Source organism: Myotis nattereri, assembly GCF_964212035.1.
Source record: "Myotis nattereri genome assembly, chromosome: 3".
Taxonomy (NCBI): Eukaryota; Metazoa; Chordata; class Mammalia; order Chiroptera; family Vespertilionidae; genus Myotis; species Myotis nattereri.
Genome location: NC_138077.1, coordinates 139,632,070 through 139,776,248, shown reverse-complemented (window position 1 = coordinate 139,776,248; position 144,179 = coordinate 139,632,070). Strand labels below are relative to the sequence as shown.

Below are 144,179 nucleotides of genomic sequence, written 5' to 3'. Positions count from 1 at the left end.
TTATATGTATTTTCTTATAGAATTTTCTTGTAGCATCTATAAGAAATTTTCTTTTACAATTTCTTATAGATTATCCTAACAATGATCTTATTCCCTTCACGTTATAGACATGATCTATGCTCATGGAGATTACATCACTTGTTCAAGGACAAATAGCTAGCAGTAGAATTGATTGTCTGACACCAAAGTCCACGTTTTTTCCAATATGGCATGCTTCCTACTTTGCTCAGGTCTTCAGAATTAATAGAATGTGGCCATCATAAGAAGGCTAGGCCTTAGAATTAAATGGTTAGTGCAAATGGAGTCGCCATTGGTCACTGGTGTTTACACATCCCCAGGCAGCTTAGGAATTTTCTCTCATGTCCTCCAGAGGACTTTATATTAATGTCTGAATGAGCAAGTTGTGGCGGTGAAAGGTGTTTTAGAAGAATAAACATAGAAGGTTATTTTTATCTGAAAGATGTTTAAGTTTGAAACAAATGTTTCCAGCCAACTTGGTAAATAGTTTCATGCAACTTTTGCTTAAAGCTCAATGGCCTATGGTTTGCTTTCCCCATGTCAGATTGTGGAACTTGTTAAATTAACTAGAAATTGAATCAAGGCACTTTGGTTTTTCTTGTGAATTTCTGGTTAGTTTATTTAATTTCAGAAGTAGACGTTTTCCTTCTCATGTGGTTTTCGTAAGCCCCAGACACAGACACATTTTTTACCCTTTTGTTGCTGAAGGTGTGCCTTTGATAGAATATTCCTATTCTCCTTCTTCAAAGGCTCCCCAGAGCTCTGCCCCAAAGTGATGGCTCCTCAGGCTGACCTCATTGACTCTACAGGTTTAGAGCCAGCAACTAGCCAGGGAAGACTTGCTCAGTAAACTTGCTTCAAACACCATTCCACAGCCTCACACCCATGGGGCTCATGGCTTCCTGAGCCTACGGCTGCCTGAGCCGTGGGCCTTGCAGCCACTTTGTCCGAATGGACGTCCGGAAGACACCCACCCTAATTGGCATATTACCCTTTTATTAGTATAGATATCAGATCATCACTTGTAACCTTAACCTTGCACCATGTTATATGTCAATTATATCTCAGTAAAGCTGGAAAGAAAAAGATTCTTGGTTGTGTGGAAATGCCCATAATCTTATTGCAAAGCCAGACTCTTGTTTCCAGGGGCACAAAAAAGGTGAAATACTTGCAGATGAAGGCATAACTGAAGCTTTCAGCCAGTTTCAGTCCTCTTACTGCCATTTCCTCCTCCCAATGACGCAGTGATGGGAAGCATTCGTTACAGGCGGGAGTCAGGCAGAGCCGGCACCAAGCGCCGGCAGGGCCTGGGGCCAGTCACCACCTCTCTCTGAGTCTTAGTCTTCATCTGTGACGTGGAGATAATAATACCTGCCTCGTACGTTTGTTAAGAGGATGGAATGAAAAAAATACAGAATGCTTGGTTCACAGAGAATAAAATTAATTTTTACTATTGTGTGTTGGGCACTGTTCTCGGTGCTTGGCTTACAATGGTGAGTAAAACTTGTAAACTGCCTACAGAGAACCAAGTTTAGCTAGAATATAGATACACATATACAAAAAAACGCCATTGCAATTACGTGTGGCGATTAAAATGTCAGATACATATAAGTAGTACAGAAGCCGTGCAGAGGCGGTTGCCTAGCCCAGCATGTGTGAGTGTCTGGGGGTGGGAACGAGGAGCTGGTCTCTGAGAGGAGAGGAGGGTGTGGGTAGGGAGTGGAGGTGAGAAGATGGCAGGGGATGAGGGTGAGCTGAAGGGCTTTGGAGCCAGGAAGAGACATGATTGGATTGTGCTTTCCATAGTTGATTTGGTGGAGGACAGTTTGAGGGGGTGCAGACGAGTAGCTCACCACAGAATTTGGGCTAGTCTTCCTCCCGGGGATCGAGGCCCAGCTCTCAGCCTTTGCTTCGTTACTAGCGTCCTGCTCTCCAAGGATAGCTGCCCATCCTTGTCTGCCTGTCTGCCATGGTGGCTTCCAGTATGGTCTAGTCTACCCTATTGTCACCCACTATTCTCTGTCCACCTGTTGTCAGTGGTATCACCAAAGACAGTGTCCTCCCTCCCACCCTATCTGCTCAGTGACCAGGGATGCTGTGATCATCAGCTGGCTTTGCTGGCCAGGCTGAATTTCCCTGTCTGCACAGCACATCCATGATGCCCCATATGCTCCCTTCATGGGTGGTTCTGCTGCTGGGTCCCTGCCTCTTCCCGCGCGTCGTGCTGTGAGTTCCTGGCCGGAGAAGCCCGGATTGCTAAGGTGCTGTTTATTCGGAGTGGAAGCAGTGTCACAGATTCGGGGCAGGGCTTTGTCGGCAGCAGTCACTCGGCAGGGTCACAACTGTCTAGGATCCTATTTCTTTGCTTTGCTAATTAGTCTGGACTCTGGCTTTTTGTCAGTGGACTTACACTGGATGGGGTTCATGGATGGGTGCCAACCAACAGGATGGCATGTTATCCATTCACTGTGACTAATGCCCCTGGTAAGCACCTTGGACATACTGATGTTGGGTAGTCATTCCACTTACATCCCAGAGAGGAGACTTTCCTTGCTAATCCAGAGTCTAATTAGAAGCAAAGGGAACTAGCCGGTGTGGCTTAGTGGATAGAGCATCGGCCTGCGGGCTCAATTCCGGTCAAGGGCATGTACCTCGGTTGCAGGTTTGATTCCCAACCCCAGGTTGGGGTGCGTGTGGGAGGTAACCAATTGATGTGTCTCTCACATTGACGTTTTTCTCTCTCTGTCTTTCCCTCTCCCTTCCAGTCTCTGAAAATTAATGAAAAATATCCTCGGGTGAGGATAAAAAAAAAAGGTAAAGGGAGTCAGCCAGGTGGGCATCATGGTCATGGTGATTGAGCCATGCTGGTCAGAGGGGCCCAGTTGCATCAGATGGCGGTTCCTGGCTCAGCGGGTTGTGGCACCTGTTCACCATGGGTGGTCACATACTCAACTTTTTTTTCTCTTTCTGTTTAAAAGAATCCTTGTGGCCCTCCCCTTTCTAAACACATTATCTCTTCCAGGTAGATTATAGTGCCATGGATTAGATTACAGTTTATTTTGGTTACATTCCAGTCTCGGGGACAGGACGGCCTGCCAGGTACCTTGAGTGAGAAAGGAGCCAGGGGGAGCAGAGGACAGGGAGCCCTCTCTGTTTAGTGGTCTGCTGGGCTAGCTCTACAGACTGGTGGCTGGCAGTGGCTTTCTCTACAAGGTGGCTGGCAAAGTGGCTGTCGTTTTTGTTCATTCAGTAACTGCAGCACCGTGCCCGAACTCAGGCTCCCTGAGAATATTTATGTAATTGAATAAATTTAAGTGACTACCTTTCCTCCACTTTGAGTTCAAGAGAGAAGAAGTCAGGAAGGAGAGCAAAGGCCGGCAGGAGAAAATAGCATGAAGTGGGAGCAGGAAGAAAGAGAGGGCTGAAGAGCAGTGATAATAAGAAGGTGAAAGAAAAGAGATTTTAAAAGGGCGAAGGAGAGGTCACCCAGCAGGCATTGACATGGCCCAGGGTGCTGCGCTCCCTTCTCCCTGAGATGGTCCTGCCCCTTTTAAGTGGCTCTCACCACCCTTGTCTTGCGGTGGTATTTGGTGGGGATTCACCTCAGCAGTGGGCAGTGTGGCCTCTTTTATGGCCAGAGTCATTCATAAAACATCTCTCCCCATTGCAGCCACCAAGATGGGAAATGCCCTCAACAGGCCAGCACTTTGGCAACTCCGAAGCAGGCGAGATTAAAGCATCTGGCTCCTATTTTTAGCCTGTTGTTTGCACTGCCTAAAACTGATTGGTTCAAGGCAATCATTTGCTACTCTTTCTGTTTTAATTATATGTCTCGTTAAACTCAGTTTGGGCTAAATCAAACTGGTTTCTGGTCATTTCACTTTCTTTAATTCTTAAACTTTAAGTTCTAATTAAGCCTTTCTGTACCACCAAATTGAAAACGTTTTGCAGATTTACCTAAGAGATATCATTTATTAAATGAAAGTTTTCATTAAATTCATTTGTCCATGGATACACGATGTTTTTAAATAATAAAAAAAGAAAAGTAACAAATAATTGGTGTTTGATAAATGTTAGAAAGGAGAGTGAGTGTCACATTTAAGGCCAGACATTCAAATAATGTCTAGGGCAGTTCAAAAGTGAAATTTTGTTGTTAGACTTACCAGGTGCAGACAACTCTTTTTTTTAAAAAGATTTTTTAAATTGATTTTTAGAGAGAGAGGAAGGGGGAGAGAGAGCGAGAGAGAGAGAGAGAGAGAGAGAGAGAGAGAGAGAGAGAGAGAGAGAAACAGAAACATATGTGAGAGCAGAATATTGATCGGCTGCATCCTGCATACCCTTAATGAGGATTGAGCCTGCAATCTAGGCATGTGCCCTGACCAGGAATTGAACCAGCCACCATTTTGGTGCACGGGACAACGCCCAACCAGCTGAGCTGCATTGGCCAGGGCCAGACAGCTCTTGAGTTTAGTCAGTAAAAACTCAGAGCGCCTGATTCTGTAGGGTCAGAGAGTGGGGGGCAGGGGGTTCAGGACCACTAGTGTTTATTGGAGCATGAAAAGGGTTAGTGAGCTGGCCTTGAGGCCTGTCTGAAGGTCCACATTGGGGAGGCCTCAGGAGATGGCAGAAGTGAGCAAAGGGTGGAAAATGGTAAAGCCAGTGGGGAGAAAGTTGGTCAGGAGACTTGGGGAACTATGAAAATGGCAATTAGTGAGAGCAAGGGTATTGGAAATGGTTGGAAAAAGGAATGAGGAGGGATTTAAGCAGGTGGAGGATATAAGCAATCTCAGAGGCTTGTTGAAAAGAAACCAAGAATTGTCTGCTTTCTATGCCATGCAGAGCTCAGCTGGCCAAGGTTCCTCTCTGCAAGGAAGATTCAGTCTAGTAATGGGGATGAGCCGTATGCACACACTTAGGGTGCAGGACAGCATGCGGGGGTGCAGGAGGCTGGCAGAAGCCCATTGCAGGAGTTGACCAAGGGAGGGAGATATTGAACGCTTGCTTCTCCCCAGTTCTTTGAGGGAAAGTATTGCTTTGTTTTGTTTTAAACCCAATTCTTGGCAAGTCCTTGACATTGACTAGATACGCAGTGCATATTTAGTGAGCTGAACTTTGATGCAGAGTGGCCATGTGGTGGGATAACCTTGCTCCCCCTGTTATACGGGGGTCAGTACAATGTATTTACTTCCCATGCTGTCTTTAGTCATAATGACTATATGAAGTGAATCACATAGCTGTCAGGTGGAAATCAGCCTCCCCTAGGCTGTCACTTCATCCCTGCCAAAGTGGTAAGCACATTTAGAATAATTTTTGAGTTTGGAAGGATTTTATGGGTCAGTGTGGATCTCCTGATTCCCCCATTGTGGGTCTCCTGATTTCCCTCAGGGGTTAGATGAGTTGTCTGATGTTTAATTCATAGTAGGCATTGACTACAACCCACATTGAGCCTGTCACAGAGCTAGTCAGTATGTGGACCAGGATTAGGGAATGGATATCTTCACTGTGACTCCAAGTGTACTTGGAAGGGCCATCCTACCTAAAACAACTATTGATTTTTAAATATTGATTTCCCACAATCCTGCAATGCTTTTCTAACATTGGTAAGTTTCCGTGGCATTAGCTACTTCATAAGGATTGCAGGATGGAGTCTTCACAGCGGGAGGTAGCCATGGCAAGCTTAGCTTTTGCTCCGAAGGGAAATGGTGTCGTGTGCGGTGGCCTAGAAGTCCATTCATTGAATAAACAAGCCAGGACTGTGTGCACATGGCGTACCAACCATAGGGACTTTCCTGTTTCATTTTGTGCAGATGCCCTCCTGCTTCCTCTTCTTCCCCATAGACTTTGTGTCCCTGGGAACTAGTGGCTGCAGGTGGTAACTTCTGCCTTATACTGGGGAATGGGCCAATTCAAATGTAAAACAGAAATAAAAAAAACAAAACAAACACACACACACACAAGAGGAGAAAGGAGATTGCATCTTGAATTAGTGAATCTGGGGTGCATAGATTTTTTTTGTTTTAAATTCACACCACTGGCCAAAGTGCATTATGTACTCTGTAGGACTGAAGGCTTATGGTAAAATCCAAAGGACTTTCCCTTCCACATTGAAATAAAGTAGCTTTAATGTCCAAATGAGAACCTTTCAGGCAACTGTAGGACATGAGTCTTGTGAGTGACACTTGATGCCAGGTGATCTGCCCAGCTGCCATTCATTCAGCCTTCAGGGAATTAGAGAAACTGGCATCAGAGTAAAGGGAAGGAGGGAAGTCAGGTGGTAGAGGTGGCGGCAGACAGGCTGCACTTTCAGGGGGAAAACAAAAGTGAGAAAATAAAGGTAAAACTTTAGAGAAAACAACCATTTTAGGACAATGCCGCAGAAGCAGTTGCCAGTTTTCATAGAAAAACCACAATGCTGTGCCTCACTTTTCGTCCATATCTGCTTATCTTGGTGGATTTTTTATTTTATTTTAATAGACATATTTGTTATTGTAGCATCCCCAAGGCAGGTCTGAGCTCTTTCGTTTGCTGCTTAAGGAAGCAGGAGGACTTCCCCAAGTGTGACTTCCCCAAGATCAAAGGCCAACTACTCGTGAAGGCGACTAAGCCTTATTTATTTATTTATTTATTTATTTATTTATTTATTCATTCATTCATTCATTCATTCATTTATTTTTATTGTTGAAGCACCAACAATTAGGGTCTTTATTAGTGCTTTGATCCGGGGAGTGACAGTAAGTAATTCTTTTTTTTTTTTTTTTAATAGATTTTATTGATTTTTTCACAGAGAGGAAGGGAGAGAGATAGAGAGTTAGAAACATCAATGAGAGAGAAACATTGATCAGCTGTCTCCTGCACATCTCCTACTGGGGATGTACTTGCAACCAAGGTACATGCCCTTGACCAGAATTGAACCTGGGACCTTTCAGTCTGCAGGCCAACGCTCTATCCACTGAGCCAAACCGGTTTCGGCAACTTTTTTTAAAAAATATATTTTTATTGGTTTCAGAGAGGAAGGGAGAGGGAGAGAGAGATAGAAACATCAGTGATGAGAGAGAATCATTGATCAGCTGCCTCCTGCACGCCCCACACTGGGGATTGAACTCGCAACCCAGGCATGTGCCCTTGGCCGGAGTCGAACCTGGGACCCTTCAGTCCGCAGGCTGATGCTCTGTCCACTGAGCCAAACCAGCCAGGGCAGACAGTAAGTAATTCTTGATGGTAGGTTAGATTGTTCACAAATCTTAGTGTTTCTAATATGTATGAAATAGGTTTGTAAAGTGTTCATTTCTACCCATCTTTATAATTAGCAATTTTGAGGCTAGACCACTTTATTACCTTTGAATGGAGTAAAAACTGGTAGTACATGACATAATTTCCTGTCTTACTTTCAGACTGTGTAAAGCCTTAGCTTTAAAAAAGTTGAGCTATTTCTGAAATAGAAATAAATTTTAATAACAATAAAATAACCCATACTGAGAGAGTTCTTTGCCAGCAGCATTTTAAATATTAATACTTTACGTATATTCATTAAAAACCTCACAGTCACCCTAAGGGGTAGGGCTTTTGTCTCTTTTGTAGTTGAAGAAGGTTGGGTGGGTCCTAGATTTGGATTTGAGCAGATTCCAGATCTTGTGCTTTTAACTATGACACTGCACTGTATTAATCCTCAAACAAACACAACCAAAACACGCGCTCACCACCAAGCTCTAAATCGTTTTTTGCAGGCAAACCTTATGATGCTACTGGGCTACTTGATATATCTTTTTTTTTTTTTTAAATTAATTTCAGAGAGGAAGGGTAAGGGAGAAAGAGATAGAAACAGCAGTGATGAGAAAGAATTATCAATCAGTTGCCTCCTGCACCGCCCCCCTCCCCCCCCCCCCCAATGGGGATGGAGCCCACAATCCCTGCACATGCTCTGACGTGGAATCAAACTGTGACCTCCTGGTTCATAGGTAGACGCTCAACCATTGAGCGTCTGGGCTACTTGATATGTTTTTCAATTGTGTGTGTGTGTATATATATATATATATATATATATATTCCAATTGGTAATACTATTTCCTTGAATTTCTCTTGAAGAGAAAAATACAAATTTCTCTTAAGAACCTAAGCTTAAAATTCTTCATTTAAGTAGAAGCAGTGTCTTTGTTCAAGATAATTCCTCTCCTTGGACCTTTCTGGCTATATTATTGTTATTAATTAAAAAATTTTAATGGACTCTTAAAAAGGACCAGCTTTTTTTAAATACTGTTTTTATTGATTTTATTTTTAAATTATTTTTTTTAAAAAATTATTTTTATTATTGATAGTATTACAGATAACCCCCATCCCTCCCCCCTTTACCCTCCTCCTCCTAGTTCTTTCCCACCCTCCCCAGGTAAGAGGGACCAGCTTTCAGGGGAGGGAATATGTTTTTGATGCTTCTCTGTTTTTGCTACTAGCCCATCGAAGTCTTCATTCTGCATTCCAAACTTACCAGACAGTGGCTTTACTCTTGTTTCTTGACTGTCTTATTAAACAACTAGAGGTCCCGTGCACGAAATTCATGCACTGCGGGGGGGGGGGGGTCCCTCACCCGGCCTGTGCCCTCTCATAATCCAGGACCCTTCGGGGGCTGTCCAACTGCCAGTTTAGGCCTGATCCCTGTACCTTCTTGCAATCCAGGACTGCTGGCTCCTAACTGCTTGCCTGCCTGCCTGATCACCCCTAACCACTCTGCCTGCCTGCCTCATCACCCCTAACTGCTTCCCTGCCTGCCTGATTGCCCTTAATTGCTCGCCTGCCTGCCTGATCGCCCCTAACCACTTCTGCCTGCCTGTCTGATCACCCCTAATCACTCTGCCTGCCTGCCTGATTGCCCCAACTGCTCACCTGCCTGCCTGATCGCCCCTAACTGCCTCTGCCTTGGCCCCTGCTGCCATGGCTTCATCCAAAGGACGTCTGGAATGGTGTCTGGAAGGTTGTTTGGCTGTCCAGTCTAATTAGCATATTATGCTATTATTATTATAGATATATTCAGGGTGAATTAATTTGCCTCTCATGGGTGTCACTGTCTCTCTTCTAGATTATACCCATAATGTCAGACATGAAAACAGAAAATAAAAGAATTAAAAACATAGTAACTCACTTTTTGCTTTGAACATTCCTCTCCTAATTGGTTACTTGGTATCATTTTCATTCAATGTAGATCCTATGAATGGGACTGTTTTCTGGAACTTGATTTCTGGAAGTTACTTGGGCCCCGACTCCTTCCCCCGGCCCCAAGCAGCTGCACACAGCAGTGCGGCTTATGCTGTGTGTGACTTCAGGAGTAGCCTCCTGGAGTCGAGTGGTGTGGCCTTGCTGCACACCCTGCTGTAGTTTGATGGCCTGGGCACCTGGACACTTGATCCCTTTTTCTTCTTAGATGTCTGCTTTTCCATAAGCATGTCAAACTTGTGGCCAGCGGGCTGCATGCTCCGGCTGTGAGTTTGATATGCTTGCAGCATACTAAAGAGCTCAATCATATTATGAGACTTAGTTTTAACTTTGAGAGGAAAACAAGTGCAACCCCACCACCTGGAAGGTGGGAAATCTGTCCACTGACATCTGTGTTAATGGTCCACATACATTTTCCTCGGGCCATGATGAGTCTGGAGCGTTCCATAAGAATTGTGATTGGAACCATCACAGATTTGATTAGTGTGCTGTCTTTTGCAGAAGACCTGACAGTTACTGTTCATTCTATTTTTCTTTTAAGCCCAGAGGTCCCAGGAGGTGGCTGGCCAAGGCTATTCAGGGCAGCCAGGTAGCCTGTGGAGCTTGGCCCACAGGATGGAGAGGGAGCCGCTGCTCCTTGGCCTGGTCCACTCTGGATTTGTGCAGAACTGGTCCTTTGGACACTAAGAAGTGGTGGGTGGAGTGGTGAGAACATCAGGTTAGATTTGCCTTTACTTTTTAACGCCAGAGAACAAGAAAAGCAGCTTTCTAGTCAGTAAAGCCTGAGTATCATAGCATGTGACCTGCTGTAAAGAGAGGAGAGAGAGGAACCACTTGGGTCATTCTTTGGAGCCACCAGTTGTAGGTGCCAACACCCATTGTGACTGTCTCAGTACTCCGCTTTCTCTCCTGGATTTTCTTTAGCTTTCATCTTTACACCTTTTCCCACGCATCCATTCTGCAGAGATGAAATACTTATGTGCCAGGGATCAAAGCCATTGGGTTTCTGTTCTTGGACCCTCACATTCTACTGGAAACATAATTAGATTTTGCCAGGTTTTCATCATTTATTATGCTATGCTGTCAATTCTGAGACCTCACTTGAGTTTTATACTTATTCTTGTAAGAAGTGACTGACACCAAATTCTTCTCATCTTTCCCCTTCTTATTTATTTTCCTTCCCCAATACAGACAGTCCTCGGGTTACATCGGACTTGACGTATGTCATTTCGTGGTTACGCCGTCATCTCCCATCGACACTAATAAAAGAGAAACATGGTAATTGGCGTACGACCACTACCCTTCCCATTGGCTAATAAGGGCTAATCAGGGAGATATGCAAATTAACTGCCAGCCAAGATGGCAGCCGGCAGCCAGGCAGCTGATGCGAACAGGGAGGCTTGCTTGCTTCAGTGACGGAGGACTCCAACGTTCCCCGCCTGACTTGCCGGCCTCTCAGCTGCAACTCTAAGCAACTATGTTGCAAATATAGGAGCTAAAAAACCCCCAGAAACCTGCTTTGCTCAGCCGGGCTTCAGCCAGCCGGACCGCAACATTGTATCAAATACAGATGGTAAACAAAGGCCAGAAACCTATTTTCAGCAGCCGAGGCCTCAGAGCTAAAGCTGGCCCAGAATGAAAAAAGAAAAAAGAAAAAAAGGAGCGGTTGGGAGCTTCAGTCACCCATTAGCCTGAAAACGGCCCTCAGCCCTTCAGCCAGACTGGCCAGGCACCCCAGTGGGGACTCCCACCCTAAAGGGTGTGTGACCAGATGCAAACAGCCATCATCCCCTCACCCAGGCGGGCCAGGCACCCAAGCGGGACCCCCACCCTGATCCAGGACACCCTTCAGGGCAAACCAGCCAGCCCCCACCCGTGCACCAGGCCTCTATTCTATATAGTAAAAGGGTAATATGCCTCCCAGCACCGGCACCAGGATCAGCGGAGCCGCGAGGCCTCCCTTCACCGGGATCAGCGTGACAGGGGGCAGCGCCCAAACCCCCTGATCACCCTGCGGCTCTGTGTGTGACAGGGTGCAGCGCCCTAAACCCCTGATCGCCCTGCGGCTCTGTGTGTGACAGGGTGCAGTGCCCCAACCCCCTAATCGGCCCTGCTCTGTGGGTGATAGAGGGCGGCGCCCCAACCCTCCTCCCCCACAGGCCCTGCTCTGTGTGTGACGGGGTAGAGCCATAACCTCCCCATCGGCCCTGCCCTGAGTGTGAGAGTGGCGGCGCCCCAACCCCCTGATCTGCCCTGCTCTGTGTGTGACGAGGGGCGGTGCCCCAACCCCCCTGATGGGCCCTGCTCTGTGAGTGACAGTGGGGAGCTCCTCAACCCCCTGATTGGCCCTGCTCTATGTGTGACAGGGTACGGAGCCCCAACCCCCCTGATGGGCCCTGCTCTGTGCATGACAGGGGGCAGCGCCCCAACCCCCTGATCCGCCCTGCTCTGTGTGTGACAGGGGGCGGTGCCCCAACTCCCCTATTGGCCCTACTCTGTGTGTGACAGGGGGGAGCTCCTCAACCCCCTGATCAACCCTGCTCTGTGTGTGACAGGGTACGGAGCCCCAACCCCCCTGATGGGCCCTGCTCTGTGCATGACAGGGGGCAGCGCCCCAACCCCCTGATCTGCCCTGCTCTGTGCGTGATGGGGGAAACTCCCCAACCCCCTCATTGGCCCTGCTTTGTGTGTGACGGGGTGGCACCACAACTTCCCTATCGACCCTGCCTTGAGTGTGACAGGGGGCGGTGCCCCAACCCCCCAATCGGCCGTACCCTGAGCGTGACTGAGGGTGGCATCGAAACCTCCCGATCTGCCCTGCTCTGTGCATGACAGGGGCGGCGCCCCAATTCCCCAATCAGCCCTGCTCTGAGCCCGGCCAGGGGCTGCACCTAGGGATTGGGCCTGCCCTCTGCCACCGGGAGCAGGCCTAAGCCAGCAGGTCATTATCTCCCGAGGGGTCCCAGACTGCGAGAGGGCACAGGCCGGGCTGAGGGACCCCCTCTCCCCCCTTAGTGCACAAATTTTTGTGCACCAGGCCTCTAGTTTATTTATAAAACAAAAAAAGTTCCATCATTTCGACGTATGTACATATGTGCTTTATGTTTTTTATTATTTATTTACCACAAGTAAAGGTCAGGAATTGTTATCTTTCTTTTAAATTTTTTGTACTGTTTCACTTCATTACTGCTGTGTATGTGCTCCGTGTGAGTGACGTAGGTGCTTATGTAGGCGGATTCCCACTTACGGTGGAAATCACATTATGTGGTGCCGTAGGAACGGATCTCTGACGTAGCCCGAGGACCTACTGTATTTGTCTTTATCCTTTTTCTGTATTTTAAACCCAGTATTCATAAATATTTACTGGCACTGCCCAGCTCAGCATGTAGTACTCAGATTTTAAAAGTCCAGTTTCTGGTCTATCTCTTGCTGAGTCAAAACAAACATTTTAATCTCTTTTATGTCTTCCTATTCATGAACAGCCAAATGTATTTTGACTCTTTCTCAGGTATTTTCCAAAATGAGTCATCAGTTATTTCTGATGAAATATTTCCATTAAATTGTGGTGTCTTTTAAAAACCCATTTAAATTGCTTAAGCCTGTTTTATGAAATGTTAAGATTTAAGTCTTAGATGAACTTTCAGAAGTTTATTCTTTTATGGGCGACGAGGTCTAGAAAATACCAGTAGTATTATTCAGAGACCACAAAATTCCTGTTTTGTGTGACATAAATGAGAACTTGACTTTCCTTCATAGAGTCCATCCAGGGAAGCTAAACCACATTCTTATGTTTCTGACTTTTTTCCCCTGTGCTTTTATGCATTCTATCATGTTGAAATGTTTACTAAGCATACTATTGATGATCTCTAGATCTATGTCAAGGCTATATATGCATATATATATTTTACATTTATGTCTTTGCAGGAATTTTTATTGTCGTTTTCCTGGGAATTTACTTTCCTTGGAACAAAAACTTAGGCACAGCCCATCCGGGTGTGGCTCCGTGGTTGAGCATCGACCCAGGAACCAAGAGGTGATCTGTTCAATTCCTGGTCAGGGCACATGCCCGGGTTGCGGGCTTGATCCCCAGTAGGGGGTGTGCAGGAGGCAGCCAATTGATGATTCTCATCATTGATGTTTCTGTCTCTCTCTCTACTTCTCCCTTCCTCTCTGAAATAAATAAAAGTATATTAAAAACAAACAAACAAAAGACAACAAAAAGCTTAGGCACCTGGGGCATTTGCGGACTACAGATTTGGGAAGGCGAAGAGGCACGTTCTGTTTGGTATTAGGAGCAAGAGTTGAGAGAGTAGGTAGTGTACCTCCTTTGCTTTTAAAGAAAATTTACCAGCCCTGCTAATCTGTTTTCCATAGCATTTATAACACAGCGTATTTATCTTCTCTCCTGTTTTCCCTCTGTTAAATAATGTAACACATTTTCCTGCTGTCAGTGATGCTGCTGGGGTAGGATTAATGGGATTAACTATTATGTTTTCTGTTGAATTTGCGAGTGAGGATTAGATTTCGAACAGATCACTAGGTTTGGTTTGTATTAATTATATCCAAATAGTCGTACATGAAATAACTTTGATAATTAAAAAAAAGTGACACTTGTAACTCAAAGAAAAACACTTTTGATGAAATCAAAGCAACTCATTCTTGCACATCAGCTTTTCAGTAAACACGTTCTGAATGCACAGCCAAAGCCTGAACTGTAGTTTTTACTGAATGAAGAGTAAGAATGATCTTCAGTGCCTTCTGTTACCTGATCTCTGCCCTGCCTTTTCTTTCTCTATCTTTTCTTATTCTTCTAATATGCTGGCCAACTTCCCTTGCTCCTGAACTTACCATTCATTCATTCATTCATTCATTCATTCATTCATTTATGTATTAGTCATCCATTCATTTCAATATTGAGAACCAAATTATAGCAAGTACTAGAGATACATTGAGTAAAAGGATAGACATGGCCTCTGCTTTCTTGAAACTATTTTCCCAGGTAATGAGATAATTAGAGTGCAGCAAGTGCTGTGATTGCAGAAGCTGAGGATGCTGTGGGAGCAGCAGAAGGGAAGGTTTCTTGGAGGAAGCGATGTCTGAACTGAGATCAGAAGGATTGGCGGGGAGGGGAGGGAGATGGTTGGGCAAGGTCAGAGGGGAGATTAAATGGCCCTTGAAGTTGTCCAGGTGAAATGAATGGTGGCCTGAATTAAGGTAGATGCAGAGAGGGAAGCAAATGGATGTAAGATAGACTTGGGAGATAGATTTAATTAATTGACATAGATTCTGTTTAGATGGGTGTGAGAGATGCAGTTCTGGTTTCTGGCCTTAACGACTGGGTTGTTGAAGGGCCCCACACTTAGTTAGATAAGAGAGGAATAGATGAGGGGGAAGACGAAATCGGTTATGAACATAATGAAATTTACATGCCTGTGGTTTATACCAGTGAGGATTTCAGTAAGCCTGGGGGTATATGCCTGGGAATTCAGGAGCGACATCTGGGCTGGAGAAAACGATTTGGCAGTCATCAGCTGGTATTTGGAGGCACAGGAGTAAGAGAGATCCCTCGGCATATAACATGAGAAGAGAAGCTGGCCTGCGATGCTCCCCCCCCCCCCCACAGGGCATCAGTTTAACAGGGGCAGGTGGCAGGGGAGCAGCTCTCAAAGGAGGGGGCACGGAGTGATCAGAAAGGTAAAGATAACCAAGGGAGTTGGTTGTCAGGGAGCCAAGAAGAAAGAGCAGAGAATGATGCGCAGTGTCACATGTTGCCAAGAGCTCACGCAGGCAAAGACTGGATATGGCTCATTGGCTTCAGCAAACAAGAAGCTGGTTGGTGACGTGGTCAGAGCAGTTGTTGTGGGGTGTTAGGGATATGTCGTGGCTTATGGCATAAAGGTGAGGTTAAGAAATGGACTATAATTTTAGGCATTCTTTGGAAATAATTTTTTACAAAAAAAATCCTGCCCCCTTCCCTTGACCCTATGACTCCATAGGTGGGGGATGTAATAGACACCATAAAAAGCTTGCTTACTACTTGACAGTTCCTAACCTCTAGTTGGCGGTGTGTTTCCTGCCTTGGAAAGCTGTTGTCCATTTTGCTCTGGAGTAGGCTAAGGTTCTTGTTAACCAGGGACGCACAGTAACTTTGACTCTTGGTCCACATTGGAGTTTTCCTTCTGTTATAATAAACACATATTTTAAAGAAGTTGATTACATGATAAGAGCTAAAAATAGCCTAGCTGCTAGGGACCAGGAAGAATCCCATATATTCCTTTGTTGATGGTCCACAGTTGTACCATGCTCAGGGCCTCCTGGAGTTGTGACATTCATGTGTGTCCCATCTGGCTCCACGGCACTTCTGCTTTATAAAAGCTGACTGGTGTTTGCTTTTTATTCTTAACTCAAGCCAAATTAAAATTAATTCTGTTTTGAGGCTTTTGAGAATTTCCTCACACACTCTGAGATAATTGGTCACACCCTGGGGTGTTGCATAAGAAAAGATGGCTCTGGCTCTGCACTTTCCATTGTCCCCAGAGCTCTCACTCACGGTCGCATCTGAAGTAGTGAGTAGTAGTATTGGTGATGGGAAAGCGTGTATATCGATGGAGGGCACTTTCTTTGGAGGGATAAAGTTTTTACTTAAGTCCATCAGGAAAGGAATTGTTAAGTCAGGTTTTTTGTTTAGGAGGCAACTTAGGTTGTTGGGGAAAGAGGCGACTTGGAGAGTGTTTCCTCTCATTAAATAACCTTATTTAACCTCTCCATTTTACCCACTGGGAAAACACAGATGATATTTATATTTATTGCCTCCTTAGTGATGTGGAACAACCAAGTACAGTGTGTGTGTGTGTGTGTGTGTGTAGTTATTTTTTTATAAGAAAGATGTAGTTATTTTTTTTATAAAGAATCTTTACTCTAAAATATACTCATCAAACTTTACACTATAGTATAATTGGGTTATGCTCCATGCTGATTGGGCATTATTTCTTGATTAATTCTATAATTTCAAATGCATATGCCTAAGAATTTTAAAATAAAGGAGATTTTTAAAAAATGTTAGAGTAATAAATGCTGCCTCTTTAAAGTACAGTCATAAACTCAAATCTCATTTGGGAAAGAAGATAGGCTAATTGTATTTTTACATCTAGGACAGGTCTTCAACTATATAGGAGCTCAATGTACATTTGGTAGGGAATTCTCCTTTTATATTTTTACTCCTGGGAAATGGAGTGGAAATTATTTTACACTTATGGAAATCTAAGAAGTAGAGAGTATTTCCCTCCCATATTATGGAATATCATGCAGCTTTAAAAGTATAAATTAGCTCCGTATGAATAAACATGAAGAGATGTCTGGGATAATTGTTCAGTGAAAAATCAGGTTACAGAGTACTTTTATACCATGATCATATTAAACAAAAGGATAAACCAGTATATATGGGCATGTTTTTATAAATATGGACAAAAGTATTAAAAAAATTTTTCCCCCTAAGGAGAAGGGTGTGTGGTGCATTTAGAAGGTCAGGGATGTGGCACCATATCCTTTCTTTCACTGCACCTCTCTCTATTGTTCGATTTGTTAAAATAGCATTTATTAATTTTCAAATAAAAAGAAGTCAGATAAAAAACCTCTGACTTTTGAAAACTTTTAAATTTTTAATTATTTATTTATTAATTTTAGAGGGGAAAGGAGAGAGAGAGAGAGAGAGAGAGAGAGAGAGAGAGAGAGAGAAAGAAAGAAACATCGATTTGTTGTTCCACTTATTTATGCATTTATTGGTTGATCCTTGTATGTACCCTGACCGGGGATTGAACTCGCAACCTTGGTGTATTGGGAAGATGCTCTAACCAACAGGTCTACCCGGTCAGGGCTTTCTATGGCTTTTTAAATTGACTCCATTTAGGTACAGTTTTACTAGATGCCAGGAAGAAGGACCCAAAGCTGTGTTAATATGTTTCATTCATTCCTGGGAATATAGGATTAACTTGTGTGACTTTTTCCTGTTCTATATGAAGCAACTGGTGTCTCATTTACTTTTAAACCTTCTGCAAGAAGTTAGGGATGCAGCATACGAAACCTTTTTCATAGTTCTTCGGAGTTCACAAAGCAGGTGAATACAGACATTCACAGGTCGCTTTGGGCACGAAGTCTTGAATCCATTCATTGATAAGGTAGAAGTAGATCTGTCTGTAGAGTTGGGAGACTCTGGCCAGCATCTCCCCATGACTTCCCTCGATGGACTGTTTTCCTCACCCACAAAATGAGGGCTTGGACCAGATAATTGCTAATAGTCTATGATTCTCCTGTCTATTTTATGCCTGATTAAAAAATCTTTACTCTAAAATATACTCACCAAACTGCCTTACCTCTCAGTTGGCAGTGTGACTGACGCATTGAAGCTGTGATCTCAGGCCTGGCTGCACATTAGAAAAAACCATGAACCTTTCAAAAAAAACATGCCTGGCCTCCCCTCAACCCATCCCCCCAAATCAGAGTGTAGCCTTAGCTTGAGTCCTTTGTATTTTAAATTTTTTTGTAGCTCCCTGGTTGATTTCAGTGTTCATGGTCTTAGAGCAGGGGTGGGCAAACTTTTTGACTCGAGGGCCACAATGGGTTCTTAAACTGGACTGGAGGGCCGGAACAAAAGCATGGATGGAGTGTTTGTGTGAACTACTATAAATTCAAAGTAAACATCATTACATAAAAGGGTACAGTCTTTTTTTTCAATAGTTTTATTCATTTCAAACGGGCTGGATCCGGCCCGCGGGCCGTAGTTTGCCCACGGCTGTCTTAGAGGGTCTCACATGATAGCTAATAGTGGGGAATGCTGCATCTGTTGGTCTGTGTGGTAGCTGGGTAGCTGACCTGACAGTTTGTAGCTCATCTAATACAGTGCCTCCTTTAATGAACCTATTAATGTCATTGAAAGGTTCTGCTACTTAAAGCAAAATGGCATGTGATAAAGCCATTTTTACGTAGGCTAATATGCATAAATAAGAGTTAAGTTCCTGTGTTGTCATGAAATGACTTGGATAAAACGATGCTCTTCGAGGCCCTGCTGTACTTGTGGAGCTCTGTGGTTTACAAAGTACTTTCATAGGCCATTGAGTGCCCATCACAGTCGGTGGGGGAGGTGATTGTATTATCCACATAACCTTGTAAGTGGTGGGAGACTCTTAGCTGAGGTTACTGTTCACTATGGAACCAGACTGAGAGAAGGGGGCCACAGGCCTAGCTGGGTGGACTTGGGTTACATGAAAAAATTTATGCGCACACTCGCACACACAGACACGCACTCACACACGCCTGTTGCTGGTGGTGATCTCCATCTGTGTGTAGTAGTTGACATACCCAGGCCCTGGTCAGGTTTTAAAGTCACCCCAAACATTGCACTTCCTCACCCAGTGGTGTTTCCCACAGCAGTGTGGCCCTCCCTCCCTCTGGCAGCCCAGGGTTCCTCGCTCGGACAGATCTTATTTTCGGATGGGCCTCCCTGACCCCCTGCACCCCATTCTACTTCCACTCCACATCCAAGGCTGGTGGGGAATTGCCGGAAAGTATGCTGAATGGACCAGAATCAAGACATTTTAGTCCTAGTCCCAACTCTGGCACTCGGTAACCCAGGCTGAGCTACTGACAACCTCTGGGCTCCACTTTCCTTGTCTGGAAAATGAGATGTTGGAATTACCTGAGAAGGTTGAATTGAATGAATCATCATATAGTGCAGTGGTTCTCAACCGTGGCTGCACATTAGAATCACCTGAGAATCTTTTTAAAATCCTGATTTGTGGGCCTCATCCTCCAGAAATTCTGTTTCTTTGTTACGAATGTTGTGGCCTCACCCCATAACAGCGAAACAGAATTTCCGGAGAATGAGGCCCAGAAATGAGGATTTAAAAAAGATTCCCAGGTGATTCTAATGTGCAGCCAAGGTTGAGAACCACTGATGTTGTTGCTAAGCAGATGGACTCCGGAACCTCAGACTCCCTGAGTTTAAATTCCAGTGTTTCCATTTACTAGGTATGTGATTTGGGGGAAAATTTCCTAACTTTTATGTGACTTAATTTACTCATTATAAAATGAATGCCTCAAAGAGGCTCAAATAGTTGTGAATATTAAAGGAGTTATTTATATAGGCAAAGGTCTTAGAGCAGTGCCTGGGATGTAGGTGAACACGCTAAATGCTAGCTGCTGTTGTTATTATTATTAAATATTTTGACTGGCTAATAATGGAATTAATTAATGGGGAAATTGTATCTCCATAGGAGGTGTTGACAGCATGATTATGGACAGGGTTTTTCAGGACCCCTTAAATAGTCCTGAATTCTCAGTTTTCCCTGCCTACTGGGACAAGGATTATAAGGATGTGACTTATGGGGTGGGAGGCAATCTGGAGGCAGATCCTCAAAAGATATCATACTTCAAATACTACATGTTTCAATAATTTTTTTTTTCATGGCTAAAGACACAGCATAAACATTTACCCCATTATATCCATTGGAGTCACTTGTTAAAGGTTTTAACTCTAAATCATGACCAATACATGACATGATATTTACAGAGTAAGGTAAGTCACACATCTTTCTGTACAATTTAAGCTCTAACCAAGTATATGGGATTCTTTTCTAAGAATTGAGAGGCATTATCTCACTCTAGAGGGACCGGATGACTTACTCTGAACTGATGGAAGGAGGCTCGTCTGTGAATTGTCAAACCCTAGAGAGAAAGTTTGTGCAAGCCTCAGAGAAGAGCTGCTGGAAAGGACTGTGAGCCTGGCAGTTTAGTTCAATCCTGAGATCTTGAGAGGCAGTGACAGACCAGGACTAAGCATCTCAGTGTAACTCACGGTGCTGTCCTATAGCTCAGTGTTTCAGGGCCATTCACTTGGTCTCTGAGTTTCCTCAGTAGGACAAGGAGGGTGTTGGGAAGACTAAATGAGATGATAGATGTGAAACATTTAGAAAAATGACCAACATTTGTTGAGCTTCATACATGTACATGGTCAATAAATGCTGATTGTTATTACTTAAAATGTTGTGTTTGGAACAGAAGCTAAGGGATAATGAACGTTCTCAGCATGGGTAAGCCCATGGTAGGCTAAGGAGCTTTGGACATAGGATGGAGCAGGGAGTCAGGGGCAGAGCCTTGAAGACCCTCTCAGGAGCTGTTGGTAGTGGGCAAGTAGGAGGCTCCACCTTATGCTAGGACTCAGCTTCCCTCACAGCTCCTACTTTCCATCTGTAGGAGCAAGGAACGAAGAGTGTTTTAATCCATGCAGTTGAGTAGCAGATTTTTATTGGGCAATGTTATGAGCTGAATTGTATTTCCCCAAAATTCATATGTTGAAGTCCTCACCCTCAGAACCTCAGGATGTGACTATTTGGAGATAGTCTCTTTAAAAAGGTAATGAAGTTAAAAGGAGGTCATTAGGGTGGGCCCTAATGCACTGTGACTGGTGTCCTTATAAAAAGAGGAAATGTGGACACAGGCGTGCTCAGAGGGAAGGCCATCTGAAGACACAGGGAGAAAACCCTCTACAAGCTGAGGAGAGAGGCCTCAAAAGAAACCCACCCTGCTGGCACCTTGAATTCAGACCTGTAGCCTCCAGAACCCTGAGACACAAGCTTCTGTTGTTTAAGCTTCCCGCCCCACCCCGCCCCCCCCTCCCCCCTCCCCCGCCGCCCACAGTCTGTGGCACTTCGTTATGGCAACCTGAGCGAATGAATATAGGCAGCTATTAAATTCTCCCTGAGTGATAGTACTTCTGGATAGAACGTTGGGAGCTGGGGGGAAGCGTGACAATATGAGTGAGAACTCATTCCAGGTTTGACTAGTAAACCCCAGTTGACTAGCTTTATGAATTTAGCCAGTGTATTACCTGTATTAAATTTTTAAATTAAGTTTATTGGGGTGACATTGGTTAATAAAATTATATAAGATTTCAAATGTACAATTTTATGATGCATCATCTTTATATTGCATTGTGTGTTTAACACCCAAAGTCAGGTCTCCTCTGTCACTATATATTTGACCCCCTTTACTGCCTCCTCCACCCCCTTTCCCTCTGGTAACCACCATACTGTTGTCTGTTGTCTATGCGTTTTTATTTGTTTGTCTTATTTGTTCATTTTTTTGCTTTCTGTACTTAACTGTTTTGTCTTCATTTTCCTCAAATACAAAGAGCTACTTCATAAGGTCGTTGTAAAGCTTAAGTTGAATCACTTATGTAAGGTTTTTCACTGTGCCTGACACCTGGTGAGCACTCAGTAAATAACTGAAATATCAATTAGAAGTTTGGTGATAAATTACACACATTGATTATCCATCATAAATAATACTAGCTTGTCTACCAGCTTGGAAAAAAATGGGCTCATTCCAGATTTAAAGCATTTCTTGCTGACATTCCACGGGGTTTGGAATGAAAGTATATAACAAGGATCTCTTTGAAAGTGCAAAGAAACTAAAGAGTATGGTACAAACAAAAGCTGCTTTTGTTCCATGGTACAGAAAGGGATAGCGTTTTTTTGTACTCTTCCCTGGCCACATTTATTTGTAGGGGGCAATGCAAAAGAGTACTGTTGGTGGAGGAGGCATGGCTCGCCTTTAAATCAGGAATTGTTTAATTAGATGGGCTTTGTCTTGGTGCATATAAGGCAGTGTTGCTGAGGAGAGCATTCCAGGCCTGGACAGTTGCCGGAGCCTCCGTGGTGAGCCACTGGTAAATCACTGCAGTAGGGGAAATCATTTTGGACTGTTAATATTTGCTGTTTGTTAAAAATAGACTGCTTGTATTTCTTCATTAGGAGGAAGGCAACGTTTTTCACTCTTGGCAAAGTTCATTTTGTTGTTGGAAGAATATGAAGGCTATAGAACAGAAATCCCCAAATAATGCCTTTCTGTAGCACACTAGAGCAGAAAGATTTAAGACTTACATTTAAAAATTGCAGCATAGTTTGATTGCGCTTTGGTGATATAAGAAGTCAAACTCTCGGGCATGGGGATTTTTCTTGTTTGTTCTGTGTTTTGGAGTAGAATAGGCCTTTATTTATTTTTAAAAATTTATTTTTTAATTACAGTTGAATTCAGCATTATTTTATATTAGTTTCAAGTGGACAGCACAGTGCTTAGACAATTATGTAATTTACAGAGTGATCCTTCCAATATTTCAAGTACCTACCTGGCACCAGTCATAGTTCTGACAGTATTACATTGACTATTTTCCTATGCTGCACTTTACATCCCCGTAACTATTTAGTAACTACCAATTTGTACTTCTTAATCCTTGGGCATGTGTTTTATTTCCTTGCAGTTACTTCGAAATCTTGCAAGAGCTGTGGAAATTGAGCTCTTGCTGAATCTGAGTTATGTCAGTCTTGCTGGTGTTTACAGTCTGATCAGAACAGCTGTGCTCTGCTGTTTCCTTATGCTGCAGGGCCCACACAATACTTGAATTGTGGAGCACATACTGGGTCCCAAATGAGAATTTCAGCTTTCTTTGATGCTTTGGAGGGAGTGGCTCAGTAGAAAAATAGCCTTTGCACAAGTTCCTTTTAAATGTGAAAGGTTTACTTAGGAGCATCATGGTATATGTTTTTATCATTTCTCTTGACATTTTGGTGCTTATAAAAAACACTAGAGGCCCGATGCACGAAATTTGTGCAAGAGTAGGCCTTCCTTCCCCTGGCTGCCAGCACCGGCTTCTCTCTGGCACCTGAGATCCGGGCTTCCCTCCTGCCACTGGCAGGCACCTAGGACCCAGGTTTCCCTCACAGCCTCTGGAACAGGGGTGGGCAAACTTTTTGACTAGAGGGCCACAATGGGTTCTTAAACTGGACTGGAGGGCCGGAACAAAAGCATGGATGGAGTGTTTGTGTGAACTAATATAAATTCAAAGTAAACATCATTACATAAAAGGGTACGGTCTTTTTTTTTTTTTTTTTTTTTTTTTTTTTTTTTAGTTTTATTCATTTCAAACGGGCCGGATCCGGCCCGCGGGCCGTAGTTTGCCCACAGCTGCTCTGGAAGGTCGTCTGGTCTAATTAGCATATTATGCTTTTATTATTATAGCCTACAGGCCCGATGCACGAAATTCGTGCACGGGGCTCTGAGGGCCAAGGTGGCAGCCCTGGCTGCTGCCCCAGCCCTTGCAGCAGCAGCCCCGGAAGGACTTCTGGTCTAATTAGCATATTACCCTTTTATTATTATAGATGTTTTTCTTTAAGGTGAAACTTTTTACAAGTTGACTTCTTCCATGTATGCCTAATTCCTCCCTAAATTTTATTTATAGTAGTTGCTAATGAATGCAACTCTGAGGTTAGAGTAAGTAGCATTAAATATGGATTTTGATGAGTTTCTTAGAGTACCTTGATTTTGTGTGTGTGTGCGTGTGTGTGTGTGTGCATGTGTGTGTGGTGAGTGTATGGGAAATTCCACATGAATTACAATTACAGATTGTAAAAAAAAAAAATTTGCTTAGATTCCCATCACCCTGATAAAATAGCCATATTCAATTTTACATGTTATCTTTGTTTTTTTTCCAAATGCCACTGTTGTTTTTAACATATTTGTAAGTGTACATACAATTTTATATTTTTTATTAAAGCAAATGTTTTTAATTTCAAGATAGTACTTTACAATGTCCATTTTTAATACTATTATATTGAATGGGTTTACTACTAATTACTATTCCTCTCTTGTTCCATATTTAGATAGATTTTACTTCATTTTGCCTTATAAATAATGCCTCAGCATTTTTTCAGCATTAAGCTTTTTATCACCCAAAGAATAAATTTCCATTGAATCACTCAAAGTATGGCTTATAGCCAATACTACCAGATTCTTTTAGAAAGAATTATAATGCAACATGCACCCTTAGTTATTTCATGTGTTAACCAGGGTCTTTACTAATTGTTGAACTTTCAGATTCCTTCTTTTTGCTAGTAGAAATAATACTGAGGTGAATATTTTTGCACACTTTTTTTGTGTGCATTTTTCTAATAGTGGCAGTATTAGTGGGTTTAAAATTTACAGCCACAGACATAGATGCTGCAACAAAAAAAGTAACTGTTTAGTTTGTCCCTACTAAACTTAATTTAGTGTTCAAGAGAAATTTCTAATTGTGGGCAGCTCACTTTCCGTTTAATATAGGTTACGTTAATCTGTCTACTTCTACAGAATGAGCTAATCCCTGAGGGGTCTACAGACGTTCGTGGCCTAGGTGAGGGCAGCGGGTCCCTGTGCCATTGGGGCCCCGCTGGCCTGTGCGCAGAAGGAGCACAACCTTGTGGTCTAGGGTGCTGGCCTCTTGTTGCGGCACCACCTGTGTTCCCTGCAGTCCCTGCCATGGCTCCATGCGTAGGTTCTCAATGCAGCGTTCTCAATGCAGCTGCGGGCCTTCGCAGGCCTGGTAGCTCTCAGCAGGCCTCTGCTGTTCCTGGAGCCCCGGAGAGGGGCCTGTGTGTGCAGGTCTGTGTACTGCCTCCCCCGGCCTTCTGAAAGCAGTGCTTCTCTGCTGGACTGGCCGTCTCCCTGGGCTGCATTCTGAGAAGCCAGGCACCATCTCTTCTCCGGAAATACCTGCATCCTTCTCCCGGACATTTTTAGGGACGGTCTCAGCACCTTTGCTCTCACCCCTCTACCCCACGTCTAAATGCTACTCCTTCCCCCCGAGTCCCTCCTTCAACTCTCTGGACAAGCTCTCTTGATTTTTGTGCAGAAAAATAGCACTTCCACTATGAAGAGTTTTTCTTCCCTCCATCATTATGGTTGAAGCTCTGTGCTTTACATTCATCAGCTTTGCTCTTGACCTATGAAGGCACGTTTTTAGAATTACAAAGAAAAAGATATCTTCTCTAAATTTCCTGATATTGCTTTAACTTTCATATTTATCTCTGCCTTAGATAAAGTCTACAAAACTCCACTCAGGAGCTGGAAAACCCTGAAATTGACTCTTTGTCCCAAACTGCACTGCCCCTCCCTGTGGAAGAAAGGACTCGGGGAAACTCTGGCATCTGTCTGAAGGTTGGGTGGGAAGAGGAGTTAGTGTGAGGCCAGCAGGGAGGAGACCGGAAGCCAGCTGTCAACAGCTCAACCCCAGTTACCGAATATTGAGATTATTCTGTGCACAGCTTGTGTGTCCATTTAGTAGATATGGAATAATATTAATAGCAAGTGCTTATCAGTGCCAGACACTGTTTCAGGTGATCTTACATATTAACTTCTTTTGTTCTCATAACAACCCTGTGAGGTAGTACTTCTGCTGTTAGCTCCATCGCATGGACCAGGAGCCAAGATGCAGTGAGCTTTTGTAATTGTTCAACCAGTAAGTGGTAGAGCAGGGTCTTGCCGCTGGCAGTCCGGCTCTGTTGATGATGTAGGTAACTACTGGGTCTGTTGTTGGTCATGGGATGGAAGGACACAGTGCTTTATTTGATTAATGAAGGTAGATCTTTTCTTTGGTGTTTGTTACAATTTGATTCTTTTCTTATGGAAGTTTGATCATTTCATAAGAGGTGGCTCTTTTTCTATTTAGGAAGTCATGGTCCCTTTATTGTTTTGGTTTTTCTCTGTACTCATCTATGTCATCTCCCTATTGTAGGTGTTTCTCTGATGTGGATAAAGAGATCTTCAACTGCTTGCAGTTACCAGAGGTTAATATCTGTATCCTTTCAGGCCAGTGGTTTTGCTTCCTTAAAAATCTGTTTGTTGCCCTGGCCAGTGTGATTCAGTTGGTTGAGTGTTGTCCTCTTACCTAAAGGTCACTGGTTTGATTCCCCAGTCGGGGCATGTGCAAAAGGCAGCCGATTGATAACCCTCTCCCTTCCCCTCTCCTTTTCCCTCCCTCTTTCCTCTCCCTCCTCCCCTTCCCCTCCCCCTCTCCCTCTTCCTCTCCCTCTCCCTTCCTCTCTAAAATCAATAAAAGTATAGTAAAACAAACAAACACCCCACCCCCCAAAACAAAACACACACACACACATACACACTACCCATCTGTTTGTTATGGGAAAATTCAAACATAATGGAGAGGTAAGTGGAGTGATATGTTCCCAGCACTTATCTTCAACAGTTTCAACAGGTCAACCTTGTTTCATCCATGCCAGGATTTCTTTTTCTTTTGTTATTTTTCCTCTCCTTCATGCCAGGATTTCTTAACCTCGGTGCTACTGACACTTTGGGCTGAAACATCTTTGTTGTGTGAGGGGCTGTGGTGTGCCTTTTAGAATATTTTTGCATTATCCTTGGCCTCTACTCATTATATGCCAGGAGCACCCCGTCCCCTTTCTGGTTATGACAACCAGAAATGTCCCCTGGAGTGTATATCATCTCCAGTTGAGAACCACTGATTTATACCCACTCTATTCTCTCCATCCCTTCAAGATTATTTGGAAGCAAATCTCATACATCAAATCAAACCCATTTCAGGCTGCATTTCTAAAGGATAATGCCTCCAATTTTGTTGGCCCTTAGAGAGGAAAGGAGCAAAGATCTAATTCTGTTTCTGTATGAATTGTTGTCATGGCAGCCAGTCACTTTTGGCCACAGAGATGGTCATAGTTTCTATCAGCTGCTAGTGTTGATATGAACTAGCAAACACAAAGAAATTGGTTTCATGCTTCATCCTGTACTTTAGAAAAAGTTTGGTAAAATATACATAATATAAAAATTCCCATTTTAACCTTTTTAAAGCATACAGTTCAGGAGCATTCAGTACACTCATATTGTCATGCAGCCATCACTGCCATCCATCTCTAGAACTCTTTTCATCTTGCAAAATTGAAAATCCATACCATCTACACTAATAAAAGAGAAAAATGGTAATTGGCGTACGGCGATACCTTTTTCATTGGCTAATCAGGGCTATATGCAAATTAACTGCCAACTAAGATTGGCAGTTAACTGTCAACTAAGATTGGCGGCTAATTTGCATATGTAGGCACAATGCAGGGAGGCGAAAGGGAAAGCAGGAAGAAGCCCCCTGCCACTGACAGTGATCAGAAACCCAGGGGGGAGCTAAGAGCTGGGGGGCAGGGCAAAGGCGGCCCTGGGGCTGCCTTTGCCCAGCCCCCCAGCCATGATCGGAGAATCAGGCGCCTTTGCTGCCCTGGCCAGTGATAGCAGGAAGTAGGGGTGGAGCCAGCGATGGGAGCTGGGCACGGTCGAAGCTGGCAGTCCCAGGAGCTAGGGGTCCCTTGCCTGGGCCTAAAATGAAGCCCACGATCGCGGCGCCCCCCGCTGCCACTGCAGGTCCCCGCTGCCTGGGCCGGACGCCTCGGCCAGAGGCGTTAGGCCTGGGCAGGGGCGGAGCCTGCAACTGCGGGGAGCTGGGGGTCCCCTGCCCAGGCCTGACACCTCTGCTGGAGGCCTCAGGCCTGGTCAAGGGGCCAATCCGGTGATTGGTGATTGGAGGGTGATGAGGGTCAACTCCTCTGGCGGAGGCGTCAGGCCTGGGCAAGGGGCCGATCAGGCGATCGGAGGGTGATGGGGGTCAAGGCCTGAGGGCTCCCAGTATGTGAGAGGGGGCAGGCTGGGCTGAGGGACACTCTCCCCCCCACCCCCCCACACCCAGTGCACGAATTTCGTGCACCGGGCCCCTAGTCTATACTAATAAAAGGGTAATATGCAAATTAGACCAGATAGACCAGATGTCTTCCAGACATCCTTCTGGACAAAGCCACAGTGGCGGGGGCTGAGGCAGAGGTGGTTAGGGGTGATCAGGCAGGCAGGCAGAGGTGGTTAGGGGGGATCAGGCCAGCAGGGGAGCAGTTAGGGGCATCAGGCTGGCAGGCAGAGGGGTTAGGGGTGATCAGGCAGGCAGAGGTGGTTAGGGGCGATCAGGCAGGCAGGCTGGCAGGTGAGTGGTTAGGAGCCAGCTGTCCCTGATTGCGATGTTCTGCAGGATCAGGTCTAAACCGGCAGTTGGACATCCCCTGAGGGGTCCTGGATTGGAGAGGGTGCAGGCCTGGCTGAGGGCCTATCCCCATGCATGAATTTCGTGTACTGGGCCTCTAGTTAAATAATAATTACAGTTCTTTTACCCTCCAGTCCCTGGTAACCACCATTCTACTTTCAGTCTATGAATTTGACTGTTTTAGGCACCTCATATAAGTGGAATTCTACACTGTTTGTCCTTTTGTGACTGGCTTGTTTCATTTAGCATAGTATCTTTAAGGCTTATCCATGCTATAGCATGTGTCAGGATTTCACCCATTTTAAGGCTGAATAATATTCCATTGTGTGTATATACCACATTTTATTTATCCATTCATCTTTTGATGGATATTTGGTTTGCTTCTACCTTTTGGCTGTTTTGAACAATGCTGCTATGAACATGGGTGGACAAATGTTTCTTTAAGATCCTGCTTTTGATCTTTTTGGGTATATACCCGTATATACCCAGAAGTGGAATTGCTAGATCGTATGTAATTATATTTTTTACTGTTTTCCACCATGGCTGTACCATTTTACATGCCCACCAGCAGTGTACAAGGGTTCTCATTTCTCCATATTTTCTTTTTTAAATAATGGCCATCCTACTGGGTATAAAGTGATGTCTAATTGTGGTTTGGCCTGTACCTTTTAAGGTGTACATCTGCTAACTGAAGAGCAATTCTTCTAGAACCCTCCTGCTAGAACTAAGTGGTGCTGAGCTGTGTTTGCCTTGGAACATTCAGCTAGCCATTCATGACCCACTCCAGGCAGAGGCTGGGGGAGTGAGTTGTGTCTGTGTGTAGGGGAAAGCTTTTAATCCATAATGAAGTCTTGGGTTCATTTACCAAGAACAATTAAGGGGAAGGATTGGGGTTAGATATAGAATCAGAGACCACTGAAGCCAGAGGAGACATTAGAGACCAGTTCTCCCAAAGACAGTTTGAAAAAAAAAAAAAAGAATTGAAACCTAGAGCATGTAATTTGCCTCTTCTTGAGTTGAAGGTGATGATAGTGTCTTGCTCACTGTCCCCAGTATCTGGCATATGGAGTCAATCAGTAAATATTTGTAGAATTAACCAACCAATCACCTAAGGCTGCCCAGCTGACACCTCAGTGTCAGAACCAGGGCATTCAGTTGGCTGTACATTATATTATGGTGACTGAAAAATGGCAGATTGCTTCAGGGACCCAGTCATTCTTCCTTTCCTTGCTGTCTCTAGGGTTACAGGATCAGGGGTAGTTTCCCATGGTAAGGCTCTCTCTTCCTTGGAGGCAGTTGAAAGGGGTCTTACAGACGACAGACCCAGTGCAGGAGACTGTCAGGAGGCTGAGGCGGTCTGGGCTGGCTGAGGGATGGCCTTCAGGCTTTGATTGCTCCTAAATTTGTTCCATCTCATCCCAGCCCCAACGCTTTCACAGTCCAATCCCCCTGTCCTTTGTGTTTTTCTCCATCCTGGGGAAGCCCAGTTCCTTGTGGTGGCTCTGTAGGTCTCTATCTTCCAAACCAGGAGGTCTGCATCTTGCCTGCTTATTAGAATTACCAGAATGCTTCGAAAAGTCCTGATGCCAGGCTTATTGAATCAGAAGCTTTGGGGATAGGAACCAGGCAGCAGTATTTTTAGAGTCTTTAGGCCCCCCTCCCCCCACCTCAATTTTTATCTGTTTCAATAGGTTTTCTTATTGTCCCTCTGAGCCTTATTCCTCCTTAACCATGAAACATCTTGTTTTTTTACTAAGAATCTAAAGGACACATAATGTAAGAAGGTCACACAATGCTAATGTTAATTTACAGTTACTTGTAGGTTATTTGGGTTCTTTCTCCAGTTAGATCATAAGCTCCTGAAGGAAAGGACACACCTTCTTTCTCCTCTATGCTAATGGTTCTCAAAGTTGAGTGTACAACACAATTATGATTGCTGGACCTACCCTGGGAATGTCTGTCTAATTTAGCTGGTCTCTGGGGGGTGGGGTGAGGGGGGGCGCTGAAAATTTGCTTTTCTAACAGACAAGTTTCCAGGTGGCTGTTCCTGCTGGTGGTTGGGGGACTATACTCTTGAGAACCACTGGTTCAGGGATGCTCAGTAATTACTGGCCAACCAACAGGAATGGAGCAACTTTTCCTGTGGACATCTCCTTAGTAACTACATTCTGCTGTGACTGCAGGCTGGACCCTGGTCTGAGGGAATGAAGGAATGTGTGATTAATGACCTACAGGTGATCATAACTTTGACTTTCCAGTTGCCACGTCCTTTACATTTTGAAACTTGCTAAGATGGTTCGTTCTCTCTCTCTCTCTCTCTCTCTCTCTCTCTCTCTCTCTCTCTCTCTCTCTCTGTTGTTGGTTGTGCATTTAGGCTATATAAAAAGATATGACCAAAATTATGCAGGATAGGACCACACAGCTCAACTCATCTGTGCCTTTTATGGTATTAAGTGAGGGTGAGCAGTAGAGGAAATAGGTTTTTGGAAAGACTATGAAGAATGATCTCCAAAATAGAGGGGAACTCAGTGCAGCAAGCATGTCAAACTCAAAGGCTACAGGGCCAAATAAACAAGGTTTAAGGTTATGTGGGCTGCAAAAAAACAAAAGCTTTAATTTTCATAGAAGCGTAGGTTTATTTCGATAGAGACATGCTGAATACAAAGGGCTGAAATAAATGAGTAATCATTAACATAAAGTAATAGAACATTTTAATAAAAATTAATATTTTTTCTTGAACATTAACTTACTAGACATTGAATAACTGCACAAATTAATAAATGTAATGCAAATAAACCTATTTTTCTTGTTCTCCGAAAGCAAAATATTTCATGTTGCACACACTAAACAAGTCAGTCCAAGACTAATGACATGGCAATCGGCTGCTAAAATATTCGCTGCTAGTATTAGTGGAGAGAAATGGTGCACCTGCGCATAAGGTTCGTAAGGGAAATGAATGCAACACCATTATAGTAATCAGTCATTAGTGAACGCTGTAGTTTGTTATTAATAATTATGTATAACAGGACATTCTAAAAATTAAGTTATGACAGTTTTGTTAAAACGTTTCTTACATACCGTTATATTGGCTGGGCCACAAGAATATTCGTTGTAGGCTGCGTGCTGCCTGTGGGCTGCGAGTTTGACATGATTGCAGTACAGCCAATTTTAAAACCAAAAAATTTCTCTGAAAGTATTTTTCTATGAATTATTTTTCTTGTGAATTAGAATTGTTTTTTAAAAAATATTTTTATTGATTTCAGAGAGGAAGGGAGAGGGAGAGAGAGAGAAACATCAATGATGAGAGAGAATCATTAATCAGGTGCCTCCTGCACTCCCCCTACTGGGGATCGAGCCTGCAACCCCGGCATGTGCCACGACCAGGAATTGAACTGTGACCTCCAGGTTCTTAACGCTCAAGCACTGAGCCATGCTGGCCGGGCAGTATTCTGGTTTTTTATTGGGAGACCAAAATGACCTCAGGTGGAGGTGATGTCCTGCTACCTTTAGTGCTACCTCCAAGCCCAGCCATCATGAATTTTACAGCTAGAGCTTTTTGTAGCATGCAAAACTCCTGAGGCTGAAGTTGAGGGTTTATTCAGATATTTATTTCCTCGATCCATTTCAGTTAGGTACCATCTAAAAGTAAATTGATACTGACGTTTTCATTCTGAATACTCTGAAAAGATTAAACTGTTTTTCCAATTCTCATTAACTGATAAACCACTTAATGTATTTTGATTTTGTGTTAAATCAGCTGATCTTTCCTACAGGTGTCAGGGAATTATTTCATATTTTCTTTTATGGAAAACATTTTTGAGAGCTAGATCACTGAGGTTTTTCTAAGGAAGCTTGGTGCCAACGTTGCATAATTGCAAAGAGTTGACATTGAAAGTTTAATGCTGGGCTGTTTCTTTTTTGGATCTTTAGTGTCACATCTTGAATTTGAGCAATGCTCTTGCTTATTTGGTGTTAATTTAAAATGAGAAAAATTAGAGTCATGAAACAGGTGATGATTATTTTGAAGAAGCATTTGATTTCTTAGGAATCACATGAGGGAAGCCTCTTTGATTTGATTAATTTGCATCTCTAAAAGAACTTATTCTTTATCTTAGGACTAGAGGCCTGGTGCAGGGATTTTTGCACTGGTGGGGTCCCTTGGCCTGGCCTGAGCCCTCTTGCAATCTGGGACCCCTCAGGGGATGTCAGAGAGCCGGTTTTGGCCCGATCCCCGCAGGCCAGGCCAAGGGACCCCACCGGTGCACAAATCCGTGCACCAGGCCTCTAGTATGCATATAAGATCTTTGGTTAATCTCTTCCCGCCCTCCCCACTTCACCTTCCCTCTAAGATTCATCAGTCTGTTCCATGTTTCCATGTCTGTGGTTTCAGCTCCTGCATTGAGCGTCTGCCCCCTGGTGGTCAGTGTGCATCATAGCTACCGGCTGGTCAGCCAGTTGCTTAGGCTTTTATATATATAGACTAGAGGCCCGGTGCACAAAAATTTGTGCACTCGGTGGGGAGGGGGGCGTCTCTCAGCCCGGCCTGTGCCCTCTCGCAGTCTGGGACCCCTCGGGAGATAACAACCTGCTGGCTTAGGCCTGCTCCCAGGTGGCAGAGGGCAGGCCCAATTTCTAGGTGCAGCCCCTGGTCGGGCTCAGAGCAGGGCTGATTGGGGAGTTGGGGCACCGCCCCCTGTCATACACTGAGCAGGATGGATTGGGAGGTTGCGATGCCACCCTCAGTCACGCTCAGGGTAGGGCCGATTGGAGATTGGGGCACCGCCCTCTGTGACACTCAAGGCAGGGTCGATGGGGAGGTTGCGGTGCCACCCCCTGTCACTCACAGAGCAGGGCCAATCAGGGGGGTTGGGGCTCCGTACCCTGTCACGCACAGAGCAGGGTCGATCAGGGGGTTGGGGAGCTCCCCCCGTCACTCACAGAGTAAGGCTGATAAGGGAGTTGGGGCACCGCCCCCTGTCACACACAGAGCAGGGCAGATCAGGGGGTTGGGGTGCCACACCCTGTCACACTCAGGGCAGGGCCGAAGGGGAGGTTATGGCTCTACCCCGTCACACACAGAGCAGGGCCGGTGGGGGGAGGTTGGGGCGCCGCACCCTGTCACACACAGAGCAGGGCCAATCGGGGGGTTGGGGCGCCGCACCCTGTCACACACAGAGCCGCAGGGCGATCAGGGGGTTGGGGAGCTCCCCCCTATCAGGCACAGAGCAGGGCTGATCAGGGGGTTGTGGCCCCACCCCCTGTCACACACAGAGCCGCAGGGCCATCAGGGGGTTTGGGCGCTGCCCCCTGTCACGCTGATCCCGGTGCCTGGAGGCCTCGCTGCTCCGCTGATCCCAGTGCTGGGAGGCATATTACCCTTTTACTATATAGGATAGAGGCCTGGTGCACGGGTGGGGTCCGGCTGGTTTGCCCTGAAGGGTGTCCTGGATCAGGGTGGGGGTCCCCACTGGGGTGCCTGGCCAGCCTGGGTGAGGGGATGATGGCTGTTTGCGGCTGGTCACACCCCCTTCAGGGTGGGGGTCCCCACTGGGGTGCCTGGCCAGTCTGAGTGAAGGGAAGAGGGCTGTTTTCAGGCTGGCAGGTGACTGAAGCTCCCAACTGCTCCTTTTTTTCTTTTTATTTATTCTGGGCCAGCTTTAGCTCTGAGGCTTGGCTCCCGCTCTTAGGCCTCTGCTGCTGAAAGCAGGTATCTGGTTTGTTTGGGTTCTATAATCGAAACACTGTTTCAACTCCAGCTCTGAGATCCTGGCTGGCTGAAAGCAGGTTTCTGGGGTTTTGTTTAGCTTCTATATTTGTAACAATGTTTCAAACTGCAAGCTCAGAGGCTGGCAGCGGCAGGCGGGGAACGTGGCAGTCCTCCATCACTGAAGCAAGCAAGCCTCATGTTCACATCAAGCTGCCCGGTTGCCGGCTGCCATCTTGGCTGGCAGTTAATTTGCATATCGCCCTGATTAGCCAATGGGAAGGGTAGCAGATGTATGGCTAATTACCATGTTTCTCTTTTATTAGATAGGATAGTGTTGTGGGTGATGGGAAGAGACCCAGCAAGCTGACCTCACAATCAGCTGCAGTCTTTACATGAACAAGTCTCCTCTTATGGGTGGGAAAGCAGCCTTGGCTAGTTTTAAAGAACTGGAAAAGAAACTACAGGTATGCCTCGGAGGTCTTTCAGGTTGATTCCAGACTACCATAATAAAGCGAGTAGGGCAATAAAGCAGGGAAATAAAGCGAGTCATAATCTTTTTGCTGGATCATGGTGGAGGGTCTTGCCTTCAGTTTGTAAAACATACAACACCTGTGAAGCACAGTAAACTGAAGTGCAATAAAACGAGGTCTGCCTTTGTTAGGTTCATCTGCCTTTATTGGGTCGTTTGCTTCTTATACCACTGAGGAGGGCCCAGTTCTCTTCAGTCTGTGGCTCCTTCTCCAAATGAACACCCTATTGTGGAAGAAGTACAAGTCTGAGGTGCACCCAACATGGAAATCTGAAAAATGTCGAGCACATTCTCACACAGGCAGAGCAGTAAAGGTTTTGATTCTTTTTTCCTTTACAGGTGAATTTTGTGGTATGTCAGCTCGTTGCTTTGTTTGCTGCTTTCTGGTTTCGCATCTACTTAAGTCCCGGTAAAACCAGTCCCTTGGCCCGGCACACATTTGCCACCATTTTTGGCATCTACTTTGTCATCTTTTGTTTTGGTTGGTGAGTATGAACCTCATGAATTCTAATATTTATCATTCGGGTGTTTTGTGGCAATATTCTTGGCATTTCCCAGACTCTAAGGAATTATCCTATATAATAAAAGGCTAATATGCAAATAAACCAAATGGTGGAAGGACCGGTGGCTATGATGTGCACTGACCACCAGGGGCAGACGCTCAATGTAGGAGCTGCCCCCTGGTGGTCAGTGCACTCCCACAGGGGGAGCGCTGCTCAGCCAGAAACCGGGCTCATGGCTGGCAACTGCAGTGGCAGTGGCAGGAGCCTCTCCTGCCTCCGCTGCAGGCTGGCAGTAAGGAGTGAGGGGTTCCGGACTGTGAGTGGGATGTCTGACTGCTGGCAGGCAGACATACCCCAAAGGGTCCCGGACTGCAAGAAGGGCACAGGCCCAGCTGAGGGGACGCCCCCCATCCTCTGTGCATGAATGTCGTGCATTGGGCCTCTAGTATATAAATAAGTGTGTGTGTGTGTGTGTGTGTGTGTGATATATATATATATATATATATATATATATATATATATATATATATATATATATTTACTTAAAATAATGGGGATGTTGCAGAAATTTACATTTACTATAAGAACCTGGAATCAATAAATTTGACTACCCATTGAAAGTCCATTTGGTGAATTTTTCTTAAAGTTACTCTTGTGCTGATCTCCCCTGGGTCATGTAAATGGGTTTTTATAAGGTTTAATTTTCGTGACGAGGAATCATTCCTGAGTGTTGTGGACATTGGTGTTTTTCTTGATTACTGCTGGAGATATTGGCATTCGTCCTGTGCTGAGAGTAAAACAATTGTTTTAGTGGTCTTAGGGAATGGGGGTCATTCTTTTTTAAAAATAGCTTTTATTGATTTGAGAGAGAGAGGAAGGGAGAGGGAGAGAGAGAGGGAGGGAGAGAGAGAGAGATTGACATTGATGTGAGAGAGAAACATGCATGGTCACCTGCGTCCTGCACGCCCCCTCCTGAGGATCAATCCCAAAACCCGGGCATGTGCCCTGACCTGGAATTGAACTGGCAACCTCTTTGCTCAACCAACTGAGCCACACCTTCCAGGGCTGGCAGTCATTCTTAAAGAAAGCATGTAGGTCAGACTTTCTGGATCAATACTTGGGAGTGGCACTTTTTGGGGAAGAAGCTTTAGGAACCAACATTTCTAGAAGTACAACTGAAGGAAATTTGTGAATTTGTTCAGGGCTCTAGAATGCTGCTCTTCCTCTTTCAACAAAAATTTGAGAAAGATGGATGAGTATTTTGAATCAACCAACAAGACAGGTAAAAGCCAGCTCCGTTTTGGTCCTGGTACTTTAAATTTTTTGGGGAAAAAGTCTGAAGAAAGGAAGAACTCTCTTTCAGACTTGCACTTGTGTATGTGAAAAAAGTTTAAGCCCTGGCTGGTGTGGCTCAGTTGGTTGGGCGTCATCCCATGCACTCAAGGGTTGCTTGTTTGATTCCCCAGTCAGGGCACATACCCAGGTTGTGGGCTCGATCCCCAATAGGAGGCAGCTGATTGATGTTTTACTCTCACATCAGTGTTTCTCTCTCTCCTTCTCCCTTCCTCTCTCTAAAAAATAAAAATAAAGTACAAGCATCCCATTCATGATTCCTAATATCACTAGTGCTACAACTGGCAGACTGTGTCAAGACTTCCTAATATCATCTCAAGGTAAACTTCTTAATTCCACAGATCAAAAATACTTGATTTATTTTTCTTACATAAACATGAGTTAACTGATCAGTTGCTTTTTGGTGGGGCGGAGGTGGAGTAGCAGTATTGGTAGCAATAGATACGTTAATATGAAATATATTCAGTGTTTTTGCTCCCCCTTCCCCTCAATGTCTTAAAGGTACTCTGCACATCTGTTTGTGCTGGTGTTAATGTGCTATGGAATCTTGGTCACTGCAAGTGTATCCAATATTCACAGGTAAGACCCTGGGAATGAACAGTGCAAGGTGGGGTTATTCATGGTCTTTGAAATGTATTTATTTCCATGGGAAGGGGTACCTTCCCCATGTGTCACACATGGCATAGCCTTGGTTTTCCGGGACATCAGAAGGAGGGGTGGGAAGCCCTAAATGTTGGGAGTTTTCAGAAAAAGCTTTACAAAAAGAGGTGGGGTGCAAATGGGGTCTCGGGTGAAAGACAGTATATCAGCGTTAGGCAGATCTATTTGTGATAGCCCCAAACTGGAAATAATCTAAATGTTCCCTGCCATGGAATACTGTTCAGCCATAAAAAGGAGTGAATGATAGATCCACACAATGACACGGATGAGTCTCATATAAATATGTCGAGTGAAGGAAGCCACACAAATTCTATTCTCAAAAAGGCAAACTAATCAGATCAGAGGCTCCCGGGGGAGGGGTGGTGCAGGGGAATGTGACAGGGACCCCGAAGAAGCAGGAAGAAAGTTGGGGTGTGATGTTGTAAATGTTTCCCTCCACGTCCCGCGTGGTTCAGGGCTCAGAATCTGGAAGAGGAGCCGCACACAAATGAAAGAGAAAAGACAAGAGATAATTTGGGAATATTGGGGGGCCAGGCGGGTAAGTCCAACTCAAGAGGAAGGACTTCCATCGGTGCTCAGGCCGCATCAACCTTTTATACTCAGAGGTAAACAAGGCAGTGGTCACCATAGTTACAGTTCTTGTGAGTTTCACCTGTTTTGACCATAGTTACACTTCCTGCACTTCCCTCAGCCCATTAGCTTCCCAGGTAAAATCTGGAGAGTGTTATAAGGTCAAGCCTAATTATGCTAAGAGGACTGAGCCCTCTAAGCTGGGACTTGTTTGTGACTTTGCCAGCAGGTCAGTCCCAGGCTCAACCCTATATCGGTTCCCCACATCTCCCCCCCCCTTTTTTTATTATTATTAAGCTACTACAATGAAAATAAAACTTAAACATCAAGAACAAAAATGTTTAAGTCCCAATTTCGATGTCCTGCAGTTCTGAGTCCAAGTTTCAGTGTCCGACAGTTCCTGATGTGTACATGTCAGCAATGATATTTCAGTTCTGGATGATGGACAAATGGTGGCAATGCAGGTCGACCCTCTCTGGTTTGATCCTGGGCAACCTGCAGCGACGCACAGTTGCTGACTGCTAGTATGGCAAAGCATCTGTTATCTCGAATTTGGCTATGGTTTTCTGGGTGTGTATGCATGTTAGAACTTTGTATACTTTAAGGATGTACACGGAAACTGTTAAGGAAGAAATATTTTTGCTATGATACTTCGAAGTAATTTCATTCTACCTTGAAGGCTACATACTTAGACCATCAATTAAGGCAGCTGGGATATCTGTTCCCCATTGTCTCTGTTTCCCTTGGTCTTTCTGACACCTCAGTTACTGACTGCCGGTCAGTAACTCTGAGAAAACAAAGACCTTTCTCTCTTACTCACTGTTGTCTCCTCAGAGCCCAGAACAATACCTGGCACAAGTAAAGCCTCAATAAATATTTATGGAATGAATGACTGAGTAAGGATTCGTCTCTGATGGTGTCTCTGAAAAAGCAGATGTCTCATTTTGGCTTTGGAAAGCTCTTTGATTAATAAGACTATTGGCACAATAGTTTTTCTTCTTAAAGTCATTGAAATTTAACTTCTCAGTGTATAATCTTGTAATTACTTCAAATAAATTTCTGGTTTCAAGGGAAAATATTTTTAAATTTGATAGTCATTCAACTTAGTATCCAAATGAGCTCTGAAAATTTGAATCCTAATCATCTCTGTTCTAATCATCTCATCCCCTTGAAAGGAAGCATGTCACTCATTCAGAAGGGAAACATGAAACCCATATTTCTAATTTGGAAAGAATGGGTTTTGGAAATGCTTTATATTATGACAAAATGCTTTTTTTTTTTTTTTTTTTTTAAGTAGGGGTGAAAATGGCTGATTTTTACTAAACTTGATTTTTGAAACAGTGGAACAATTAATGAAATTGCTGTTGCATCTCTCTGGGCATTTCTTTACAAATTGTAATTTGTCAGCTCTGCCTGCGCTCGTAGGATGCGGCTGGGTATGGTCGTTTTTCAGAGGGTGGAGCACTTGCATGCACACTTACTCTGGGCCAGGCCCCTGGACTCTGTGGTAGCCTCTGGCCAGGGATGGAACACTCCGGCCTTGGCCGAGCTGAACAGTTTACAGAGGCAATCATATTGTGGTAGCAGAGGGCCGTGTCACAAGACCGAAAAGAAAGGATGCCAGAACAAGTTTTCCCCTCTTTCTTTGCTTGTGCAGTCGCCAGTGCTGCAGAAGCAGGGAGTGGTTCAGTCCCAGTGGATGAAGTTGTTTCCTATCGAAGCAGGAAAGCAGAGTAGACCCAAGTCAGGAAACCTGGCTCTTTCTAGCCGTGTGAGGTCAGACAAGTGACGCAGCTGCTCTGTGCCTCAGATTTCCCCTCCATCAGAGGTGGCGTTTGTGGTGGTTTGAACTTAAGTTCTCCTCAGGACCAGGATTTCAGGATTCTCTGTGGATTGTTCTCTTCTCATCACTGAGCCGGTTTTAAGGGTCCTGTCATATGGCTGGAAGGGGAGGGAAGGTTAGCATTTGCTGCCATGGGAACTAACCCATTTCTGGACTGACCATTGTCATTCAGGGTTTACAGAGCGCCTTTGGGGTACCAGCTGTTTCCTTTGCAAGTCGCTATGTTGGGCAGAAGCCACAGGAGTTAATTTACCACATGTGAACCAGCTGGAGCAGAATATAGTTAGTATCTCCTAGGACAGAGGCCTTGGTGCAAATTCAGTGATGCAGTTACCAGTTTTGGAGTATCTGCTTTGTGCCAAATACCAGGCCAAGCTCTTTTAAATATATTATGTTTCATCATTTTATGTATATGAACTCTTGTTAAGTGTATCAATTGATATGTTATTATCTCTCTATATAAAAACCTAAGTGACCATTACAACTGGACTACCGGCCAGTAGCTCTGACATGCACTGACCACCAGAGGGCAGGTGCTCAATGCAAGAGCTGCCCCCTGGTGGTCAGTGTGCTCCCACAGCCAACCTCTGTTGGGCGAGAAGGCCCCGATTGCCGGCCAGGCCAAGGTCAGGGCCAGGCCAAGGGATCCCACCCATGCATGAATTCGTGCACTGGGTCTCTAGTATTTAATATTTATCATTATTGAAGCTATATTCTTTTTAGGACAACTCAATAGGATATCGATTTTTTTTGTTCCCGAGATGAGGAAATGAAAGCTTGGAGAGGTAGATAGGTATACAGTTTGTTGAATTTTCACACAGTGAATACATTCACGTACCCACCTCCCAGGTCAGAAAGAGAAATATTACCTTCATGCATTCCCAGTCTCTACCGCAGCCCTCCTTCCTGGAATAACCACCATCCCCATCTCACCTCATGAGTTAGTTTTGCCAACGCTGGTTATGAACCCACATTGGTCTGTCTCCAGAATACACGCTCCCTCGGCCACTTCTGGGTTCCTTAGATTTTTTCAGGTTTGTCCAGAGCATGAATGCATTGCCCTGTTGTATTGGGACACAGCATTTGGCACCATCCTTGGTGGGTGGGTCTTATTATAACAATTGAATTGAATTTGTTTTTTTCTCGGGGTGAAGCGGGAGGGAAAAGTATGGGTCTAACTCTTGTAGAGGAGAAAGAGGAAGCAGCAGGCCTGGCTGCATTTGAAAAGGTCCTGGAATAATCTGTCTGGAATCTGCTCTCTGCTTCTTCCTTACCCTCATGAACTGGTTGGAGAAAGGGAACATGTGTGGGAGGCAAAACGGCCAAACTCCATTCAGCTTTTGCTTCAGCTCTTGAGGGAGTTGTTTTTTCTTAATAATTTTCTTTTTTCACCATCTACTGGTTTGGAAAGGTTAGGATGAACCCAGGGTAGGGGAAGATCTTTGTTGTGTAGTAAGGTCTTTGATCGCAAACAATGGTAAAAAGAAGTTGAAGTTATATAGTGCGTTAGAATGTATGGAACTCCTTCACACGCGTTGTCTGGTTCGCCCTTGCTACCAAATGAATTTATCTTGTTCCTCCCATTTACTACTCCTGAGGTTGATCTAATTTTCATGAGTTATTTTAATGTGGATTTGTGTATTACAAGATAATTTAACATCAGAATAGGTATCTTCCACGTGTTATGATGCATTTGAAAGTTATCCCTTCTGATTGTGTGCTTCTGATGGGCTCCCGAAACACAATGTTTAACTAACAGTAAGTTAACCCCTCCTATGTCAAGTCAAGAGTTGGGATGTCCAAGGTCACAGTGAGTTGGGGAAACAGATACTTAAAGTTTTAATATAATTATTGATGTTAGTAGGTAGCTGAGTCTTATCTGGTAATTAAGCAGCTCCAAGAGAGACTCTAGGATGGAGAAAGGAATTGTAGGCAGTGGAAGGAGCTCTCAGAATGATAGCTGGCCTGAAAATGCAGGATGTCCAGTGTAGTTAGAATGTAAGGTGGATGCAGAGTGTGGCCAGAGGTGAGTCCAGAGAGGCCAGGCAGAGCTTTGTGTGGGAAGCACTTTGCCTGCCAGGTTCAGGAGTTTTGATGTGACTGGGTAGTGAGATCCTTTGGAGACTTCTAAGACAAGAAACGCTTATTTAGTTGTTCAACTAGTGCACGGAAAGTGACTATAGGGAACGAAACACACATGATCATCCTTGCCTTCATGGAGCTTTCAGTGTAGCAGGGGCAACAGCAGTTAATCAGATTATCGCATATCTTTATAATTACAGATGGATGAATGTTTTAAGTGGCAGGTGTGTGTATGTGTGTATTGTGGGTTTGTTCTGTAGGCTGGTGATATGGAGTGATATGGAACAGATGGGAATTGAAGTCTCAGGGAGGGTTCTGGGCAGAGCATTAGGAATGGTAACTGAGGAGTAGATGGAAGAAGATGTGCTGAGCAAGAGCCTTGGAAGAATTAACCAAAGTAGTGGGAAGAAAACGAGATTTGAAGCCAAGAGAACAAAGTGTTTCAGGGAAAGAGTGGTGGGCACATGGTGATTATATTTATTTACAAAGACCATCGTGTAAATGTGATGGTTTGTGAAGGGAAGAATCTGTGGGCAAGATCTTACAGGTGAGTGGTTCCCAGCTCTGGCTGTATATTGGAATTACACCTGCTACGTGCATGCTGTACTGATTAAACCTGAATATCTGGGAGTGGGGCCCAGACATCTGTGGTTTTATAATGATTCCCCAGGTGATTTCATTATGCTGCCAAAGCTGAGAACTGCAGTGGACCAGGTGAGAAAAGATGAAGGGCTCAGAGCAGCAGGTGGGGGGAGAGGAGGACTGGGTGTAGATAGACCAAACAGAACTTTGTGACATTGCAAACGGGGGGTGGGGGTGAGGGGTAGGGGGGTTGGCGGTGAGAGAGAGGAAGAAGAAAAAATTGATTGAATGCATTATTGCATTGTATACTAACCTGGTCCTGTGGGGTTTTGGTTTCAGATACTCCTTTTTTGTAGCGATGGGATACCTGACGATATGCCACGTCAGCAGAATATACATCTTCCACTATGGAATCCTCACTACGGATTTTTCTGGGTGAGTATCTTAACTTGGGGGCGGGGGGAAGTCTGACCGCTGGCTTTGACCCAGCCTCTTAGGGTCTGGAAAGATCAGTGTGCACATCAGAATCATGGGTGCCCGGGTAAGTCAGTTGGCAAGACGGAGCTAATGTGTTTGAGAGTGAAGACTCCATTGCTCTGTAGGACTGTGAGCTCTGCTGTGTTGTAAGGCAGGGGTTGCGAGCAATAGCCCATGGGCAGAGTCTGCCCCACCTCCTGCCTTTGTAGTCACGTTGGAACACAGCCAGGCACTTGCTCATTTGTGTGCTGTCTCTGGCTGCTTTTGCATGGTGAAGGTAGAGTTGAGTGGTTATGACAGAAACCATATGATCCCGCAGAGCCGAAAATATTTGCTCTCTTGCTCTTTACAGTAAAAGTTTGCTGACCCCTAATCTAAGGCCCTTAACTCAGGGTTGGTGTTTATCTCTCCTAGTTATTAATACAGAAATTCTTCCATACTAGTTGATAAGTACCTGCTTCCTTAGCCTCTTGGGTGCCCCCTGGCTGCCCGGCCACTCCCCACCAGATCCATCAGACTTGCAGCCACATAGAAAGGCCATGTCTGGCACCAGGCCTTTACCTGGTGGGCCACCCTTCTTCTGATTGGTCACCTGGGAACATTATGGGATGGATCAGTGAAAATTGTATGCCCTTTGATGTTCGTTCAGTAACAACTTTTCATGGCTCTTGAGGAATGGACACGAAAGCCGAGTGATTCCGCACAACACCTTGTGTGTTATCCACAGTACTTCCTTCAGAGTTCGGTTCTGTTTCCCAAGGGCAGTACGAGGTCCGGGAGAACCCCAGTTCTCCCAGAAGGTTGAACTGCATTTCATTTGATGAGTGATTAGAGAGGCGGCAGTGAGATAAGGGGGTTACAACTCACAGCTTATTCCTGTGATTTTGCAAATGTGCATCTAACCCACCCCAGCATGAAGAGGCTTAGGAAGGCGAAGGGTGTTGCTCTGGGACAGACACAAAGACGTTGCATCAACGTTTCCAGGGCTGTCGTCTGTTCTCAGACTGGCTTTGCATGCACCAGTTCTTCTTGCCCTCAGGCCTCTGGGTTTTACTGATTTCTTTTTGAGCTGTTCTCTTGCCACATTCCTTCCCCCCTAGATTATGGAGCAGTTTTTCAATTTTTCTGAAACAAGTTCACAAACTTCTTTTTGTTTCTTAATGATATGTATTGCTAGCAAAATAGGGAAATTATGGGGACAAGAACGATAACAATATAGCTGGGAAGTTATAGCATTAAAGGTAATTTTTAAACAGTGCACAGACCTCTCCCTGGTGTTTGATAAACAAACGTCAGTTTTTTGGTTTCACCCTAGATTCAGAACCATATCTTTACCCCTCCAATACTTAGAAGAGTTCCTGGCTCTTAATAGGTTTTCAGTAAATTAGTGAGTTAAAGACTCTAGTATTTGTCAGTCCTTTTTTTTTCAGTATTTCCAGAAGCCTCAATCAAATAGCCCCTCTAACCATTTGGTTGGGATATTGAATAAAAAACGTTGACTTTAGCCCAAAGTAGATTATTACTTGTTTCTCATCTACATAATTTTTCCTTTTTAAGGTACAAAGTGTATATTCATTCATTCCTTTCTGCACTGTTTTTGGATTCCCAGCATACTAGGCACAGTGCCGAGGCCTGGAGACACCCAGGCAGGAGGAAGGGTATTCCAGCTGAGGAAACAGCCCTGCATGAGCACAGAGCTGAGAGACAGGTGCCTGGGGAGGTCCCAGAAAGCCACCTCCCTGACCCTTACCATCCACATCCCTGTGTCACCAGGTCCTGTCAGGTCAGCAGCCTGCCTATCAGTAGGCTCCATCCACAGCTCTGCAAGCCTGCAGCCACCACACTGGGCCACCACATGTCTGCAGTTTCCCCAACTGGCCATCTTTCCTTCCACCCTGCCCCTTCTCTGGTCTGTGTTCTCTGTACAACCAATGAGGTTCTAGAATACCAAGCACATAATGAGCGGACCTGCCTCATCTCTTGTCATCTCCTACTCCCGTTGTGCCCTGCAGGTGGTAGCAGTGCCGAAAAGTGCCTGGTCTGCACGCACACGGGTCAGTCCACATCTCCCTGCCTCTGCCTTGCTCAGTCCACCAGTTGGAGGTATATTTATCACCCTTGTCTATGTGGAAACCTTTTCCTCCTTTTCCCCAATCCCAGTTCAAAGGTCACTGTTTTACAAAGCATTCCCTGATCACTGTCCCCCTGCACTCTCCATCCCCTTCGTCCACCAGGCACTTACTGCATTTTGGACCTTGCACTGGGCTTTAATGGCTGGTGCTGCCCATTGCTTGTAAATCAGACCTATGGAGACTCTGGCGCCTGGAGTGTTTGTAGCTGCAGCCACGGGCTCTTCTACTCTCACCAATTGATTTGCATGCTTATCTAGTGTCATCTGTGCTTATTCCAAGACTAGTTTATTCCAGTTTGTACTTATGTGTAAGCTGATTATATATGGAAGGAGGAACATGGTTTCTCTAAATCTAAGGTGCATCCTTTGCAAAATCACCAAAGCAAGTTGAGTGTGTTAAAGTAATAGCTATTGAATTTAAATGTGGGTGAACATGCTGAAAGGATGTGTGGAAGACTTATAAAAAGTAGGGGTCCTGCACTTGGATTGCTGTGGAGGCATCTTTACTGTCTTTTACCCTCGCAGTCCATGTTAGAGAAAATGAGTCTGGAGATAGTAGGTGGGGGTTTGTGTGTGTGAGAGAGAGAGGCCGTCATCGAGCAGATCCAAGCTCCAAGAAAACACTTCGGTCCTGCATCGAAAGGCCCGTCGGTGCATCATCCAGCAGACACTGATGGCGAGCGCTGCATGTGCCAGGCCCAGTTATAGGAGACAGGAGTGAGCAAGACTGTGGAGTGAAGGTACCGTTATCGATTTCAGGTTTGTGCAGGAAGTTTAAATGTGAGCATGCCATGGTGTACTGAGTTGATTAGTGTTCCCCCAAATTCATGTCCCCCCAGAACCTCACAATAGGTCCCTATTTGGAAATAGGATCTTTGCAGATGTAACCAGTTAAGATGAGGACCCACTGGAGTAAGGTGGGCCGTGAATTCATTATGACTGGTGTCTCTGTCAGAAGTCCCTAAGAGATGCAGACACACGGACACACGGAGGGAAGAAGGGCATGTGGGGATGGAGGCAGAGAAAAGAGTGAGGCAGCTACAAGCTGGGAACTCCAGGGCCTGCTCTCAGCCACCGAGAGCTAGGAGGAAGCCGGAACAGATGCTCCCTCACAGCCTCCCCAGGAACCAGTGCTGCCAACACCATGTTATTGGACTTCTAGCTTCCGGACTCCAGACAGTGTTTCTGGTTCTAAGCCACCCAATTGGTGGTCATCTGTTCCGGCTTCTCTAGGAAACGGATGCACACTGTTTTGTGATTGCATACCTTTCCACGAGCTAGCGCATCCCCTCCTCCTGATCCTGCAGCCAAGAGTGCCTCCAGTGTCCTCATCTCTCCCTGTTCTTGTCACACGGACTCCTCCACTGAATATGTTCATAAAACCATAAACTCTTGAATGATTGTTACATCACTTTAGTATAGTCAGAACCGTGGAAAGTTACCAAAGGAAAAATAAAGGGCATTTGTTTGTGATACGCCTTGGACTTGGGGTTTGACAGCTGGGGAGACGGAACCAGTTCCTGTCCCCTTCACTCGCAGCAGCAGAGCTGGGATGCATGTCCCCAAGGAGTGTTTGCTCGCTGGCATTTTCAGATCTCCTTGCATTGAGAAATCTCTGACATTACCCACAAAACTGTAGAATGTTTTAACTAGAAAGGACTGTTGTTAGGAAAAGGGTAAAAAAAAAAATGTCTTCTACCTCTGAATTGCATGCAATTTAGTTCTCTAATTACTGAGTGGCCATACTATCCAGTTCTTGATGGTATGTCTTTATTTTTTTTTGGAATTAAAATTTTTTTTAAATTTACCTTTCTTGTTGAAAGTATTACAGATGCCCCCCCCCCCTTTTAATTATAGGGCATTATTAAGCAGCATTTCCCCCCTCCCACCATAAATGCACAGTGCCTCACTGACATAAACCCATCTTCTTGGATAATGTCAGTTAACATAAAGGGAGAGGCTCATAGCAACCTGAAATGGCACGATGTTTTAAATCACAGACTTTCAGAGAGATTCTTCACCAGTCTCTTCTCATTATGAGCATGCAGGCGACCACAGGTGCTCCTTCATAGTGCAATTTAACACTGTCATTTCAGTTTAAAAATCTTAGGACTCCGTTGAGGAGTAAAGTAGTGTTCTGAAGTCGAGCCTGGCTTTTTAAAGCAATCTGATGTGGCAGCTACTCTCTTTTGAGCGCACACACACACCTAAGTGCTTCTCACATTTCATCACACCTTTAGCATAAGAGCGCAGATAGGAATCGGATGGTACTTGGATTCGATTAGTGTTTGTGTCAAACAATATATGTTTTTAATTTTAAGGAACACATAAACTTGCTGTACTTTAGATTATTCTGGTGCTTGGAATTTTATCTTTCTGAACGTAAGCAGGTTTTCATGGGCTATGAGGGGTGGACAAACTTTTTGACTCGAGGGCCACAATGGGTTCTTAAACTGGACCGGAGGGCCGGAACAAAAGCATGGATGGAGTGTTTGTGTGAACTAATATAAATTCAAAGTAAACATCATTACATAAAAGGGTACGGTCTTTTTTTTTTTTTTTTTTTTTTTTAGTTTTATTCATTTCAAACGGGCTGGATCCGGCCCGCGGGCCGTAGTTTCCCCACGGCTGGGCTAGACTGGTGGTAACGGTGAGGATAACACACAAGGGACACTTATTAGTGCTGCTAATCCAGTTTATGTCAATATGTGTAGTGGCGAATGCCCCCCATGCTTTCCCTGTGAATGAGGCTATTAAAGATACCAGAGCATTTACTGATCTTCTGGGGGAAGCTCAACAATTGCGTGTGATAAGGCTGGTACTTGATTCCTTTTTAGTTTGTTGATTGTGAACTGATTCTTCTTTGTTGCTCACAGAAGGTTTTCTTCTGAGGAAAGCAGCAACAAGAACCCCTTTTCTCTGTAGGGCAGGCCAGAGTCAGGCAGACAATTGCTCTCCCACCACGTTAGCAACATGAGGTGCCCATGTGTTTTTGAAAACATTGTGAAAGGAGAACTCTTATACACTACTAGTGAGAGTATAAATTGGCACAATGCTTCTGAAAAGGCAATTTAGCCATAAAATTCAAGCAAGAATTTTTTAAAAGTTCATATCCTGCAATAGGATAAATTCCTAGGAATTGAATTACCTTAAGGAAATCAAATGTATTCATAAGCATGTTCAACTGTTTTTAATAATAATGAAAAATTAGAAATCTCCTAAGTGGCTCAAAAGAAGTGAATGATTAAATGATGGAACTAAAATGCATCCATTGAAAGTGATGTCTTCAAAGAATGTTTAATGATACTGGAAAATGCTTACACGATAATGGAAGGTAAAAAAACCCACAAAACAAATACATGTATTAAGATGCCATTTTTATGAATGCAGACACATTTTCTACATTTTTATGAGTGTAGAAAAAAGAGAGTAGAAGGAAGTAATCAAAATGCTAAGACAGTAGTTCTGAGGGGATTTCAGTAATTTTTTTATTCTTTTAGATGATTATAATAATGAGACTCCCTAAGTGTTATTTAACTATATTTGCGTGCATATTTTGATGAACTGTAGCCTACAGGAGTGGAACAATAGCCACTGTGCTCCCTGTTACCCTATTTTGTTTCTTGTAAAACCCGAAAGAGTGGTGTCACTTGCCTGCGCTCCCGTTGGCGGAGATCATTTGCCCTTTTGCTCCACGGCAGAGTTTTTCTTCTGTTACGACATCCTGATCACTCCATCTGACCAGCCCAGTATGTGCAAGTAATTGGGTTCCCCATGATGGAAAAAAGATTATTTGCGAACAGATTTCTGTATTTTTTTTTAATATATTTTATTGATTTTTTACAGAGAGGAAAGGAGAGAGATAGAGAGTCAGAAACATCGATGAGAGAGAAACATCGATCAGCTGCCTCCTGCACATCTCCCACTGGGGATGTGCCCGCAACCCAGGTACATGCCCTTGACCGGAATCGAACCTGGGACCTTTCAGTCTGCAGGTCGATGCTCTACCTACTGAACCAAACTGGCTTCGGCAATTTCTGTATTTGATTATTTCATGTGTCTCCGTCAGGCTGCTGCCAGCTTTTTAATAATTAGCTCATCACCTGGAATTTAGTTCTGAAGACACGAGTTCCCAGGTTATACAGAGTTTATTTGGCGAGTTCCTCTTACAATGGAGAGCTGATGATTTTGTTGTTGTTGGATGCCGAAGTACAGAGATGAAATGTTTGAGCAGAGGAGTGGAAGGGGTATAAGCCCATTCTCCTCGGATTGGCCCTGTCAGGTTCTACACAGATACCAGGAGCTCTGAACTGAGTCCCAAGGGGTTCCCTCCCTTCAGGTGCAGCACTAGGAAGCCAATGGAGCTACTAGCATGTACACTCTTTGCTGTGACTCCTGGAGTCCCTTCACGTTGGCACAGTTGAAAGGCACCTGGGAACATTCTACTAAAGCTGTAATGTCATTTAGTAAGAAATCCAGGGAGCAGCTGATTCAGCCGGGGCAGGAGCAGCAGGGAGGGAAGGCTGGGTCCATGCTGTGGGGTTGCGACCCTCAGCCACTGGCTCCAGGCTGTGGGGTGCACAGTTTGCTTGGCACCTCTGGTTGTTGTGCACATTGGCCGTCCCGGCCTAGGTTGCCGCGGATTAGAAGTTTGCTGTACCCGTGCCAGAGTTCTTGCTTGCCTGACTCCTCGCTTTCTTAAGTATATAAATGTCACCGTGGCTTTGCATTATAAACAAAGAAGTAATACAAATATAAAGTAACTAGAACATTTACTGTTCTTCTGAGGGAAGCTCAACAATTGCTTGTGATAAAGCTGGCACTGGATTCCTTTGAAGTTTGTGGTAGAACTGATTCTTCTTTGTTGCTCACAAAGGGTGCAAATCAAGGTGCTTCTGAGGGCAGCAGCAAGGACTCTATTGTGTCTGAGAGTTTCAGTTTTACATCCCACATATTAGTGAGATCATATGGTTCTTAGCTTTTTTCTGACTGACTTATTTCACTTAGGATAATATTTTCTTTTAAAAATATATATTTCTTTATTGATTTCAGAGAGGAAGGGAGAGAGAGAAACATCAATGATGAGAGAGAATCATTGATTGGCTGCTTCCTGCACGTCCCCTAGTGGGGATTGAGCCCGCAACCCGGGCATGTGCCCTTGGCTGGAATCAAACCTAGAACACCGCGCCCCCCCCCCCCCCCCGCCCGGTCCGCAGGCCGGCACTCTATCCACTGATCCAAGGGCAAGGATAATATTTTCAAGGTCCACCAATGTTGCTGCAAATGGCAGTATTTCACCTTTTCTCATGGCTGAGCAGTATTCCGTTGTGTTTATGTATGTACCACATCTTTATCTAGTTCTCTCTAAGGACATTTCCATTGTCTCTATGTCATGGCCACTGTGAATAATGCTGCAATGAACATAGGGGTACATGTATCTTTGTGAATAAAAGTTTCAAGTAGAGAACCAGAAAAGGGATTGCTGGGTCATATGGTAATTCTATTCTTAATTTTGGATCTAAAATGACCTGTTGGGGAAGATCCTTGAATGTCAGATCCAGCTTGATGCTGGCCAGCCAGCTGTGTGACTGCTTGGCTCTTTTGATGACTACATTATCTCGTTGTTTCACCCTACCTTTACCAGCACAGAGAACTTAACCACTTTAGGTCCAAAGATTAAGGTAAAACAGGTAGGTTTTATTGAACTATTGCTCAAAACTGAATTTTGTTTAATGTTTTGAAGACTAGGTTATTTTCTGTTGGGAGTTGGTATGGGAAATGGAAATGGATGAATGGATACCACTTCTGGTAACCTGCCTAACATCTGTATCAGGAGGCATTGATTTTGCGGGGGTAGGAGAGGAGTGAGAAGTAGATAGCATTGTTCTATCTTTCTTTTTGCTCTAAACACATCTCGAACTGCCTGTTTTCCTTTATTTTCCCCCTATATTTCCTTATCTAAATTTTACTAATAATCTTTATCTTGGGAAGAAAAAAATGGTTTTCTTTGGCTTTTCTTTTTTAATCATGAAAAGAATTCATGGGACAGAAAAAAAGTGGTTCTTCCTCAACCATGCTGGACTCAGACCTTGATTTCATATTGGTCAGATGGTTCCCATGGATTCAAGTGCCGGGTGCCGACTGACTGGTGTTTACAAACCCAAGGACAGGGCATACTTACTCTACAGGGGGTGGAAAATCCGAGTGCAGCTCAAGTTCTAAGGCCTCATTGTCCTTTTCTTTGGCTGCATCAAGGGACCTTTTTATGTCCTCCCTGCGTTTGTAGTACGTGCTTGTGGATGCTGGGTTTTGCATTTTTACAAAAAAAAAAGAAAAGAAAGAAAGCATGAGTTCTACCACAAACCAACAAGCATGTCTTAGATTGTGTTACATTTTTATTGGAATGCATCATGGATGGTATTTGAGTTTTATTTTAAAATATATTTTTATTGATTTCAGAGAGGAAGGGAGAGGGAGAAAGAGATAGAAATATCAATGATGAGAGAATCATTGATTGGCTGCCTCCTGCATGTCCCCCAATGGGAGATCAAGCCCGCTACCTGGGCATGTGCCCTGACCAGGAATCGAACCATGACCTTCTGGTTCATAGGTTGACTCTTAACCACCGAGCCACACTGGCTGAGCTTTTATTTTAAATGAGTAATTTCACGGATCTGAATCTCAGTAACTTGTGCAATGGAAGTTTGGCATCTGATCTACCCATAAGTTTAAATAAGTTGATCAATGAAAATGTGTTCAGAGAGGACTTCCTCTTAGCAAGAGCATATGGCGCTCTTCCTTACACCCTCGGAGAAGCAAGCATGTGGGAGGATTCTAAATTCATGCCTTTCAGTGAGCAGGCTTTAGTTTGAGGATTTCAGATCTGCTTTTTCATAGGTCTTCAGTCTGTTATTTGTCAGTGACCACATGGGTGAGATGCTTTTTATTTAAGTTGCTAGAAATTTCTCCAGATGTCTGAAACAGAAGCAGTATATTGTGGAAAGTATCATCTGGATGATGTGTAACAATATTTGACTCAGAGCTGCTTCTTTTCCCAAAAAAAGGAACTTTTTTTTTTTTCTAAACAAGGACAGCAATATGGTTTTCCCGTAAACCTAGTGGTGCCGGTTTCATATTGAATAGTTGTTATTTATTGACGTTGATCTCTTCATTATTACGAATCGCATTGGTCTAGGTCAGTGGTTCTCAACCTTGGTTGCACATTAGAATCACCTGGGTATCTTTTTAAAATCCTGATTTCTGGGCCTCATCCTCCGGAAATTCTGTTTCTTTGTCACTAATGTTGTGGCCCCACCCCGTAACAAAGAAACAGAATTTCCGGAGGATGAGGCCCAGAATTCAGGATTTTAAAAAGATTCCCAGGTGATTCTAATGTGCAGCCAAGGTTGAGAACCTCTGGTCTAGGTTCTCTGAGAAGCAGATGCCAAGATAGGAACAGAGTATGAGAGATTTATGGGGTGAAATGCCTGGGAGGGGAAATGGAGAGGCCACGCATGAGGCTGGGAGAGCCATCAGATCGAAAGCATGTCTGACCTGAGATGCGAGGGGAACAGAAGGAAGAGAGGTCTTGGGCTGCAGTGCTGTTCTAAGACAGGTTTTGCAAGTTCAATGGGAAATCCTTGAGCTAAAATTCCCCAGGGCAGAGGAAACCACGCCTGTAGGGAGGGGACTATGTCTGCAGGCCAGGGCTTCAAACAGACTAGGTGGCAGAACCAGAGGGCACAGCTGGAGCCGGTCAACGATGCTGCCAGCGATGCGTTCTCAGGGCCACCATGTAGGTGAACATTAGACTACCAAATGGCTTGCTGGACATGTGTCTAATCATGGAATACATTAAATTGAACCCCAGATAGAGGGAAACATGCTGTATTTCTACAGAGATAGAAAGGTAGGTTAATTTCTTGAGACATTTTATATCTTTGTTGATATCTATATTTTAAGAGCCTAAAAATAAATATATTTTTATGAATGAAATAAAATGTAGGAACTTACGTGGTTTGCAAATTGCATAGGCACCAGAGAGTGTGCCTCGAATTTAAAAATTTTGTACTGGGCCCGGCTGTGGTCCTTCAGTGGTTGAGTGTCGACCTGTGAACCAGGAGGCCACGGTTCGATTCCAGGTCTGGGCATATGCTGAATTGCTGCCTCAATCCTGAGTAGGGAGCATGCAGGAGGCAGCTGATCCACGTTTCTCTCTCATTGATATTTCTGCCTCTCTCTCCCTCTTCCTTCCTCTCTGAAGTAAATAAAAATATGTTAAAAAATAATAAAAAATTTTGTACTGGGATTTGTGCAAGGAAGAGTAGGATTTTTAATCTTGCAGGAGACAAAAGGCTTTAGAAAGAAAACTGTACTGCTTTGAAAGTCACATTAGAAACTACCTTCCCTGTGATGCTTAAAGTGAGTCCCTCTCAAGAAAAACAGCTCTTGGCATCTGTTAGACATGGTGGGTCAGAGGCCTCATTGAATATCAAGTAGTGAGCTGCACAGGTCTGGTCTGGTCTGGTCTGAAAGATCAATTTGATCTTCTAGGAAGCGTCCGGGGAGCCTTTATTTCTGAGACCCAACTCTCAGTGTTCTGGAAAGGCAGCTGTTTTTTCAATATAAAAGAGAGTCGTCACCTCAGTGTTAGCTCTGAGCACGTCTTGCTGCCTTAGCACATCCACCTCAGTGGCTCCCCTGTGTGCCACACCTTCCTCTCGCCAGTCCAGTCCCGGCAGAGCACAGGCGCCCTTCCCTTCCCCAGTCAGACTCACTCATCTCTTAGCCTTATACGCAGCATTCAGAATCTTGTTTCAAACAATGGCCATTGGACACGGGGCTTTGGCAAATGAGATATAATGCTGGGTGTAAGTATTAAGATTTCAAAGTGTATTTCTTCGTACTTTCTTGAAAATGCTTTATCTTGTCAGTTTACATTGATAGTTTAAAATATACCATGCTTATTATGTCAAAGAGATGGAAAGTGGGCAGCAGAATGAGAAGCATTAAACAGGAAAATGGACTCAAAGTAGAGGCTAAGTGCAGTTGACACACATCACACTTGTGTCCTGGCCTGAGCTCAGGGCACAGAGGCTGTGTAGCATCCCAGGGTCCTTCCGGGGACACTGCTAGGGCTCAGCATTGCATATAAATGAGGCATCAGTCCCTGGGGGTCAGAGTCACCAATTCAGTAAGAAGCCGTAGAAGGAGATCAGAAAACCAGGATAAATTAAAAAGGGTTGAAAGAAATGATGCTTGTTAGAGCAGTGGGATTTTATCTTGTCTTGGGTGAGAACAGAGCTACTAAAAGTACTAAACTAGGGTAGATAATTGGAAAAACAGGTGCATTTGAAAAATTGTAGTTTTGTTGAGATATACAATACATATACCATACAATTTACCCATTTAAAGTACACAATTCAGTGTGTTTTTTTTTGCATATTTGCCGAGTAAATTATAGAGTACAACTGTTCACCACAATTAAGTTTACATTTTCATTGCTCTCAAAAGAAACCTGTATGCATTAGCTATCACTCCTCATTTTCTCCCAATTCCCCAAGTCTAGGCAACTAGCAATCTACTTCCTTTCTCTGTAGATTTGCCTGTTCTAGACATTTCATATGAATGAAACCATACAAAATGTGGCCTTTTGTCTGGTTTCTTTTACTTAGTGTGTTTTTAGGGTCCATCCATGTTGTAGCATATATCAGTACTTTATTCTTTTTATTACTGAACTAGAGGCCCAATGCATGAAATTCGTGCAAGGAGCTTGGCCCTTGCGGCCCCAGCTTCATCTGGAGGGTCTTCCAGAAGGTCGTCTGGAAGGTTGTCTAGATGGTTGTTCTGCTGTTCAGTCTAATTAGTATATTAGCTCTTTATTATTACTGAATAATATTTATAGCATACTTTATTTATCCATTCACCAGTTGATGGATATTTGGGTAATTTCCTTTGGGGCTATTATGAATAATGTTGCTCTGAACACGTGTGTACAAGTTTTTGTGTAGACATATTTTTATTTCTCATGGGAATGTACCTAGGAGTGCAATTGCTTGGTCATATGGTAACTGTATGTTTAACTTTCTGAGATACTGCCAGACTGTTTCTAAAACAGCTGCACCTTTTAATATTCCCACCAGCAATGTACAAGGGTTGCAATTCTCCACCTCCTGGCTAACACCTGTTATCTGTCTTTTTGATTCCAGTCCTTTTACTGCTTGAGAAATGGCATCTCATTATGGTTTGATTTGCATTTCTCTTATAACTAGCCACTGTTGAATGTCTTTTCATGTGCTTATCACCATATCTTTTTTAGAGAAATGTCTATTCAGATCTTTGGCCATTTTTAAATTGGGTGTCTTTTAATTATTGAGTTGTCAGAGTTCTTTATGAATTCTAGCTTACAGATACATGATTTACACACATTTTCATGCATTCTGTGAAATGCCTTTTCCCTTTCTCGATAAGGTGTGGGGAGTCTTTTTTCTGCCAAGGGCCATTTGAATAGTTATAACATCATTCGCAGGCCATACAGAATTATGAACTTAACAATTAGCCTGCTATATTTGTCAAACATTTAATTAACTCACCCCTAATGCCTGGGCAGGGCCAGACCAAATGATTTCGTGGGCCTTATACAGCCTGCAGGCTGGATGTTCCCCACCCCTGATGTAGAGAAATAGAATAAAAGTTGCAGTAGCACTTTTGCTAATCTTGATTGTTTTCCTTCTTCCTTTTAGGCCTCTGATGATTGTCACTCAGAAGATCACAACCTTGGCCTTCCAAGTTCATGATGGTGAGAAAAGCATCCTTGATCCTTGCTCTGAGTCCACCTGACATTTTTCATATTCTGCACACCGTCCCAAATTAGACAAGTGCTGGAAGATCTTGCTATATCTTGTCCAAAATTTGTAGGCCTCTTACATTATAGCTTTTAACTTTCCCAGCTATTATTTATCATTTCCCTCCTGGATCTGTAGCCTATATTTGCTGAAATATTTGCATTGAGAACAATGGGTTTTCTGTTTTCTTTTACCATGTTTTAAATTTAAGTTAACTTATGGTGCTCTCTGCCCTTCATTTTCAAATCTCTGAGAAGCTCATGAGGTAATAAAAGATTAAACAGCATTGGCTGGTTAACCAGTTTTTAATGCTAGGTTTTTCTGTTTGTTTGTTTTGCTCGGACAATTACCTAATGAGATTAGCCTGACCCTACAAAAAGCTGGGAGAGGAAGCTCTTCTCTTTGTATAAAAAATGGACATTTTCTTTACTTAAACTCTTTCTAAAAATGGCCAGAAAATTTTATTTCCACTGTTAAAACTGGGTCCCAGGGAAGGCGAATGGCACTTTCACTGGCCGGAAGAGGGGCTTAAGTGATGTCAGGTGCAATTAGTAAAAGGATAATCTGAGGATTTGTTCCTCTTCGGCAAATGCTTTCTGATGGCTGAAACGTCTTTACGTGTTGACAGGTTGAGCTGTACAGTCTCCGCTAGTTTTCTTGTTTCCCTTAAAAGCTTGGAAACCAATTTCATTTTGACTCTGTGTGTTTCTCATTCATACTTAGTGACTTAGTCATTCTGTAGAGAACTGGGTAATTTTATACCAAGAATGGAATCTTTCTAGGGCAGTGATGGCGAACCTTTTGAGCTCGGCGTGTCAGCACTTTGAAAAACCCTAACTTAACTCTGGTGCTGTGTCACATATAGAAATTTTTTGATATTTGCAACCATAGTAAAACAAAGACTTATATTTTTGATATTTATTTTATATATTTAAATGCCATTTTAACAAAGAAAAATCAACCAAAAAAATGAGTTTGCGTGTCACCTCTGACACGCGTGTCATAGGTTCGCCATCACTGTTCTGGGGTGATAATTATCCTGATTTGCCCAGAACTGAGAGGTTTCCTAAGATGGGAGATTTTTAGTGCCCAAATTGACAAAGTCCTGAGCAAATCAGGGTGAGTTGGTTAGTATTTTTGTACCTGAAAATCTACTTGGTAGCGGTTATAGACTAACATCTGCAACATAAATCAATAACTAAAATCACTTTAATTTCTGGGATTGCCAGATTTGTACCATTTGATGAGGTTGTAGAAAAAAGTGAGTGATTTTTTTTATAAAACACTGCTTCTTACATTTTTTTTGTTTAGTTTACTTTTGTTTTTTTATACAGGCTTTTTCCTGAATTTACTTTTGTAAGCATTCTCAGTTTATTTTCTGGACCATCCCTTACATACAGAAGAATGTTTGTTTGCCTTTGTCTTTTTCTCTTGTGTGTGGGAGGAAGAAGTAAATTCTGGAACCACTCTTCCTTCTCTTAGGCTTGTTTTTGAGTTGCCTTTGTGATTGGTGACCATATCAGTCAGTCTTAGCTGAATATACAGTTACTTTTTAAAATTTATTTTTATTATTGCAAGTATTACAGATGTCCCCCATTTCCCCCCTTTGACCCCCTCTGCCCAGCTCCCCCTCTGAGGCCTTCACTGCACTGTTGTCTATGTCCATGGTTTATGCATATATGCTTACTAGAGGCCTGGTGCATGGATTTATGCATGGGTGAGGTCCCCTCAGCCTGGCCTGCACCCTCTTGCAATCCAGGACCCAGCAGTTCGACATCCTCCCCCCCGACCCCCCCAGGGATATAGCAGTGCTGAAGCTGCAGGAGGCCAGGGAGGAGCCCCAGCCATGAGCCCAGCTTCTGGCTGAGTGGCGCTCCAACTGTGGGAGCACACTGACCACCAGGGGGCAGCTCCTGTGTTGAACATCTGCCCCCTGGTGGTCAGTGCACATCATAGCAACTGGTCGACCGGTCATTCCGTTCATTCGGTTGTAATGGTTGCTTAGGCTCTTATATATATAGATAAGTCCTTTGGTTAAATTCTTCCTACCCCCTTCCCTTTTCCCTCTGAAATTTCTGATGCTTATGAGATGACCCTCCAGTTTCTTTGACACTCAGTTAACGTACATTTTATGGGAAGCACAGATGTGATTTGGTTGGGCGTTTTTCTGGCATGGATGAATTTTAAAAGAAGTAAAACCTCCCAAGAATTCTTTTGTGTCTTCCCTGCATTTAGGATTATGTTTCCTGTGTTTTGGAAGAGAAAAGTCCCTATTTCTTTCCTCATTACGTTCCACACCCATGCTCTCAGCTTGTACCAGGTGTCTGCACCGAGCATTTCAGAGAGGTATTTACACTGGTGTAGGCTGCAAAGATAGGCTTATGTCTCTCATGTAGCAACAAAAGCATATACAGCATAGTAAGGAGTGTAGGAGTTGTGGAGGGTGCTCTGTAATTCATGTCCTACTGTGTGAATCAACTTGGAGTAGCCCCTGAATTCTCCCCTCTTCATAAGAACCTGTAGAGACTTTCCTTACACATGGACTTGTGGGGTAGTGCTTTGATCCAGGGTATTTTTTTTAAAAAGGAAAGCTTTGATTTATGAAACAATAATTAATCACTTTTTTCAGATGAGTTTTATAAGCTTCTCTTAAGATTAGTTATCCACTTCACTGAAAACATTTCTAAATGTTTTCTTTCTCATAGGACTAGGTCGAAGAGCTGAAGACCTGTCTGCTGAGCAACACCGACTTGCTGTAAAGTAAGTTAAGTTTAACAGTATATTCTTGAGTGCTTTGTATATCAGTATCTAGAGATCTTCATTTTTAAAAAAATCCTCACCTGAGGATATATATATATTTTTAATTGATTTTATAGAGAAAGGGAGAGGATGAGAGAAAGAGGGAGGGAGAGAGAGAGAGAGAGAGAGAGAGAGAGAGAGAGAGAGAGAGACACACCAATAAGTTGCCTTTCTTATATGCTCTGACTGGGAATCGAATCCACAACCTTTTTTGTGTACAGGATAATGCTCCAACCAACTGAGCCAGGGTGAGATCTTCATTTTTTAAAATATTTGCATATGACCTTCACTATGTGTATGTAATATTGTTTATTTAATGAATCTGCTATTGATGGACACTTGGGTGTCTACCAGTCTTTGGCTTTTGCAAATGGTAAATGATGAATAACCTTGTCCAGAGGTCATTTCAGATGGGTTTGGGTAGAGCTGTAGGATGGACTCCCAGAAGTGGGATTGCTGGGCCAGAGAGTAAATGGATCTGTGATTTTGGAGTTTTGCAGGATTCTCTTTCACTGGGGTTGTTATGCCTATTCCAGAATTATTTTTATGGGGCATGTATCTCAGGCCCTCAAGAAACAGTTATCAATGCAAATTAGTATGATTAAATGCAGGCATGAAAAGAATATAGGAGGTAAAGTTGGAGGGAGAAATACTGGCTGGGGAGAGGAGGAAGGAGGAAGGCTGATGAAGGTGGACTTTGGCCAGTGTTAACATGCAGTAGAAAGGGGGTGGGTGTTCGAGAGGGAGGAGGCTATGCAAAGTAGGAGAATAGCATATGAAAATAGAAATGGCATGTGAGGTGGCATATGGGGGATGGTGGAGCAGCCCTGGCCGAGAGTTCCTACTAGAGAGTAGTAGGAGGAGATAACTGGGAGGAGTGAGAGGGTTCCAGGCGGTAAGGAGATTGAGTGCCTCATTTCTTCATTAAGAATTTGAGACTTGGAACCAATGGAAGCTCATTGGAAGAGTCTACTGAGTCAAGTTGTTTGCTGAGCATTATGGGTGTGTAAGTGCCATAGGCATAACCGCAGTGACTCGTCACCAATGGCATCTTACGAAGCCTTTCCCCACAATTCTGTCTTGCTGGAAGAGCATGCCCCCCCCCCCCCAAATGCCATGAAAGGACTACACACAATGGCTCCTGCAGACTCTTTTCCCTGCTGCTACCCTTGTCTGTGGACCTCACGCCTGGATGCCAAAGCAGACAAGAGACTGTTACAGCCGTGTTTTTGTGTGGCTTCTTCAGGTAGAAACTGGTTCCACCCATCCTTTGTTTTGTGTTTATTTTAGTAATTGGGAGGGAGTTTTGCTATTTGAAAGCATCTCAATCAACTAACAGTAGGTTTGGATCCTCCCCACCTCCCCCACCCCTATGTATTACCTTCACCTTCTCCTGTAGATGCTAAGGTTGATGAGAAAGCATTTCCCAGCCTGAGTTGCCTTTGCTCTAGGCCCCACCCTCCGTGCTTATAGCAGTGACCAGCCAGCAGAGGGCGCCATGGAGTGCTGCCTCCTCTCTGAGCCACTCACCTCATTAACTTTTCCTTTCAACAAGCTATCTCAGTTGGGCAGATTTTAGAGAAACAGAACAAGGAAAGATCCTGTTATGTTTAATAAACCATAAAGGTAACACTTGTTTTTACGATTTGCTTATTTGGAAATATGAAAGAAAAATTAAAGACTGAATACTTTTCAACCTTTTAAAAAAAACCTTTATTTTCACAGAGTAAAACCCTCTTTTTTGGAATACCTAAGCTACCTTCTCAACTTCATGAGTGTCATAGCTGGACCGTGTAACAACTTCAAGGACTATATAGCCTTCATTGAGGGGAGACATGTACACATGAAGCTGCTGGAAGTGAACTGGAAGGCAAAAGGTTCCCACAGCCTGCCAGAACCTTCTCCCACTGTAAGTTTTTAGTGCCAAGTATTTACCCAGAGGCCCCAAGTATAGAGTTTTGCTGCCAGGGCTGACTCTCACTAATAATTGTTCTAATTCAAAAGCCAAGCCGTTTAACAGAAAGTTTGGCCAATAACTTTTCCCTCCATTTGTTTAAAATACTGATACTGGTATTTATTTTTCAGTTCTCTGTATTGGAGAAACAGATGCTTATTTCACAGAGCTGGTCATTGGCTGGGAATATTAAAGCAATCGATCCATTGGTCAACCAGCCAATATTGAGTGCCCACAATGTTCTTAATACTGTACTAGCTAACACATTCAAATTTATGGGAGTTTTGTCTTTATGAATATAAATTAATACACAGCCAAAGGATAATATTCATAAAAGGTGGTGGTGGGGGGAGGAAGTGGGGACCAGAATAAATGTGCTTTTTATTGGAGAACCCGCTTGTTTCCAGGGAAACCAGTTTTACACTGCCCAAAGCTTGGTTTTAGTGCCTTTGAGAGAGTTTAAGATGGTTTTTGAAATAATGTTTTAATTTTAATCTGAATTTTATTCATCTTCAAAGTGGTCTACATAGGGTAGCTTAGTGAACTTTACAAATAGGGTAAACTTAGATAAACTATCCTGTATTTAAGGGACATTTGTCGTTAATTAAAGGAATGGGGAAAATTGGGTAAGGGAGAAAATCGGGATAATGTAAATATTTCATAAATGCTAAAGTCTAGGCAAAATTCAGTATTTGAAAATTTAAGTGATTTATTTATTAAGCATGAATTTTCAGATGGTTTTGACACGGCTCCTCACACCTTCTAGTTCGTCAAATGTCTCAGCTCCAACTTGTTACTGAAACAACATAGGAGTGAAGTTGGCGATAAGACACCAAAGTAACCACAGGTGTTTCCACAGTGTCTGTCACAGTCGTGCTTTGGTGTTTCACATGCTTCTGCTTAGAAAATATTATTATTGAGTCTTAATGAATATCGCTCTCTAGGAGACTCTTGCATTTTTGTGCACAGAGAAAGTGAAGTGGGGAAGTTATGTTTTGGCTAGAGACACATTGATGGGAGGGTCTGGCACCCATGAGCTAAGTGGGGGGACCGGTGCCCCATCAGTGCCTAAGTGTGGTGAGCGTTTAAGTGGGAGCCAGGCACTGTTCTCGGTACCTTATATTCATTCACTTAAAACCCAGCCCACCCTCTGAGGGAGGTGCTATTACTATCCCTTTACTACAGTGAAGACGTCTGTTTTTATAAAGTTGGGAATTATAATTGTGTTGACGTTAAATGACATTCCCTGGAATGCCAGGCAAACTGGGCAAAATCACTCCATCCAGAGGAATTTAAAATGTCAGTACGTTCCCTGAGCGGTGTTGTACAATGGTTAGACCGTTGGCCCACACACTGAAGGGTCTCAGGTTTGATTCCCATCAAGGGTATATACCTGGGTTGCAGGCTCGGTCCCTGGCCCTGGTTGGGGTGGTGTACGGGAGACAACCAGTCTATGTGTCACTCTCACATTGATGTTTTCTCTCTCTGTCTCCCCCTCCCAACCTTCCACTCTGTAAAAATCACTGGGGAAAGAATATCCTCTGGTGAAGATTAGAAAAATAAAATAAAATGTCAGTACATCTTAACCCCAGAGCAGGCTACATTTATCCTTCACACGCACAGAATCTTCCGAACTAAGCTCTATCCTCATTGCTGGCCATTCAAACCCATTTCCTTGGCTGCTGGCTACAGAAGTGGAAGGCAAATGACTATTTCTTTCGAATGAAAGACTGCCGCCCTGTAGTACCTGTTTCTCTTATGTTTTGGGCAATGAAACCATCTACCCTTCGTTGGTAGAATTTGCTGGTAAAAGTTTTGTTCCATTTTAGATGCATTCAGTCCTCAAGTGTGAAATATGCTTTGCATCTAAATAGAGCACCGTGCCCGTCATGCCATTTGTGCTGTGAGGAAAAAAGCCTGTCACCACTCTGTCAGGGAACGTGGCCAGAGCAGCTATCTGAACAGCTTTGTTCTCCACGGGCCCTCGTCAAACTGTCTTCCTCCTGCAGAATCTTCTGAGCGATCCCACTGACTTTCCCTCCTTGTTTCAGGGAGCGGTGATCCGCAAGCTGTGCGTGACCGGCGTGTCTCTCCTTTTGTTTTTGACGCTCACGAAGACCTTCCCGGTCACCAGCCTGGCTGATGACTGGTTTGTTCATAAGGCAAACTTTCTGACACGGCTGGGCTACTTATATGTTGTCATGCAAGCCTCAAAGCCCAAGTACTACTTGGCCTGGACGTTAGGTAAGTTTGATGGAGTGGCCCTAAATAAAGGAGGGGGGAAAATGACACTGCTTGTATGGCTTTGCCAGAACAACATTTCAGATCACCTAACCAAAAAGCCCAATACGTAATGGGAAGCAGTGGAGTCGGCGTCATTTTCTGCTCCCCAGGGAAGCTCTCCTCTTTGCCGCCATCATAAACCCAGTTGTACGAGATAAGGAAAAAGCAGTCCTGGTTGCGGTTTAAACCCAATGTTATTAACAGATGGTTCGCCTAGGAAGCTGGTTCTTCCCCCAATCAAATGGCCATTTGGTGCAGAGGGGGGTGAGGGGAGAATTCCAGAACGACCTGGCTTGCTTGTAATTTTTCTGGGCTGTATACAATGCTGGAGTCACATTAATGTGACCCACACACATGCCAGTTTAGGCTACACTTTTAAAGAAATAGTTGGTTAAGCTTTATGCCTTGGAGAGAAGCTGACTTCAACTGATTTTATTTTTTTTTTAAGGTAGAAAGTTCAACTTAATTTGGTTTTAACACACTTTTTCCTTTCCCTGTGATGTAACTTAGTCAGTACTAAGCTTCTCTCTTCTTTTCAAACAGTTTTAGACTAAAAAAGTTTACAGCCTAGCTGCAGGGAGCAGTACACCTTCCATTTACTTACCAGGAATGGTAAAGGGCTTTGACAAGGCACGGCCGCTGTGTGCATTTACATCGGGACCCGTTCAGGAATGGGAGTTCACCTCATAGCTGATGTCCCAGAGCAGTGACTGTTTATAAAGCTGAGTAGGTTATTAAACTCAGATCCCAGCGCTTAGCCCATATTTCATGAGTGAGGGCGTGGCAGTACCGAGTTCCTCTTTTCTCATTTTATGCTCCAAGATTTTAGTCCCAAGGTGTAGCTACTAAATTATTTTTTTCATTTATTATTTATTCATGTAAACGTGTACATGACAGAAATTTACTGTTTTTACCATCTGTCGTGGGTAGTGTAGTGGCACTGAGTTCATTGAGGTGCAACCGTCTCCACCCTCCACCTCCAGTGTGGTTCCCATCACCCCAAGCAGAAACTCTATCCATCAAGCAGAGTTAGCTCCCCAGCTCCCGGTCCACATTATTTTTAAGGGTCATTGTTCAGGGAGAAGTTTGGTCCAAAATAGTATCTATGTAACATTTGGCCAGAGAACTCTCACTTAGAACTTCTTAAAATTCTGTTCCTCGTCACATTCAGTTTAATTCAGGGAGTTCTTTTTGAGTACCATGTTCTGTGCTACGAGGCATTAAAAAATAAGACATGTTTTCCATCCTCAAGATTGTCACACTCTGTGGGAACACAGACGTGGGCACCAACCAGGCAGTTCACATTAGGGGCTGTCCCAGGGGTAGGCAGAGGAGATGACAGATATGGTCATCAGTCTCCTTGTATCTCATTCCGTTTTCTGCAGTTGCTTTATTATCTAAAAGTCATTTCCTTCGTAGGTAGGCTTTATAAAGGGTGTCCCAAAATTCACGCAAGAAGTAATTTTGATAGAAAACACAGGTTTATAATTAAAAATTGTAAATTTTTTATTTATTCATAAAGTATATGGTATAGGGTTATGTATGGAATAGCATATCGGGTAAATGGCCTCCACAGCTTTGCTGGCACATACGCACTCTTTTGTTGAAATTTTCCATGACCGTTTTGCATAAATGTGGCTGAATTTCGATGAGGCTCATTTTCATCTTGATGGCTTGGTTAATCAACAAAATTGTTGCATTTGGGGTTCAGAAAATCCACTAGTGATTGTTGAAAAACAAATGCATCCACAACGTGTCACTGTTTGGTGCGGATTTTGGGCTGAAGGCATCACTGGACCATTCTTCTTTGAAAATGCGGCTGCTCAGGCAATAACAAAAGAGTGCGTATGTGCCAGCAAAGCCGTGGAGGCCATTTACCCGATATGCTATTCCATACATAACCCTATACTGTACACTTTATGAATCAATAAAAAATTTACAATTTTTAATTATAAACCCATGTTTTCTATCGAAATTACTTCTTGCGTGAATTTTGGGACATGCTTTACTACTATAGTTGGAACTTTACTTGGAACACCAGGCTATTTTCCTACGTGAAATTGTATTTTCACTTTGCTCTCACCTCAGTGCATGCATGCACATGTGTGTGTGAGTGTGTTTGTGTGTGTGTGAGAGAGAGAGAGAGAGAGAGAGAGAGAGAGAGAGAGAGAACTGCTCACTCCCTTTACAACCTTCTACTTCCTCACTTATTCTCCTTTTCTCTCTCCTCCCTCCCCTTCCACTCCACATTCTGTATCTCAGGGTAATGGGCTGGCTTCTGGACTAAATCGGCTCCTGCTTTAAGGAGGAAAGGAAGGCCATTCCATGGCCTCATAGGGAAAGTCTAACACGAGGTGGGTTGTGCTGGCGGGTCTACGTGGGGAGGGGGTCCCAGGGAACGGGGTGCCTGGCACTGTTCTGCGCTGTGGGGAGCTCCCCAGCTTTTTGGAGTATAGAATAGCTTTGTGGCTAGCTTTCTGTGGGGACTTGGCTCTTTTTCTTTTCTCCCTCGCCGCCCCCCCCCCATCTTTTATTGGTAGCTTCCGTAAAACGCTTCGTTAATGTGTATGGCCTCAATCTGAAGTTCATTATAGTTTAGATTGCGTGGGCTGGTCTGCAATTAACCTGTGTATTATTTATAAATAAAGAAGCAATGAATAGTATGACAGGGAATATTTAAACTGCTTAACTGAATAATTGTTTTATCCAGCTGCTTAAAACACCATTTACATATAATTGATGTACTAATTATACATGATTATAAATTTAATCCTTAAAGCTGGCCTCGTGATGGATCTTAGCTGAGCTACACTGCATTAGCCTAGTTCTAGTTACTGTTTATATTGAAATAATACAGCTATTTTCTTTGGATTTAGTGTACAATTCTGTCCTCCCCAAACCCCCTACTAATTAGTGAGACTCAACTTTAGCCCAGGCTGTGTTCTAGAGATCACAAACCATAAAATATGGGTGTCTGAGTTAATTTATCTGTAATGATATACTGGAGCCATGTACAATATAAAGCCAATTTTTCAACATCCCTTTAAAATAGGTAACATTAGTATAGCCATTTTATACTCAAAAGAATAGGTTTAAGAACTCGCCCAAGGCCCTCCATTTACTCTGATGCCGAAGTGGAGAGAGGAGCCCAGGAGATGTACCCCCAGAGTCCGCCCCTCACCACTGGGTTCACGCCATTGTGAGCTGTATTCCGTGAGAAATGCCTGTAGAGTGATTTATAGAGCCCTAAAAGATAGCAAGTGTGCTCGTGCGCAAACACACAAACACAGGATAGTTATTCTGGTCTTTTGAGATCAGGCTGGTCAGCCAGAGCTGAGGCTGGAGGTGGGACAAGGCATTCAGGGGTCCCAGCACGGCCAGTCCAGCCCTGTTTTCAGTTGTCAGCACAGACCTCAAGGGCTCTTCCCCCAGATAATTTATCTTCTGGCCTTCACACATCTGTGCCCACACAGTTAAAACTTTTAGCTTCTTAACTGGCCCACTCTTGCTTTGCTTTTCCACTGAGCTCCCATCCAGTGGGCCTGGGAGACTGACGTAGCAGGACTCGGCACTTTCCTCCTCTCTTCTAAAAGAAACCAGATCGTTTTACAGCGAAGCCGAGTGTAAGATAAGCAACGTTAAATCATCAGCTATGCAGGAGACAGACAGAGCAGGGTGTCCTCCTGCAGAGCAGCCTTCAGAAGTCCCTCTGGAGTTGGGCCTGAATTGTAGACCCAGAGGAATGGAGCTGCAGGAGAGGAAGGTCCTCTACCGTTGCCTCCCGATCGCAGGCTCTACCTGCCGTGCTGAGCTTTCATCAGTTTTATTACCGTATTTTCTTTTAAAAAATAACCAGTGAACTTGAAACAAGACAACTGGATGAGAGGATGGCCCTCTTGATCACTGTAGTAAAAGTATATTGGTTTCATCAGGTCTTTGTTTACAGAAAGCATTTCATTAATAAAGTTGATGAGCATTGCTCCCTGCAAGGGACCTTTCCTTAGGGTTCCATGAAGTCACCTAACGATGGTAGCAGGAGCTTTCAGAGGGACTTATGGGTGGGACGGCTTTGGTATTGTGTCCACGTGTGGTCTCCATGGCAGCTGGCCCCCGACTCACATCTCTAGCTCTCTCCTTCTTGTAATCTGAACGTTCCTAACTGCATCTCAGCAGCCCCAACTGATATCCTTCCGGCCTGTCGCGCTTCATACGTTCGGAATGAGCTGCACTTTCCTTTTCAAAGCTGAGTCTCCCGACTCAATGCTGTCTACCCGTTACTGTCCTGCCTTCTGATGACAGCTCTTGGACCTCCACGGGTCCCTTGTTTCTTCTTCCCGTCTCTGCTTCTGAGCTTAAGTGTATTTTTCCCTTCTTCCCTTTCTCCTCCCATATCCAGCTGGTCACTAAATCCTCCTGTATCTTTGTTTTGGTTCTCCCTTCCTCTCATTCCCATGTTGTATTCTATGAGCATCTAGTGCCCTTCTCCTTACCTCTCAGGTGCTCACTCACTGCCAGTGAATGAATAAAAGTGAATACAAATTGAGGTCACCAAAAAGCCCGCCATGTTTCTCCGATTCACCATGGCACCAGGCCCTGTAAATCTTTTTGGTGTCCTTTCCGAGGAACTGCCACCTATCTCTCAGTCTTAAAGCAAGACAGACATTGGAATCTTTTAAAGCGACCATGTGACCTTTGTTCCGTATCCTAACGTGTTGTTTTGAAAACCATAGCTGATGCCGTGAATAACGCAGCTGGCTTTGGGTTCAGCGGAGTGGATCAGAATGGAAATTTCTGTTGGGATCTGCTTTCTAACCTAAACATCTGGAAAATCGAGGTGAGTCTATTGTGCTTCTGAATCCAGCTGCGATCACCTATAAAGCATTGGTTTATGTTGAATGCAGTGTCCAGGGGTCTTCTTCATCGATGTCCGCGGAAAACTGCTATAGGGAATGCCAGGGCCAGCAGTCTCTGAGACTTGGTGCATCTGGGAATATTTTTCCTCTTTGTTTTATTTTCTTTTTAAAAGATACTTTCTTGATAGTTTTAGTGGTTCAAGGAATAATGACACAAGAAAATCTGAAAAAAGAGCCAGGAAAATCTTTTTTTGTTGTTTCCATTCCTGTGCTTTCAACTTGAAGTACAGAATCCATTTTCTCTTGTTCACATTCTACTTCCTTCAGTCAAGAACACAGACTGGCCTTAGCCGGTTTGGCTCAGCAGATAAAGCATGGTCTGCGGACCAGAGGGTCCTGGGTTCCATTCCGGTCAAGGGCACATACCTTGGTTGCGGGCTCCTCCTGGGCCCTGGTCGGGGCTCGTGCAGGAGGCAGCCAATCAATGTGTTTCTCTCACACTGATGTTTCTCTCTGTCTTTCCCGTTCTCTTTCACTCTCCCTAAAAATCAATAGAAAAATATCCTCAGGTGAGGATTAACAACAACAACAACAAAGAACACAGACTGGAAGCTTCTGCATTTAGATTTCAATTTTACAAGTGCTCTTTGTGGTTCCTTTGGAAACAGTGATAATCCAGTTGCGTTCTGGAAGAATTGCCATAGCACAGAGCTTCCAGGCCTCCGGGAGCAGTGCAGTTTTTCTCTTTCTCCGGCTTTGCTCTCCTATGTCAGTGATGGTGAACCTATGACACGCGAACTCATTTTTTTGGTTTATTTTTCTTTGTTAAATGGCATTTAAATATATAAAATAAATATCAAAAATATAAGTCTTTGTTTTACTATGGTTGCAAATATCAAAAAATTTCTATATGTGACACGGCACCAGAGTTAAGTTAGGGTTTTTCAAAATGCTGACACGCCGAGCTCAAAAGGTTCGCCATCACTGTCCTATGTCTTCATCATTGCAGGTGGTCTCCTTGGGGCCACGTCACTTGGCTTCCTTGGCCTTGTCAGCAGTCAGAGCTGACAGGAAGACCACGTCGCAGACCCTATTCCCCTGGCAGCGGGATGGAGTAGGGCGTGGTTCTCCACAGGCAGTGTTGGTTCTTCCGCCAGGTGACTCGGGTTTGTGGCTGGAGGGGATATGCAGACAGAGCAAGAAGCCAGGGCCGTGGAGACTTTCCACCTGCTACCCACGTTAGGTGGACACTAGGCCACAAGAAGCCTTGTGGGGGGGATACCTTCCACCTTCCTGATGCCTGAGTCTTCTCTTCATCTTCAATGGACAAGCTCCAGCCTCCAGAACAGCGGTTCTCAACCTGTGGGTCTTGACCCCTTTGGGGGTCGAATGACCCTTTCATAGGGGTCACCTAAATACATCCTGCATATCAGATATTTACATTATGATTCATAATAGTAGCAAAATTACAGTTATGAAGTAGCAACGAAAATAATTTTATGGTTGGGGGTCACAACATGAGGAACTGTATTAAAGGGTTGTGGCATTAGGAAGGTTGAGAACCACTGCTCCAGCACAACCTTTCTCATTTTCAGAAAAGCAACGTAGATAATTGCCATGCGTCTCGTTCCTATACAGATGATGTCAGAGGGAGTCTGAAGGTGTTATGGCTTGCCTCCCTATTTCCACCAAAATTATTCTCTCCCTCAAAACTCTGGGACCACTGCTGGCTGCTGTGGGTGAATGTCCTTCACGGTGGTTCCCTCTGACCTCCGGCTGCCCCCCAGGTCCTCCACTGTGCACACAAAGACAGTCATTTCACTGGGCATGTGATTAGGGTTAAGGGCCAACTTATTAAGTTATGTATCCTATCTAATAACAGAGAAACATGGTAATTAGTGTACGACCGATACCCTTCCCATTGGCTAATCAGGGTGATATGCAAATTAACTGCCAGCCAAGATGGCGGCCAGCAGCCATGCAGCTGGAAGCGAACATGAGGCTTGCTTGCTTCAGTGACGGAGGACTCCAACGTTCCCCACCTGCCACTGCCGGCCTCTGAGTTGCAACGCTAAGCAACTATGTTACAAATATAGAAGCTAAACAAAACCCCAGAAACCTGCTTTAGTCTCTGGGCTTCAGCCAGCAGGATTGAAACATTGTTTCAAATACAGAAGGTAAACAAAGGCCAGAAACCTGCTTTTAGCAGCAGAGGCCTCAGAGTTGGAGCCAGAGCTAAAGCTGGCCCAGAATAAAAAAAAAGAAAAAAAGGAGCGGTTGGGAGCTTCCATCACCTGCCAGCCTGAAAACAGCCCTCAGCCCCTCACCCAGACTGGCCAGGCACCCCAGTGGGGACCCCCACCCTGATCCAGGACACCCTTTAGGGCAAACCAGTCGGCCCCCATCCGTGCACCAGGCCTCTATCCTATATAGTAAAAGGGTAATATGCCTCACAGCACCAGGATCAGCGGAGCCGCGAGGCCTCCTGGCACCGGGATCAGTGTGACAGGGGCAGCGCCCAAACCTCCTGATTGGCCCTGCTCTGTGTGTGATGGGGTAGAGCCATAACCTCCCCATCGGCCCTGCCCTGAGTGTGACAGTGGCGGCGCCCCAACCCCCTGATCGGCCCTGCTCTGTGGGTGATAGAGAGCGATGCCCCAACCGCCCCCTACGGGCCCTGCTCTGTGTGTGATGGGGTAGAGCCATAACCTCCCCATCGGCCCTGCCCTGAGTGTGACAGTGGCGGCGCCCCAACCCCCTGATTGGCCCTGCTCTGTGTGTGACAGGGGGCGGTGCCCCAACTTCCCTATCGGCCCTACTCTGTGAGTGACAGGGGGGAGCTCCCCAACCCCCTGATGGGCCCTGCTGTGTGCGTGACAGGGGGGAGCTCCCTAACCCCCTGATGAGCCCTGCTCTGTGCGTGACAGGGGGCAGTGCCCCAACCCCCTGATTGGCCCTGCTCTGTGAGTGACAGGGGGCAGCGCCCCAACTCCCTGATTGGCCCTGCTCTGTGAGTGACAGGGGGTGGCGCCGCAACCTCCCCATCGACCCTGCCTTGAGTGTGACAGGGGGCGGTGCCCCAACCCCCCAATCGGCCCTACCCTAAGTGTGACTGAGGGTGGCATTGCAACCTCCCGATCTGTCCTGCTCTGTGCATGACAGGGGGTGGTGCCCCAACTCCCCAATCGGCCCTGCTCTGAGCCCAACCAGGGGCTGCACCTAGAGATTGGGCCTGCCCTCTGCCACCCAGGAGCAGGCCTAAGCCAGCAGGTCATTATCTCCCAAGGGGTCCCAGACTGCGAGAGGGCACAGGCCGGGCTGAGGGACCCCCTCTTCCCCCCAAGTGCACAAATTTTTGTGCACCGGGCCTCTAGTTTCTTATAAAGGAAAACCAGAAGGAGGAACTTTGCATTTTCAATCGAGTTGATACAGAGGAAGGAGCTAAAGAAAACCAAGGAAGTCTTATTTAGTTAAGGTTCCTACAAGCTGTTTGTATAACATTTTATTAGCCATAGAAGATATGGATACATAGACGTCCTTAGGGTTTTGAAAAAGAAACTCATAATACAAAATCTGTCTATTGCCAGCTATTGATGATCTCTCTTCTTCTCTCCTCTTCTTTCTTTCTAAACACATTACATTAGGCCAGTGTGTGACCTAAGATTTTCTGTTGGTTGAAACAGAAAAAAGTGGCACTTGTACTTTCCACCTTCATTAGGCATCTGGTTCTTGAATGTTTGTTTCATGCTTCCCACCTCCAACCAGCCTTTGATAATACCTATTTTTTTCTTTTTTTTTTCTTCTTTTATTTTATGAGGAAACCTTTTTCATGGCTTGTTTTGGAATGTGTCTTCCTCAGAGGTTGATTTCTTTGTGTCATTGCCAGTTTGGTGATATTTCTTTCTTTTCTTTTCTGTATTGTGACTCCTTCATGTGTAAAATCTCTCACTATTCTAAATGCAATGGGAAGCATTTGAACCTGTGCAGCTGTTTGTAGAATAACTTCACAAGACTGACCTAGTTTATAGATGGCAACACAGTGAAAAGGTGATAATAAAATTGCAGCTGTCTCCGTAAAGGCACTCAATTCACACGATTAAACTTTTCCTAGGGCAAATCCCCTTTTAAGGTATTTAGTTTTAAAATTCAGATGACTTAAAAAAATTTTTTTAAACCAGAGAGGATGGAAAACCCACAAAACATTCCTTCAAGTTTTCCTATAATTTGAAAATAAATTGAGAAAAATTGAGACTTTGCAAGCCAAGTGTTCGTCAGTCTCATAAACATCAGGACGTTCCTGCCTTCAGTGGAACAGCTGATGTACTCTTGACCGACTAGTCACTAGTGAAACAACCCATCTGGTCTGCTGCCAGGGAAATTCTGGGGAGGACTTTCCATTACTTGGGGTATTTTTAAAGCTAATGATAGGTGTTATTTTCCTCTTTTCAGACTGCTACAAGTTTCAAAATGTACCTAGGAAACTGGAATATTCAGACAGCTACTTGGCTAAAGCGGTAAGAAAAACAAACGCGACCTCATTCCTCACGGCCCTGGGATATGTTTAGATGGGAGTTGTTGGATGAACAGCAATAGTAGTATTGTCATCTGACACTTTTGTTTTGTATGAATGTCTATGCCCTCTAAGTAAAAAAAAAGTAGAAATATAGTGATTTGAGAAGATCAAATAATATGGCATGTTTATTTTAATGTATCAGACATTTGATCCTGCCATTCCTATGTACCAGGCACTCATTTAATCCTATGAGATGTTGGTAGTTATTATCCCCATTTTGCAGATGAGCAAAATGAGGCACAGAAAGGTTCTGTAACTTGCCCAAAGTCACACAGCTAATGAGTAATAGATAAGAGCCCAAGCAGACCATCTGTAGAGCCAGGCTCTTAACCTCTGTGCGGCGCTACCTCTAACCTAGAGGACAGCCTGTTGATCAGACGTCAAAGACAGACACTGTCAGCATTTAACCACTGAAATCCTCGTATTTATCCCTCGCATTGAAAGCTTTCTGCTACCCCAGATGTTTGTGCTTTTAAACTTTGTATTTTTATTGCTATTTCTGTTTCCTTACACATTCCAAAATTAAAAACATTACTTATTATGGAACTGATAATATGTTATCCGGGGTAATATGCTATCCTTGAAACTCTAGCTAGTGAATATTCCTATCATATAAGTGCAGGGAGAGTATAGACATGCTAAGCTGTAGATTCTGCTGTTGGTAAGTAGCATTTTTCTTAGGTGAAAACTGGGTAAAACAAGTGACAATGTATAGTAATTCCCCCAAAGTAAGCTCCCACAGTGTTGTCTGAAAATTGATCTAAACATGCAATTTCTGGAAATTTATCCTTAATATTATTGCTATTAATTTTGCTAATAATTTTTGAATATTGAGTAATCCCACTGTGCCAAGAGTTTTAGTCTCCATTAGGAGTTTGTTTTAAGATGACTGAACATATATGCATGCACATAAAAAATGATTTGATTTATAAAAAAGATAAAGAGGGTAAGAAACAAGTACCTATGCAAACTATTCCTCATTTTAAAAAGAAATTATACAAATGGGGTCCCAGTCCTGTTTTTCTCCCCAAATGCATTGTTTTTCCATGAAGAGGGGGCCATTATCCTTAGTTTGGGTTTAAACCAGTTACCTTTGACAATCCATATAGTGCAGGATTGGTGTTAGCTGTTTGAGTTTCTATTTTATGTTCCATTTGGGTCCTCTCATGTATTAAGCCTTGCAGTGGCCTCCTTTCAGTGCATTGGCAGTTCTCAGACTGAGCTTGGGAGAAAGTCCCCTGCTATTCTGCGTTAATAATCAACAAAGACACCAACGCTCTCCAGGGTGTTTTGCTGACAATTTCTCAATCCACACACTATCACTCTTTAAGGCAGCTTCATGGATTGAAATCCAGTGGGCACAGTGAGCACTGAAAGGCCCTACAACTGACACTTTGATTTTGGGCTGGAGTCATTCCCAAATGAGGTGAAAAAGGTTGCAGAGCTGGTTATGGCACAGGGGCTAGGCCAGGGGTGGGCAAACTTTTTGACTCGAGGGCCACAATGGGTTCTTAAACTGGGCCGGAGGGCCGGAACAACAGCATGGATGGAGTGTTTGTGTGAACTAATATAAATTCAAAGTAAACATCATTACATAAAAGGGTATGGTCTTTTTTTTCAATAGTTTTATTCATTTCAAACGGGCCGGATCCGGCCTGCGGGCCGTAGTTTGCCCATGGCTGGGCTAGGCTGAAAGATAAATTAATTTACACTAAATGAGGATATCCACTCCTAAAGAACCATATCCTGATTCCAAGGTATTTAGTGCCAATGGCACTTATTTAGCCATAATTATTCCTGGTAGATTAGATCATTGGTGGCAGGGGCTGACCAGAGCCTGACCACTTGGATTTTTATTAGGTACTAGTGGCCTGTTGCACGAAATTCATGCACTTAGGGCAGGGTCCCCCAGCCTGGCCTGTGCCCTGTCACAGTGCGGGATCCCTGCGAGCCATCTCCCCAAAGAGGTAGGCACTGCCCACCCATCCGGGGCTTCTTGATGGATTGCCCCAAAGAGGCAGGCCGGAGCTGGTGGAGGCCTGAAGACCCCCTGGCCAGGCCGCGGCAGAGTCCTGCAGACCCCGGTGCAGGTGCACGGAGACCCCTGCCTCAGCCCTGCCCCCAGCGGGCCATGGCGGAGGCCTGCGGACCACTGTGTGTCTCAGGACCGCCGGCGCACGTGCTGCAAGTCCTTGCCCACCCGCGCCTGCTGTGCACCTAGCCTACTGATCGGTTGTTACTGTGATGGCGTCTTGGCCAATTTTCATATCACCCTATTATTAGATAGACTAGAGGCCCGGTGCACTAGGGTGGGGTCCCTCTGGGTCAGTGATGGAGTACCTATGACGCGTGTCAGAGGTGACACGCAAACTCATTTTTTTGGTTGATTTTTCTTTGTTAAATGGCATTTAAATATATAAAATAAATATCAAAAATATACATCATTGTTTTACTATGGTTGCAAATATCAAAAAATTTCTATATGTGACATGGCCCCAGAGTTAAGTTAGGGCTTTTCAAAATGCTGACACGCCGAGCTCAAAAGGTTCGCCATCACTGCTCTGGGTGGCCTGCAAGGATTGGGCCAAAACCCATAGTCCAACACCACCTGCAGCTCCTACCTGCCGCTCCTGCTCATCCCGACCCCACTGTGCTTGCTGCGGACTCACGTCCAATCAGTCCCGATCAGGAGAGGCTCTCCAGCCATGAGCCCTGCGTCTGGTGCCCTCACAAGGGGAGCGGCCTGTGGGATCGGGCTGAAACCTGCTCTCCGACATCCCCTGAGGGGTTCTGGATTGTGAGAGGGCACAGACCAGGCTGAGGGACCCTACCGGTGCATGATCAGGCCGAGGAGGGGTCACAGGAGGGCTCCCAGGGCATGTCCAGTCCATCTCACTCAGTCCTGATCGGCCAGACCCCAGCAGCAAGCTAACCTAGCAGTCAGAGCATCTACCTCCTGGTGGTCAGTGCACAGCATAGCAACTGGTTGACCAGTTGACTGTCTGCCCCCTGCTGGTCAGTGCCTGTCATAGAAAGTTGTTGAGCATCCTTAGCATATCATTAGCATATTATGCTTTGATTGGTTCTGCCATTCAGTCTATTTGCATATTACCCTTTTATTATATAGGATAGAATAATGGGGTCAGATCATGTACTTCTGTGGAGGTTAAAAGTTCATGTGAATTGCCTACCTGATAGTGTTCAAGAAAACTCGAGTTCAGGCTGCTTAGACTGCATTGCAAATCCCTGAATAGGATTAGGCAGGCAGGTCGTCAGGAATGGAGCAATTGATTTCTGTAAAGTCTGATTCGAAAAGATGCCAGTGTAGCTGGAGGTTTCTGGTTTGTTTGACCTGTGGCTGGTTGTGCCTGCCTCTCTTCACAGAGTGTGCTACGAGCGTGTCCCTTGGTACCCCACAGTGTTCACCTTCATCCTGTCTGCCCTGTGGCATGGTGTCTACCCTGGGTACTATTTCACCTTCTTAACTGGAATCCTCGTCACAGTAGCAGCCAGGACGGTAAGCTTGCTTTGATTGTGGGGTCTTTTCCTTAGGAATGTAATGCCTGTATGTTGTCATTTAGTCCTATTAGGAGTCGGGGGATGAGAGGGTAGGAGTGATGTTTTGAAAAAAAATCAAACAGAAGTCTTTCCATTAGAGAAATACTTCAGTATCTAGGAGGTTGTGGTCATCAAATGGTTTATCGTTTTATTTTCACATTATTTACAGAGTGTGTTTGCAAAAGAAAAGGAATTTTAGGAGCACTGTTTAGTAACTTAAGAGATGAAAACATTTTTAATCATTAAAGGCTGTGAACATATGCAATCTACTATTCACAGGTGACAATGATTATTAATTAATGTAGGCTTTGTAACACTTCATTTTACTTATACTTCACTTCATTTCTCATTTCATTATCCTAAGCCCAGAAATAATTCAGTCTGTGAGCAGCCAGTAAAATCACAGCCACAGGAACTGTGCTCTGTTGGAGATTGCTCCAAACTCTCATGGCTGATCCAATTGAATTAGTTTGTGTAAAATCCTTTGGATTTTATAAATTTGGTTCTCTAGGGTTTTTGGGAAGTTTGTCCCTAGACAGTTCTACATTTTGCTGGCAGTAGAGCAGGATAATAAAGGAATAAAAATAAGCCTTCTCTCAAAGAATGAGATGAATATGAAATAAGTAACTGCAATTCAATATGCTCTAATTATCAGATACCGAGTTTTATATTTATTTTATTTCAGCCTATGATAATGATTGTGGCCTTTCTTGTTCATGTGCCGACAGCTTTAAATGACATTTATTGAACTGTATAAGCTATTTACTTATTCTTTAATGTATCTGTTCTATGAATATTTTAGGAGCCCTACTTCAGTGTTCTAGGTGCTAAGCTACTGTGGTGAGCAAAAACAAGAGGTCCCCCCTCTCCCAATGGAATTTTTAGTTAGATGAAGGTTTGTTGGGATATATGTGTAAACAATATGGATAACTGATTACCATTCATGCTGATTAGCACACTTTAAAAATTAAATATATATTGTACATATTTGTGCATAGAAACCAGGGAAGGCATTTTCTGTTCTCCAATTTATATACCTACACTTGGATTATAAAAGAACATTGAAAACAGAGAGCAGGACAAACTAAGAAACAAAGGATAGAGTTTTGTTTGTTAATTTATTCAGAGTATTATTTCTTAAAGTGTCTTTGGTTTAATTGATCTCAACTGGGATAAAAGCATTGATTGATGTAAAACTTTTTTTGGGGGGTGGCCTGGAAACATTTTGTACAAATTAGTAACGTGGGGTTGGAGCAGAGAGGGTTCATAGAAGAGTATTCCCCCCCCTCCTTTTTTGTCCCCCAAACAGAATATAATCAAATAGGTATGACGTGTCTTAGACTCAGGAATATAATCTCCTCCATGCTTGCCCACGCTGCCCCCACCATAGACGGACCTCTGGCTTCTATCCCAGAGGAACCCAGAATGAGGAGAGGAGGCCACTCACCAGCCACTTATTGGGGCTGACCTACCAATAAGCCAGCCTTGGTTTCAGCTCTGCCTTTGCTTCTCGGATCTGGAGATTAGGTGTCTTTCTGGAGCAAATCTAGTCACATGTGTCAGAAGACCTCCACATGAGTATATCTTTTGACCCAGCATTGTCCATTTCAAAGAATTTCTTAGTTTCCCTGTCTGTCAAAAGGGTATAATGATGCTCACATGATAGGCTTGCCGAGAGAATCATACGGGTAAGCATTAACACAAGCTTGGCATGCAGTAAGCACTCAGTAAATGGAAGCTGCTCTTATCATTAATGCTAATGTTACTTTATTACTGTTATTCAAAGGAAATAATTAGGAAACACTGCAGAGATTTGTTTACGAGGGTAGCATCACAGAATTGTTCACTACAGCAGGGGGGTGGGACCCAAGCTAACTTTTCCATTATTAGCTTATAATTGTATTGGGGATTAATACTTACTGATATGAAAGAAAAAACATCACATCATGACCTATTAAGTACTGGCCGCTGTGGCTCCGTTGGTTGAGCATCGACCCCGGCACCAAAAGATCAGCAGTTTGACTCCCAGTTAGGGCACATGCCCGGGTTACAGGCTTGATTCCTGGTAGGGGGTGTGCAGGAGGCAGCCTATCGATGATTCTCTCTCTTCCTTCCTCTCTATAACAATCAATTTAAAAATCTTTATAAGAAAAGCAGACAAAAGATTATTTTTTTAAAATATATTTTTATTGATTTCAGAGAGGAAGGGAGAGGGAGAGAGAGAGAGAAACATCATTGATGAGAGAGAATCATTGATTGGCTGCCTCCTGCATGCCCTCCCACCCCCCTCCACTGGGGATCAAGCCTGAAACCCAGGCATATGCCCTTGACTGGAATTGAACCTGGGACCCTTCAGTCCTGAGGCCAATGCTCTATCCACTGAGTCAAACCAGCTAGGGTGAAAGATTAAATTGATGCCATTGAAAATATAAAGTGAGTATATATGAATAGAATAAGTCTGGAAGGATATGTGCCAACTTTTTAAATAGTGCTTTTCTCTGGGAGATGTTAAAAAAGAAAAAATTGCTTTTGCTTAGTTCTTTAAATAATTGTAAATACCACGATGGTATTTTTAGTTGAAAATAGAACTCAGACGGTCGGTGTTTCCGAGACCTTATGTTCCCAAGGTGCACCTGCTTGCGCAGAGTCTCAGTTGTGTTTTATTTTTTACCTTCCCCTTTGCCTGGCAGGTGAGGAACAACTGTAGACATTACTTCCTTTCTTCGAAAGTCCTCAAGGTTGCTTATGACGTGGCCACCTGGGCTGCCACTCAGCTGGCCGTCTCCTACACAGTGGCGCCCTTTGTCATGTTGGCAGTTGAACCCACCATCAGTTTATACAGGTAAGTTCCCGCGTTCTCAGCCGCTGTTCAGTAAACATGTGTTTTCTCTGTGTTTGACACAGGACTCAGTAAATTGAATCAACCGGTACTAACAATTTCTAAATATGGCTTCAATTCCTAAAAAAGGCCATAGAAAGATTTGAGTGGACATGGTCATCCTAGAAATCCCAACTCACAAACAACAGTACATTAGCAAAGCTGACGCAAGTCCTTCCGCCATTCGTAACACAATTAAGGGCCGCGTATGGTAGTGGATTTTGAAGGAATGGACCTGAGTTACTCAGAGGATGAAGCTGCTGCCTTAGCCTCTTCTTCCTGGGGCGAGGCTGTGCTGGAGACCGTGGGCCATTCTGAGAGCAGGACAAGTGGCAGGTGCGGGGGCGCTGCCCATGCTGGGAGCGGCTGATCTGAGTGGCCCGCAGGAGGCTGTGTCCTGGGAGACAGCAGTTCTGTTGGATGCGCGTGGGACTTATGTGGCACCTGGTACACATGGAGGGGAGTAGGTGGAATTTAGGATGGAGGGGAAGGTTCACACCAGAGACAAGAGGCCTTTGGGGAAGAGGTTGCTCAAACCTCTTCTTGCTCACTCCCCTAGTTTCATTCTTATGTTGAATTAGTTGCATTTCTCCACTACTTCCAAAATGGTGGTTGTGTGACCTCTGGCAAGTTTCTAACCTCTTTCACCTTTTATTTTCTCAACTGTAAAATGAGGATAGAATCCACCTCAAGGCACCTTTGTTAGGACTGGACTAGGCAGGTGTGGGAAGGACTCGTGGGTGCCTGGCATATAGTTTGTTTTCAGTAAATGGTAACTTGTATTTATGTAATGGTTTGCACAGGCTTTTGTAGAGTAGCTTTGGAGCATAGCTATGGCCAGAAAAGTGACTTAGAAATAAGCAATGCAAACATGCCTTATTTGTAAGTTGGGTGTTTTCTGTGGTTGATTCACTGGTCAGAAATGATCAGAGACACTACCCAGTATGGGTGTCACAGGATGATTTTTTTCAGGTAGAGGAAACTATACAACACTCATCCATAAAACTGTTCCTAAGTACTCACTAGGTCATAGGAGTGTAACCTGGAAGTTGAGTTGGGTTTTACTAATATACACATTTTTCTAGATAAGAAATACCAGTATAGTAGGAAAAGAATGATAATCTCTAGGGGACGGGGAGCCCTTATTTCAGCCAATACAGAGGTAGGGGGCACTCAGCTTTATTTAAGACACCTGAAATTGAGCACCTCTTCCCTGGGCTTCCTCTCCTAGAGGCACCCCCCACCATCCTGGCTCTCAGCTGGTTTCCCCTTCCTCGTGTTCCACCTGGGGCAGCCCACAGGCTCACAGCTCCATTTCCCTTTCCCTGGTTCCAATGCCCTCCAGCCAGCATTTGCCTTCATTGCCTCCTATGTTTTATTCCCCCCCTGAGCAGCCTGCAGCTCCATTGAGCATCTACCTGGGCTGTCCAGTTTGCTGGCTTAGGTGCTATTTGTTCTGGTTACAAAGTCTCATAAGTTTTGAGTTGTCTGCTTCTCATATGGTGTCCCCCCATAAGCCCAGGTTTTTTAAGCAACAGAATACTGCTGAATGTGAGATTTTTCAGGAAAAATATATGTATCATATTATAATAGAAATGCCCGTATTCAACTCAAAGCTATTTAATACATACAGTGTGCTGGGCACTGTTCTAGAAGCTGGGACTAAAATGGTGAGCAAAATGTAGAACTCGTTCCTGCTCTCATGGAGGGGATAGCTTGTTGGAAGAGACAGGTGGTAATTGACAAATTTATAAGTATACACTAACATCACAATGAGTGAATGGTACAAAGATTTAAGAGAACAGTCACAGGAATCTGACTCAGACTGAGCCTCAAGGGTGGCTTTTAGGAGGAAGTGGCATTTGAGCTAAGTCCTGAAAACTGCATCGTAGGAGTGAAGCAGGCACAGCGTGGGTGAGGGTGGTGGGTGAGGTGGAACACTGTGGATTTGCTCTAAACATAGGCGGCAGCAGAGACAAGCCCTCTTGGGAGGAAGCTCTGTGCACTGAAGACTCGAGAAACCCGAGGGTTTGCAGAACACAGAATCAATCCCAGGTAGAGGGTGTTGAGCTGAGAAGAGAAGGGTAGTTGTCAGTATCCCTATTTGTCATATGAGGAAGTGGAGTCTCAGAGAGGGTGAGGAATTTAACAAAACTCACACAGCAAATAAGTGCTAGACCTGAGTTCCTTTAACAGCAAGATGAATAGTACAGTTAAACATTTCTTTAGGACACATTATTTTGGAAGAAAATTACTGCTTGGGGATCACACTAAGTGTTGATTTATTTGGGATGACATACACTTAACCAATGAAAGTCTGCTAATTCCTACACTTAGGCAGGGCTCTAGGGTAAGAGTCAAATAATCATCAATCCAGATGATTCCTAAGTAGATTCCCACTTCTTTCTGAAACCAATCTAAACGATTAAAACAAAAACTCCTTTGTTTAGGGTGAAGTTGACATTTCTGTTAACTTTGTCAATTTCAGATGCTTCAACCTAATGCTTTATCTTGTTCTCAAAGCAACTTACACAGGCATACCTCATTTTATTGTGCTTCTCAGATATTGCCTATTGTATAAATTGAAGGTAAGACCCTCCACCAGCAAAAAGATTATGACTTGCTGAAGGCTCAGAGGATGGTTAGCATTTTTTAGCAATAAAGTATATTTAAATTAAGGTACATACTTAATAGACTACAATTACTTTTAATAATATAACTTTTAAATGCAGTGGGGAATAAAAAAATTGTGTGACTCACTTTATTGAAATATTCACTGTGGTCCAAACTGACCCCATAGTGCCTCCGAGGTATGCCTGTATATATAACTTAAATTCCTTATCCGGAGCAGCTCTGTTTAATAGACGTGTCTACGGTGACAGAAATGCTGTCCAATACATTGGCCACCAGCACATGTGGCCATTGAATGGCATTTGAAACCTGGCTAGTATGATGGAGAAAATGAAATGTCAATTTTATCTCATTTTAATTAATTGGAATTGAAGTAGTCATATATTACCAACAACTAATATAGATTGTCTCTTCAAAAAGTGTTTTCAGAATCTCTTAAGAGAATCACTAAATTTTATAAAAGAAATTAAACCTGCGTGGTCTTTTAGCGGAGGAGGAGCTGGTTGCATTCCAGATCTTTTCCTCCGTTGGGGCTAATTTCAGCAGTGAGCCACAGTTGTATGCATATCCTTGTCTCAGTATGTCCTTCACTGCTTAACCTTAAATTCCAGATGTGTTTAATTTTTCTGTCTAGTCAGTTTCCATTCTACAGTGACTTCAAATCTCAGCTTTAAATTCCTTAGTCGGTAGGTCAAAGAGATGGGAAGCTAAGACCTACAACCAAGATCACTCTATCCAGGATGGCTATCATTTTGAATTGTAGATGAGATAAAGAATTTCACAGACAAGAAAAAACTAAAGAATTTTATCACCAATAAATTAGTATTACAAAAAATGATAAAGGGACTTTTTGAAGTAGAAAAGATGAGAAAATACAAGAGAGAAAAATATTCTCACTGGCAAAAGCAAACAGTAAAACAGTGGATTAACCAACTATAACACTATTACAAAGGTTAAAAGACAAAAGTAGGAAGATTATGTGTAGTTACAACAATAAATTAAGGGGTACACACTAACACATAGACACAATATTAGTAAAAAATAATGACAAAAACAAATATACATAGGGTGGGTAAAAACTAGTGATTTTAGAATGTGTTCAGACATAAGCAACCATCAACTTAAAATTGACTGCTATAAACATAACTTGGTTTATAGGAAGCACATGGTAACCGCAAAAACAAAAAATTTACAAGAGATATACAAGAAAAAAGGAAGTGAATCCATAAAAAGGTACCAACACGAGAGAAAAGAGCAAGAAAATATGAAAGGGACAGGGAAGAACTACAAAAATAATTAGAAAACAATAAAGTGGCAATAATTAATACCTATAAATAATTACTTTATATGTAAATGTACTAAATGCTACAATAAAAAATATGGGGTGGCTGAATGGATAAGAAAAAAAAAGAAGACCCGTACATTGGTGTCTAAGAGATCCACTTAGATCAAAAGACACACAAAGACTGAAAGTAAAGGAATGGATAAAGGTATTCCACACAAAAGGAAATAAAAAAAGAGCTAGGAGCAATACATATATCAGCCAAAATAGATCTCGAATTAAGGGCTGTAACAAGAGACAAAGAAGGGTATTTCATATTGATAAAGGGAACAATCCAACAAGAGCATATAATTCTTGTAAACATCTATAGCACCCAATGTAGGAACACCTAAATTATAAAGCAAATATTGATAGACATAAAGATGGAGATTGCTAGTAATACAGTAATGTGTAGTAGGGGATGTTAATACCCCATTGACATCACATTAATAGATCAACCAGACAGAATATCAAGAAGGAAACAGGGGCCTTAAAGGACACATCAGACCAGATGGACTTGATATTTTTAGTACACTTCACCCAAAAGCAGAAGAATATATATTCTTTTAAGTGCACATGGAACATTTTCCAGGACAGACCATGTGTTAGGCACAAAACAAGTCTCAATAAATTTAAGATGAAAATGAAAATACAATGACTGCACACATTGCTATGGAACATAGCCAAAGTACATCTAAGAGGGAAATTTATAGCAGTACAGGTCTATAACAAGAAACAAGAAAATATCAAATAAACAATCTAACCTTATACCTAAAGGAACTAGAAAAAGAATAAACAAAGCCTAAAGTAAATAGGAGGAAATAGTAAAGATCAAGTGGAACTCTGGCCAGTTTTTCTCAGTGGTTAGAGCATTGGCCCTTGGACTGAAGGGTTGTGGGTTCTATTCCAGTCAAGGGCACGTACCTTGGTTGCAGGTTTGATCCCCAGCCCCAGTCAGGGCGTGTGCGGGAGGCAACCAATTGATGTGTCTCTCTCACATCAATGTTTCTCTCTCTCTCCCCCTCTCCCTTCCACTCTAAAAATCAATGGAAAAAATACCCTTGGGTGAGGATTAAAAGCAAGATCATTGAAAATAAACAAAATAGTCAAAATTTCAAAAAGAAAATGTCACTAAACCAAAAGCTTGCCTTTGAAAAGAGAAACAAAATTGTAGAACCCTTAGCCATACTCATTAAGAAAAAAACAGAAAGAAGGCCTACATAAAATAAGAAATAAAAGAGGAAAAATGACAACTGACACCACAGAAACAGAAAGGATTATAAGGAAATACTACAAATACAAACAATTATATGCTGACAAACTGGACAACCTGGAAGAAATGGATAAATTCATAAAAACATATAATCTTCAAAGGCTGAATCAGGAAGAAAACTGAAAATCTGACCAGACCAACTACTAGTAAAGACACTTAATCAACAATGAAAAAAACTCCCAACAAACAAAAGTTCTGGACTGGTTGGCTTCACAGGCAAATTGTTTCCAACATTCAAAGAAGCATTAATAACTATCCTCCTCAGGTTAGTCCAAATATTTGAAAAAGAGGGATGGCTCCCGAAGTATTTTTATGAGGCCAGCTTTATCCTGATACCAAAAACAGACACAGACACTACAAAAATAAAAAAAATAATAAAAGAAGAAGACAATATTATAGGCCAATTTCCCTGATGAACATTGATGCAAAAATCCTCAACAAACCAAATAGAGCAGTACATTAAACATATTATACACTTTGATCAAGTGGGATTTGTCCCCAGGATGCAAGGTTGGTTCAATAATGCAAATTAATTAACATGACACACCTCATACACATAATGAAGGGTAAAAATCATATGGTCATATCAATAGATGAAGAAAAAGCCATTGATAAAATCTAACATGCATTTATGATTTTAAAAAAACTCTCCGCAAAGTGGGGATACAAAGGACATACCTTAACATAATAAAGGCTATATTTGAAAAATCCATAGCTAATATCATATTCGATGGTGAAAAGCTGAAAGCTTTTTCTTTAAGATCAGGAACAAGACAAAGATGCCCACTTTTGCCACCATAAAAATCCTAGAATATAGGCATTCAACATAGTATTAGAAGTCCTCGCTAGCCACAGCAGTCAGACAAGAAAAAAGAAATGAAAGGCACCCAAATTGGAAAGAAATAAGTAAAACTGTCGTTATATGTAGATGACATGATACTACAGGGTGGGACAAAAGGTTTACAGATGTTTGTATGGAAAGTCATACAATAATTCTCCCTGGCTGGTGGGCTCAGTAGTTAGAGTGTCAGCCCTTGCACTGAAGGGTCATGGGATTGATTCCTAGTCAAGGGCACCCGCCTGGATTGCAGGTTTGCTCCCCTTCCTGGTCAGGGTGTGTATAGGAGGCAACAAATCAATGTGTCACTCTCACACTGATGTTTCTCTCTCCCTCTCCCACCTCCCTCTTTTCCCCCCACTCTCTCTGGAAAGCAATGGAAAAAAGGAGAAAGTAATACAATAATTTCTAAACAATACAAGAATAAACTTTTTGTACTCATAACTGTAAACCTAGGTTTGCCCCGTTCTGTATATATAGACAACCCTAAAATTCCACACACACACATACACAAAACAAAACTAGAACTGATACAAGAATTTAGTAAAATGGCAGGATATAAAACTAATAATTAGAAATTGGTTGCATTTTTATACACCAATAATGAACTATTAGAAAAATTAAGGAAACAATCCTATTTACTAGTATAAGTGCATAAAAAATACCTAGGAAAACTATAGGACATTGAAGAAGATACAAGTAAATGGAAGGATACATACCATAAGAATTAACAGTCTTACAATGTCCATACCATTTAAAGCAATTGACAGATAGAATGCAAATTCTATCAAACAACCAATGGCATTCTTTACAGAACTAAAATAAATCTTTTTTCTAAAACTCAAATACTCTTTTATAAATATTTTTGTTGGTTTCAGAGAGGCAGGGAGAGGGAGAAAGAGAAACATCAATGATGAGAGAGAATCATGGATCTGCCACCTACTGCACACCCCCCACTGGGGATTGAGCCTGGAATCTGGGCATGTGCCCTGACGGGGAACCGTGACCTCCTGGTTCATAGGTCGACACTCAACCACTGAGTCACACCGGCTAGAGTAAATAAATCTAAAATTTATATGGAATCACAAAATAAGTTGTTCCCTTAACAATTTCTAAAGGAAGCTTATAGAAGCTGCCTGTGTCATGAACCTTTCCCCAGTCTTTAAAAGTACATCACTTCAACCCCTGATTCCATCCTCACATCTCCTGTTTCTCACTACGACTTGTCCTGCATACTTCGTACTAGAGGATTACACTGGCCAACCCACTAATCTAGAATGATCTCTCCATTTTAAGATCCTGAACTTGATCCATCTGCAAGTCCCTTATGCCATATAAGGCAATACATTCACAGATTCCGAGGATTAGTGTGTGGATATCTTTAAAGGGGCATTATCCACCCTACCACAGTATTTGTATAGTGGCTGGTAGAATATAAGAGCAATAATAATAGCAACAATAGGAGTTTGTTGAACATAAAAAACACATTCCTGTTACTCCTGTACTTGTCTTGTTTTCCACTCCCAAGAGAGGAGGCAGCGCCTTTGCCTTTTTGTAGACCCTAGCTTAATGCGTTGGTGCATTCTCAACAGTACAACCTCATTAAAAGAATAAATGAAGGTTCGTTTGCTTCTGTGATAGTCAGAATTCGTTTGCTTCTTGACTATTCTGTAGACATTTTCAGGGAGACATTCCTCTTGTTAAAGGGTCGGGAAGTTCAGGGGATACTCAAGTTACCTGATTCAAATATGCCTGACAGCTGAGGAATGATACATAGATCAACTGTGGGATTTCCCTCCCTTTTTAACATTATTTTCCTTTGCTCTTCAAAAAGCATTGGAGAAGGTATAAGTCTGACTTTTCCGAGTGGATATAGAACAGCTGTACAAATGTAACCTGTTTCTAATTTCTTTCTTTTATTGATATGCCCAATACTTATTGTCTACATTGTACCCAGTGTGCTGAATACCACACTTATGCAATAAAAGTCCACAAACATCAGAAGCAAAACCTGCTTCTTATACGTTTGGATGAAAGTTATTTTCAGAGTCATGGAGTAAGTTTTCAAAGTCTGGATTCTTCTGGCTCCTAATACACCCGAGAAGAACTCTGTGCCCTTGAGTAGAGCACGTTGGCTCAAGTGTCCGTTGCCTTTGTGTGTGGGGAACATAATAGTATAGAGCTTGCATTTGGTCCTGTGCATTGGTATACTTTGAGTTCTGGCTTTTGTGGGGTTCATTCTCGGAGTCTTATTACATTGACAAGACATCGTATGCAGGCCTGTTCACAGATGGGCTGCTTGCTTTGCTCTGCCTGGTTCTGTAGTTTCAGTCCATCCCTGTCCCTCTCTCCACCAAAGGGAGTGTCTGTGGGGTGGACCAAGACGAGCCTGAGTTAAAACATGCCCCCTCCTCCGAAAGCAGTGCCTCGTCTTCACCCTGCAGATGATGCAATCCCGTTCTTGTGACATTTCCCATTCATGTCCTTGTTTGAAATATAACTTTTGTGTTTTTATTCCTAGGTCCATGTACTTTTATTTACACATCCTCAGTCTCCTGATAATACTGTTCCTGCCAATCAGACCACAAGCTCATATTCAAAGGCAGCCTCAGAACTCTGTTAATAGGAAAAAAACAGACTGATATCCCCAAGGAAAGCTGGATACGGAAAACTGCAAAACATTGGAAGATGAGATAACAAGGTTCCAGGGTTCTTCTGTGACTTGGAGGCGATGTTTACATGCATCTTTTTTTTTTTTAATAAAAGTTCAGGGAGTATTTTATAAAGCCTTTTCGTACCGCTAAATCCGCCACGTCCAGTTAACCTGTTTTAATATTTTATAGGACGTTTGAGTGGTGAATGGGCCAGAGTTGCAGCAACAGTCCATCTGGGCTGCTTTCCTGGTATGATTTCCAGCCCTTGACATGTGGACACTGGCACCCAGACATCTGCTCCAGACGTTAGCAGGTGACTGCTGAGACTTGTCATAGGTTCATCAAACCAGAACATACCACATAGTATGTCCTGGGGAAGCCCCAAATCCTTCGACTTGGGACATGACTGTTTCGAACACAATAACTGAACTCAGAGACCACGGAGGCACAGGGTCGGGAGGCTGCTTTTCAGGTACCGAAAACTGTACGAGCCAGGAGGGCCAACTGTGAACACTTGAAGGGACCAAAAGCCAGCCTTGCCCTGAAGTAGGCTGCACCTTTCCCCAGGGATGTCTCTCTTCCCTTTTCTCTTCTGAATTGAGCCAAGATTGTCAATCAGAAAGCCGCCTGGACACGCCCACCAGGAGTCTCGGAGGGGCTGCTGTTCCCAGATCTCTTCCCATTTCACAGGCGCCACTGCTTGCCCAGGGACAGCCCTGAGGAATCAGCCCCAAGTTCAAAGCCTCGAAGGCAGAAGAATGTGTTCTAAAGAAATAGTGGCTTAAAGGAGTGATTTAAAGTTACATAGAAGTTTGGTAAGAAGCTGATGTTTGGCTCTTTTCTTCCCTCATTTCACGGAGGTGTTAAAGGTCATGGCCACCAGGGGCTGACTGTCCTGTTTCCTTTCAGGGCTGATTCGATCTGACTTTGTATTAGTTGAACTTTCCTATAGGAAAGCAAACACGGAGGCAGTTTTCTGTCTTTGATATGAATGTGCTGTGGCTCCTTCTGGGGATTTCTGTTGGGTAATATTCTACCTGGAGAAAGAAACAGGGTATTAAATGTTGTGGAAAATAATAATGATGATAATGAATTATATGCTACAATGCTGTGCCCTTAATCAAGTGCCTTGGGAGGAGAGAATTTGTTCAAATCAGATGGCTAAAAATTAGTTTGTGACTGAATAAAGACTGTTATATAAAGGAAATATTTCTGAAGAGAGAATTGCTTTTTGTTTATATCAGCCGAGACTTGATATTCTGAAGTGTGTGTGTGTTTTAACACATGTGCACAGCCAACGTAAGGTTTTGTAAAACAGAAAGCCACCTGGACACATCGGCACTTGGGTGGTTTTGGGTTTTGGTGTGATTTCTGATCTTCGTTTGCCAATGTTGCAGGCCATGGGCGCCTGATTTACAGGTGAGGAAGCAGAATCAGGGAGGTGTTTGCTGGCTGCCTCCAGGGTCAGAGTTAGTGGTAGAGCTGAGTAGAGCCCACAGCCGTCTTAGGGCAGAGAAGTGTGAAGCAACATGCTTGTCCCTGAAGAGCTTCTACAGCCCTGGTGCTGGGGGAGAGGAACGGAACCTGAACTCTAGCTCCTATGTGAAACAGCGGTAGTTAAGAAGTAGCACATCTGGGCCAGAGTATGAGGCTCACCCCAATTTTACCAGGAAATGTTGGGGCGACCCTACTTTGCTGTCTCAGGAGGAATATTAGAGAGTGGGGAAGGGGTGGTGGTATAGGTGCCCAAGATCTGTCAGGGTCTCTCTCCAACAGGAATATTTTAGGTGTAAGACCAAAAATACATCGCTTGCACACCAGCAAACATAGCATCTGTCCCCACTGGCATGAAGTGTATGGAATAATCCGTATCACAGTGCAGTGTATGAACTCGCAGTATGATTTATGACCAGGTTTCACTGAATTTAAGCATCGTCAGTTCTGAGAGGAGAACTTGGGTAGTGAGAGAAGAGGTGACCACTGGAGTGACCAGTCTTCCTGCTTTGCCAGGGACTCTGCTGGCCCCTCAGTCCTGGGGAGACTGGGACTTTTGGTTCCCCTGGTGACCACCCAGAGTCAGATATTCTTTACGGAATGGAGTGGAAGCCAGGCCTTTGGAATCTGGGCTTCTCGAAGCTGCATGTCAGACTGACTCCCGGGCCTGACACATGGCACGCTTTTCTCACTGTGAGGCTTTACTCAGTCCTAAAGGGACAACGTGCAGAAAGTGATTAGCACCTTCCCCCCAACTGAGAACATTTACCCATAGAAAATCATGTTCATTTAGAGTCAAAGTTTGATAAGTAAGTGAATGCAGATAGAAGGTTGGGGCTGTTTTTATTGCCTTAGAGATCCAAGCTGTCCTACACATAATAATCATTTGATACATATGTATTTATTAACCTGATGAGATTTTGGTTTGAAAGAAATACATTTCTAGTTCTGTTTTTGAAAAAGCTAGTTTTACAATATTTTATTTATAGTGGTTTTTGTTCTTGGTTTTTTTGTTTGTTTGTTTGTTTGTGGTGTTTTTTGTTTGTTTGTTTTTCTGCTTAAGGTAACCATACAGCACAGAAACATTATTTGGTAGATGTGAAAAGCAATAAATAATTCAGTCTGAGATTCTGAGATTCTGGTTAAGTGAGGACAAGGCAGAAACTGGGAGGTGGAGGAGGATCTGGGAGGGGGGGTGTCCGGGATGGGGGTTGTGCCCCCCAGTGCTGTGCCCGCTCCGGGGTGAGCAGCGGCCTTCCCTGGCAGCCCTCCTCCTCCCTGGCGCGCCTTGGGACCACAGAGGACCATTTTAAAAAGTGGACTGATGCCAGCCCTTTGAGGCATCACATCTTATTTCCCTTCTTCTCTCTACCCTTGGCGTAGTGCTTGGCTGTAATGAAGATTCAGTGCGTGTTTGCCGATGAATGATGGGGTTGAATGAATTAGTTGAATGCGTCATTGCACTTGACAGTTTTGCTGGAGTCATTTTTGCACTGGGAATCTTTTCTGCTTTTCAGAATTAGTTTTTGAAAGAAAGGCTTGTGTTTTTTAGGGAATTGTGAAAGCACATTATGTGAAATAACCACTCAGACAGCCAGTTTACATATTCGGAACTGCCCTGGTCCTGGTCTGTGCCATTAATTAATGCATTCACTTATCTATCAAATGTTGCCATGGCTGGCATGGGGCTGGCACTCTGTTAGATGGTGTAAGTAAAAGATGCAAAGGCTCATTCTGTGCCATCGAAGTGCTCACAGTGAGATCGGAAAGACACGATCCAGCGCGTGTGCCGTGGGGATGCCCGGAGAGCCCTCGCATCAGGCTCAGTGGCTGATGGCCATATCCTTGCTTTCCTGTAAGGTCACTGCTGTCTCATGGTGTCTGCAGGTTACCCAGGAGAGCAACAGGCTGCTCCTCGGCCTCGTGCCCGGGACTCATGCCCAGTACTTTTAGAGCCAAGCCTGCCCTTGTCCTGAAATTGGATGCTGACCTGGCAACACATCAGGATCAGCGAACGCAGTTGCCGTCAAACGGCCTGACTTTCCTAAAACCCCTCAAAGGCCCGTCCACAAACGCCAAACAAGCAGGGCCGACCTCAGTGTGGCCTGTGCCTCTTGCTAAGTGGCCCCAAGCCAGTGCCAGTGGCAGCCAGTCTCAATTAGCACTGTAAAGTGCATCACGTAGCCCCACGCCCGTCCCAGCTGTGGGCAGCATTGGCTTGGAAGGTGGCTTCCATTAAGTGGCCACAAGCCTGGCACATGTGGAGGCTGGCGGCAGCTGGACTCCATTCTCAGCATGGCTCCTCTCATGCCTCCAAGCTCAGCACACGCGGCAACCCACCTGAAATCACTTTGTAGCTCCAGCCAGGTGGCCCCCAGCTGGGCACATATGGCGGCCAGCATTGGCTTGCACCAGAGTCCCTTTCAGGAGGCTGCAGAATCAACACACCTGGTAGCCGGCTTCATACCACACCAGAGAGCCACCCAACCAGCTCCACAAAGGACACACCTGAGGAGCAGGCTCCTCTGGCATCAGAGTTCCACTAAAGTGACTCCCACACTGTGGGGTCAGAGTCCACACAACAGCTTATGCGCGAGGCCAGCCTTCACAGCCAGCCAGCCTAAGGATCGGTCCCACCCACTGACATGCCCATGGCAATCGAGGCTTAGCTACAACAGGAAGGCACGCACAACCCACACAAGGGACACTCCTGGAGCACCCAGCTCAGGGGACCAGGGAGATGGAGTGAGTGACATAAGGTCATTCTGCCAAGACACATAAAAACAAGCATAGGGAGTTGGCCAAAATGAGGAGACAAAACATTTGATAAAATCCAACATCCATTTATGATAAAAACTCTCAACAAAGTGGTGATAGAAGGAATATACCTCAATATAATGAAGGCCATATATGACAAACTTACAGCTAACATCATATTCAATGGTGAAGAGATGAAAGCTTTTACTTTCAGATCAGAAACAAGAAAAGAATGCTCTGATCAGACTGTCAAATCTCAGAGGGAAGGTAGGGGAGGGTGAGGGTATGGGGGAGAGATCAACCAAAGGACTTGTATACATACATATAAGCCTAACCAATGGACACAGACAACAGGGGGGTGAGGGCATGAGTGGGAGGGTCAGAGGGATAATGGGAGCATAAGGACACATATGTAATACCTTAATCAATAAAGAATTTTTTTTAAAAAAGGGTGCTCATTTTCACCACTTTTATTTAACATAGTACGGGAAGTCCTAGCCACGGCAATCATAAAGGCGTGGGTGGTCGTGGGCTTGTTGGCATAAACCTTAGACTTCAAAAAACCCTAAAGAAAAAAGTCCAACGGTGTTAAATAACATGAAGGAGGAAATTGAGCATTGTATCAATGAAATTCAGCCACATTTATGCAAAACAGTCATGGAAAATTTCAACCTAAGAGTGCGTATGTGCCAGCAAAGCCGTGGAGGCCATTTACCCGATATGCTATTCCATACATAACCCTATACTATATACTTTATGAATCAATAAAAAATTTACAATTTTTAATTATAAACCTGTGTTTTCTATCAAAATTACTTCTTGCGTGAATTTTGGGACACCCTTTAGAAAAAGAAATAAAAGCCATCTGGATTGGAAAGGAAGAAATAAAACTGTTATCATTTGCAGATGACATGATACTATCTATAGAGAACCCTAAAGATTCCACCAACTATTTGAACTAATAAATGAATTCAGTAAAGTAGAATACAAATATTTGAAATTGGTTGCATTTTACACATCAACTAGAGGCCCAATGCACAAAATTTGTGCAAGAGTAGGCCTTCCTTCCCCTGGCTGCTGGCACCAGCTTTCCTCTGGCACCCAGGACCTGAGCTTGCTTCCCTCCAGCCACCCGTCAGCATCCAGGGCCCAGGCTGGCTTCCCTCCAGCCACCCGCAGGCACCCAGAACTCAAACTGGCTTCCCTCTGGCCACCGACTGGCACCCGGGACCCAGGCTGGCTTCCCTCCGACCCCAGCTTTGACTGGAAGGACATTGGTCTAATTAGCATATTACCCGTTTATTATTATAGATAACAACTGTCAGAGAATTTAAGAAACAATCCCATGTACAATTACAGAAAAAAAAAAATGCCTAGGAATAAATGTAACCAAGGAATTAAAAGACCTGTACTCAGAAAACTATAAAACATTGAAGAAAGAAAATGAAGAATATACAAATAAATGGAAGGATACACTGTGCTCATTAATAAGAAGAATTAATATCATTAAAATTTATGTAATATTTAAAGTAATCTACAGATTCAATTCAATCCCTATTAAGATTCCGATGGCATTTTTCACTGATCTAGAACAAATGATCCTAAAATTTATATGAAACCACAAATGACCCTGAATACTCAAAGCAATCTTGAGAAAGAACAAAGTTGGAGGTATCATACTACCTGATATCAAACTACATTACAAGGCTGTACTGACATAAAACAGACATCAGATGCTCAACATCTAATCATAAGGGAAATGCAAATTAAAACCATGAGATATCACTTCACACCTGTTATAACGAATAGCTATCATCAATAAATCAACAAATAACAAATATTGGTGAAGATGTGGAGAAAAGGGAACCCTGATACACTACTGATGGGATTGTAAATTGGTGCAGCCACTGTGAAAACCAGTATGGCGTTATCTCAAAAATTAAAAATAGAACTTCAATATAACCCAGCAATTCCACTTCTGGATATTTATCTGAAAAAAATCTAAAAACAGTAATTCAAATGATATGTGTACCCCTTTGTTCATTGCAGCACTGTTTACATTAGACAAGATATGGTAGCAACATAAGTGTCCACTGATGAATGGATAAAGAAGATGTGGTACAAGTACATAATGCAATATTACTCAGCCATATAACAGAATAAAATCTTGCCATTCACGACATGGATGGACCTAGAGGTATCATGCTAAGTGAAATAAGTCAGCCAAAGATGGATACCATATGATTGCACATATATATAAAATCTAAAAACAAAAGAAATGAACTAAAATAGAAACAGATTCATAAAGAGAAGAAACTGTTGGTTGCCAGATGGGAAGGGCTTTGGGGGACTGAGTGAAGAAGGTGAAAGGATTAAGGAGTACAAATTATCCCCCTAAAAAAGTCACGGGATGTAAAGTATAACATAGAAAACAAAGTCAATAATCTATACTAAAGAAGGGTAATATGCTAATTAGATCAGATAAACTGGATGTCTTCCAGACGTCCTTCTGGACAAAGCCACGGTGGTGGGGGCTGAGGCAGAGGCAGTCAGGGGCAATCAGGCTGGCAGGGAAGAGCAGTCAGGGGTGATCAGGCCAGCAGGGGAGAGCAGTTAGGGGTGATCAGGCTGGCAGGGGAGAGCAGTTAGGGGTGATCAGGCTGGCAGGGGAGAGCAGTTAGGGGCGATCAGGCCAGCAGGCAGGTGAGTGGTTAGGAGCCAGCAGTCCCAGATTGCGAGAGGGATGGATATCACTGTGAAATCGGGCCTAAACCGGCAGTTGGACATCCCCAGAGGGGTCCCGGATTGGAAAGGGTGCAGGCCAGGCTGAGGGACCCCCGCCCCCCATGCACGAATTTCATGCACTGGGCCTCTAATACTGTAATAATTATATGTATGGTGCCAGAAGAGGTGACTTATTGGGGTGAACACTTTGTAAGTTATACAAATGTCTAGTCACTATGTTGTATACCTGATATTAATAAAATACTATATGTCAACTGTAATTAAAATTTTTTTAAAAAAAATAAGGAATAGGAAGGTGTAGAACTGTTGGACGTTAGGGAATCTTCCTCTCTTACTACTGTGACTACTGACACTTTTAACCTTAAAGCAGAATGCACTTGGCTCCAGTTTGGCGTTCCTGGGAGGAGAGACAGAGAAGGCAGTAGACACTACAGGCTGGGGTAAGATATGTTCTGTAGTAATCTAAGCCTCCAGTGAGACCCCCCCCCCCCCACCCCCGCCCCTGCCCCCAAATACTGGCCAAAATGCTGGTCATATGGTTGGGGATGGTGCTATGTTTTTTATTTGAATTTCTAAGTGCAGCGACATCTTACAGATGCCTTACCAGATATTTGGTTAGACACAGACCCCAGGTCCCACTCCTGACTCAGTTGACCCAGAGATATGCTGAGGAATCCATATATATTTAACTCATTCCATATGATTCTGATGTGCAGCCAGGTTTGCGAACTACTGGCTTAGTCTCATTTATTTTACATCTGAGGAAACTGAGATCCGGGAGTTTAAGGACTCGCCCCAAGCATCACAAAGCTCTTCTGTGGCAGGGTTGAGGGTAGAAGTGAACCCTCCTGACCCAGCAGAGTGTAATTCTCACAGAGGCACAAGCCTCTTCCCTTCTCACAAACAGCCAGCAGAGGGCGTCACGTACGGACAAGTGGGACGCAAAGGAACCATCTAAATCTTCCATAGCATTTTCTCAGAGGAGCATCCTCTCTGAGGCCTGAGGTGGAGAGGCCAAGTGAGCGTTTGGTTATGTTTCAGCAGACTGGACGTCTGTGTGCCCTGGGCACCAGCTGGCCTCCTCGTGCATTATGTCAGCGTGTAGGCCCCCCTCACAGTATTTCCAGAACTGCCGAGCCGACCAGCGGAGGCAGATGCGCAGCACTTTTCTGGACAGGGCAGCACTTTTCTCTGTGCTTTTCTGGATCCACACCACCCTGAGGATCAAATGGCCCCTTTTGTTTTCAAAGAAAGTTCATACAGAATAAGCACATTTGACATTAAAATATACACAGTCGATGGGGTTGCCAGCTACAATGGTCCATTCATTCCGGGCCTTTCTGTCTATTATCTTGCGTCTCACAGGCAGAACGGTCTGTCAGCACGGCCAGCTGCAGCCCCGCATTGCGACTGTCTCTGTGTACTGGCCTGGAAAAGCCCCAGGCTGGGCCGAGCTTTCTCCTGGTCCCCAGTCCCTTCTCCCCCCAGTCCTTCTTCCTGGACAGCCCATCGGGCCAGTCCTCTTCATAAAATCTTCTGTCGGCTCCTGTGTCTACAGTATAAATCCACCTCCTTTCCTTCCAACCCTAACAAGCCTGTTCCTGCCTTTCCCCCCGACCCCTGCAGTGTGGCTGCCCTACTCAGGGGCAGTTGGGGGCAATGCCACTCTGTGCCTTTGTAGTTTTAATGGTCACTGTCTGAAAAACCTACCTTTTTTGAGCAAGTACTTCCCAAAGCAGAAAAGACAGGCCTGTCTGGCAGAGAAAATATAGTGTACAAGATGCTGTTTTCACCTCTGGATTCTGTTCACAGGCCCCCACACCTTGTGTCCTGAGTGACTTGATTTTATTTCTCTCTCTCCAATCAGACCATCTACCTGATAATTGTAGGTTGTGTTTATATCTTCATACCTAGTGAGGCCCTGACTCAGAGGTACTAGAGTCACCATGGGTTGAAGAAATGAGTGAATGAATTCCAGTCACTCTGGCAGGATTATTTCTCTGAGGTGAGGGAGAGGGGGCGTCTTGGAAAGGCAGGTTGGATTTGGGGTTCTGGCCCTTGCATTTAAAGACCAGCCCTATAAATGGTCCTAGTAATGACCAAAGGCCCCACACTTCCTTATCTTTCAGCATCCAGGCTTCTTCTTGAACATGGAGCTCAATCTAGCTCTGCTGGCCCATGGGGTTTGCGTGGGGTTTGATCAGCATGATGGAGCTAAATCCTGGGGGTACACACACACTGGCTGCCATGTTGCTGGGACCTTAATCTATTACAACTTTGGGTCACTAATGGTTCTGTTAAAGAACCACTAAGGACTCGCCCCAAGCATCACAAAGCTCTTCTGTGGCAGGGTTGAGGGTAGAAGTGAACCCTCCTGACCCAGCAGAGTGTAATTCTCACAGAGGCACAAGCCTCTTCCCTTCTCACAAACAGCCAGCAGAGGGCGTCACGTACGGACAAGTGGGACGCAAAGGAACCATCTAAATCTTCAATAGCATAATGGTTCTGTTAAAGAACCACTAGTGACCCAAAGTTGTAATAGATTAAGGTCCCATCAGACTTGGCATTGCCAGACTATTGTATTTGTCAGCTAATTAATGTAAAAGATATACAGAGAAAAGCCATTCTCCCTCTGAGGTCTGTCCTGACTCTCCTCGTTTCCATCCCTGGAGGCAGCCACCATTATCTTCTTTGTATACAGCCTTTCAGAGAAAGTCTGTCCCCTGCACCCGGCTTTTTGGAAATATCATAAGCATTTCTCCATATTATTCCATAAACTTCCTAAAAGTTGTTTTTATGCTGCATAATTGTCTGTGAATGAATGTGCCATTGTTTTGAAAAACATCCCCCTCATTGTTGGACATAGGCTGTTGCTTCATTAAAAAATACCTTCTAGAAAATTAAAAAAATTAATGAGAATATGGCATTCACAACCCCCGTATCTATTAACATTTTATCATAGTTCTAATTTTTGTTTTGTAGTTTAAAACATTTTCGTAGTTATTCTTTTTATAGGTACTTATTTTCACAACATTCTAATGCTTCCTACAGAGTTCAGAACTTTATTTCTTATTTAACTTTACAGTGGGAGCATGTCCTCACTGGCATGAGATCTTCCATCCCTTTCTTTTCTGCTCCAGTAAGTGCATCACAGAATGAAAACCAGTGAGCCCTTAATGGGGGTTGGTATGAACATGGTCTAGTAATTTATTTAACTTTCTTAAAGGTACATCTTTTGGTCTACAAAGCTGAGTGATCTGAAAACATACCAAGCAGCTTCTTTTCATAACAGAATGAATACACTGTCTTCTCGCCAGAACTGGATTGCCATTGATGAAGATTATTTACCCCAACGTCAATAAAAATAATAATAATGAGGAGAAAGAATCTCAGTAGAGAGCACTAATAAAGCACCTAAGACCTTAAAATTTTCCGGGGCCTTTACAAATTTGCCACAGACAAGCATATTTTCCATTAGTAGAACCCATATGAATAAAATATTTAAATTAAAATAATTTAAGGTTTGTCAATGTTAGATAAAGCAGAAGCTGAAATACTGAGCCTGGCTAACATTATTTTGGTGTTTGTCAAACTTGCAAAAGCTTGAAATAATCATTTGCAAACTGGATTCTAATTATGCATGAAAAAAACAAAAGCAAAAACAGATAAAACAGGCCGGGGAGGGTTGGGGGGCAGGAGGTAGGGGGGTAAGAGATCATCTAAAGGACTTGTATGCATGCATATAAGCATAACCAATGGACATAAGACACTGGGGGATAGGGGAGGCTAGGGGACTGTCTAGGGCGGGGGGATAAAATGGACACATATGTAATACCCTTTGTAATACTTTAAGCAATAAAAAATAAATAAATAAATAAATAAATAAACCAACAGGTTCTGAAAGGCAAAAAAACAAACAAACAAACAAACAAAAAAACCCAGAAAAAAACAATAAGCAGAGGAGCACTCTGAACTGCGTTATGGTTGGTGAGGTGCCGCTAAAGCCCCATGCACAGGTATTAAACACACATACAGCGCACATAAACTCACCACCGCCACTTGAACTTCAGCCCTGGGGAGGGAAGGCGTGGGAAACAGTTCAAGAAGAAAGCACAGAGCACACCCAGTGCCGCCCTTTAGATGCGGGATCACTGTCTCCTGTGCCGCTGAAGCAGCGAGGGAGGTAGAATCACTAAAGGTGCTGAGAGGAGCTTTGCGACGGAGCAGGTTAAGGGCTTAGTGCCAGGTCTCTAGCCCTGTCTCTGTTTTTGCTGAGCAGCCTGGGAACCCCTCGCCTGGGTAACTTTTAATGTGTTCTGTTTTCCAGAACTAAAGCATTAGGTTTCATGCCTTATTTAAAGTCTGTGTCTTGCAGCATCTCTTGAAGTAGATTTAAGAGGAAACAAGGCAGCAGCCATAAGACAGTAGAAATAAGCAAGCCTCTTTCAATTATAAGTGATAAAATCATATCTCAGTCCAGAGATCTAAAATTTTTAATTTGAATGGGGATGGTTTTTCTGAAGTGGTGTGAGGTAGTGACATCTTGTGGACATTTATGGTAACTGCAGGCAACTCATATTGTACTGTAAAGCCAACCATTCATTCGTTCTTCTAACCTTCCTTCCTTGTTTGTTTGCTCACTCATTCAGTCACCCATCCCTCCACCTACACTCTGAATACCTTGAAATTGACACTTTAATTTATCTGGTGTTCCTGTAAACACTAAATGATGGTATGTTAAAATAAAGGTCAGATTTTAGTGACTGTGTTCCTTTAGGGCCAAATACTGCCCGGTCCTCTTCCTACCTTGGAAAAAACAAAAACAGGAGGGGAGGGGGGTATGGACTCCGAATAGCATAGATGTTAGAGACAAAATAGCTTTATTTAAGGCACATGTCTGCTTCTTACTTGCTGCATGACCATGGAGAAAGTGAACCAACTCTTTGAGTACAGTTTTCCTCTTAGTTGGAATAATAGCAATACTGTCAGAATTGTGGAGGTTAAAAATGAGTTAAAGAATAATCTGAGTTTATTAAGATGGTAGATTTCTGAAATGATCATACAGATAAGCCATTGTGGTATGAGGCATCTAAGCTCTTTAGGTATCAACTTTCTCACCTGTAAAAGGTGTATATAAAACAAGCTGACCGGCCAGGTTGCTTCTGCTTCTAACATTTTATAATTTGATAATCTTCATCACACTCTTAGGAGTCTCTTTATTTCTAGTAGTGAGCTCCTAGCCAGCGATTGTGCCAGCGTAAGCTAACTTATTTTTTGGTGGGTAACTATTTTGTCTTCTGAGTAATTTCTAAAGGAAAATACTGGCATTTTATATGTTATCTGTTATCGTTGACATTTCAGTTTTATGGCTGGGGTAGTTAGGCAAGTTCTGAATTTATAAAGAAATAGGTAAACATCTCGGCCAATATTTAAAGTTCCCCTGTGTGTCCAACAGGCACAGTACATACGTCAAGGACGTCGCCCTCTTCTGGCCCAAAATTGTAGGGCAAGCAACACAGTAAGTCTTTCTAGGTCTCCCTTCCTAACTCATTTGCTTCTCAACAAAATAATGCACTTGGCTAACCAATTCACAAATTGAGCTTATGCCTCACTGTCATAGAAAAAAAAAATTAGAATACAACATATCTTTCAGGCAAGTTTGTTCTTTCCTTTCTCCCTTCCTCTGTTTCTTTCTTGTGATTAGTTTTCTAAACATTACAAGAATAGTTGCAGTCCCTCTGAAAAGAGGTGATGTTCTATTTCACCCCACTTTTTCTTTGTAATTCTCAGTTCATAAAGCTCATTCCCAGTCCCTCCTTTGCTTCCCAGATTAACAAGGCAAGGCTAGTGGCACCAGACATTACTGTCCATGTCTACGTTAGAAACCTGAGGCCTGAAGAAGCAGAGTAACTCTCCTTTGGACACACACCCTGTGAGTGATGGCAACACCGTCAGAACCTTCGGCAGCTGCCTTGGGCTTAGGTCTGGTATTGCCAAACTGTGTAAGTTCATTTCAAGAATTATATCAAAAACTCTTGTTGCTATTAGTTTGAATAAATTGTAGTTAGAATTCGGTTTTAAGCCTTGTTAATCTCCGAATGAGGAATGATCCATTTAGAAAGACAGAAAGGCCAACAGATGGTCTTGGGTTGTATCTTCCGAGAAGCAGAGCCTGAGGTGGGGATTTCATGTTAAGCAGTTTGTTTGGGAAGTGATACAGAGAAGGATTTAGAATGGAGAAGTGAGACAGGGAAGCGATGGAACCTGATGCAGGGTATATTCATCAGTAGATTACCTCTGTGGGAAACTGGGGCTCAGTAGGCAGAAGACCTCTGGGAGACAGAGTAGAGCACATCCCAGAGTCATCCCACCCAAGAGAAGAGGAGGCTGGACCAACTCTAATTTGTCACTGAGATAATCCCAAGCACCATGGTGTCCTGCGAGCAGGCCCAGCGTGCTCAGCTGCAGGCAGAACAGCAATGAGAAACTGCTGTGTGCACAGGGAAGGCCAGTGCTGAGGGTATGTGGGCAGATACACCTGCTCTTCTGCTGGAAGCCGGTCCATCCTTGCTACTTGACACAGTCGCTGCAGGGAAGAAACATCTGCACAGCATATGTTTCAAGGAACCTGGTGTATATAGCATACTGTTCTTAATATGTTTGCTCCCCTTCTTGGCACTATGTGTTTTAACCAAGGTCACCTCTCCGAGAAAGGTTGTTTCCCCAGGTAGGAATTTTTCCCTGAAGTTAGGAAGGGAATAAAACCCCTTAACTAAGTGCCAGGCAGGTAGTTAATCACTTTAACTACGAACAATCATGCTTAAGCTACACAATCTTTACTCCCTGGAATGGAGATAAGAAATGCCCTAACCTTTGGAATAGAAATTGATAGGATTAAAATCAACCGGTATAAATACAGATGTAACAAGACAATAAAGAAACAGAACCTGGCTGGAGAACCTAGCGAGAGAACATGGCAAGAGAACCCGGGCAGAACCTGGCTGGAGATCCTGGATAGAACCAGGCAAGAGAACCCAACTAAGCTGATGGACTGAATGCTGCCTCCATGTCATTCCTTCTTCTCCGGCTCCGTCCACACCTTTGGGAACCCCTGGACCTGTTGGGGCTGGACCCCAACACTCTTCCTCTGTCTATTATGATGGCAAGTCACCTGTCTAATACAATGCAATATGCTGAGGGGGAGGCAAAATAAAGGTAAAGATCTTCAAAATAGATGTAAATATAGGGTGTATGCTTATGACAATAGGCTAATTGAAAATACATTCACACTTCAAACAATAACAGTATAAGACAGCTTATTATCAAGGGTCAGAATGAGTAAAATGGGTATCAAGTGCTATAAGGGTTCAGAGAGGGACAACTGGAGAGTCTCGCTAAGGAAGCACTCCAAGGGCTGATGGGATTTGAGAGGGAGAGTGAGGACTGAAGGTGGGATTGAATTAAAGGTGTAGATGTGTATGCACAAAATTTTCATCTTTCCTCTAGAAAACAGGAAGCTGAAAGTCCCTCCCCCTAATATCAAATTATTACATGCATATAGCTTAAAATAAGAGAAATAGTGTAGAGGCTTATATACATGTAAATAAAAGTAGATCTAACATTACTTTTAAAGTAACTTATAAGAAAATAGGCTTATGCACATAGAGCTACAAAGGTATTACTGTTATTAATAAAATAGATTGGTGAGGTGCAGTTAAAGCCCTCTTTAAAGTTTGTAGTCTTAAATTTATATATTTGTGTAGGACAAGATCTGAAAATAAACAAGTTAAGCAGCCATTTCAAGAATTTAGAATAAGAAAAGCTAATTAAATTTCCTAAAAACAGAAAGAAGGAATTAATGAAGGTAACAGAAAAAAATTAATGAATTAGAACACAATCAAGAAAGTGATCAATAAAACTAAAAGTTGGTTCTAAGAAAGGACTAATAAAATTCAAGAACTCCAGGATATTCTGATTAAAATAAAACAGGTAGAAAACACAAATAACTAATACCAGGAATAGAAAGGAGACATCACTATAGAGCCTGCTGCAAACATTTTAAAAGATTATAAGTATACTAGAGGCCCGGTGCATGAAATTTGTGCAGGGGGTGGGGTGTGTGTCCATTCTCCTGGCCTGCACCCTCTTCAATCTGGGACCCCTTGGGGGATGTCTGACTGCCAGCAGTCAGACATCCCTCTCGCAATCCAGAACCACTAGCTCCTAACCACTCACCTGCCTGCCTGCCTAATGCCCCCAACTGCCCTCCCCTGATGGCCTGGTTGCCCCCAACTGCCCTCCCCTGCTGGCCTGATCTCACCCCCAACTGCCCTCCCCTGCTGGCCTGGTTGCCCCCGACTGCCCTACTCTGCCAGCCTGATCACCCCTAACCCCCTGCTGGCCTGATCTCGCCTCTAACTGCCTCTGCCTCAGCCCCCACCACCATGGCTTTGTCTGGAAGGAAGTCAGACGTCTGAAAGATGGCCAGTTGACTGGGTCTAATTAGTATATTACCCTTTTATTAGTATAGACTAGAGGCCTGGTGCACAAAAATTTGTGCACTCGGGGGGAAGGGGGGGTCCCTCAGCCCGGCCTGTGCCCTCTCGCAGTCTGGGACCCCTCAGGAGATAACGACCTGCTGGCTTAGGCCTGCTCCTGGGTGGCAGAGGGCAGGCCCAATCCCTAGGTGCAGCCCCTGGTTGGGCTCAGAGCAGGGCCGATTGGGGAGTTGGGGCACCGCCCCTGTCATGCACAGAGCAGGGCGGATCGGGAGGTTGCAATGCCACCCTCAGTCACGCTCAGGGTAGGGCTGATTGAGGGGTTGGGGCACCGCCCCCTGTCACACTCAAGGCAGGGTCGATGGGGAGGTTGCAGCGCCACCCACTGTCATGCACAGAGCAGGGCCAATCGGGGTTGGGGCACTGCCCCCTGTCACTCACACAGCAGGGCCCATCAGGGGGGTTGGGGCTCCGTAACCTGTCACACACAGAGCAGGGCCTATCAGGGGGTTGGGGCGCCGCACCCTGTCACACACAGAGCAGGGCCAATCAGGGGGTTGGGGCAACACAGCCTGTCACACACAGAGCCGCAGGGCAATCAGGGGGTTGGGGTGCCTTCCCCTGTCATGAACAGAGCAGGGCCGATAGGGAGGTTGTGGCCCCACCCCCTGTCACACACAGAGCCCCAGGGCGATCAGGGGGTTTGGGCGCTGCCCCCTGTCATGCTGATCCTGGTGCTGGGAGGCCTCGCGGCTCCGCTGATCCCGGTGCTGGGAGGCATATTACCCTTTTACTATATAGGATAGAGGCCTGGTGCATGTGTGGGGGCCAGCTGGTTTGCCCTGAAGGGTGTCCTGGATCCGGTTGGGGGTCCCCACTGGGGTGCCTGGCCAGCCTGGGTGAGGGGCTGAGGGCTGTTTTCAGGCTGGCAGGTGATGGAAGCTCCCAACCGCTCCTTTTTTTCTTTTTGTTTTAATTCTGGGCCAGCTTTAACTCTGAGGCTCCAGCTCTTAGGCCTCTGCTGCTGAAAGCAGGTTTCTGGCCTTTGTTTACCTTCTGTATTTGAAACAATGTTGCGATCCTGCTGGCTGAAGCCCGGTGACTAAAGTAGGTTTCTGGGGTTTTGTTTAGCTTCTATATTTGTTACATAGTTGCTTAGAGTTGCAGCTCAGAGGCTGGCAAGGCTGGCGGGGAACGTTGGAGTCCTCCGTCATTGAAGCAAGCAAGCCTCATGTTCGCTTCCAGCTGCCTGGCTGCCGGCCGCCATCTTGGCTGGCAGTTAATTTGCATATTACCCTGATTAGCCAATGGGAAGGGTAGTGGTCGTACACTAATTACCATGTTTCTCTTTTATTAGATAGGATTATGAGAAGCTTTAAATAATTTTTGAGAAGTTAGATGAAATTGACTCATTCCTCAAAAATGTCAGAGGTGACTGACTAAAACTGACACAAAAAGAAATAGAAAAATTAGAATAATATTATAAGTATTAAGTAAATTGAATCTATAATTCAGGCTCAGAAGTCTCACTACTAAATTCTTCCAAACATTTAAGAAAAAAATTAATGCTAACCTTTTACTCTTCAGAGAATAAGAACAACAAAAAAAATACCCTGAATGCCTAAATAATCTTAATTTTAATCTCATAACAAACATTGTAAGAAAAACTATAGTTGAATCTACTAGAAAAACCTAAACAAAATATTAATTCAGTGAATCAAGCAATATGTGAAAAAGATAACACATATTGCTCAGATTGGTTTATTTTGGGAATGCCAACTTGGTCTAGTATTCAAGTACTAATCAGTGTAATTAACATACTTACAAAATACAGAAGAAGAATTATAATGATCATTTTAACAGATGTATAAAAACCAATTGGAAACATTATTTCCTCATGATTTTAAAAAACCTTGGCAATACCACACAAATAGGATCATAAGATACTGCTATAAAACAATAATATGCCAACAAGTTTGAAATGAATACATGTCTAGAAATATATAACCTAGCAAGACTACATCGTGAGAAAACAGAAATTCTGAACAGACTGGTGACTAGTAAGGAGACTGAATGAGTAATCAAACACCTCCCAACAACAAAGGTCCAGGACCAGGCGCTTTCACAGGTGAATGTTACCAAACAATTAAAGAAGAATCAATACCAATCTTTCAAAAACAATTCCTAAAAACAGAGGAGGATGGAACCCTTCCAACCACATTTATGAGGACAAACTGCCCTGATACCAAAACTAGGAAACTATAAAAGCAAATTAGAGGCAAATATTCCTTATGAATATACATGCAAAAAAATCTCAAAATTTTAGCAAAGCAAAAATAAATGAAAAGGATGATACACCATGATCAAGTGGAATTTATTCCAGGGCTGCAAGTATATCACAACATCTGAAAAACAAAACACCACATTAAAAAAAGAAAAGTCATATGGTCACAAAGATGCAGGGAAAGCATTTGATAAAATCCAACACTCACTTATGATAAAAAAAAAAAAGTTCTCAGCAAAATGGGAATAGAGGAAATGTACCTCAGCATAATAAAGGCCATACATAAAAAACCCGCCGCTAGCATCAGATTCAATGGTGAAAAGCTAAAAGCATTTTCCTTAAGATAAAAAGTAGGACAAGGATGCCCACTTTCACCACTTTATTCAGCTTAGTGTTAGAAGTCCTAGGCACAGCAATCAGACATGAAAAAAAGTCATCTGAATTAGAAAAGAAGAAGAAGAAAAACTGTCATTATTTGTGGGTGACATGATACTATATAGAGAAAACCCTAAAGATTCCACCAAAAACTATTAGAACTAATACATGAATTCAGTAAAGTAGCAGATTACAAAATTAATATTCAGAAATCATTTGCACTTTATATACCAATAATAACCTATCAGAAAGAGAAATTAAGGAAACAACCCCATTTCAATTGCATAAAAAAGAGTAAAATAGAGAGTCTTTGCGTTGAGGACCATGTTGCTTCCGAACAGCCTGCTCACGGGTACACCAGGAATCGGAAAAACCACACTAGGCAAAAACTTGCCGCAAGATGGGGACTGAAATACGTTAATGTGGGTGATTTAGCTCGAGAAGGACAGTTATATGATGGCTATGCTGAAGAGTATGACTGTCCTATTTTAGATGAAGATAGAGTAGTTGATGAGTTAGAAAACCAAATGAGTGAAGATGGAGTTATTATTGATTACCATGGTTGTGATTTCTTCCCTGAACACTGGTTTCATATAGTTTTTTTAAAAATATATATTTTATTGATTTTTCACAGAGAGGAAGGGACGGGGATAGAGACCCAGAAACATCGATCAGCTGCCTCCTGCACACCTCCCACTGGGGATGTGCCCGCAACCAAGGTACATGCCCTTGGCCGGAATCGAACCTGGGACCTTTCAGTCCGCAGGCCGACGCTCTATCCACTGAGCCAAACCGGTTAGGGCTCATATAGTTTTGACTGAAAACAGATAATAGTGTATTGTACAAACTATATGTGTTTTCCGATGGTCGCGACCCACAGGTTGAGAACGGCTGGGTTATAATGAGAAGAAACTAAAAGATAATGTTCAGTGTGAAAACGTTCAACGTCTTTATGAAGAAGCATTAGCATCCTACGGCGAAGAAATAGTGCATCAGCTGCCCAGAAATAAGCCAGAAAATGTAGAGGATAATATCAATCAGATATTGAAGTGGATTGAGCAATGGATCAAAGATCATAGCTCTTGACTTACAAGACTGGCCACTATATAATCACTCTTAATATTTCTCTGCCCGCATCATATATATTATCCATTTATTAGTAAACATTTTTTATTAAAGTTGTGCTGCAGGACTAGTAGGTGGGTAGTATAAAGCAGCGGTTCTCAATCTGTGGGTCGCGAACAATGAAAATACATCCTGCATATCAGATATTTACATTACGATTCATAACAGTAGCAAAATTACCTTTATGAAGTAGCAACGAAAATAATTTTACGGTTGGGGGTCACCACAACATGAGGAACTGTATTAAAGGGTCGCAGCATTAGGAAGGTTGAGAACCACTGGCAAAGGTTTATATTTGGGTGTGTTTTTTTCCATAAGAAAGTATAATGAATACAACTTTATTAAAGATTGAAAATTAAAACTGTCATTGTTTAATGCTTCAATTGCTAACAAATAAATAAGCCTGACCAAATGTGTGGAAGGATATCATTTAAGTTTATTAAAGAAGAAAATGAACATGATCTCATAAAATAAAAGTCTAAAGATAAAAAAGAATAAAATCCTAGGAATAAATTTAACTAAGGAGATAAAAGGCCTGTATTTGGAAAACTATAGATGTTGAAAAGAAGAAATTGAAAAAGATACAAATAAATGGAAGCATATACAATGCTCATGCATAGAAAAAAAATTAACATTGTTAAAACATCTATACTACCCAAAGTAATCTACAGATTCAATGCAATGTCTATTAAAATACCAATGGCAACCCTAGCTGGTTTGGCTCAGTGGACAGAGCATTGGCCTGTAGACTGAAGGGTCCTGGGTTCGATTCCAGTCAAGGGCACATGCCTGCATTGTGGACTCAATCCCCAATGGGGTGTGTGTAGGAGGCAGCTGATCAATAATTCTCTCTTTCCCTCTCCCTTCCTCTCTGAAATCAATTAAAAAAATAGATTAAAAAATACCAGTGGCATTTTTCACAGAACTAGAACAAATGATTCTAAAATTTATATGGAACCACAAAAGACCCTGAATAGACACAGCAATCCTGAGAAAGAAGAACAAAGTTGAAGGTGTCATGCTACCTAACATCAAACCATGTACTACAAGGCTACAGTAATCAAAACAGCATGGTACTGGCATAAAAACAGACAAATCAATAGAACAGAATAGAGAGCCCAGAAATAAACCTATGCCTACATGGTGAATTAGTCTATAAAAATACCATAAAAGATGGTCAGCATCACTAATGATCAGAGAAATGCAAATGCAAACCATAATGAGAGATCACCTCACACCCATCTGTCAGAGTGGCTGTCATCACTAGCTCAGCAAACAAATGTTGGCAAGGATGTGGAGAAAGAGGGCCCTCGTGCCCTGTTGGTGAGATTCCAAATTGGTTCAGCCACCACGGAAAAATTATGGAGGCTCTTTAAAAATTATAGTTAGAACTACCTACTGACCCAGGGATCCCATTTCTGGGTACGTATTTGAAGAAATCCAAAACACTAATTTGGGAAGAAATGTGCATCCCTATGTTCCCTACAGCATTTGTTACAATAGCCATTATATGAAAGCTACCTAAGTGTCCATCAATAGCTGAATAAAGAAGTGGTACATATATACGAGGGAATATTACTTGGCCATAAAAAGAATGAACTCTTCTAATTTGAAACAACATGGATGGACTTAGAGAGTATTATGCTAAATGAAATAAGTCAGAGAAAGACAAATAACACATAATTTCACTTATATGTTGTCGTAAGTGTTCCCCTCCACGTCCTGCGTGGTTCAGGGTTCGGGTCTGGAAGAGGAGCCGCACAACAAATGAAATAGAAAAGACACGAGAATAATTTGGGAATATTGGGGGACCAGGCGAGAGAGTCCAACTCAAGAGGAAGGACTTCCACTGTGCTCAGGCCTCACCAAGCTTTTTATAGTGAGGGGTAAACAAGGCAGTGGTTACCAAAGTTACACTTTTCTTGTGAGTTTCACTTGTTTACACCATGGTTATACTTCCTGCACTTCCTCAGCCCATTAGATTCCCAGATAAGATCTAGGGAGTGTTATAAGGTCAAGCCTAATTAAGCTAAGAGGATTGTGCCCTCTAAGCTAGGACTTGTTTGTGACTTTGCCAGCAGGTCAGTCCGAGGCTTAACCCTATATTAGTTTCCCACAATATGTGGAACCCCAAAAAACAAAATAAATGAACAAATAAAACAGAAAAACTCATAGATACAGAGAACAAACTGATCATTGCTGAATGGGAAGGAGTTTGAGGGACTGGGTGAAAAAGGTGACATGATTAAGATGTACAATTGGCAGTTACAAAATAGGAGGATGTAAAGTACAGCATAGGGAATATAGTCAATAATATAATAACTCTGTATGGTAACTGGTGGGTACTAGATATATTGGGGAATTGCTTTACAAGTTATGTAAATGTCTAATCTTTATGCTGTACACCTGAAATATAATATTGAATGTCAACCATAATTGAATAAAAAGATAAAATAAAGTAATAATATTAACAAGTTGGGGATCGAATGTATAGCACAGTGACTATCCTATATAATAATAGAGGAATATGCAAATTGCCCGTTACAGTGTCACATCACGATTGGATCAGCAGGCTGCGTCCCCGCCCTCTGCTCAGGCAGCTGCAAGGCCGGGGGTAGGATAGGATTCGATCAGAGGGGATAAGAAAGGGGAGGGAGAGGAAGGCAGGCTGCATGCAGACAGGCGAGAGGAGAAACAGAAATACAGAAAGGGAACAAGACGACAACACAGGAATGGAAAAGGGAAGGAAACGTGGGGCTGCATGTGGGAGGGGGTGGCGACCGCGGGGGATGGGGGCAGAGCAGGTGCCCCGGCGAGGGGCGGGGCGCAGGCGGTGCAGAGCGGGGAGCCCTACCCAGATGCGGGAGGAGGGCAGTGGCTCCCAACGCAGGCTGTTGGCGGGGAGGCGCCCACGGTCTGGGATGGAGTGGTGGATGGTCTGAGGCCTTCTAGGCAGAGTCGCTCCTGCTTCGTGGCATCAGCGCCTGGGCCATGCGGGTCTCAGCCACCCTCGCTGGGCCGGGCGTCCCAGGCCGGGGAGCAGGACAGCAGTGGGGAGGATGGGGAAGGGGGGGTGGCGAACACCTGGCCAGGGCTGAGCCCTGGGCTGGGGGTGAATGCCCCTCCCCCCACAAATGGAAGCTTTAAGAAGGGAAGAAGGGAGAGAAGAACTTTATAAAGGAGTCAGTAGAGAACAGAGTTAAAGAAAGAAAAAGGATGTATGAGTGAACTGTAGGAGCTATAATGACAATGAAGTATAGTTGTGTACTGGGGACAGATTTTAAAAGTAAGAGTCAGAAAAGAAAAAGGATAAATGATAGTGACTAATTAGGCAGGTAGATTGATATTAAAACAATGAAGTAAGTAGAGAAGAATGTATGAGAAAGGTAGGATGAGAAAAAAGAGGGAGGGAAGAAAAGTTTTAAAGGGGAGCTGGTAGAGCTTAAAAGGAGAATGGGAAGAAGGAAGAAATGGGGCAGGGAACAAAGCAGGTCTGAGGGAGGAAGTGAAGAAAAAAATTAAGGTGGGAAGGAAGGAAAAGGGGAGGGAGGGGAGGGGTAAAGATAAAGGAAGAAGGAATGTGGGGAGGGAGGGAGGGGAGGAGAAGGATGGGAAGGATGATGGAAGAGAAGTAGGAAATAAGGAGGAAAGAAAAGTTTATAAATGATCAGTCAGTAGGAAAAAGTGTTACATAACGGAGAGAGAAAAATTGTGTGAGAGGGAGAAGCCAATAAGGAAGTCAAATACAATTGTGGTGGTGATCATTTTATAATTTACAAATGAATCAAATCAATACAGTCTGACACTTTTAACGTTATATATCAATTATATCTTAATAAAACTGACATGAAAGAATAGGTTATAGAACAGGAAGTAAACAGGCTATTGTCTCAAGGAAGAATTTTCCAAGGAATTTGATTCCCTCTCTCCAATATAACCTGGTGGACCCTGCACATCACAACTCTTGGCACTTGTAGGCAAAAGGAGGATATGATGTAGGGAGAGCAAAAGGAGGACTTGCTTTTTCAGCCCTGGGTGGTGGTGGGAAGGGAACTTAAGGGGGAAAAAGCAGGCCCTGCAATGGGGTGATGTGCTTCCTGAGGGAGGGAAACATGGAAGTCGGGAGGAGGCCTTTGTCCGGACTCCTTATTTATGAACCTGGGATGAGGCCCCTCTCTGAAGTCCTGACCCAGCCTGAACCGGCTGAAGGAACCATCTCGAGGTGGGCATAGACAGGCCAAGGAAGGGCTGAGGTTTGTTACCTGGCGTCTCCGAGTTCCCAGGTGTGGTGAACACTGGATGGAGGTCCAGCAGGCCTGCTTTGGGAGCTTTCCCAGGCAGGGTCTTATAACTCAGCCACTTTCATAAGTGGGTCCCTGGGCCTGCAGACTGGGGGCGAGGTGGGGGGGGGGGGGCTTTTGGCAGAGATGTGGGCTCTGAGGCCTGTGAAACCCATGTCCACCCAGGAAGGAGTTCCAGCTCCAGGCAAGTTGAGGATGAGAACAGCAGCCTCCAAAGCTGGCTTAGCATCTGGGAGGCCTGGGGAACAGTGCCCCCGAGACCAGACCCAAAAGACTGTCAAGGAGCTGGCTCTTTTCTGTGCCACAGCACACAGCCCTCGGCTCACACATCTAGGCACTGCCGGGGGACAAGAAAGGCAAAGGCAGTGTATTAGGATTTCCAGAGAAACAGAAACCATAGGAGATTATCTGTCTGTCTGTCTGTCTGTCTATGGAATTGGCTCACATGATTATGAAAGTGGAGAAGTCCCAGATCTCCAGTTGGCAAGCTGGAGACCCAGGAGAGCCACGGGTGTCGATTCTGTCCCAGTCTGAAGGCAGAAGCCTAGTGCCTGTGCGAAGTCAGTCAGGCAAGAACTTTTGATCTGCTTGGGCCGTCATTGGATTGGATGAAGTCCACCCACACTGGGGAGGCCACTGTGCTTTGCTCAGTCCACAGATTAAAATGTTAATTTCAGCCAATGGTTTGGCTCAGTGGGTAGAATGTCAGCTTGAGGACTGAAGGGTCCCAGGTTCAATTCTGGTCAAGGGCACTTGCTTGGGTCAAGGGCTCAATCGCTAGTATGGGGTGTGCAGGAGGCAGCCAATCAATGATTCTTTCTCATCATTGATGTTTCTATCTTTCTCTCCCTCTCCTTTCCTCTCTGAGATCAATAAAAATATATTTTAAAAAATGTTAGTTTCACCCAGACACATCCTTACAGACATACCCAGAATAATGTTTGACCAAATATCTGGGCACCCAGTGGCCCAGGACAATTGACATGTAAAGTTCACTGTCCCAGGGAGCCATCTAGAAACAGAAGTGTTCCTAAGAGAGATGGAATTGGCTGAAGGAACTGTTTACATGATCAGATTGGACTAAAATGAATCAAGATAGGAGATTCAATAGTTTTTTTTTTCTTTTTATCACAGTAACTAAAAAATGGGAGATTACAAAAGGGAATAGATGAGCTCTAATTAAAAACTTACATTTTCTCTGCCACAGATAAAGATATGCTATGTGGGATCACGCTGTAGCTGTTCTGTAATCTGTTTTTCCCATATAAACATGCGTAAGAGATAGTTTTCTGGATTAATAAATACGGGTGTCCCTAAAAGCTGTTTTTAATATTTACTTAGTATTGCATTGTTTATAAATATCAATTTAAATACCCACTCCCCTATTGATGGACATGCAGGTTGTTTCTGATCCTTCACTCATAGAAAATGCTGTGATAAACATCAACAAAGAGGACCGCAGAGCACACGATTCACATCAGAAAGCTTTCACTTCCAAGTGTCGCTACTGCTTGCTTTTTTCATATCATGGAGAAGAAAAAGGTTTGTATTTATTCTTTATACAATGGAATAAAAATAAAGGAGTACAGGAATTTGATAAGGAGCTTGCAATTGGCCGAGGGATGTGCAGGGATGGGGCAGGTGCACGCCCAGCCGCTCCGCCCTGCCCAGCCATGACCACACTGGCCGGCTAATGGAGCATGAGGTGATCATTCGTGCCTCTCAGAAATTCTGTTCACTTGCCAGGCACTGGCTTGCACTCCCACTTGCTGTGCAGACTTCCACGGGCTCTGCTGCGGCCCACGGGGAGGCCAAGGGCAAGCTGGGCAGGAAGCACACTTCTGCCTCCCCTTGAGATAATGAACTGGAGGAGGGGGAAGCTGGGCCGCCTGAAGGACAGCCAGCAGCCCTATCGAACCCTCCCAGAGCGCGGCTGCCATGGGCGAGCTCTGTTTATCAAGAGCCACATGCTCCCGACTGCAGGCGACTGCATGGCTTCAATTAGACTTTTTGACTGATGGCCAGTTTAATGAGCCTATTTACAGAGGGTCATTCAACATGGCAATTACACCTATAAATCTATTTGCAGCAGGACTCGAATAACCTTCTGCACACAGCCCTGTATAAAACTGCTGTCTGATTAATTAACATTAATTTCCCTGCCGTATGGAACCAGCTGCAGTTGGTGTAAATGCTTCCAGCTCCCCGCTGCAGGCCTCCTGCAAATGGCAGGGGTTCTCTGGGTTGGGGGAGTGGTTCAGGGGCTGGGAGGGACGGGGAGGCCGGGAGTCATGTAGTTGTTATTCCCAAGCAGCTCTTCGTTTTTCTTCCTTCCCTCCGTTCTTTCTCTGGTCCTGTTTGATTGATGTTTCAGGGCAGTGTCATATATAGGGGGCAAAATTCAATTAATTGGATATGAAATATTTATAACCCTGCTGTATGTGTCTATCAGAGAAGAGCCCTTAATAGATCTTCTCATTAGTATGGGCTGGTGACTCATTTCTCTGCTTTCACAGTCATTCAGAATTAAAATCCAATTAATCTAATATCCCTGTGACTGTTATTAAATTATTGGGAAAACTGCATTCAGGAGATAGGGTGAGGGGAAGAAGCTGGCCTTGTGGAGACTCATTTCCTCTCTGCAAATCACACGATGCCGGGGGGACCAGCCCCCCTTCCTTTGGGCAATTCTAGTTTCGGGGTTGTGTCTAGACTTGGCAAATAAAGCGCAGATTATGAACCAAGGGCTCTCAGCTGCCAATGTGGACACCGCCAAAGCAAACTGGAAATCCGGTTCTAAAACCGCTCAAGTATTTGCAGGATTGTAATTCAATGAAAAGGTAAGACTTGCACTGTTTTAAGCAGCTCTACGTAAATGCACCTCCTGAAGGTAGAAGCAGTAGCGGGTATGAAGACTGAGTGGAAGCTCAGTGCACGTCTAAAATGCTGTGGTTGTGTGAATTCTTAACCTGGGCGCTCTGTGAAAAATTAGTGACGGCAGTTTATAGGAATGATGAGTAGAGTCTCCTCCTTGTATCTGGGAAAACAGGGACCACTGCTATCATTATCAAATGGTCATATCCCAGGGGATTTCATTTCTTCAGTGGTTTATGGAGGCACTTAACATTTTTACATTATTTTGGGCAAGGGGACAGGAAAAATACGTTGCCATAATGGCAAGCAACGTCCTGAAACCTTGCCAATTGACTGGTATTATAACATCTTGGTGCGTTGTTTGAAAATTTCTAACTCCAAACTTTCATTATGACTGTGACATAATGATTCTAGAAACCAGTGACAGGCTCTCACCCTCCCTCACCCACCCCCTGCACTGAATCCAGGGCTGCAGTTGGGCAAACACAGACTGCATTCCTACTGGCTGCCAGGCACTGTGACAACAGCCAGGGGTTGCAGTGCTGGATATTACATATACGTCTATACACGGAAATGTTCCCAAAAGTATGTGGCGATGAATAAGACTCCATTCCCAACTTTGAGAAGCTTCTAGATCGGAAAACAGATCAAGTGAAATATGATGGGTTGAACGACTGCTGCAGGAGCACAGCAGAGACCTGGAGGTCAGGGAGGGCTTCCTGGAGGAGGTGAGAACAGGGCTGTGTGCCTGTGTTGGCTTAGGCATTCCCCTATCTAGGACATCCTCCCACTCCTTCCACCTTACCTTGTGCTTCTCCCCAAGTCCCATTTCCCTTAGGGTGCCTTTCCTAACGAGTGTAGGCCCATACTGAACCTGCCCATTACTTACTGTCTTTGTCGCTCATCAGATTGCACTTACTGTCACTGCGTTTCTATATGCATCTTGTTGCCCCTACTACAGTACACATTATTTGAGGGATACAACGGTGTCTTACATTTTCTGTTGCACCTCATCTGTAGCAAGCACTCTGCTAAGAACATAGTCAACACTCAATGAAATTTATTGAGCAAAAGATCACTTAGCATTTAACTTCTGAAGCAAACACTTTTTCAACTGTGATGCAGTTTAGTCCATGGTTTTCCACTTTCTCTCTTTGTAAACATTGCATTTTTCATTTGACAATTTGTGAAAATTGTCAAGTGAAATTTTCTTAGCTCTCAAAAGTGGCTTCTCTGATTATAAACATTGCTGGTGGGAGTGTAAATTCATACACCCTCTATGGAGGGCATGTTAGCCAGAAACATTACATTTGCATTCTGACAATTGCATTTCTTGGAATATATTCTACAGATAACTTTGCACTTCACATTTGACTATGTGAAATTCCATATATACAAAATTATTCATTGCTTTAATGTTTGTAGTGGTAAAAGATTAGAAACACATCAGCTGTCTGTCATTAAGGGGTTATCTGGAACAAGCATAGAACAAAATACTATACAGTTTTTTAAAAAAGAATGAGAATTTTCCCTATGCACTAATATGAAAAGATCTTCACGAAATTGTCAAGTGAAAAATGCAAGTTTCACAACAGGATGTATTATAAGCCACTTTTTTGTATTAAAGAGGGAAGCGAAGGTTGCAAAGAAACTCTTTTGAAAGAAACTAGTAATAATAGTTTTCTCTGAGCAAGGATGTGGGGTTAGACAGAGGTTACAGATGATAAATGCATCTTTCATTCTATTTTTTTTAGTATTTAAAAAAATTTATATAAAATCACATAGTAAAGTTGATTGGGGGGGTACAGTTCTCGGAATTTTAATAGATGTGACCACCAGGTATTATCACTCTAGCTTTGTCTTTTCAAGGACGGCTTACAAAGGTAACATGATGCGAAATCTTCGGAGACTGACTTCCTTTACTAACATGCCTTTGAAACTCATGTCAGGTGTTGCATGTGTCACTGCTGTCCCTTTTTATTACAGAGTAGCATTCAATGACACAGATGCCCCGAAGTTGTCTGTGCACTCACTGCTTAGAACATTTGGGTTGTTTCAGTTTTTTTGCAGTTGTGATAGAGCTGCTGTAAACGTTTATGTACATGTTTGTGTGAAAATGTCTTCATTTTTGTGGGGTCAATACCCCCTTCCCCAGAAGTAAAATTGCTGGGCTGTGTACAAGTATACGTACGTGTACGTGTACCTTCATAAGGAATGCCAAACCGTCTTCAAAGTGGCTCTAACTTTCCCCGTTCCCTCCCACAACGTATGAGCGATCCAGTTGCTTCACACCCTAAAGCACACTTGGTATTGTCAGGATTTTCATTTACACAGGTTTTCATAGTTGACCATGATTTTAATTTAAATTGCCCGACTGGCCTCCAATGTGCTTATTTGCCATTCTTATGTGCTCTTCGGTGAACTGTTTACATTCCATTTACATTCATATATACCTTCTGAACAACGTGAATGCATTCCTTATTTGAAAATAAAAATTTGAAAATGGCTGCCTTATCCCCAAGGCCCCACCCCCATTTCTCTCTTCAGGAAGGAATTCTGGGCGTGGCCAATCACTTAGTAATGATCTGGCCTTACCTGTTTTGAAATTGACTGTTACTTCTTGCTCCATTGACTCGGAGATGCTCCTCATGGGAGAGGTAAGTGATGAGGAGATTCCACCATCTTCCCCTGTCCCACAGTGGCTGGTGAAGAGCTGATGCTGTATGAAATCTGGAGCCCTCAAACACTGTCGGGGCAAGAGGCTGGCAAAGTCCTTCCTCACGGCTGTTTGTAGGGCCAAAACCCTTCGCATATGAGTGGAACTTTTGTCTAGAGTCTAGACTCTAGACCAGTGATGGCGAACCTTTTGAGCTCGGCGTGTCAGCATTTTGAAAAACCCTAACTTAACTCTGGTGCCGTGTCACATATAGAAATTTTTTGATATTTGCAACCATAGTAAAACAAAGACTTATATTTTTGATATTTATTTTATATATTTAAATGCCATTTAACAAAGAAAAATAAACCAAAAAATGAGTTCACGTGTCAACTCTGACACACGTGTCATAGGTTCGCCATCACTGCTCTAGACACATGTAGCCATTATTTTGTATAAACATGTCTGAGTGTTAAGTTCATAGTTAGTGAAGGTTTATGTAAAGAAACAAACCCACCATTTCATGTGGTCGCTAGCGATTTGGAATTAATGCAGACCCTGCTGAGGCCCCTCACTGAGGCCCCAATTCTCCTATTTTACTGGTGAGAGCCTGGAGTCCTGTTTGTTTTCAGTCTGCTTGGCAAGAAAATCTGTCACCAACACTGAGATGGGAAATGATGAAGGTACAACCCAGTGTCCCAACATCAATTTAATTCAAGTCAGCAAACACTGGGAACCCTTAGCCTAGGCCTGGCCTGAACTGGGAGTAGCCTCCGGTCTCAGGAGCTCATCTGTAGTTGAATGCTGTTCATTACAAGGAACGCCACGCCTGGGAGGCCTAGGGAAGGCATGCATCCTCATTTCACAGGTGAGAAACTGAGGCCCAGAGCATTTAGGTGATAGAACGTGGGAAGCCTGGGATTTCAGCTCGGGTCCACATGACTCTGAAGCCCGTGCTCTTTCCAATGCCACAGTGATTTATTTTGTCATCATGCTATTTCTTTTTTTGCTTATCCATAAATATATCCTTTTATTTCCCATATTCAGGGAAAACTTAGGCATTCAACTTTAAGCTGCTAAAATACAGGGTATCTAAAAAAATATAGAAGTATAAATATTTCCCCCCACCCCCAAATAAGTTTTGGTGAAAAAAGTGTTAATATCTTTAAATTAAAAAAAAACCCACAAGCCTATCACGTGGAGGCCAAAAATCAAATCAATGCTAAATGGCTAAGCAGCTCCCCACAGGGAGTGTGTCCCATGGCCAGGAAACACTGCCGCCTTCCCAGTAGGCTCCTTAGTCGGGAAAGACTCAGCCTATCGCTAAATCAGCTTTATAGAAACCATATAAACCAACATTTTGATAACCTGCAGTGGAATGGACACAAGGGGGCAATAAGTCCTAGATGCCCCGAGAACTTGGTTAAACAGGCCACGGGCAAAGGTGGTGCCCAGGCAAGAAGTCTCAGGGAGCATTTGACACTGGGCTGTGGTGGAAGGCCCTGCCCCCGACATCAGCAGCCTCAAGGTCAGTTTGCACACCTCTCCCCAGAAGCAGCCGGCGATTCCAGCAGCACAGAATCTGCTCATTCCAGCCATGGCACTTGTTTACCAGCACCTGAGTTTAAACTATTTCAAAGCCTGTTAACAGTAAGTCTCTTAGAAAAGGAATTCCAGTAGCTTCATGGTCACATCAGGGTAACAACGGCTGCAGATTTTCAGTTTATCTCAAACATCCTTACCAATAGCAGAGAGAACTGCAGAGTCATCCAAAAAATAAAATAATAAAATAAAATAAAGGAGTAGGCAAGAAAGAGAAACATTGTGCTCTACTGTAAGCCTGGTAAAGTGTTCAATGTAATCCTGATTTTAAGTCAAGAAACCCAGGGAAAACACCGCTCCCTGCCACAATCAGGATCCCAGCAAAGTGAGAATGAAGCCACTTGACAGATGTCAGCCTCTAAAACTCATCTGTTGGTGGAATACGCAAAATTTCTCCCTCTCTTTAAATTACTAGCAGAGTCATTCCAAGATGTATCGGTACTTTTAGGCATTTCTAAAAAGTAAAGGCATTTGTAAGTCTAGCCACACTCAGGAAAAAAGGAAGGATTCAAAGTTCTCTTGTTCTGCCAACAATTTTGAGTGACACAGAATCAGTTGTATATGTGAGTGGTGGTGTGTATCCTGGAGAAAGAGTACTAACAACTGTATGAATCCCCCCCCCACCCCCCGCGAAGTGGCTATTAAATCCATGCCCCAAATAAACCATCGTTGCTAAGGATCCCTCTTCTCTTAGCTTCTGTGTTGACAGTAGTGGTTACTTAGGTTTTATGTGGTTTAACTATGTCTTACCATGTTTGTGATCTTTTATGGAAGACATCAGAGCAAAAGCAGCTCTTCCATGGAGGGAGAGGTCTAAAAGGAACTCCTCCAGCTAAGAAGCAAGCATGTATTTGGTGGGTTTATACTTGGGACTGCCGGGACCGCGGGCTTTCCTAACACCCTGGAGAAGGCAGGCTGGCCTGGTCTGAAATGAATGTCTCTACCATGAGTAAAAATAAACGCCATTTTTACACCTAGAAAACCGTTCTCTATTTAGTGGAGAAGGATGAGGCTGGTATCTCTAAATCTAAACACACAGTGGGTTGGGGGCCTGGTCATTAGGGCAAATGCTTACTGAAGCCAAGGACTGATTCCAAGTTAATTTAGCAAACAGCTCTGTTGGAAGCAGAGTAACTAGAATAAAATTTAATAAAGTCTTCTGGCATGTGTTTTCCTGATTTCCTCAATGTCGTATAACTACTGTCCTCTCCGCCTTTCCTCTTTTGTGGACACTGTCATTCATAATCACACTCAAAGACCCATTGCACACTGACATCCACTAGTGAACAGAAGGGGGTTCACTTCTCCACATTTTTGCTCCGGCCATGGATGCGATGGCAGCCTCCCACCCACTGAGAACAGTTTGTTCCACTCTCAGTCAATTGGGGGTTTGTCACCCCAATGCCCTGAGACAAGGACATCTTCATTCAGAGACATTGCCAGGTTGAGTTTCTCAAACATCTGTGGTGAGTACACTTCAAGAGCCTCTTGTTTCCTCAAAAATTAAAAAAAGAAAAAAAGATGGTATGACCTCAAACACCACTTTTATAATAGACTAGAGGCCTGGTGCACAAAATTTGTGCACTGGAGGGGGAGGGGGTTCCCTCAGCTTAGCCTGAGCTCTCTCACAGTCCAGGAGCCGTCAGTCAGACATCCTCAGCACTGCTGCGGAGGCGGGAGAGGCTCCCGCCACCTCTGCTGTGCTCGCCAGCTGTGAGCGGGGCTTCTGGCTGAGTGCTGCTCCCCCTGCATTGAGCATATGCCCCCTGGTGGTCAGTGCGTGTCATAGTGACTGGTCATTCTGCCATTTGGTCAATTTGCATCTTAGCCTTTTATTATATAGGATGCTAAGTCTTGAGTATATGACAAAAGTTTTTGAGAGAAAAGATGTTAAGACTGCAAGACAATTCTTAGATATTGAATGTAATTTTAATTAGTTGATAACTTACGCCTATTGTGGTAGAGAAGATAAGCAGGCAGCATAACTCTGAGTGGCATCCAAGAGGCCGCATTCTGGAATACTTTTGAATAGCCTTGAGGCGTTCCTGTGACACGTCCCATGGAAATGTTTTCACACCCCGGGGACTTCTGGTCATCTTGCTGAGACCAGCAGGAAAGGGCTGCCCTTCCCCCAGCTTTGGGAATCCTTGAGCTGGTTTAGTTTCCTTCTTTGCCAACTCAGCCCTTATAATTTTTCTTCTTTGGGGTAACTTGGGCTTTTCGGGGTGTGTGTCCTCCCCTTCAGCCCACAGGCCTGATGTGGGGGTTTCCTGGCCTTCTTGGCTTTTTCTGCCCTGCCCTCTGGTTCACCGCCCTGGCCGCTGCTGAGAAGGCGGCTTCCTTTCAGCTCCCACCCCCAGGTAGGCCTTTTGCCTGCGACTGAGGCCTGAGAGGGGAAATCAGGCCTGTCTGCGGCTCTCCACCACTCCAGCGAACAGGCCCATGATTTTAACACGCCTCTGCTGATCTGCTGGTTATGCTACTTAAAAGCCTTAATGGGCATTATCATGGAATATTAGACTTAAAAATTGCTTTTATGGTTCATTTGATGTAAAGATTAATAAAAAAGAAGCTTGATCATTATACATACAATGTATCAGTCTGTAATGTATAAAAGTAGGATCATGTTACACGTTTATCTTCATAACTTGTTCTTTCACATGTTATGCACATATGCTTTTTCCATGTTACTAAGTGTCTTAGTTATCTGCTACTGTGAAATGAATTAGGCCCAAATTTAGCAGCTTAAAACAACAAACGTGTTCACACAGCTTCTGAGGGCAGAAACACACCTTAGCTGGGGGTCCTGGCTCGGATCTGCCCTGGGGTCACAGTCATGCTGTCAGCCAGGGTGCGGGGTGCACTCACAAGGCCTCAGGCTGCTGCCATGGGACTGTCCTCACAGGGTTGTGCTAGGACACGGTGGTCTGAGAGTGAGGGGTCAGAGAGAGCACTGCTGCTATATCCTGTGTAGCTTAATCCGGGAAGGGACATACCATTACTTCTGCCGTATTCTCTGGGTTACACAGACCAGTTCTGGTACGGGTGGGAGGGGCTACACGGGAGGTGGGATCTTTGGTGGCCTCCTTGAAGTCTGACCACCACCTTGGATGTGTGTGTATTCTATTCTAATGTCTCGGCTGGACGATCTCCTGGACTCCCTACACCTCTTAGGGATCACAGCCTCCGGGCCGGACCACAGGGCCCACCCTGCATCTCCTTTTCTTAACCCGCCCAGCCTTGAGCTATGAGCCTGCAGAACGACTTGTACTCTTACCCAGAGGCCCCTGCCCATCCTGCATCCACACCTCCTTCTTTTCCTGTCTCACTTGGTCCAGGTATCTGCTCCTCTTCCAAACCTCTCCTGAGCCCCTGGTCTGGATGAGGTGGCCCTCATGGCGCCCCTTTCTTCCTCTGCCAAATACTTCAACACACAAGCTTACAATTGTGCGTTGATATGCTCAAATCTGTTCCCAGGCTGTCAGTTTCTTAAACACGGGGCCTGATGTCTTATTCATGGACCTAGGATGGGGCCAGCTCATACTCTGTGGTCAACAAGTTCTGTTGAGTAATAAGCAAACGGAGCGCCTAGGGGCCTGTGGTTGGTGGGAGCTTGATGAGGCCTCTTTTCCCTGCCACCAGCATCACCACCGCCACCACAGCTGCCGTCTGTCCCCCGCAGGCTGCAGCCCACCTGGAGCTCGGCGGTGTGAGCTCTTCCAGGTCCAGAGCTCGCCAGCCAGCACTGCAATTGAGTTTTGTTTTCATTATGCAGGCTTCCTGGGAAGCTTCAAATTAATTTTAATCCTCTCCTCACTTTTAAGGCCTCTAAAAAGAGCCGTGTTCCCACCTTCCTTGGTACACTGGGGCCTATCCCATTGCGCTCGGCCAGCTCCCAGCCTGGCGCGGGCTGCGTGCCCCTCCAGCCCCCTGCCTCCCTGTGCCAGGCCAGCGGGCTTCCAAGCTGTGGGCGGCTCTCCACCTGGGTACTGGGAAAGGATGTCCTGCCCTCAGCAGCCAGGTCAACGCCCACTTGGGTCTGATGGATTCAGCTTTTACAATTCACCTTATAACATACATTCTTATCCATTTTATTGGTTGCTTCATCCATACTAAGTAGACAATATGAAAACAATTATTCTACCGAGTTTAATTTAACATTTTTTATGGTCTCCTTGGAGTGTTTGGGCTGACACTCATGATGGCATTGAGACATACGGATTGCACCCTTGTTCTCCTTTCCTGGCACAGATTTCCATTCTCTTGCCTAGAGTCACTTAGAAGTCGGTCACAGCCCCGCTCAGGAAAATGAGCGTGGGTAAACAGAAACCACTCCAAGTGTCTCTACCACGTACTTAGTGCCGACTCTGTCCCCGGCTTGGTGCTGAGCATTTCACCTACTTGCTGGCACTGGACGCTCAATGCAAGCTCTGCAGCAGGTACGACTGTCCTTTCGCAGTTCCAGCGAGGGCGGGGTTTGCCCAAGGTCACGCTGGTCCCTCATCTTCTGTCCTGAAGCCCACTCTTGTCACCACCCAGGGTCCTCCCTCCTTCTCCGCTTCATGCAGCCATCAATCTGCACGAATGTCTTGGTTGCCTTAGATAATTTTCCCATTGAGATTGAAGAGGTGAGTGATTTGAGGAGTCCTGGCAAGTGACCACCGTGAGATACGGTGCCCATCCTCTGCTGGGCTTTTAAAGCGAGACGTGAGCAAAGCGGGCTGGCTGTGTTGAGCTTAGGGCCCAGCTTTCAGAGCTGGGCCCCCAGGAGGGGGAATGCTGTGACGTGGGTGCAGGGATGGCACGCCCAGAGCCAAGGCCTGAGGAGGGGGAGGGGCTCTCCTCTAGGCTTCCTCCCCAGTGGGGGCCACTCCACCACCCATGGGGACCCTTTCTCTGGATTTCCCCCACAAATTCTAGTATGCAGAAACCAGCAGGTGCTAGGCAGCCATCGATGTTACCCTGGCTGATGCTGCTGGCTCTAGAACAGGGGTTCTCAACCTGTGGGTCGCGACCCCTTTGGCGGTCGAACGACCCTTTCACAGGGGTCGCCTAAGACCATCCTGCATATCAGATATTACATTGCGATTCATAACAGTGGCAACATTACAGTTCTGAAGTAGCAACGAAAATAATTTTATGGTTGGGTCACAACATGAGGAACTGTATTTAAAGGGCCAGAAGGTTGAAAACCACTGCTCTAGAACCTGCAGAGTGCCTCAGTTTCCCCAATCAGCGGCCTTTTTTAAGACCAGGAGGAGATCTGGTGATCTCTCCAGGTTACTATTGCCAGATTCCCACTGTCAGGCGCACACATATGAGTCCTAGATTAATCTGAGGCTCGCGCCTCCCGGGTGGCAGCCGAGCCATCAGGCTGGCTGGGAAACGCCTTATTTTATTTTCTGCCTAACACCAGGCTGCAAATGAAAATACCTTTTCAACCCTCGTATTATTACCCCCATGGATGGCACCTTTAATGCGAGCTATTCATTGTTATAATGGCCGCACCTGTGTAGCACGCACACACTGGAACTGCAGCAGCTGTGGCCCGTAATTGCTAAACATTATTTTCTGTTTCTCCCTGAAAGCTGGTGCCTGTGTGTGTGTGTGTGTGTGTGTGTGTGTGTGTGTATGTTCCTGGTTGTTTCATCGGTAAGGACTCTGGTCCAAAGATTCTACCTCTTGCCTTTTCTTTTTTTCTTTTTTTTTAATGTAAGGTAAATGTAAATACATTTATTGCTAAATGCATGTTTTGGAGAAAGTCCGTTACACCCTCCCCCCCCCCGCCCCAACACACACACACACACACACACACACACACACACACACACTCAGTAATGAGACTTTGGAGAGCTACCTCGGAGCGTGTGGTCTGTGGGAAGGTCTGCGCTCCGTGTGCTGGGAGCGGTGGTCTTTGCGACTGGCTCTGCCATGATTAATGCATTTGTTCCTTGATATTCAGCCCCTGGGCATCTGTGGACAGTGAATCAATGTCGCACTTACAGGGCCAGATTATCACCAGCACCAAAGACATTTCTGCACCAGGGACTTCCCAATTCAAAACAAGAGGATTTCTAGGAAGAACACGGTTTTTAAATATATATATATATTTCCCCCTTTCATTCTCTTTGTGCTTTTCTGAGCAGTCACTCAAGAAGCCCCCTCCCCCATGTGATGCTGCCTCCACTGAAGGGCTGCTAGTCAGCCTTGAAGCTGTGCTTTTAAAGTGAGCACTGCAGCTGGCGATTTGAGAGTTAGATGGAAGCAGGCGGGGGCTGAGTCCCTCTGTGAGTGGCATGATCCGACCATTCCCCAGGGGTCCCTTGTGACACCCAATCTGATCTCTGGCCTCGCAGGTGATAGGTAATTACTCAGCCAGTGTCTGGTGGACAAGAAACCCATCTGCAGTTGGTCAGAGACATTTACCTTCCTTCCTTCCCCTGCACTTACCTCATTCACAAGGACCCCGAGGAGCTCGCCCACTCTCCAGCCAGAGGGTGAGCCCAGGAGAAACTGAGGTGGCAGTGAGCACAGAGCTGACACTTCGGGATGGGCAGACTCCTGGCCACCTGGCCTAAAGCTTAGGGAACAGCGGAGAGTCCACCGGCAGCTTTCCGGACAAGCCGCAATGAGTAAAATTGGGCCTCCCTACTGGTTTCCCGTTATAAATAGGGGCAGCACAAAGGCAGGTGCTCCGAGCTGTCAATCACCATCAACCAGGTCCTCCCAGTAGGAGGAGAGGTTCTCAGAGAAAGGGCGCCCCCTCTGGCAGGTTCTGATTAAGCAGGACATTGGACCCATGGCAGAAGCCTGCGGGTTCTGAGGGCCGGGAGCCAGCACGAGGTCCTGCAGGTGGTGCTCATGCAGCCGAGAAATCAGCTTTCTACACCTGCGAAATCTCCACGACCTAGACGTCAGAAAGACGACCGAGCTTTTGGCTGGGTGGCGGGTCCCCGTCAGCGTGCCGGTGTGGTTCCTTCTTTGTCATTTAGTTTTCTTCAGAGGGACAAACACACAGCTGTTTAAACAAGTGATCACATCCGTCTTCCTTGCCTTGTTTATGGAAGAAGATAGGTTTGCTAGTGAGATTGACTAGTGGAAGAGGCACCCTACACAGGTAAAGGACATACATGTTTTTGCCACGAATCAGGATGTGGGTTCTGCCATTGGATTTTTATGCTCAAAATATGACCAATGACTTGAACATACTGATATATGGAAAAAATAAACTTCAAGACATTTAGCTAGGCAAACGTGAACCTATTTCTGAAAGCGTAAGAAGTATAAATCAAAAAATAAAGAGAAAACCCGGTTGAGAATCTATCCACCCCTCTTCAAGCCCCGTAAGAGTTAAGGAGTCTGAGAATGAGATAGTGAAAACCTGTGAAACTTTGTGGGTGAGATTGATTAGTCCTGCTTTGAAGAATCTGCTTACTTGGTGAAATGTGCTTCCTATTCTATTATGGATATGATGAGTCCATTTACTAGTATAGTGGCTTGATTTTTTTTAGTGTATCAGTGTTGTGCAGGCATAATTGCAGAAAAGAAAGAAAACCAAAACAAAATCCTTCTTTACAGCCCACGGAAATGAGTGTACAAAGAGGCTGGATGGCAAGCTTGTGGTGACTGCTGGTTGCACTTTTTGTCCAGAAGGTGGCAACATTTCCCTAAGAATTTGTAAGAAAACAGTAGCTTCGGAAAATGACAATCCATCTCAGGACATTGTGTTTTGTTCTCTTTTCAAAGGCACAGCACAAAACACAAGGTCCCTCACACCCATACTCCGCTTATTCTCACCAGATTAAAGGGAAAAATACTGAATCTTGTTTCCCTCTCAAATTTAAATTGTCAAGCTATGCAGGCTAAAATGAGTTTATGCAGCTCACAGTTTTAGAAGGTTCGTCTTCCTGCTCCATCCCATGCCCCATAAAGAGGGTGTTTATTGGAAAGGGGCGTCTGTGTGAAGAGCCACTTACATTTATAGCAGTTAACTAGATGGCCCCTCACAACCATGAACATTTCTTTCTGAAAACCTCAGTGAACCTCAAGATAATTCTTGGCAATCATCCCTCTTTGCTCCATTTGACAGCTCGCTTGTCTCTTAATGCTTGTTCGTGCTGTAGGCTCAGGAGCAAGATGGGAGAGAGTGAAAAAAACACTTCCTTGGGGCTGAGGTAGTAAAATAGAGCAATGGAATAGGCTGTCCAGACACACACATTGAGAATCCTGTATGCAAACCAGTGAAGAAATACTGTTCCAGGAACTGGCAATGTTGCTTTTCTTTCTCCATCTCACCTGATCCCACCCCCCTCCTTTCCTTAGGATACTTTATATTTGGAAAGCATGATGGTCATACACACACACATGGGTCTGGGTTAATGTAACTGAAAACTCTTACTACTTTTGTCTCTGACCAGCACTATTTATGTGTGATATACTTCTTTTCTAACTAGGAAAGAAAGTTGGAGTTAAATATTATCTAGCTATGGGAATGGCTCCAAATTATATAAAAGAATGAGATTAACATTAAAAATATATTTGGAGTGATTCTTTGTGTTGTGTAACCTCATGACCTTGCCTTTTATGTCAGAGGGAAGGACAGCACATCCACTCCCAGGAAATATCTTTGTAGCCAGCCTTACTGTTCTCCATCTCATCTCATCTCTCTCTCTCTCTCTGTCTTTCTTTTTCTTACACACACACACACACACACACACACACACACACACACACTTTCCAACAGGATGTGTAGTCCAGATCCTGACCTCCATTGCAATCCATAATTCCCCTTGGCCAAAGAATAGGAAGTGACTTTTCGAACCCATTCAGATGCTCCATTTGCTCCTCCTGCCACACACAGGGGAATTCACTCTTTTCCGGCAGGCACCTCTCTCTTGGACCTTGGGAGAAGATTTCTCATCCTGACGATATTCTTTCTTCATCTCCCCACCCACAGATCCTGGAGTTCTTCCTCCTCTCCCTGGCCGTGCCTCACCACATGGCTGGTTAATTCATTCCTGTTTTATTCCTGGATGGAGGGGGAGAGCTCCTCTGACTTGCCCCAGAACGGGTACATGTATGAAATGAAGGGGGAGAGACCCAAAGTCCTGCCACATATGCTCAACAACTTGAAAATTTTTAAGAGATAAAAATTTATAAATTATATACATACTAGAGGCATGGTGCACGAAATTTGTACATGGGTGAGGTCCCTAGGCCTGGCCAGCAATCCAGGCTGATTGGGGCCTTCCTACCCCAGCTACCAGCTGCCAGATGCCGACTGGGGCCTTCCTTCATTCCACACCACCCTCTGGTGGTCAGCGCACATCATAGTGAGCGATCGAACTCCTGGTCTCCCCATCGGACTCTGAAGGGGACACTTTGCATATTAGCCATATATATATATATATATATATATATATATATATATATATATATATCACAACACAAAATAATATTATTAAAGAATGGAACTTTGTGTCCTTGGAATCAGTAACATCGACTTTCCCCAAGGCTCAGAGTCTGCCATCTATGCATGCAGATGATTTGACTCTTTCTGAAGCTACTGGACCCAAGTTGCAAATTTGCTCATGCTACACTTCCCTTCCCAAAGAAAATATGCCCTCTTTATTGTTCTTACCTTATCACAAGCCCCATCTGCTGGGGGGAGGGCAGGGGACCCTACCTTTTAGTAAGATTCCATCAACCTGGTCTGAATTATAGGTTAACCTCTGCCTCTTTGGGTGTCTCAGATTTTCCATCCCTGGCTCTGCTGTGCCCCCAGACGGCATGTGACCGCTTGAAAGTATCATCTGTATCCCTTCTGTTTCCCAAGGCAAACGGCTGGGGTTGTTAAACACGGAGGCATGGCATCCAGCATTTGCGGGGCGGGGGAGGGAGAGGAGGGCTGATGCGCTAGCACCTACCACTGGTTTGGGCCCTTTGCCTCTTTTCTTAAAACCCCACCTGTGAGCTTCATCACCCTAAGGCAGCCGGGGCTGGGCCCTCTGCATCCTGCACTAGGCACAAAGTTCCTCCAGAGTTCCCATGCACGCCGCCCGGAAGGGGGATGCCAAGAAACCCATCACTCCTTTTCTGCTGATAAGGTTGTCGCATTCCCTGGGCTGAGGGAAGGCCCTGCCACACCCTGGGAATGTGCCACTAGACTAGTCCTAAGCTGGATGGCTCTCCCATACCTGTCTGGATATTTTAAAAAGCTCTACCCACCCGAAGGAGAAGAAGTGGGCCCTAAGAATCCTGATGTTGGGACTAGATTTCCTGGCCTCTCTTAATTCTTCCCACAATCCACCTGCAAGCTTTGCTTAAAGGCTCAGAATCTTCCATCTATACGTCTTCCTCTATGGCATACCTTCTTTTAACGTTAGGGCAACAAGTGTAATGGCCCAATAGTCATAAGCAGAAGAGGAATCTTGTCTATATTATGGGAAAAAAATCCAAGCTCCTTCTGACTTGGTTCCTGACATACTTAAGGAATTTAGAAAATGTCCTTCCTCTACAAAATTTAGCTGGCAAACTGTTGTGTTTCTCAATTTTGAATGCTGAAAGCTAAACACAAACACTTTATTTTTCTTTGAGTTTCTGTTAGAATAATCTGAATGCTTTTGATCCTACCCCTGCCCTTCAATAGATACTTCAGGTGAGAGAAGGTATGTATACTGAAATACAGAAGAGAAAAGCACATTAATATCCATTGTCCCTTCATACGAACCTCACTCATGCCTGTAAAAGAGACCCCCTCCCCCCAAGCTCTGGACAGAGGAAATGCTACTTCTCATGTCTGGAAGTCTTGGTGCAAACACCTCGGCTGATTTGTGTGGGGCGGATGGTGTTGAAGGGTAAGTTGTGGCAAAATATGAATTTGGATTTATTGATTTTTAAAGTTGCTGCCTGACTTACTTTAATTCCCTTACAAATAGTGTCCTATAGATCATCTCCATTTGGTAAGTTATAAAATAGTTGGCGTGTGTGTGTGTGTGTGTGTGTGTGTGTGTGTGTGTGTGTGGTGGGGGATGTTAGGTGTGGCAGAGGGAAGTGTCTAACTGAGTCCCATTTCTATATCCATTCCATCTTTAATTTACTGATGAAAATTAGGAAGACATGTTGTCAAATGCCTGGCTGGAACCAAATTCAGTTCAGCATTTTAGTTCTTACCAATTTTGGCTGACATTAAAAAAAAAAATTGGGGGGAGGGTCATTCTTAAGACAAGATGGGCCCCTAAGAAAAACTCAGCTCCTTCTCTTTACTTCTAGGGAAATCCCAGTGGGTGGCACTGGGAGGGCCACAGGCCTAATGAACCTTCCAGGGGCTCTTGGCCTCCCGACCTCCTCCTGGTGATTTTGTGGGACTGAACTGAGGAGAGGACCTTCATCACTAACAGACCTGAAAGCCACTGAAATGATGAAGAAATAGCAGAAGTTTCATGCGACATTTCTGCTAGATAAGCCCAGACGGTCTGTCGACTGTGGAAAAATGACGACACAATGTATTGACTTAGGATCATGCCTGCACTTCCACCATCGGTGCAAACAGTTGTTTGTTTCACTTCATTCCTGTTGGTTAGTAGATTATAACCTTGAATTTCCATGGCATGTTTGAGGCTCAGTCGTAGTCAATATTTACACATAATGATAGTTCTCATCCAGGCATAAGGACTTAGATAGTTATGAAAGGATTACACACCACAACCCATCTAGAGACAGGATTTTAATTATCATCAGCAGCAGCGACAACAAACACGCATGGAGGAGCTACCTTGTGCCATAACCGAATTAATGAATTTGTTAATCATTGCTTCCTGTTCCCATAAATATTTGCTTAAGTTCAATGTCAGTCAAATCACACAGGCACCAGACTGACATACCTTGTCATTTAAGAAGATGAACTATTTTCTTATAGTATTAAGAGAGTTTTACTTGTGTTTGAAAGTGTAACCAAGCACAGCCAGTGTGGCTCAGCAGTTGAGCGTTGACCTATGAACCAGGAGGTCACAGTTTGATTCCTAATCAGGGCACATGCCCGGGTTGTGGGCTTGATCCCCAGTGGGGAGCAGGCAGGAGGCAGTCGATCAATGATTCTCTCTCATCATTGATGTTCTATCTCTCTCTCCCTCTCCCTTCTTCTCTGAAATCAATTAAAAAAAAGAAAAGAAAAGTATAACTTAAGTATGCTCGGCAATACCAGACTGACAGGGCACAGTCAGAAGTGTCTGTCTACAGTGGTGAATGGTTGCAGGTAGCGAACCTCCAGCAGCAGGGTCCCTGGGTACAAAGGCCCTGGTTCCCTGGCAGTTTCTGAGCGTTGGGCATGTCTGCCTTTCCTGTCCTCCTGCTCCAATGGTGTCTCCTGGTCATTTGTCCATTGTGTGTCCAGCGATTGGCTCAAAGAATCAACAGGCTTTCTTCTGTCCTACTTGGTTCTTCAGTCCCCTTAAAGCTGGCTTTGGGCAGTGACACTGTTCTGTGAACAACCTTCCCGCTTCCTCCTTGGTGCCCTCTGCTGGCATGGATTTGGTTATCCCTTTGACCACTAATGGGATGACCTCTCTCCATACATCCAGTTTTTAGGATCAAAGGTAGAATGGTCTTGTGTGTTCAGATTCCCGCCATGCTTTTGCTATTATGACTCTTCATTTCATCTTCCCTATTCCATTTAATCTACTCCTACTCCCAACCCCTGGGAAACTCTGTCCAGAATCACCTGACGGACGGGTGGGAGGCACACAGGGGCACTGCCCGGAAACACCCGTGATTGTTTCTCAGTTCTCACACTTAGCCAGCGTCCCTGGAGTGAATCCTACCCAGTTCCCAGCCCAACATATCAAGGGCAACTCTGATCTCCTGCTCACTTGTGAGGCCAGTGGGACAGGATACTTTTCTGAGATTCCAGTTTTGCTTCTTTCTCAAGGTCTCTTCCACCCTTCCCACTTCCAACAGCAATCTGAGGTTTGCCTTCTCTTGCCTCAAAAGCAGAAGCTCTTACTGATTTTTGTGAAAGCCTCAGCTCAGGGGAGATTAGGATCCCGGAGAAGGAAAGGATGTCTGGGAGTGCTACTGAGAGCAATGGGACAGGAGGGGAGAGATCTTGCACCCAGGACCTAGAGGAGGCTGGCAGCTGATGACTTTCATTGGGAGTGGGGAGCATGGACCCCAGTAGCAGCCACACGAGGAGGAGCATGTCTGCTTAGAGGGAACGACTGTCTGATGCACTCAGAGGAGGGGGCTTCCAGTTTGCCAAAGATATTCTGAGCCCCATGAATGGAGCAGAGAAAGTGAGCTATTATATCCCAAAGGGCTGGGCTCATGGTGACCCGATACTATTCTTTGTCCCTCAGTGTCTCATGACCAGTGGGGCCTCTATGAGGTTTAATGCTACTTAAGATCTGGGACCTTAGTATGGTCTGAGGGCAGGGAGCTCCCATCATGACTGAAATGGACTTTTCTACCTTTCAGGGGGCTGGAGTGTAGAACTTGACTTAGGTTGATTTAAAGAAAAATGAGGAAATAAGGTATTTCTTGCACGCTCCATCCTGGTCATTGGCCACTGGCTACACTCTGTCCAGTCTTTGTACCTGTCAGAAGGGCCCGACAGAAACCAGACCACTGCTGCTTCACCTCCACAGGTTTGATTTCATGTTGGAAGCATGCCCACTGGGGATCCTTGTGGGACTCTCACGACATGAGAATTACTATATATTCACAATCTGCACTCTAGACTCTTACTATAGAAGAATTTTTTATTGTGATGCAAAGTCTAGCTTAGATGAAAGAAGCAGGTTGGACTTGTTATGGTGATAGATTTGCTTAGTGGTTTAGCAGCCTGGGAATAGAAAAAGTAGGACATTCAGAGAGCAAGAAGCAGAACAAGTGGGTGAACAATGGTTTGGATTGTGAAATCAAGTAGATTTTCCATTCGATGGCCTGGCTTGGGAGTAAACCTTTATTCATTATTCATTAGTACCTACTGATTTTATGCCATATTCCAATGGCTGCCTACATAGCCGGGAACTAAACAGAAATTGCTACAATGAGAACGACGTCTTTGTATTACCTTAAACTGCCACCTTTGATCTGGGAACTTAAACACAATGGCAGCAGCTCTCTGTTTCCTACCTGAAGGTTATTCTGCACATAATGGATGATTGTCACTGAAAATACAGTGGCCTGGAGACTTTTCCTTTGGGAATCTTTTTTTTTTTTTTTTTTAATGCCTTAATACTGTAGGCATGAACAAGGAAATGCTAGTGGCACTGTGAGAGCTTAATAAAGAGGGGACTTGCCCTGGCTGGTCTGGCTCAGTGGATAGAGCATCTGCCCACAGACTGAAAGGTCCCAGGTTCGATTCCTGTCAAGGGCACATGCCCGGGTTGCGTGCTCAATCCCCAGTAGGGGGCGTGCAGGAGGCAGCCAATCAATGATTCTCTCTCATCATTGGTGTTTCTATATCTCGCTCTCTTCCTCTCCCTTCCTCTCTGAAATCAATAAAAATATATTAAAAAATAAATAAAGAGGAGACTTCCTGTCCACTTCTTTCTTTATTAAGAAAATTTAGGAGCTAAGATCTGATGGAGACATGCTCCATAGAACACACATTTAGACCACATGCCTTCCTCGGTGTTACTTGCCCTGTCAGGAGGGTATGGGCTTTCACTGACCACCCCTTACTCATATCCCAGGAATAGTAAAATCAAACTTATAATTATCTATATATATAAAAGCCTAAGCAACCGTTACAACTGGTCGACTGAACAACCGGTCAACCGGTTGCTATGATGACACACTGACCACCAGGGGGCAGACACTCAATGCAGGAGCTTCCCCCTGGTGGTCAGTGCACTCCTACAGCTAACCTTCTGTGGTCCCTCCCCGTGGCCGGCTGGCCAGCCCTGATCACCAGCCAGGCCAAGGGACCCCACCTGTGCATGAATTCGTGCACTGGGCCTCTAGTAATATATGAATCATATATCAACCTAATAATTACTAATCTTACTCCCTGGTGGTCAACTAACCACATTCATACGGTTGGTCCCCCCCCCGCCCTTTTACTAATTAGTCTTTTCATAAATGAAAGACAAATTTGCTTCTCCTACACTGTGCTTTGACCGTGTGAATGAATAAGCCTCAGTCCAGTGAATGAAACAAACAACAACACTAACAGAACACTGTTCTGGATGTGGAGGAAACGAGTGATTTCCTTTGAGGGTAGGGGAAAGATATGGGCATGAATGAAGGGGCCTGCATGTGGCAGGCATTTCACATGTGCTATTTCATTTCATCTTCACAACAGCCTTCCTGACTCCCTTTTACTGAGACAGGGAACAGTGTAACCATTTTAAAGATAAAGAAACCAAGTCTTAGAGAGGTTAACATCGTTTAGGGGTTCACACAGGCAATTCCACTTTTCTGCCACGTTGATTCCTAGACTTTGAAATTAAAACAGAGAGCAGATTTGCCGCAGACAGAGAGGGGTTGAGAAATCTAGAACCTCGGGGTGGAACAGAATTGGTAATGAAAGGGAACCCCCCAAATAACTGGCCAATGATCAGACCGTGCTATGAGACAGAGTCCTGACAGCTCAGCCCAGAGCATTGTTGGGGTTAGATGAAAGTGTTTGAGAAATTCACAAGAGGGTTAAAGTATAATCACTTTCTATTGCCTTATTTAAGTCATAAAAAAAGATTAACATGTACTAAGCTGAACTGAGATTACAGGGGCAAAGCTAACAAGAAGTAATTTTGCTTTTGGCAGATTCCCTTCCTTATTCCTCCGTCGCTCCAGATGGAGGATAATGTAAACTTTATATCACAGGAATAAATGCCTATTGATTGATTAAACATTGATGATAGCACTCTGTCTCCATCTGTATGTGAAAGAAGCTGTTTTCAGAATTAACCCTTTTAGAGGTCTGACACGTGCTATCAAGATGCATCCTGGATTTTGGAAGCCAGACTGCCCACAGCTGTGCAATTATGTAAACTAGGCTATTTTCCAGACACCATTTGCATGCAATGGTAAAAAGCTACTTTTGTAGTTTAGTTTAGATACAATACACATTGGATACTGTTATTGACTTCCTTTCTTTGGGTGTTCAGGATGCTTCATAATTATTTGGGACTTTCCTTTTACTTCACAATAAACAGATTTTCCCTGAGGACAAGCTCACCATTAAGAAGCTCCCCATATACTAGTAGTCGAAATAAAGACTCCTTCACTTAAGGTTTCTATTTCTTAACTAGGCAGTCTTTTTGGCCCGATGAGAAGTACATGCATCGTCCTCCTTGCAGTCAGAGTGGAAACTGCATGAGGGACTTGTATCTTTTTTTTTTTTTTAAATCCCAACAGCAGCCTTTCTATAAAGCACAATCCTTCATTTGGTTTGTGCTTCTAGAGCATGAGACTGGCAGTTGGTTTAGACCTGCAATCCATCCCCTCTGTCCTTCACAGGGTCCTAGGATGGAGCTAATAGCTAGGCCTGGTCCTGTCAGACATCGATCTCAAAAGGTGAGTGATGGGATGGAAAATATTTTTGTTTGTTCAGCAACATTTTACTGGGCAGCTACCAGGAGCAAGGCATTGTTATGCACTGTGCCTCCACACAATATATGAGACACATCACTGCCTTAAGAATTTGGTAGGGAAAATAAAACGTGCATACATAGATGTAACAGAAGTGAGTCAATAATTGCTATGAGGGAGTGCAGAGTGGGGGAGGGGTTTCAGGTAACAGAGCTATTTAATATGAGGCCGTATATTATAAGTCCATTATATATGAATCCTTCTTGAACATTTTCATTATCAGCTCTTTTCTAAACCAGGACTCCCTTTTACTGATACATGGAATACTGGATGACAGGTTACTTTGTCCTCAAAAAAAAAGTTTCAAGTTGTATCTCTCTTACTCTTATAATGAAATTATTTAACAGAATCTAATATACATTCAGGACTGACTAATTGCAGGTTCCTCAGTCCAGCATATAGTAGCCTTGAGTCGAAAGTAGATTAGTGGGAAAAGAGGCACCTTGAGGTTAGCAAGCAGTATGATTTAATAGGTAGGATAAAATATTCGGTGCCATTTCCAATCTGTCACTTGTTCATTGGGTAGTCACTTTACTGCTCTATATTTTAGTTTTCATGGCAATAAAATGCAGATAATAAGATTCCAGCAGCCATTATGGAAAATTAATGGTAGAATAGGTCTTTTGAATCCTAGTATTTAAAAAAGCATCAGTTGATCAATGTTCAGTGTAATATAGAGAGGTAAGTTAAAGTACTCTTAAAGTAACATTATGAAAATTTTACAAAAAATATTTTAAAAATTGTGTAACTTGAACTCAGTCATTGCTCCATTATATAATACATCCTATTTTGTGTTAAATGTTCCTTTTTTAAAAAAATATATTTTATTGATTTTTTACAGAGAGGAAGGGAGAGAGATAGAGAGTTAGAAACATCGATGAGAGAGAATCATCGATCAGCTGCCTCCTGCACATCTCCTACTGGGGATATGCCCGCACCCCAGGTACATGCCCTTGACCGGAATCGAACCTGGGACCTTTCAGTCCGCAGGCCGACGCTCTATCCATTGAGCCAAACCGGTTTTGGCAAATGTTCCTTTTTGTAGCATTTATTTTCTTTGAGGGAAAGTTGCTATTGTTGTACCATTTGCTTTAGATCTCTCTGGACATCCCACCCCCTGTTGGCCTCTGTCCCTGTTGACCTTTGAAATCACCTGGACTCAGACTTGCCTTTAGGCGGGAGAGGAGACCCTGCTGCAGCACAGCCTGTAGCCCTCGTGGCGGACAGGCCTCTTGCTGAAGGCGACCTGACCTGCGTTGGCACTGCTGGGGACTCCCGAGCCGGGAGCAGGTTCACTAACCCTCTGACTTTGAAGTGGGATTTGTAACGCACCTTTTCTTTCCTTTCTCTTTTTCCTCCCCAGTCCATGCTTTCGTCACAAAGCAAACTTTATGGGCCCATCGAGGCAGGCAGTGAGGAGAAAAAGAATCTACCAAGAAATGCCCGCAAGTTGTACCTCAGTGGCTCCCACCCCCATTTGCTTGCCCAGTGCATTGTTTTACTTCAAAATAAGAAACAAATCCTCATGGCAAACTGCTTGGATACTGTGTTCTCCGAGAAATCAAAGAGCCAGACCTGCCAGGTGGCATTGATTTCCCTGGGTGGATCCCCACACGACTGGAGTCTCAGCAGATAACTTAGCTTTGGGTCTCATCAAGAAAATGTAGGCAATCAGACTGTGCCAGGCCCAGGTTGGGCAAAAGGGCCTTGCCCAGTGCTGTAGAGAGCATTCTGGTCTCTGCACCTGGCCCCCCCTTAGAAGGCTGGGGTGTGGGAGCCTTGGGGCATGTCCACCCAGAGCCTACTCCTCACTTCCTTAGGCACTCACCCCACATGCTGTAAGTACTCAGGACCCCAGAACCCCGGGCACAGGTTGCCATATGCCTCTTCCCCTGTGTGTGCATCTCTAGATGGAAGGCGTGGCCAAGGGGTGGCTGTTTGCAGAGGGATGTGCCAGCCCTGGGCCCACTGATGTGGGGTCCACACGTGCACTTGTCAGGTGTATGATGGTGCATGATGGGGCCAGGGGCAGGAAGAGAGGCCAGTTGGGTTGTGGGCTGGCAGTGGCTCCCTTGTGGCTCTGTGTTTCAGCAAGAAACTCTGAGTCCAAAATTCTAAATTACAACCTGCCTCCCAGGTTTTAAAGAGGCATATCTGTCAAAACGGGCTTTCTTTATCTATGGAATATCTATCTGTATATATATATATATATATATATATATATATATATATATATATATACACACACACACATACATACATAATCTATCAAACATTTTATTTAACTGTGCTTTGGCTTGATTTCTAATTTTGAAAAATTATAGGTATCTGTTTGTACTCTTGCTCTGGGCTCAGGAAAGGCTAGGGTGGGCACAACCATATGTAAGCTTCCTCCACCTCCTGTCTGAAGTAGGTCTGACCCATGTTCCTCCAGCCCCCTCGTGTCCTCCGGGAAGCTTCCCCTGCCTCACCACCCTAAACGCCGAGCTAGGTTCCATACCTCTGTGATCTCGCGGTATTATCTGAATGCTTCTACCACTATACATACAACATGGTGTTGAAAAGACACACCTATGTTTCATGCCTCTCAAGTATACTTAGCGTTTCAAGAACGTGGGGTGTGTCCAGTTTACCCTCGGCACCTGGCACAGAAGGTATTCCATATGTGATAATGGCATCGTTCCAATTTCCGTGGTGCAAGCCTACCCCTTGATTCCAACTCCTCATATTATTTCTGGATGTTGTGTCCTAATTTCCCCTAGTTCTTTTGGCCGATTTCCCTGTCTCATTAATAAGTCTCTCCTATTTATTTATTTATTTATTTATTTATTTATTTATTTAGGTCAATCCTACCCTGAGGATAATTTTCCATTGATTTTTAGAGAGAGTGGAAGGGAAGGGAGAGAGACAGAGAGAGAAACAACGATGTGAGAGAGATACTCCTCACGCCCCACCAGGGCCGGGGATTGAGCCTGCAATGGTGGTACATGTTCTTTCTAGACCGGAATCGAACCCGTCAGTCCTCGGGCTGACGCACTGTCCACTGAGTCAAATCAGGAGGGCAAGTCTCTCCTACTCTTAAGAAACAACTGCGCCCTAACTGGTTTGGCTCAGTGGATAGAGCGTCGGCCTGCGGACTGAAGGGTCCCAGGTTCGATTCCGGTCAAGGGCATGTACCTTGGTTGCGGGCACATTCCCAGTAGGGGGTGTGCAGGAGGCAGCTGATCGATGTTTCTCTCTCATCGATGTTTCTAACTCTCTATCCCTCTCCCTTCCTCCCTGTAAACAATCAATAAAATATATTAAAAAAAAAAAAGAAACAACTGCAAATAAATAGTTCATTGATTCCTCCCTCCCCTCTTACTGTGCAATGCTTTCCCTTCCCTTCACAGTCAAACTTCTTGCAAACTCTATTCTTCCCTGTTTTGTCTACCATCTTTGCCTTGGCTTTGAAAGGACCAGCAGCTCCCACCTCTTTCCTTCGGGACCTCAGCAGCCATGCCGGAGGAAGCCCAAGCAGCCTCTGTGAAGGAGAAGCAAGGCCCCTGGCTGGCAGCCCCAGCTGAGCTCCCACCTGGTAGCCTGCACCGACTGTCCTGCCACACGAGTGAGCCACATAAGCAGAGTCTCTAGCTCCAGTTGTGTTGCCACAAGTGACAGCACATGGAGCAGCAATGAATTGTCCTCGTGAGCCCTGCCCAAGTTGCAAAACTATGAGCAAATGCATGAATGTTTGGGGGCGGGTTGTCACTCAGCAATAGGTACCTGAAAGGTCCTCACTCCTCCCAAGCTCTTTTCTGCCTCTGGGCCTTTGCACAGCTCTTTTCTTTGCATAGAATGATTGTTCTCTCCCTGCCTGTTCTGACATACTGCTCACTTTCATCTTTGTCCCCTCCTCATAGAAGTTGACCCTAAAAAAAAACACTGGTTTTCTGTTTTAACCTCTGACCTGTCACTTACTCAACCTCTCTGAGTTACTCAGCTTCTCTAAGCCTCGTTTTCTTTTTCTTTAAAATGGGGGTATTAGTAATACTTGCCTCCTAGGCCTGTGGATGAGATTAAATGAAATAATGCACGTCAGGAACTTAGTGCAATGCCTAGCACATAGTAGGCACCTAATAAATAATAGTGTGGTTGGTCTCAGCCTGAGGGAGACTCATCTCCAGAATTATCTTTCGTTTCTAGGTCTTAAGGAAATACTTTTGCACTTACTCATCTTGGAAGGAAAGAGATGTGGGTGGCTTTTAAAACATTAATTACTCCAAGATGAGGAAAGCTAAGCATTATTTATATTGATGGTCTTCTGGCCCTCAAGTGGCTCTGGGACTGGAGCTGAAAATGGCTTGTCTTATTACGAGGCCCGGGTCTGGTGTGGGGTTATAATTCTACCGTGATAGCCTGGTCATCTCCTTCTATTTGCTCGGCTCTTGTCCTACACTGAGCAGGAGGGCCCAGGGAAGATAATGATCCTCATTTTTATCAGTTAGGGCCTCAACCTGCTCTGAAACGTTCTTCATTAGGCTGCTGAGCTGTATTTATTTTCGTTACTCTTGTTCCTTGCTGAACTGTTTGCTGCTGCCTTTTTCTGGACCTTTCTCCCTGCCATGCTCTTGTACTGTGTAAGAAATGCGTCTCCTTATTTCTTCCTATGCCGTTCATTCTATTTTTATAAGACATATGGCTCTCCTCCACACATGTACCCCCAGAACCATGTCAGGCCTCACAAAGTTTGGGCCGGAACCTCTGTAAGTCCCTCTTACCCCGGAGACTCCCTCTGCCCAGTGCCTTCCCACCTGATTCACTGCACTGACCTAGCAGTCAGCTTCCCTGATCGTGCCCACAGACGGTTGCAGGTTTGCATCTTTAAATGGCTCTGTGCTATGGGGATGCACACCCAGCCTACCACAGTCGAGTTGAAGAGAAAACATCTGAATGGGAAAATGCCTGTTTTCCCTTTGTAGAGCAATCAGACAACTAATAAACCAAAAGGAATGCCTTTCAATTTCTACGTCTGTGTGTAATCTCTGCGGAGAGAGACATCGTCTTGATATGCATGAAAGCCAAGGGCCCAGCTGCTGAGGCGGGAGAAGTCTGAGACCCAGACAGTTCTGTGCCCAGGCCGGGAAAGTCGAGACCCTCTCCTGACCTGGCTGCGCGCAGTGGCATTAGTGCTTCCCATCTCTCTGGAAGGTCTCCGTGTTCCCCTTCATCACCAAGGGCCCTGCCGAGAGCAGCCGGATCCCACAGACAACACCCTCCTGCAAGGTGCCACTGTGAAAGTAGAAACATACTTGGTATTTACTACAGCCCTCGCTCCCACGTGGTCTCCTCACAGTAACAAATGTAATTTTGCTGGTAACTGTTTTGGTAAATGAGTCATATTGTAGCAATCTTCATGAATCAAAGATAATTATATTTTTACTCAGCTAGCACTGGTTAAGAAAACTCTCTCATTCTTCAATTAGCTGTCTTTTCACTCTGGTATTTATCTGAAGGGTCTTCCGCATAATTTTAACCTAGTTCCTTGTTCTCCTTTCCCTATCGGTTAATGCCTTTTTGGTTTTCATGCTTCCCCATCTTTTCTTGTATATTTCTTGGTCATTGTTCTCTTTACATTTGTAGGAAAGCAGGGAGCAGTGGATTAAACTAGGCTTGCCTCGAGGGGGCAGAGGTAACAGTCTTCCACAGCCTGGAGCGTTATTTATAAACCATGACAGTAGTTTTTCACTCTGCAAAGAAAAGATTATTGTTCACCTCTCATCTGCCTTCTACTAGCCTCAAATCTTCAGAATGTCCATGGAGTTGAAATTGAATTACTACTCCTTTTAGCTACTGTTTTTGTGCATATGAACCAGATACTCTGTCAAACACTTGATACATTTAGCTCCTGAAAGCTGAAGGAGCTTTTGTTGTCCATGAAGGAGCTGTTTGTTGTCTTCTCCACTTTACAGAGGAGCAAACTGAGGCTTAGAGATAGAATAATTTGCCCCAGCCCATACAGCTGCGGCAGAACTATGAGAGCCTAGCTTTGATTCTAGCGGCTATTATGTACTGCCTAGCTAGTGGCCTTCCCTGGCTTGTCCAGTGTAGCACACGGGGCCTTCCAAGTCTTTTCACTGCTCTTACCCTGTTTCAAATGCACATCGAATATCGGACTTTAGATCCAGATCATTGGAGTCACCTGTGATTTGCTCTAGGTCAGTGGTTCTCAACCTTCTGGCCCTTTAAATACAGCTCATGTTGTGACCCAACCATAAAATTATTTTCGTTGCTACTTCATAACTGTAATGTTGCTACTGTTATGAATCGTAATGTAAATATCTGATATGCAGGATGATCTTAGGTGACCCCTGTGAAAGGGTCGTTTGACCGCCAAAGGGGTCGCGACCCACAGGTTGAGAACCGCTGCTCTAGGTCATAAAATGGAGTGAGATGGACCAAACCTTCCTGACCGTCACTTTCTCACCCACACATCCTTTTCCTGAAGACACCTTTGCAAAATTGGAATACCGGTTATTTTGTCTTTGAGGGTTTCAAGCTTACATTTTGTGCCCTGATCTCCTCTCCCTGGTCCCTGCCCTATAGAGATGGGACTGGGGCTGGGCCTGGGCATCAGGTGGTTCCAATGTGTAGCCCAGGCAGCGCTTCTCAAAGCGTAATGTGCATGGGAATCACCCAGATTCTGATTCAGCCGTACTGGGTGGGAGCCTGAGAGTTTTTTGTTTGTTTTTTTTTAATAATTTTTTATTGATTTCAGAGAGGAAAGGAAAAGGAGAGATAGAAACATCAATGATGAGAGAGAATCATTGATGAGCTGCCTCCTGCACGCCCCACACTGGGGTTTGAGCCTGCAACCAGGCATGTACCCTGCCCGGGAATGAACCAGGACCTCCTGGTTCATAGTTCAATGCTCAACCACTGAGCCACACCGGCTTGGCGAGAGTTTAACAAGTTCCCAGCAGCTGTGAGGCCTGAGAGATTCAGGTTCAGTTTGTTCAGGGTGTGGCCCAGTCATCAGCATTAAAACAACAACAACCTCAAATGATGATAATGGGCGGCCATGTTGGGAGCAAGTCCTGTGGGACTTACCTGCTCCCCACGCAGGTGTGTTCTGTTTCCAGGTCAAAACCTGGAACCTGAGTCAAGAGGTTTGTCTGGGTAGCTTGTGTAACTTAGACTCTCCCCTCCACTGACACTGCTCCCTGTCTAAGAGTTGCCCTTCTGTCAGACCTGGATCACTGCAGCACTCAAAAGGCTTAGCTATTTACCTGCCAGGTGACCTTGGGCAAGTCTGTTTACCACAGTCGTTGTTAATAAGAGTTAAACCAAATGCTCAGGAAGACCTGTGATTCCCCCAAGACATGTAGTTAGACCAGGACAATGTATAACTTCTTTAGGGGAAGGTTTGTAATTGACCGGGCTTTGAGAAGCAGGCGGGGCTCGCAGAGTAGGCTGGAGGAGGAGGAGGAGGTGGCTGCTGACTGGCCTCCTTCCTGGTGGGGATCTTTCAGCCCGTTGCACAGACAGCTTGGAGATGGGCCGTGGAAGGCCGCAGCCTCAAACCACTCCATGGCCAAGCACTTGTGTCTCAAGATGATCCCTCACAGAATGTTACCACTGAAAACATCCCCGCCAGCCCCTCAGCCGTTTTCCAAAGCCCAAAGCGGTAATAGCACGGGAGCGTCTGCAAAGAAGTTCCCTTGCTCCCTCCGGGCGCAGGCCCGGCTGCATCAATGCCTCCCTGTGAGCGCAGGAGCCGCGATGGATGTGCCTGCGTGGCCTTCCAGGGAATTCGCTCCGTATCTTTCATGTCAGTGCTGTCAGTGAGAAACAGGGAACTGTTTTCCCATCTCATTCCATCATGGATAAGATGAGAAATTAGCTGCTGGATGAGCAAGCTGGGGGCTGTTCGTCTCGTCCTAATAAACAAGGCTGGGCTGCTGCTGGTGCTGCCCGCAAGGCTGCGCCTGGGTGCACGTGCGCACGCCGCGCCTTCTCCTTCCGGAGCCCCCAGCTTCACCCCGCAGACATTTCCTTTTGTGTTTTCTCCCCTGACCCCGCTGAACGTGAACCCAGCCCAGAGACATCTGGATCTGTGGCGTTCTGTGGCACTTAAAGCTTTACCTCTGGGCAGCCATAGGGAGGGACGCCGTTTCCAAGGCCCTGCCCGGCCCGCTGTGATCTAAACTGGGGCGTGGCCCGTGCACCAGCAGCAGCCGCATGGCCTGCGTGCTTGTTAGAGGTGCCGCCCGCGTGGCCCCACCCGGCTTCCTGAGTCAGAGGTGGCATTTTAACAGGATTCCCGGGCGGTTGGTTCATTCCTATGCGCATACCGGTGTGCAGAGCACTGGTGTCAAAGGGCCAGGATGCCTTTCCTAACGCCAGGAGAGGGTGCACCAGGCACAGTGCCTGGCGCTCAGGCTTCCAGGGCAGCGGCCCCTCCAAGGCCTTCTCTGGGATCAACATGAGGTTCCTGCTCTGGGCTTTCACCAGCCAGGGCCCTGCCAGGAGCGGCTGGGTGTGCGGATGTGGCAAGGACGCTGTAACAATGCCCTGGCACCCTCACACACACAGAGGGAGGGGCAGGGGGGCTCAGGTTTTACTTTCCCTGACTGCCGCCTCTGGTGTTGTGCCAAAGGCCCTCAGAAACTGATGGGGTGTGAGCGGGGCGATGTGAAGACCAGGAGCAGAACTTGAGGATTCATGTGCCATTCAAGTTAAAGGCCAGGGTTCCTGGCTGCGCGTGTGCAGTGAGATCCAGGTCCTGGTTGGCGGGGGCTGTCACAACAAAGGACCGCCACCTGGGTGGCTCCCACAGCAGGAATGGGTTGTCTCGCAGTTCTGCCGGCCTGAAGTCTGAGGTCAAGGTGCCCCCAGGGCTGGCTCTTTCTGGAGACTCTGGGGGACTCTCCCGGCGGTTTGCCGGCAGTCATGGCGTTTCGCGGCGCCTGGAAGCAGCACATGGATCTCTGCCTGCATCTTCGTTCGGCTTCTCCCTGTGTCTGTGTCCAAATATCCCTTTTCCTAAGGGCGCCAGTCATATTAGAGGAGGGCCCACGCTAACGACCTCATTATACCCTGATTTCCTCTGCAAAGATCCTCTTCCAAATAAGTCACACTCGGAGGAACGGCGGGGGGGGGGGGGGGGGGGGTGAGGTCTTCAATGTATCACTCTACAATGTATCACTTTTTGGAGGGGGCGGGTAATGAGACAGTTCAGTCCATAACAGACATGCATTTAAGGATTTCATGTAAATTGCACCTGATGTTGGGAGAGGGGCACTTTTGCTTGCTGCTACCCTCCTTTTGGGAGTTTGGGGGGTTAAGAAGGGGGATCCAGTCAAGAGGACAGCCCGGGCGGTGCGGCTGAAGAAACAGTGTAGCCAAAGCGGAGCTTTTTGTTGTTGTTGTTGTTTAATGTTTAGAAAACTAAAGAAAGGGAAATCAATTATGGGGCCTACCTGCATTTTATTTCCTCACCCAAAACCAAATTACTCAGCAAACTTATCGCCTGCGAGTGCAGGCTTTGGTATTAAAGAAAACAATCAGGCGCGCAGGATTAATCTCTGACAGCTGCCTTATCTTTCACTTGCACCTTTGTTATTTTCTGATGAGCTGCTCCTTTTTTGCTGCCACGTTGTACCATACCTCACTGGTTCCTTTCATTTTATCATCAGGCAAGAACGGAGGACCTTTCAGTTTATTAAAAAACCTTTATTTGTGAAGAACAAAGAGGGGGGGAAGGCAAACAATGAGGTCAGACAATCTCCTTCCTGCCAGGAGCCACTCACCTGTTATTTAGAGTGTTATCAGTTAGGGGAGACTTGCATGGTGCAAAATGAGGCTCTGA

General features: G+C 44.3%; 1 protein-coding gene and 1 pseudogene across 2 annotated transcripts; both read left to right on the top strand.

The window, feature by feature from the left end:
- The first annotated feature begins 42,301 nt into the window (after positions 1 to 42,301).
- Positions 42,302 to 88,229, top strand: MBOAT1 (membrane bound glycerophospholipid O-acyltransferase 1). The gene is made up of 10 exons (XM_081087084.1): positions 42,302 to 42,393; positions 55,309 to 55,364; positions 58,116 to 58,170; positions 59,935 to 60,118; positions 62,215 to 62,407; positions 67,177 to 67,280; positions 71,749 to 71,813; positions 75,257 to 75,389; positions 78,121 to 78,272; positions 86,893 to 88,229. The coding sequence occupies exons 1-10, from the start codon at positions 42,317 to 42,319 to the stop codon at positions 87,011 to 87,013; spliced, it is 1,140 nt and encodes a 379-aa protein (XP_080943210.1). The 5' UTR covers positions 42,302 to 42,316; the 3' UTR covers positions 87,014 to 88,229.
- A 17,273-nt stretch (positions 88,230 to 105,502) lies between these two features.
- Positions 105,503 to 106,264, top strand: LOC308516225 (adenylate kinase isoenzyme 6-like; annotated as a pseudogene). Its single transcript has 2 exons — positions 105,503 to 105,790; positions 106,006 to 106,264. The product of its transcript is annotated as an adenylate kinase isoenzyme 6-like (transcript).
- Positions 106,265 to 144,179: the final 37,915 nt, after the last annotated feature.

Bases quoted from the DNA above. Each gene is read 5' to 3' on its own strand.
- MBOAT1 (XM_081087084.1), top strand. From the start codon at position 42,317: ATGGGATACCTGACGATATGCCACGTCAGCAGAATATACATCTTCCAC. The intron at 55,365-58,115 runs GTGAGAAAAGCA...TCTTTCTCATAG, and splicing joins GGCCTTCCAAGTTCATGATG to GACTAGGTCGAAGAGCTGAA. The intron at 71,814-75,256 runs GTAAGAAAAACA...CTCTCTTCACAG, and splicing joins ACAGCTACTTGGCTAAAGCG to AGTGTGCTACGAGCGTGTCC.